This window comes from Mustela putorius, unplaced genomic scaffold, assembly GCF_011764305.1.
Source record: "Mustela putorius furo isolate JIRA1106 unplaced genomic scaffold, ASM1176430v1.1 tig00000407_pilon_pilon_pilon, whole genome shotgun sequence".
NCBI lineage: Eukaryota > Metazoa > Chordata > Mammalia > Carnivora > Mustelidae > Mustela > Mustela putorius.
In genome coordinates, this window is record NW_025421373.1 from 29479167 (window position 1) to 29623345 (window position 144179).

At 38.8% G+C, this 144179-nt stretch overlaps 1 protein-coding gene, 2 long non-coding RNA genes, 1 other non-coding gene and 2 pseudogenes across 5 annotated transcripts in view; 2 read left to right on the forward strand and 4 right to left on the reverse strand.

The window, feature by feature from the left end:
* Positions 1–26368: 26368 nt before the first annotated feature.
* CLINT1 (clathrin interactor 1) lies at positions 26369–86416 on the reverse strand. Of its 2 annotated transcripts, none has more exons than XM_004737720.3 (12): positions 86286–86416; positions 52764–52868; positions 52153–52249; positions 50642–50750; positions 49505–49669; positions 46525–46702; positions 42859–43105; positions 41988–42057; positions 34692–34766; positions 31087–31379; positions 29102–29252; positions 26369–28123 (listed from the first exon to the last, which is right to left on the reverse strand). In XM_004737720.3, exons 1-12 carry the CDS (start codon positions 86324–86326, stop codon positions 27777–27779), a joined length of 1878 nt encoding a protein of 625 aa, XP_004737777.1. In that variant the 5' UTR covers positions 86327–86416; the 3' UTR covers positions 26369–27776. The 2 variants fall into 2 exon arrangements, with proteins under 2 accessions (XP_004737777.1, XP_004737776.1); XM_004737719.3 differs by having other exon boundaries at positions 29102–29306.
* On the forward strand, positions 45980–46086 carry LOC123391969. Its single transcript, XR_006606644.1, has one exon. It is a non-coding gene; the product is annotated as a U6 spliceosomal RNA (small nuclear RNA).
* LOC106005574 lies at positions 67679–69895 on the forward strand (annotated as a pseudogene).
* A 24982-nt stretch (positions 86417–111398) lies between the features above and the next one.
* On the reverse strand, positions 111399–112455 carry LOC123391941. The gene is made up of 3 exons (XR_006606629.1): positions 112218–112455; positions 111850–111961; positions 111399–111544 (listed from the first exon to the last, which is right to left on the reverse strand). It is a non-coding gene; the product is annotated as an uncharacterized LOC123391941 (long non-coding RNA).
* A 19844-nt stretch (positions 112456–132299) lies between these two features.
* LOC123391912 lies at positions 132300–135001 on the reverse strand (annotated as a pseudogene).
* Positions 135002–136377: 1376 nt separating this feature from the next.
* Positions 136378–144179, reverse strand: part of LOC106003806 — a 9041-nt gene continuing 1239 nt past the window's right edge. The window contains exons 2-3 of the long non-coding RNA XR_001176521.2: positions 143897–144179; positions 136378–136789 (exon numbers count right to left, since the gene is read on the reverse strand). The exon at positions 143897–144179 is cut by the window's right edge and continues 12 nt beyond it. This is a non-coding gene — a long non-coding RNA (uncharacterized LOC106003806). The remainder of the gene's footprint in view (positions 136790–143896) is intronic.

The window sequence follows — 144179 nt, forward strand, 5'->3', positions numbered from 1 at the left end:
TCTAAGGGTTTGACCACATTTGACTAATTGATCCTCACATGGTTCCGAAAATATTTGAATTTGTCACCAGCTTCTTTCTGTGCATGTACCGGAATTTGAACTGCCCCAAGATTTGCTACATGGACTACTTGATCTCCTCTGTGTGCTTCCAGAACTGAGTCACTGGGGTAAGGTAGACAAAAATCACACTGATGCTTAAGGAAACCTCAAGTTAACCATCAAGATCCAATTCTCCGCTTTCAAAGAATATATTGAGCTGGGCTTAGCCGACATACAAGAATTTTCTAACCAATACAGTGGAGGGACGAGAGGCGAGACCCACGTACTCCAATTCTTCCCCTTGCTTGTTTGTTTTGTATCTCAAAGACTTCTGATTAAATGAGAATGTCCTCATTAATCAAAATAAAGGCAGAAGAGTCAGCTAGCTTGATATTTAAAATGTACGGTGACAGTTAAATATGGGCAGGGGGATGGAAGCCAGTGGAAGGAGAGATATCTATTATCTTTCCCTAAGCTTCCTGGATTTGAATGGCAAGGACAAGAAGTTGATTGCCCCACCACATTCTTTCCGGAACGGAAGAGAAGCACTCCTCAGTCTGCTCAGCCGCCGCTAGGTGGCAGTGGGTTCAAGAGAATGGCGAAACTGGAGTCCCCAGAAGGACGTGAGTCTCCCGCACAGCTACCCCTACCAGTCATTGTTAAAAGCTCACCAGTCTGAATCTAGATGATGGAGGAGAAACAAGCTATAATCAACCCAAGTGGCAATATAAACGTTTCTTCCCAATATTGGATTTGCCTAATTTGAAGCCTAGGAAAGCTGACTGATGGCAATCAGCCACTGAATGTGCTTGGAGAAGAGTGGTGAACAGCGAACTTGCTCAGCATCCCCTGTTTCAGAGTGGCTGTCACTGGTCTCACATCATGGTCTCACGCATCTGGTCAGCTCCACCCAGCCTCTTCCCAGCTGCTGGCTAAGGAGTACCCCAGGGAAACCGTCTCGATGCTCCCATTTATCAGCAGTTGTCTCACTTTTGGAAACAATTCAGTTTCACCTAGTGTTGATGCCCAAGAGCCCGCTTATAAGAAAAGTTGCGTTTGTCTTATGGGTCCATGACCAGACTTGGGTCTCCACTGTGAGACCAAGTAAATATGCTCCTGAATCAAAGGAAAACTTATAATGGACACAGAAAAGTCTGTTGTTTTAGGCTGGACTCGGGGGGTATAAAGGGTGAGTGGTCAGTGGTAGTGAGTCTCCTAGCACTTCACGTCAAGGCCTTCAAAAGACCTAGTCCCCTCTATCTCAAGAAATAATTTCTCAGACACATATAATAAAGAGGATTACCAAATATGAAATGATAAATAGCTAAGGTCTCCAAATGAATAATTAAAGATAAGATTATAATTAAAAAATTTATCTTGTGCCTTTTTGGACTATAGTAACTTGCACCACATTTCACTCAATCATGCTATGTGAAGGGGCAGCAGACAGATCAGGCAATAAGAAATACTGTCATTTTTGAGCATCTCAGCCCTGTGCCAAGCATATTATAGGCATCACCTTATTCAAATACAACCGCCATAAGAGAAAGATTTTTGTCTCTCCTACATAGGTGAGGCAAGTAAAACAGAAAGTAACTCGGGACGCCTCGGTGGCTCAGTCGGTTAATTAAGCATCTGCCTTCGGCTCAGGTCATGATATCGAGGTCCTGGGACCACCCTGCTTTGGGCGTCCCTGCTCAGCGGGGAGTCTGCTTCACTCTCTCCTTCTGCCCCTTCCCTTGCTTGTGCGTGCGTGTGCTCGCTCTCTCTCTCAAATAAATAAATAAAATATTTTAAAAAACCCACAAAAAATAGAAAGTAAATTGCCAACACCTCTGGTAATCATTGGCAAATTTGGGATACTATCTAGGTCTGACTATTGAGTTTATTATTAGCCCGCTGTAACTTTAAAATATTAATTTTCTCAGGCACTGACCAGGAAACAGACAAAGCTGAGTCATCCCCTCTGATTAATCAGAAACCAGAGGGCTGTGTTAAAATATAATTTGGGGATCTGCTTCAAGTGTCTCTAGTCCCTTTTTGATTCATACTGTTCTTTAGCTGGAAGTGAACATGCACACAGGGCTTCGTGGCTTCCAAAGAGGATAAGGGTGGTGGGTACCCCCAGGGCAACAGGCCCACTGTGACTGTGGGACTAGTGGCTGCCAAGTGAGCACCAGGAGGTATTTCATCCATCAGTAAGTTTGGCCCTAGAAGGGGTATCGATCCAATAGCCTTGTTAAAAAGCAGCTGGGGTAATGCAGGGGTCTTACCCAGCTCTTCAATATGCATAGTCTGCTGTCTCTTTCCTTCCAATGTTTTCCAACATTTGGGAAAAATACATTCTTTGGGCCTTGACTATAAATTCATCTTTTTTTTTTTTTAAAGATTTATTTATTTGACAGAGAGAAATCACAAGTAGACAGAGAGGCAGCCAGAGAGAGAGAGAGAGGGAAGCAGGCTCCCTGCTGAGCAGAGAGCCCGATTCGGGACTCAATCCCAGGACCCTGAGATCATGACCCGAGCCGAAGGCAGCGGCTTAATCCACTGAGCCACCCAGGCGCCCATCTTTTTTTTTTTTTAATAGTAATTCATCTTCCTAAGCTCTTGTCAGGGCTGAGCTATGGAAGTGCTAAAGCAAAGAAAAATAAAGAGTACTTGAAGGCTTCCAGTCTTTCTTCTGAGACCTGAAAGGGGACACAAGCAGAAAGGTTTGGCAAGCTGTCTGTCCATCTTGTAGAATTTCCCTTCAACCTGATAATGTGTGAATTTCCAGAATACAGCAATCCTGAAAGGAGTTCACTATTGTAGGCTCCTGCAAGAGTTACTTCAGAGCCTCAACTTCCTGATCTCTAAAATAGGGATTAACCTATATCAAACGTACCTCATGGGGTTGGTGAAGGACAGTGGTTGGTCCAGACAGCAATCACTTAATGTCATTTACACTGTGACGAGCTTGCTGTGAGATGCTTAGCATTCATAACCTCCCTGTGCCTGCACTCTGTGTCCTGAGACCGGGCCTGGCAAACGACGGACAGAGCGGAATGCTGTTGTCATCCTTTTTTCTAGCACACAGGTGTTCGAAAGATTGTTCTCAGGCTTCTTGAGTTCTCCGTGCTTTCTTACTTAGCTTTCCCTGGGTTAAAACATCGGAATATCATCAACTTCTCCACTTCTGGGAGATCAGTGTGCTCCCCCAGGAATGACATTAGGCTCCACGGGACATTCATTAGTTGGGGTTACGAGAGGACCACAGGGCACTGGAATGGTAATTTCCTACATGGGACCCCAGTGACCCAGAGTGAGCTAGCTCAGCTGGTCTGAGCATGTGGCTAATGAGGGAAGGGTCATGGTTTCACTCCTGTGTGGGCCAATTAGTGTCACGTGGAAAAGCACGCTCCTGGGGCATCAGGCAGCAGCCTTACATGTGTGTGGCACTGGTCTCCAGGATGGCTCAGTGTGGCCATCATCACCATCGGAAACTCAACCCAAAGCCCACATCTTCTTTCTTTTTATTACATAGTTCGTTTTTTCCAAAACATGGGTTAATTGCAGAGCTCTTTCACCATTTTTGCTTTATCTGAAAGAGACTACTGCTTAATTATTCAGTATTTTTCCATAAATTGACTCACTTTTTAGCTTACACTTAAAAAGAAGCTGTGCATCACTACCACCAATGGCAAGTGTGAAAATTTGCCCTAAATTGAAAGTACACATTAAAAGAAATATACAACTATTGAAATTAAAATGTTTGTCTTCATACATTTTATCTGCAGACCTCTCCCATGCCACAAGTGATCCGTGTACCTGTGTGTTAGTAAATGCTGCAATATATAAGCTTCATGTGTTTTATAATACACACAGTGTCTGTAATAAAATGGTCACATTAGCCGAGACAATATTATGAAGCTGTTGCTTCAGTGGGAAGAGTTGGGTTCAGTGACTGGGGAGTTTCACACTTGAAGTGATGAAATTATTCTTGCAGGAATTTCAACACCAAAGGTCTTTCTAAATGCCGTAAATGTATAGCTATAAAACCTCAACTCTGAACAAATCCAGAGTTTAATTTACATCTAGCTTTTGCTCAAAAGTCATGGCTTTTGTTCACACTGTCTACTGGTGCTATCATTAACACTGTGCTTCTTACACGTCCTTATCATTATCACCTGTTTTATGATAAACAAAGCACAAACATGCAAAGCAGATGTGTTGGCCACACATCTTTGTTCCCCTCCAGTCATGAGCCAGTTCATACTAATCTGCCTGGTTGGCCAGTTCCTTATAGAGATCGAATTATAACCAGCAGTGGTGTTGGTAATAAAAATGTATTCCCTAATTAATTGAGCATGTTACATCCAATCCAGTTATGAAAATGTGCACTGGAGGAAAAATACACATAAAAAGATGCACACACACACACACACACACACACACACCCCTTCAAGGTTGAGAGAGGGCCCAGCCACTTCCATTATTGGAGACTCCCAATATACTAAAAAAAAAATGAAGAAAGGTCAAAGCCAAGTTGCAAACTTCGCAGTATATTTTAAAAATTCAAGTTGAAAGATAGCATTACATCCTCTTGGTGTGCCTGTGAGTAGGTGTGTAGCCTCATTTAGAAATAGAGTCCCAAGGGGTGCCTGGGTGGCTCAGTGGGTTAAGCCTCTGCCTTCAGCTGAGGGTCCTAGGATGAAGCCCCATATTGGGCTCTCTGCTCAGCAGGGAGCCTTCTTCCTCCTTTCTACCTGCCTCTCTACCTACTTGTGATCTCTCTCTCTCTCTCTCTCTGTCAAATAAATAAAATCTTAAAAAGAAAGAAAGAAATAGAGCCCCAAGTCTGTACGTGAGGTCTTCATGAATGTGAAATCCAGAAGGTCCGCCCTTCCTGCCCCCACGTCCAGAGATGAGATTCACCAGTAAAAGGGACTTATAAAGGGATCTGGGTTCAAATCTACCATAAGGCAGAGCCTAACATTTTAGCAATGTAGGAACAGAGAGTGTATTTCCTTCTGTCTCCTCCCTTACCTTATGGACTCTTGCAAAAAGCCACTCCTGTTACTTTTGTGCTGCCTGGGTTTACTTTTATACTGGTTACTTTTATACTGGTTACTTTTATTACTTTTTTACTGGTATACTTTTATAGGTTTCTCATGATCCTTGGAAAGCCATTGATTGGGTAGCAAGAGGGCCAGACCATTTTATAAATGCCAGAAGACTTACTTAGATCAGAAAATCAGAATATTAAGAAGCAGGAATGCAGTTATAGTTTTCTTCCACTGCATGTAGACCTGATGAGTACTTTAACCACAAGAACCACTTAATGACTGCACACTCGTGCACTTGTGTACACACACCCACACACCGTACAGAGCAAGGAAACGACTCCATGCCATTAACATCTATAGAATTCTCAGTGCATGATTCTTGCTGAAACAGTAAGACTGTGTAATGGGGAATGTTGTGTATGTATTTATGTAAAATAGTATAAAATAGTATTTACTTAGGAATATCTGTTGGGTTTCTGTTTGTATGACCTTGTTCTAAGATTGATGCATACTTGTGATCTTTGCCTCTGAGGGCAGAAAGCAATTAGTTCATTTGGTAGTCTGTGTGAGAAATCTTAGACCTGTGTACAGCCTCTTCCCTACCCTTGCCAGGTCCAATTATGCCTCAGCTTAGTCCTCTTACCCCTCCTTCTCCCCGGTCCCCAGAGTCATCTGAGCACATCTGTTGCTCCATGAAAAGTGTTTTGGCAGAAACTTTCCTCACCTCTGTTGGGAGTCATCTGTCCTCACAGTCTTGGAACTGTTTTTTCTTATTTTATTTATTTATTTATTTATTTAAATAGATAGATAGATAGATAGATATAGATAGATAGAGGCACATCTATATATCCTTATATATTAATATATATGTGTCATTTTAATAGAGAGATCAACATTATGTATGACATCAAACCAAAAGTAATACAGATTCCAAATCGTTTGGGAGAAACTGCTCTAAACCCTCACATGACAGAGGAAGAGTCTGGAAGAAGTCAGAATGTTCCCTTCCAGCTCTGCCTTCCACTTTGGTCCTTCCTAGATCTAACCTTCAGTGATCATATCTCAAATCTACGTTCTCTTTGAGTGAGTATTCAAAATTTAATACAAACTCTTCATATTGAAAACTATTGGCAAGGATCTGGTAGACCTCCTTCAGGTCACAGAGATCTTCTTGGCAGAATTTAACATGCCGAGGAACACACCCCGCATAGGACTGCCCGAACAGTAAGCCATGGCATCTAGAGTGATATAATAGATGACTCCGTTCTTGTAGCACCTGGAAACTCTGGACCAGTCACCTCCAGCCAGAAGCACTGACAGCTTCATCAAGGTCCCTCGAGGGTGGCTGAGTGGAACAAGGTAGGAAGATGTAGCCCATGGTCATGTCAACATTGAACCTGGTGAGCCTGATGATATCCAGATCGTTACGCCACCTGTCAAGGAGCTGAACACAGAACCTAAGAAGTTGCTTCATGACTCAAAAGGCAGCGGTAACACATGCCATTGTCCATCGTGGGCAAAGGCACATGGTGGCTGCTACTGGAGGAGTGTGTGTTCCAGGTGCCCCAGAGACCAACACCAGCTACATGACTTGCAGGGCCCAGTGAAAAACGAAAATGCAGGGCTACTTGTTCAAAAATCATTTGAAGATGCCAACAACAAAGCCAGAAACCAAGAATGGGGTCCTTCGGAGTGCAGGGTCCTGTATGGCAGTCCAGGTTGCACACCAAGGGAGCTGGCCCCGCAAGTCGCACAGCAGCAGGCCAAAGTGTAGCTGGTTGCAAGTTCAACAGGGGCAGGGAGGGAGCACAGAGGTTCTTGGCAGGCACAGCGCCGAGTCTGTCTTCACACGTATTGGATTCTTCCCACTGTGACTGACGTGCCCTTTCCGAGGTGTCCAAGTTGGCTGTGCTTAGTAACTACTCTAACTATGCATGAGTGATCTATGAATTAAAGCATTTTTATTATTTTGAAATAATTTGGTTTGAAAAAGTTCCCAAAGATTTGAAATGCAGTCACACAATCTCAAGGAATTCCAATAGGGCAATTGTCAGTGAAAGAAAAAGAACAGATAGATTCTTTAAATATGACTCAAATATTATAAAATTTGAAATGGCTTCAAAAAATGTTTTACTGGGGCCCCTGGGTGGCTCAGTGGGTTAAGCCGCTGCCTTCGGCTCAGGTCATGATCTCGGGGTCCTGGGATCGAGTCCCGCATCAGGCTCTCTGCTCAGCAGGGGGCCTGCTTCCCTTCCTCTCTCTGCCTGCCTCTCTGCCTGCTTGTGATCTCTCTCTGTCAAATAAATAAATAAAATCTTTTTAAAAAAAAATGTTTTACTTTGTTGGCATTACTAACTTGTGTGAACAAAGTTTATTGTTCATGGTGACTATCAAGAATTTGGAGAGACTGTGATTAAAGAATCTTGACTGGATTACGCAAGTCTTCTTCAGGAATTGCTATTTGAAGCACAAAATCTTGTGAAAAGCTATAGTCATAAAAAGCAAATGCTAATTTCTCATTAAAAATTAAAGACATTATTTTTTGGAAAGCTTATACAAATTCAGTGTTTAATATCTTCCCTAAATTCTGAATTTTATTTTCTTATAACTATATAATATAAAGAAAAAGAATCATAAAGGCTTTTGCCAAGCCCCATACAGATGCCCTAAGTTCCCTTCAGCGTGCCTTAAAATAGTGTCATTTTCTCTGTGTGTCAGGAAGTAAAAAAAAATGTTGGCGACAGCCGTATAGCCGGCAGCTCTCTCAAGGGGCCAGAAACAACTCATCTGCTTTCACCTACTAGTGGTGGCAGAGGCTACTGGACTTCAACTTGGCAAACCAAGGCTGACTGAAACAGAATTCAACCATGGTGACAATTCATGGGATTTTCTAGAACTGTTGAAATGATTCCACGCGCACTGCCTGTGAAGTGCTTAGAACAGAGCCTGGAACATGGGAAGTCCTCAGTTGCGGGAGATCACTGTTACCTGGCACCGTGGATAACTAGTACATTGACAGAGTCTGCTGAATCTTGCCCACAAGGCCTCTGCTCTGTTCTTGACCTCACTTTCCATTCCTCCTGTTCCATCCCACCATAGCTTAGTGTTGTATCACTGCTCAAATGGACAATTATATTAGCCTCTTAATTTGTCTTTTAGCTTTCAGTGTCTTCATTTTTGACCCATCTGATTTAGCTAAGATGCGTTAGGGGGCAAGTAACAGACTATCCAACTGAAAGTTATTCTTTCATGTAGTAGGATGTCCAAAGTTTCCAGAGTTGGTTCAGCCTACTCAACAATATCAGAGCTCTCAGGTTTAGCGTGTGTGTGTGTGTGTGTGTGTGTGTATACACGTGGGCAGATGTGTGTGTATACTGTTTTGTTGTTTTGCCTTCCCCTCTCATGGTCTCAATATGGCTGCTATAGCACCAAGTATTACCTTCACTAATGATGATATAAAAAGCATGGAGGGAAAATGTGTTCTTGTGTGTCTCTTTTTATCAGTAAGGAAGATCCTTCCAGAAATCCTCTTAGAGTTCATCAGAACACATCCACCATAAACCAATCCACAGGCAAAGGGCAATGGAATTACAATAATAGGTTTAGAATTTTCATCATTTATCCCTGGGCCTACATTCCCTAAGCATAGTACTAGTGCTGTAGCCAAAGAGAATGGGATTCTGATAGCCAGGAAAGAACAGAGGCTCTTGAGTAAACAACCAACAGTTTCAGCCAGTCCTTCCTACACACCACTGGTAGATTCATGAAACATTTCTTGCTTGAATAAAACTTCCCAACCTGCTGGGTGAAGTCCCTGTCTGTTCACCTGGAAGTAAGTGTTTGGTCCCTAATTTAGCAGAGGAGTTCAGATTTCACCAGCAAAATCCTTTTGGAACATCCTATACTTTTCCTTTGTAGCCTGTTATCACCTTTTGTAATACACATGAATTTAGGGAAGTGCATGACTGATATCTCCAGTCCCTAAATTCCATTAGGACTGTGTCTGTTTGGCTTACTGTTATACTCAACACTTACAACACAGTTCTTAGACGGAGGGGTATCATAAATATTTGTTGAGTGAATGGATGTCTGTACTTGTCGAAGGGAGCTAGCAGCAACTTCAACACTTAGATATTTAATCTGGCAAAAGCAGGTTTCTATGTAGCTATCAAAAGAGCTTGAAAGAATTTGGTACCTCAACATCACCAACATTTTGTTAAAGGACTAATTGCCAAGCCCCGTGTGCATGTGGGACCATTAGTAATTCTGTAGCTATGCAAATTAAAACAGTGATGTATGATTTATAGCTTTAATAACATTCTGAAGGCTCTTAAATTTTAATCACTTGCAACATCCTTTTTAATATTCAATTACTTTATTAACTAATTAGGTCACTTGCTGAAAAAGCACATAAGGCTGGTGCTATTTTAATATCAGCTGAGCCTCACAAAATACCTTTGAAATGGTGCAAATGGTTTATTTATTTTAAACAGATCATTAAGATGCTATAATTAATAAACCAATTACGAAAAAAGGCCCGATAGTGATAGATGCACAAGTACAGTAGCAGTGTCCGATGGATTAGTCATTCTCATACACATATATCAAGGGGCAAAACTTAAATGAAAACCCACTGTAAAAAGTGCTTTCCTAAATAATTAATTTGTGCAATGACTGATAACCCTATCACGGCAAACCTAACTTGAGGCTTGTTCATTACGCAAACCTGTAATGTGTACTTTCCTTTCATCTAATGACACTCAGGATGGAAAATCCACGGCACGCTAAACTTGGTGTTCCTTGATTACTTACAAAGCCTTAATTTGCAGACAGAGCTGGGCACTTCATGACTTATCAGTGCATTGGAGTGAGCCAAGCCTCCCAGAGGAGAATCAGAAGGAGACATATACAGGGTCGGCAGCATCCCTGCGTATTGATTTCTCAGCATCGTGTTAAGGTCTTCAAAGCAAACAACGTGAACAAAGAAAGCTGAGGCCAAGCCTGTGGGGATTTTTCACCCCATATTCACAAAGGAGACCGTACATCGTAGCACTAAGCCTGCATTGCTAATTCACAGATGTGTTGGGACTATGGCTGGGGGTGCAATTCTCAGGTTCAAGTAGAATTTTATTTTAAGGGTCAGGGAGAAGCAAGAGAAACCAAATCATTTAGCTGGGCTGGGAAAGAATATTGTCAAATCTTAGAGGCCAGGTAATTTTCTTTTTTCTGGCTACCAACAACTTAATCATAAAAACATAATAACCACCATTTACTAAGTGCTTTCTGTCTACTGACTAACATGTACTGAACGTCTGGATCATCTTGCTGGGTATTTCAGGGAATTTGTTTAGTGGACATTTATTTCCTGAGCACCTCTGGGGCCAGGCACTGTTCTAGACCCTGGAGATACTGGAATGAGCGGGACAGACAAGTTTCCCGCTCTTATGGTGTTTACATTCTATCGGGGAAGTGAGACAAAAGCCATACATCTCCAGGAAACAAGGTAGAAACGACTTCAGAAGACTCACAGTGCCTAGAGAGAATCGAGCAGGAGAGCGGAGGTTGTGACAGAGGGTGACTGAGGGTCAGGGAAGTTCTCTTGGAGGAAAGCAACATTTGCAAGTGGACGGGAGGGTCTGGTACAACTTCAGAGTGTGTTCTTCCTGCAGTGTTTCCAGTTGTTTTCTGCTTAGTGTCCCTTGCAAGCTAGTGGGGGGTGGAGGGGGAAGGCCACTGGGGAGGGGGAGGCAGGGTGGAGGTGAGAGTGTCGGGGAGCAGAGACTGAAGGAAAGCAGGAGGTGGTGCTCTTCTGTCACCCTCCGTGGTATCCTGGTCACTCGTTTGCAAGGGCAGGCGGTCGTGTGCAGTTGGCCTCCAGGGCGAACTGGCGTGGATCTTGTCATCCATATGTGCGCTGGGAGGCAGAAACCTACAGAGAGAGCGGTTTCCGGTCCCTACTTCCCTCCACGGTCGTGTTCCGCAAGTGGTTACAGCTCTGGTTTAGGTACCACCAGTCTCTCCTAGTGCCTTCGTGATGTGTTGATGGAACTTTAAAATATTCATAAATCTCCACATTGTCCCATGGATGCTAAGTTCTTTGGGAAGGAGCAACCCAGCCTAAACAATGAATCTGATGTGGGCTGCTGCTCAAATTTGTGGGGAAAAATATCATTCCTCCTGGGTCTCTGTCAACTGTGAACTAAACAGCATTCCAGCAAGATGTGCCCTTCCCTTACCTAGTGGGCCTCTGGGACTTTTCATTACCCCCACAGGGACCGATATACCTCCAATTCCCAGCACAAGCTGAATGATCTCTGAGAGGTGTGTTAAAAACCTCCTTTTTGAATGACACAAGAAAAGGTTTATTGTAAGCAGACCCTTATATAACGAAGAGCTGCTACGGAGGGGGGGGGGTTTCCCCCTCTTCACTGACCCAAAATAGATCCTACCCAGGAGTGTTAGCGGAAAGAGCATGCTAGTGATACTTCAGTATTGAAGAGGAGAAGAGCCATGAGTTTTGTCCAGTGAACCTGGACGAGAGAAAGCTAGTTCAGTGTCTCTTTCATGTCCTGGAAGCAGACTAGGGGACCTTTTCAAAGTGTTTGCACGAGTCTCCAGTTCTCATTCTTGTGGCTTTCCCTGTGGTTCAACATAAACTGTTCTTAGACATTTTTGTTCCACTTAAATCACTAGCATTATAACAGCATAATAATCTATAAATCGTCTTTGCAACTACTTCTGCCACACTGAGTGTTAAATAAGTATTTTCTAAGAAAATGAATTACTATAAGCTATTTTTACGGGAAAATAAATTCCGAGTTATAAATGCATAGTGAGAAAATTTGGGAACATAGTCCATCTGTGGCCTGAGTTGTCTTTCCTTTTTTTAAATTTGGAACTCAAATAAGATGGTTAGGTTTTGAGATTTCCAAAGGGCTGTAAAAAGACAGCATAGGATTCCTCCCATGTAAGGGACACCTCTTGGACACCCTTCTTTTCTTCAGGAGTGAATTCTTCAGAGTCTTCTGCCTTCCCTCAGGAACAGATTGAGAGAGAGCAGGTGTACCTAGAGCGACAGACCGCAAACCCACCAACAGTATGTTTTTTGTCATATATGGTAGTAACTGAACCATTTTGACTAAACATATGATTCATTAAATGGTGTTTACTGTCCGACCCCAAATGTACATTCTTATAAAATAGATGTCTGCTCTGTCAGTGTGCCTATTAATCATTAGTAAAATTTATTTTTCTACATTTTAGATAAAATAAATACAGATAGATATCTCATCCTCGTCAGCCATGAGGGATCCTCTGGCATTTTCCCAGGGCCTGTGTGAACCTACCTTTGATAATCACTGTACTGAGCCATTGAGGTAACTTGAGATAGACGTGTTTTCTTGCAGAAATATGTCCCATGTTGATGGAGAACAGATCTGCTAGAAGCATCTTAAGAGCGTTTTGAACATTTCTCACATATGAATCCAGATGGAAAATGTATTAAACAAAAGCTTCTTGCTTTTGACCCTCTCTGGAGCTTCTCTGGGGCGGGGGGTTCACTGATGAAAACAATGAAAGAGAGGTGGCATCGTGTCACATACCAGTGTTTCCCCAAGTTCTGCCCTTCTCATATTACCACCACATTTTTGCCTTATCAACACCATGGTATTGTTATTTTAGAAATACTTTGTTTTAAATTTTCTCATTTGCACTTAAATTATTATATTCAAAAATATCCTTTATATCATGAAGGAATTCCTTTATTCCATGAATGGAATGCCAACCTCACTTGCCATGAAGTGAAAGAAATAAAACAAGTAGGCATGTAATTACTTTAAAAAACTACAATGAAGGGCGCCTGGGTTACTCAGTTGGTTAAGCGACTGCTTTCAGCTCAGGTCATGATCCTAGAGTCCCGGGATCGAGTCCCGCATCAGGCTCCCAGATCCATGGGGAGTCTGCTTCTCTCTCTGACCTTCTCCTTGCTCATACTCTCTCTCTCAAATAAATAAATAAAATATTTTTTTAAAAACTACAATGACATATCACTTCACCCCTGTTAGAATGGCTGTCATCAGACAGACAAGAGAGGAGCCTGAGCGGTCTTGAGGTGACAGCAACTGCAACGATGACTCCCCTAGGTGGAGGAGGAGGTGGACAAGGGGAAGGCCAAGTGATGTCGATCTTCATCTGAGATTGTCACGGAAAGATAAAGGAGAAAGCCTTCATCTTCTGAGCTACCTAAGGTAACAAAATGTTAAATGGAAAACCAGAGGATGTTCACGTTCAGTCACCACTGTCCAAACTCAGAAGGGACCTCCCTCTGCAGGGGATACATAAAAATGAGTTTCTTTTAAGTAAACAGAAAACAAGAGATAAATGTTGGTGAGGAGTTGGTATGAAGGGAAACTTTGGGCACTGGCAGTGGGACTATAAATTGGTGTAGTCACTGTGGAAAACAGTGTGAGATTCTTCAAAAAATGATCCCGCAATTCCACTTGTGGGTACACATTCGAAAGAAGTGAAAAGAACATATTGAAAAGATATCTGAGAGGTGTGTGGGTGGCTCAGTGGGTTAAACCTCTGCCTTTGGCTCGGGTCATGATCCCAGGGTCCTGGGTTCGAGCCCTGCATCAGGCTCTCTGCTTGACGGGGAGCCTGCTTCCCACTCTCTCTCTCTGCCTGCCTCTCTGCCTACTTGTGATCTCTGCCTGTCAAATAAATAAATAAAATCTTTTTTAAAAAAGAAAAGATATTTGAGCTCCCAGGCTCATTGCACCATTATTCACAATAGTCAAGCTATGGAATCAACCCACGTGTCTGTCAGTGGACAAATGGATAAAGAAGATTGGTGTACGGATATCCTGTGGGATATTATCCAGCCATGACAACGAAGGAAATCCTGCCATTTGTGACAGCAGGGATGGACCTTGAGAGGATTATGCTACATGAAATAAGCCAGACAGAGGAGGACAAATACAGCAAGGTATCTATCACCTATATGTGGAATTTTTTAAAAAGTTAAACTCACAGAAACAAAGAATAGAAAAGTGGCTGCCAGAAGCTGGGGGTGAGGAAAAAAGGGAAAGTTTGATAAAAGAATACAAACCTTCAGCTATAAGATGAATAAGGTGTGAGGAGCCACCATAGAACACGGTGACTGTAGTTGATAACACTGTATTGTATAAGTGAAAGTTGCCAAGAAAGTTGAACTTAAATGGTCTCGCAAAAAAAAAAAAAAAAAAAAGGGAAGAAAGAAAGAAAGAAAGAAGAGATAAATATGTGTGGGGCTGGATGTGTTGAAGAACTGGAGTGGGGGGGTGTTTCACAGTGTATATGAATGTATCAAATCACCACAACTTATACTCTAAATACCTTACAATTTTATTTGTCAAATATCCCTCAGTAAAACTAATATTTTTTAAAAGCCTTTAAAAATGTTCTCCCCGCACAAAAAAAAAGTTCTTCCATATGCTCCCCAGTATGACTGAACCAACCCAAACAAGTGAAAAAACTCAAGCACCGCACGTTGGAAATATTGTCCTAAGTTATTTAAAAATTAATACAATACTTGCTGGATCTTCCTGATGTGGTTTTGCTGGCTGTCCTGACACCTGTGATCAAGCAACAAATTCTACCTTCAGCTCCATCATGTGCTTTCCTTGTCCATTTGGGGACCGTATGATTCACAGAGTATAGCCCTCTCTGCCAGGGCCCGGGGCTGGGGCCTAGCTCTCCCACTGATTCTGATGGACGCCCTGTGCAGAGCAGGGCTCCAGTCCCCACACCAGCCATCCACAGATCTGAATCTCTAAGAAGTCAGCACTACTCTCAGTTCTGTCAAATGCCAAAGGTTCACTTCCCACATCACACATTTCTGTTTTGTATTAAGGAAAATGACCCGGTGCCCAGGTGGCTCAGTGGGTTAAGCTTCTGCCTTCGGCTCGGGTTGTGATCTCAGGGTCCTGGGACTGAGCCCCACACTGGGTTCTCTGCTTAGCAGGGAGTCTCCTTCCCCTTCTCTCTGCCTGCCTCTCTGCCTACTTGTGATCTCTCTCTGTCTGTCAAATGAATGAATAAATAAATAAATAAATCTTAAGAAAAAGAAAAATGACCTAATTGGTGTTGGTGACAGTAAATATTTGAGAATTTACTTTTCTATTCTCTGGAAATATTGAATCCCAGTTTTTCTTTTGGCTCTCTCAACAAAATTATAGGACCCAGCAAATGACAGAGTAATCCACCGTGTAGGCCTGGTTCTACAGATGAGGAGCAAACTGGGGCTTGGCCAGAGGCAGGGAGGGGAGGATGAAACAGCATTGCTCACTCTTCACAGAGAAGAAAGGGTATGCTCACTGCCAGACTCTGGGTCTGGGTGAAGGCCTCCAGAGTCCTGGGGCCAGGACTGGATGGACCAGTGTCAGGGAAAGAGAAACAGGCACTCAGGGGGTCAGCACTGAGGAGTGGTTTCTTTGGGTTGGCACATGGGAGAGGAGCCAGGCATGAAAGTCTGAAGGTGTGGCCCATGATTAGAGGGCCTTGAATGCCTGGGCTTGATTCCACTGGGGCCCAGTGGCCCCAGTGGAATCAAGCCCAGGCATTCAAGGCCCTCTAATCATGGGCCACACCTTCAGACTCGAGTCGAGGAGACATGAACAAGACTCTTGGAAGTAAAAGAGGGGCTAGAAACACAGAAACCAGTGAGGAACCTGTTACAAGACATTTGTGAGAAGTCATTCTAAGCTTCGCCAAGAGTGTTGGCTGAGGAATGGAAAAGATACTAGTTGATTTAGAGAAATGATAATGTGTATATTTTTGGAGCAGATCTCAGATATTTTATTGTTCTTTTTTGCTACAAAGAGTTATTTATTACATCTTCTTTTTTTTTTTTTTTAAAGATTTTTATTTATTTACTTGACAGACAAAGATCACAACTAGGCAAAGAGGCAGGCTGAGAGAGAGGAGGAAGCAGGCTCCCTGCTGAACAGAGAGCCCGATGCGGGGCTTGATCCCAGGACCCTGGGATCATGACATAGGCCGAAGGCAGAGGCTTTAACCCACTGAGCCACCCAGGCGTCCCTTACTCCATCTTCTTAAAAGTTTTTACCACTCAACAATGAATTTTCTTAAAAAAAATCATTTCAAGTATAAAGTATGGAATTCTGAACAACATATGGGAATTTAAGTAATGACTTAACATTATTGAAGGATTTTATGAACCACAGCACTGAGGGCTGAATCCTGAGACTGTAACTGTTACGGGAAGCCCATGGAAAAATCCCCAGTGTGGGGTTGGGGACCCACCTACACATGTTTCAGAAAAATAAAAACATAACATACAACCTTGACAGGGAAAAACACCATCTCCTCAGTACCAGTGGAAAGAAACTGAACTTATCATCTGCCCCAAATAGCTTTGAAATGAGGTGGGATAAAGGGAAAGAAGAAGAAGCGAATATTAAAAAGAAGTTGTCCTGCAAATGATTCACAAGGGGTGATTAAATAGTATTATTTACATCTCCTGAGTTTAAGCCATTGGTTGGCTGACGTCTGAGAGAGGCATGTCTAAGTCTGTACAGGATGTACCACGAGTTTTTAAGGGAATTTTTTTTCTTAAAAAGAAAAATTTATTTTTTCATCATATTTGGACTGAAAAAGATACAGTACTGTCTCTGCCCGTGTATGGCACTGGATTCCTTCAAATGTCTCCCCACCTGCTCAGGGTTAGAGAATAGTATTACAGATCCAAATATGACTTCCGACTGGATTGTGGTAGAGAATATTGTCATATTTAGGTGAAAAATATGAATTGTCCTTCCGTACCAAACCACTTTCTTGTTTCTGGGGAACCCATCATTTGAAGTTTTGGGTGTTTGGCTTTCCAATTGTAATATGAGCGTAGCAGATGTGTGGTAGTTGTGGTGGTAATTTTCATATAGTTTTGGGGGAAAATGAATCTTACATCCCCATGAATAAGATTATGATCTCTGGGTAGGAATTCAGGGTGTTGCTTTGTTTAATAAAGGAGCCACCCCCACAACTGAGAAATTAAGTGGTTTTACATATGTATTCAATGCTATGGGGCTTTTCAAAAAGAACCATAATTCTCAGCTTTTGATAGAACATCAGTCTGTGGTGTTGTAGGGAGTCACTGGGCCTTAATTCCCCCTGACTTCTTTTTAAAAACACTTATTCCCCATGATGGATATTTTTATTTATTTTCCAGACATGAAATTAGAAAAAAAAAAGAATAAACTCTGAGGTTGTATTGGTTTTTTTCCTCAAAGGTACCAGGGAGGAAAAAATGGAATCTGATTGAAGGCGCTATGTCAAGGAAACAACCAAAATCCAAAATAAGCAAAATGACACTTCCTCAAAAATTAAACATAGAGTTACCGCATGATCCAGCAATGCCCCCAAAGAATTGAGAGCAGGAATTTGAATTCATAACAGTATTATTCATAATGACCGAAAGGTGGAAACAATGTAGACGTCCGACAGATGAATGGATAAACCAAATGTGGTGTGGACATACAATAGAATATTTTTCAGCCTTAAAAGGAATGAAATTCTGATGATATGGATGAACCTTGAAACATCCTAACAGGAAAAAGCCAGGCACAAATGGACAAATACTGTGTGATTGTACTTTATGAGGGATCTATACCTCTAGAGGAATGGAACTCATGGACAGAGGTAGAATTGTTGCTGCCAGGGGCTGAGGGGAGTCGGGAATGGCGGTTTAGGGCTTACTGATGGGGAAGAAGAAAATTCTAGAGAAAGCTGGTGGTCATAATTGCATAACAATGTGAAGGTACCTAATGCCACTGAACTGTACACTTAAAAATGTTTAAAATGGGAAATTTTATGTTACTTACCACACTTGTACACATAAATTTACATTATACACATAAGATAAAATAGGCATGTTTTACCACGACTTAAAGAGATCATCAAAATGAAATAGAAATGCTACTTGAATTTACAAGAAACTTCCAGCCTTCCTCCTTGCCCTTAATATTCCCCCAAAACATATATGCAAGCACTTGGATGAGACTAGAGTGGCGGGTATATATTTAGCTAAGAACATGCAAGCTCTTCTAGGTATAATCTTCACTTAACCAGGATAATAATCTCAAGCAAATTCATAGAAAAAATTCATAGAACATGGCCCTCAAGGAATCTCAGCCAATAAATGGGGCAGGGATGGTCCTAATCACACAACCGTAAGACGGGATCTCATGGAGACCAGTTATGAGGGTCTGAGTTGCTACTTGCAGATGGGTGAGGGTTTCCCTCAGGAGGACCCAACAGTTCCGAGATTTCCTGCAGACACATGGAAGTTTAGTTCTAAACATTTTCCAATTCACTGGAAGTCCATCTCATACCAATTTGATCCTGATATTTTCTGCGTTTCTTATCTGGAGATGACTCCTTTGTTTTAAAGCATCTTGGCAAATGTGTGGTTTAGTGGAACAAAATGGAAGGGATTTTTGAAACACAGACGTTGTAAGGCTCAAATCAGGCAATCAGGAGCAAGAAGTTGTACATCAGATACGTGGCCATCAGTCTGGGAAGAGTGTTAGCACAAGTGCAGAGCTACGGAGACACGAGTAGCTAACAGTTGATTGTTAACCTCCCAAACTCGATTCAATGTGACAGTGACACTTCACAGCACATTGCATCCAATCTCATTTGAAGCTGACAAAGATTGTTTCTGCTTTACATCTATTGGTTTATTAATGGTCTACAGGCTCTTAAGCAGATGCATATTCATTAGGTAGCCAGCTGTTAGGAGGTTCCCAGATGTCGAATGTAACTCTGTCTTGGAACATTTTTTTTTTTCCTTATCATGAAACAAAGTAATTGAGGACTTATTAAGGAACCAGTTAATTACTAAAGCGGTACCTTATGGCACCCTTTTTATCATTCAAATCTGAGAACTCTTGGGACATCTAAAAAATTTGGTGAAGAGACAGTATTTAAGAGCCAACCTTTATTATATATTTATATAGAGAGACAGATACTGTTCTGTGTGGAGACATACATACACACACTTCCATGTTGGAGGGATTAAAAAGTATGTGGAAAGTTCTCAACGACTGAGAAATTTTCAGCTACAGCATCGCTTCCGTGGCTCATTACAGGCGAAAGAGACGCTGGTAAAGCTAGTATATTTACTAAAATTAGAGATACTTTAACATTTATTTAATCTTATCACTTTCCTGTAAAAGATGACTTGAGAAATGGTTTTTCAGCCATTCAGTCATCTCAACTTTATATATACTTCATTTGATATTTTCTGTTAAAGCTACTATTTTTCCTATATAAAAAATAATTCAACTGCAGGCAAACTAGTTTTCAAATTGCCACGTTTCTAAATGGCCTTTAAAAAGAAGCCATGCATTTCTAAATGCTATTTAGAAAAATATTAAAAATAAATAAATAAAAACTTACTCTAAAGATGTCAATTCAAATATTCCCTTAGGAACACCTTAGATCTGGAAATCCCATTTCTAGTTTTATTTGGTAGCTGGGCATCTCAATTCTGTTTCTCAAATGCAAGAATCACAGGAGCAAATAAAAAATTGCCAAGAGCACACAATCTTTAAAAAACATTGCTGCGCACTTTTTGAAATGGATTTCTTAAACAAGCAATCCAAGGCCATCCACCTTTCCTGCAGTTTGCCCTTAACATCTCTTCTGATTCCTTGAGGGGCCTTTGTGCTATACTGCTCCAAGCCTGCTGGAATTTTCTGCATCTGATTTGGCTAATGTCTTATGCTAAGTTATATCACCATTTCTACAAAACAAACAATAGGTTTACTCTTCAGAAGAGATGAGTTTTTATTTGCTCTGTGGCTTGTCTCCTGCTGGTGACCTTTAGAAAATGCAAATAGATTTCATAAACATTCAGTGCTTACTTTAAAAACATATTATTTAACAACCATTTCCTAGCTGTCTACCCTATGTGGAGTTTTACATGGCACTTGGGACAATGTGGTAAGAGATCAAGGAAATGGGAAGAAAAACCTGACGATCTGAATGGCAGGTACAATCTTTAAATTAAGAGGTCTGAGATATTAATAGAGGAGAACTGAGGGATAGTGGACTAGAACTAGAGTTGGATTCCAAAGACCTGTCCTGAGAGATCTGACTTCACTAACTACTTTGCTTTCCTGGAGCCAGTTTCATCATTCACAATGAGGGGTCAGTGATGGTCTTACCTTCTTAGCTTAGCTTAGGGTGACTGTGAAGATCAGGGAGGAAATGAGGTGACTCCACCGTGTAAACTATAATATGCAAATACAAGTAATTATTACTTGAAAGAGTTTAGGGCGCCTGGGTGGCTCAGTGGGTTAAGCCTCTGCTTTCCGCTCAGGTCATGATCTCAGGGTCCTGGGATCGAGTTCCACATCGGGCCCTCTGCTTGGTGGGGAGCCTGCTTCACCTCCTACCCCAAATCTCTGCATGCCTCTCTGCCGACTCGTGATCTCTGTCTGTCAAATAAATAAATCAATAAGATCTCTCTTTTTTTTTTTTTTTAAGATTTTATTTATTTATTTGACAGAGATCACAAGTCGGCAGAGAAGCAGGCAGAGAGAGAGGAAGGGTAGCAGGCTCCCTGCTGAGCAGAGAGCCCGAGGCGGGGCTCGATCCCAGGACCCCAGAACCATGACCTGAGCTGAAGGCAGAGGCTTTAACCCACTGAGCCACCCAGGCGCCCCAATAAATAAATAAAATCTTAAAAAAAAAAAAAAGAGTCAGTTTGTATTTATAAGTGGCCCCATTGGACCATCCTTATATGCATATCAACCACTGATGTATTTCAGGTTGGACAGTAAACATCAAACGATTGCCATGTAATCTTCCCCTCGAGTTTTTCAAAGTGAACTCTGTGACAACCATGGGTAGGACAGCACTCGAGGTCCTCAGAATATACCATCTCGGATGGGCATAATCCCGTCTGAGGAACTTTGGGGGAGAGTGAAGTAATTACTTACCTCAGCATCCTAAATATCGACGATTTTCTATCCTTGCCTATCTCCTCAGTTTTACTTTTACATCGACCTCCCACCACAGCCACTAAGCTTCTGATAGGTTTTGGGTTTTGTTTTGTTTTGTTTTTTTCCCCATTTGGGAGTCTTCACATGTCTGGTTCAAGTTCTGCTGATCTCTGTATAAAAGGTCCCTTCTCCGAGAGGCCTTCCTGAATTCCCCCGCCTAGATTAGGCCTCTCCGTTTATCTTTGTGTAAGAGCCACTTGACCGTGTCCTTCAGAACACTCAGACGCGCACACTGCCGCGTGCTGACCTGATGGGTAGGTTCGGTTGCAGTCACCACTGTGCAGAACTGGAGGTAGTGCCGGCAGCAGGCACCTAAGGAGGGAAGGGGGCACCCGGGAGGCTCAGTCAGTTAATTGTCTGACTCTTGGTTTCGGCTCAGGTCCTGATCTCATTGTGTGGGATCCAGCCCCTCTTCTGGTTCTGTGCTCAGCAGGGAGCCTGCTTGAGATTCTCTCTCATCTCTCCCTCTGCCCTTCGCCCTGCTCCCAGGTGTGCTCTCTCTCTCTCAAATAAATAAGTAAATCAATCAATGAATCAATCAATATTTTAAAAAAGAAGTAGGAATAAACACATGGAATAAAATTTAGGTAGTGGCCCATGGCCATATTACAGTCTGGTTTCCTAGCTAGGAGGATTTAGACGTTCTGTATTTTTATCATTGACTGTTTTGCTATTGTTCCTTTTATTTTTTGATTAACTGTGAAGTAAAAATACCATGAAAAATAGGAATACTAGGACCCAGTCTACTACCTAATATTTAACTGCATTTTACAAAGTAGTTTAATGAAACAGGTTTATGAATCACCAGACATGAAAGATCACATCTTCAGTGCTTCATTAACAGAAGCTGATTCTGTGCCCATTATATACTGATTTCCAAAATTTCCAAGAGGGAGTCCTGCCGAGGATTTCCTTCTCTTTCTGTGGCAAAAACTCTGCCAAACGTACTACCTGGGGGCTGACTTTGCTGATCAGTTACTGAAAATCGAGAGTCTCCCTTTCTGGGACCCTGCATAACAATCTTCGCAAAGTTACATTTAACTAGTTCCGGACATCCCTGTTCTGTATCTATCAGAGGGAGGACATTCTTCTCTAGCTTATGAGAACGAAGGGAGTTGATGTTTATAAGGTGAAGGTGTCCAGTACAGAGCTTGCTCCTGCCATTTCATGAATGGATGGAAACTTTGCTGGATCCCCCCAGTTCAGGAGATCAGATTTATCCAGGCTCACCAGGAACATGATCACTGTGGGTGCACGATTTCTATAGTCTTAGGCTTCTGTGAAGGGTTTGTCAGAGAACACAGTATACAACCTTGCAAGGCCCCCTCGGAAACAAGTCAGAGGTCTTCAGGTTTGACCCATTTTATGCTCTTCTCAAAGGGCAGAAAGGGAGGCTTAAAAGGTTTACAACACACCAAGCACTCAACACTCAGTCTCTCAGTCTAAGATTTTCTAAAAAACTCAACGTGGGTAAAAAATTTACTTCTTCATTAAAAGCTAGGAAATATGCACTATATATCAGAAGAAACAAGCTGAAAAACTGAGCAAACACTGATGTCACAGAGTTCTAGAACTCAGTATCCGGAGAGATTTCATGTGACAGTCATTCTGCCTGAAGAATGTGACTGAAGTGAAGAACAAAACCAAATTCTTTGTACCTCAAGCAGATTACCTTATAGACAATAAATCAAGCAAATGGATAGTTACTATGAAATAATCTTACCTTTTAATTCTCAATAGACAGCGATGTGGCCTGAGGACCACTGGGGAGCCCTGAGCAAGTTCCCACCCTTTCCAACCTCATATCCCTGAGCCCAGACTTTTTTCATGTATTTCCACCAAAACAACATAGCACAGCAGACTGAATGCAGAAGAACTTAATTCAGCTGTATTCTATTAAGGGAGGTAATAAAGAGATTTTAAAAAATGTTAAAAAAAATGTTACTCTTCTCATAGATTTTTATTTTGGAAGTTTTAAAATTTTATTTATTATAATTTGAAATTATAATTGACAGGGCCCCTGGGTGGCTCAGTTGGTTAGCATCTGACTCTTGTTTTCAGCTCAGGTCATGATCTCCAGGTCACAGGATCCAGCCCTAGATATGCATGCCACAGGGAGCCTACTGAAGATTCTCTCTCCCTCTCTGGCTCGCCACCCCTCCTTCTTAAAAAAATCGTAACTTGACAGGTAATGGGGTTACTGTAAAAGTCAGTATTTTTAAGGTTGTTCAGGTTTTATTTCAAATACAGTAAATATTGATATGACCCACATAAACATGAAAGTTCTTTGAGGTTCTCAATAATTTTTAAGGTGTAAAGGGGGTTCTGAGACCAAATTGCTACATATACTAACTCTAAGCACTCAGAATAAAATGGTAGAGCATGCTTGGAGCACTTAAAGAACACAGCTGCAAGGTGTATAGTTAAGAAAAATCAGATGGAGAAAAAATGCAGGGTTTCACAGTCCAGGACTCAATTATTTCAAGTAATGACATTTATTTTATTTTATTATTATTTTCTAAAATTTTATTTATTTGACAGGGAAATCATAAGTAGGCAAAGAGGCAGGCAGAGAGGAGGAAGCAGACTCCCTGCCAAGCAGAGAGCCTGATGCGGGACGCTATCCCAGGACCCTGAGATCATTACCTGAGCCGAAGGCAGAGGCTCAACCCACTGAGCCACCCAGGTGCCCAGTGACTTTTTGTTTAAAGAGTAACAAATAAAACCCATGTTTGCCCATCAGGAATTTCAAATCCCTCCAAAATCCCTGGGAGGCTAAGCATCTAAATTGGTTGGATGAAGGTTCCCCCACTCATTGGGCTGAGCAAGTGCAGTGTGAAGAGGTGCCAGGGGCTACCTATTGTCTGCGAGGAACAATGCAAAGTTGCCATTACTAAGAAGACACACACACACACACATAACACACAAGAATTAAGGTCATAATGAGTAAACGTTTAAAAAAAAAAAAAAAAAACTTTTCATGGATTTTTTTTTCCAGTCTTTGTATCTGATTGCTTATCTGGATGTAAGAATAGCAAGATCTTAGTCAACAGAACTGCAAGAAGTCAATAGAAAAATTGAGATCTCGCCTCCTCCTAAAAGCTAGGAACATTCTAATGAGGGTTATTTGTGCAGCAAATCCCATACCACCTTCATAGTTTTCTCCCTCACATCTGCACTAATGTGGTTAAGTAGAAGTGAGTCAGTACATTCACAAAATAGCTCATTTATAATTTCCTTGTCTGAGATTGGAATTAAACTCAGGCAGATAGGAAAGCCCTCAGAAATCAACTGCGTATCAGTCTCTAAGGTTTTCTTTCTTTCTTTCTTTTTTTTTTAAAGATTTTATTTATTTGACAAGACAGAGATCAAGAGTAGCCAGAGAGGCAGGCAGAGAAAGAGGAGGAAGCAGACTCCCTGAGGAGCAGAGAGCCCGATGCAGGGCTTGATCCCAGAACCCTGGGATCATGACCTGAGCCAAAGGCAGAGGCTTTAACCCATTGAGCCACCCAGGCGCCCCTCTAAGGTTTTCTTAACTACATACTTCTTTTAGGAATACAACTGGAATATCAGCTTTGGGGTTTGTTGCATGAATGGCGTGCATGTGAATTCTTGAGCAGTGACTGGCATGTAGCCTTGATAGGTGAGCGCGTTTATAAAAAATAAAAATGGGAGGCAGAGAAGTATTTTGTGCGCTTATGTCCATGCCAGTAGATCTGACACATCATTATTCATCCATCACTTCCCTATTTCATTCATTTTAGAAAAGATTTCTTATGGCCCAGAGAAGTCAGGTAAATTGATCAGTGTCACACAGATAGTGTGCATAGCTGAAATGGGCATAGATCTGCTTCCAAGTCCATGGTCTTTCCACAGTACAATGCTGTCTCCCAGCAGAGTTGAAACACAAAGCCAATTTACTTCATAAACCTATTTACTGGGTGTGTTCTGTGCTTAGGACAGTTAGCTTTATTTTGCTACATATAAATATTTGCTTCATAAATATTTGTGGAAGTAACTATAGGCCTCAACTTACTGATTACCCCAAACCCAACATTATGGGTATCATTGAGACAATTTATTATAATCAAAAAAATAAAACACCCAAAGTCCCATTCGAGAACATTTGTGGTTCCTGAAGATTTTGTCAGAGAGGTTAAAAAAAACCTCAAAAGGGAAAAAAATGAAATCTGGTATGGCAGTGGAGAGTCACCTGTACATTTTGAGAACAGTAACCATGTCCCTCTCCCCCAGCAACACACACACACACAGAACCACAACAAAAAAATGAAACATGAGGCAGAAGCTGGTAAAAGGGTGAAGGGATATAGGATCGGCAGAAGGGAGCTCAGCAGACTATTTAAGAGTATTTTCTTGCCAACTCCAAATTATTTGCGGGTATTTAGACCTTTCTTTGGTAACTTTGAAGTATCACTTAGTAACTCTTCCAAAAGTAAGTCACCGGACTGGATGGACCCCTTAATGAGGCAATTCTTTCCTTTCATGGGCTCTGAGACAAAAAAACTGATACCGAACTGTACGTTGAGGTGCAGGAGATAGGGCTGGCTCCTTTCTGTCTTCAGAGACACAATACAGGAAGGAGGCATAGTACAGAAAATGCTTTACAGATAAATCTTAATTTTATTAGAAAAGAACTTTTCAACACAAAAGTTTAGAAACAAAATATTTAATTCCTCCAAGAACTGTATGTATTTGGAAAGGTGATGCTAGACTCTCAGTTTAATGAAAAAATTCTCTTAAGATGACAGGTTTTAAATATCAGTGAAGATATTCTCCATGCTGCCACCGGAGCCTGGGTTGACTGTTCTGAAGTAACAACACTTGAAAGCTCCTATTCTTTGAAACTAATTTAAACACATTGAATTGTTGAAAGATTAAAAACCACAGTCAGCTAATTACACTCCCTCTCATCTCTTATTCAGCAAATGAATCACTTTTCATTACCACTTAGCTGAAGTACATGAATTTCTGCCTAATTAGAAATGTTGTAGATGGAACATTAGCAAGAATGGAGTGGGTCAGAATATCTCTGCTGCTTCATTTTTAATTCCTAACAGCAGAGTCTGAGAGGAAAGAATAGAGAAGTCATTAAATAATTTTAAATTATTTATAAAAATTACTTTGCCCAAATTATAATTATTTTTTCCCCAAACGGTCTCAAATGTCTAACAGAATGAAAGAAAAAGCAGTTCAACATTGATTTTAATGAACATTTTAATGTTATGTATAACAGAACATTATGAATACAATGGAAACAAAGTTTTATCAGTTTAATAAAAAAAAATTTCAACACAAAGTGGGGAGGTAATAATTTGATACCTATATTATAATATTTATTTTTAAAAATATTCCCAGCTTGAGGGTGAAACAATTAATTGTGCATTCCAAACTCTAGGATCATGATTTTCATGTGAGCTTAATGCAGAATTACAGCAGGAAAAATGAAAACATTTTAATTAATCTCCTTTATTTGCCATTAAATCAATAAAACCTTTTGACTGCTACAGGTCTCCTTTAATAATATATATTTAACTCCTCTCTATTGGAACCATACTGGTAACGCCGTATTATATACACTCAAAACCAAAACCAAACGAATACTGTATAAAATCTAAAAGCCAACATTGCTGAGTTCTAACATTTATATTTAACTTAAGGTTTTAATGAATTTTTACCTTTTCAATTTTTTAAAAGACACCAAAAAAATAAAAATAAATATTTTTCTCTTTCGACTGTTCCTGACTGAGAAGTGGTGGCTACACGGATAAACATGGAAAGAAGCCTTGCCAAGTTAACCACTGCAAATTGTAAATAATGACTGCTAAAAACAAACAAAAATACTGGAGGGTTTTTTTTTTCTTTTAAAGGAAACCATAGAGCAGTCCTGAAAAAAAAAATTTTTTTTTCCTCGTTCTGCAAAGGATAATTATAGCAGAAGATATGGGAAAAGTCCCATAGCTATCACAAGTCGCTTGAAGAGGTTTCGTTACAATAAAAATTTGGAATAGTATAATAGGAATAGCAGAGTTGCTGGAACATTAGCAAAAGTATATACATTCCAGTTACCTTTGATTTAGCCATAATCACATATGTATGCCTTTTTTTGGACAAAAATATATATTTTTATAAAAAACTGATCATCCAACTTTAATGATTTCATTTATGGACTCAAGAGTGGTAGTAAAAGGAACAGACCCAATTATGACAAGGCGATTCAGGGACAGAAAAATCAAGTTCCTCAGGAAAAGAAAAGTATAAAATTAGAGATTCAAACACATTTATTCAGCCCTATTCCAGTCTTCCCACAAATCATGATGTTAAAATGGGCTCTTCAATTTATAAAGGCTTTCAAGGTCTCACTACCCCACGAGTGGTCTATTCTCACTGGGAAAAATAATTTTGACTGCCTCATCTGAAGTGCCCTTGCCTGGTCATCTGAAATACTAGATATTTCACTTTTATAAAACAGCCTTTTTTGGTTCTTTATGTAGATTTATTTTAACTAATTAATAAAAGAAACGGGAGTTGATTAGCATTTTCCATCCCAACATCACCTATCTTCACCACTAAAAATCCTTCATTCAATCTGCTCCTTTACCATTTCTCATTTGCTAAAGTTGGCAAAATTTGCAAAGGCATCTTGCTTGGGTTGCACAGTTCCAGAAGTCATGGCTAAGTTGGGCATGCCCATTCCCATTGTGCCTGTGAGGCCCATCCCAGCAGCTGACATCCCCATGTTCATGTTCATGCCCATCATGCTCTGGTTCATCATTGGGGTGTTTCCCAGAGGCGCTATTCCCATGGTGCCAGTCATCACACTGGGCATGCTCATAGGCATGGGTCCCCCCATCAAAGGGTTAGTTTGGGGCCGGACAGGAATTATGTTTGATGGAGAACTGAGGTTCACAGCTCCAAAGCTTTGGGTCATCACATTCATAGGCTGCTGCATATCTACCAGAAGGAAAAAGACAAAACTTTACATTAGATCCAGCAGAGTAATAATACAATATTCCTGACCATCAACACTTTAAAGCCCTAATAAAATTCCTTTACAGTGATTTTACAAAGTCAGTCAATTAACTCGCATTATTTGTTCTAGAAAAATAGTTTGTGGCTGTTAACTCTGGTTTCCCACAGACGTAGAAACAAAGAGTGGGCTGGGGGAAAACACGAGGCACTTTACAATCATTCCAACAAAATTTATTGTTGAATCCAAACTAACAAGGTATCAGGAGCCACTGTGTATCAAAAGCCTTGTAAAACTTTATACCCTTTGACTCACTTTATTTTTAGAACATTACATTAAGGAAAAAAAAATCCCAAGTACAAAGATTTATATAAAATCACGATGGAGTTGTTTATAATTGCAAAAAGCTAAAAACAACAGAAATAACCAACAATAAAGAAATTGTACACTGATATAATGATAACTATAAATAGCTAAAAATCATTTTTCCCTAAGAATATTAAATACAGGAAAAATGATAACTTTATGCAAAATAACAACGACAAGAAGTAGAATAATATAAGCAGTGATTTCAAGTATTAAAAATGTGGTTAGAAAAGACAGAAAGAAATATCAATTAATGGTGATTATCCCTGGATTATGGAGTTATGATGATCTTTGTTTTCGGGTCATATTTACCTAAAAATAAAACGTTTTCTACACCAATTACTTTTATTTTAGTGATCCGACTCTCCAAACTCACCAAAATACAGTCAATGTAATCAAGCCAAAAGCAGAATACAAAGTAATCCAATATGCTGGGATGTCTATCAAGTATCACAGGAAAAAAATCCTAAGCAATCACACAGTTGCCTTCGGTATGGTCTGTGCCATGTATTCTTATTTCATGGCTTGAACCAGTCCTGGCAACAGGGTAAAGATTACAAGTGCACAAAGAATCAAGATGTCTGGCAGTAACTTACTCTGCTGTTGAATCATTGTGTTGAGTGATGGTTGCTGGGGTTTGGAAGGCTGCATACCAGGTAGTAAGTTGTCTAGGCTGATGTTTACACTGGGGTCAGACCAAGTAGAGGGCAGGGTTTTGCTGACTGGTTTCTGGACCATATCTGTATTCTGATTATAGAGAGGATTAGGCTTCTGCAGCACTGTGCTAACATTTTGCAAAGGCTGGAAAATAGAAAAATGCTCTAAAAATTAAGCTTGGGCTCTATAAAGGTCATCAGATGGCAATTTAATCACAATAACTCCAGATATACAAGACTTAGTAACAAACTCCTGAAACCAGAAAGAACCACAGAAGTGCTAGGCTAAGATCTTTAAGCTGAACCACTAGCTTCCCCCCAAAGTTCCTCTGAATCCCAAATCATACTTGGCATTAAAGGAAAAAAAGAAAACAAACCCAACATGTTTACATGAACAATTACTCTCCCATCACCCAAAGTCTAGAAGCCACCATCCCAGGGAATGACCAACTTCAGGTTAGTACAGCTTTAAGGAAATATACGAATGGAAATTTATTATCACAAGATGGAATTCAGGATATGATTTCCCATGGTATAAAAAGAAAAACTACAAAACCAACAAATTATATTGCACAAATTCTGACATCTTCCTGCTCCACGTACATTTCCCTTGCCTAAAGTGAGCAACATTAGTGGAACTTGATACATGTGGACCAATTCAGGAAATAGGAGAAATTCAGGAGAAAGAAGCAGGGATGCCTCGTAGTTACTAAGGAAAGCTATGAAAAGGACAGAAAAAAAGAAAAGGAATAGAAACAGGAAAAATAATTAAAAAGGTACCAATGTGAAGAATTACAACATAGCGCAATTAAGACTGCAAATAAGTAAACTGGCTTTATGTACAGACCACATGAAAGAAACTCAAAAAGAATAAACTGGTTTGGGCCTGTTTAGAGGTGCATAGTTCAATTTAATGGCACTGGTGTGCCTTTCATATCCTTTTTTTTAGTGTCAAGTCCAACTTCTGTTATACAGAACAGTCACCTTTCTGCTTCTTTCTTCTGTTCCTCCATCCTAACACCCAAAAGGAGAGAATCTACACATTAAAATGAGTAATTAGCATCATAAAAAATACTCAGAATTGCCTGAATCAAAAGTAGCACTCTGGTACAACTCAGACACATGTACTCTGCTTGCTTGTCTGAATTCAAGTTAGTATTAGGTAATTTAGATTTAACTGTAAAAAAGTGAACTTAGGGGCGCCTGGGTTGCTCAGTGGGTTAACTTTGCTTTAGGCTCAGGTCATGATCTCAGGGTAATGAGATCGAGCCCCATGGGCTCTCTGCTCAGCAGGGAGCCTGCTTCCCCCTCCCTCTCTGCCTACTTGTGATCTCTGTCAAATAAATTAAAAAAAAAATCTTATAAAAAAAAAAACTTAAAAAAAAAGTGAATTTAAAAAACTCCCATTTAGTTGTTTTTCTTTATGAAAATGAGCTGAAAGAAGAGCCTATATAAAAATTACATAATGTAGAGCAGGCCCAAAATAGGGAAGAGCATTCGTCATTTTAGAGAACGATTTTCTATATTGGTAACGACTGCTTGCAACCAGTAAGTGACATTTCTTTGAGGAACAGATATTTTACTAAGTGAATATAGGCCACGGGTGATCTCTAGTCCTTCTTAAAAACAGATTTTTTTTTTAAACACCAAATACCAAATTGTTTATGAATGCAATAAACTTTTAGCAATTGCCTCCTCTGTGCAAGGCATCATGCTTGGCTTTGCACGGACTACAGGATGGGTGAGAAAGCCTTGATCTCTAGAACTCAAATGACTACCAGGGGAACGAGTGTAAAGTAACATGCCATATGCAAAAACCATCTATGTATGGCTTTTTTTCCTGTCTCACGCAAGTCTACCATTACATTAGTCACAGAATCTCTAAGATTAGAAATCAAAGTTTCCAAGGGAGGCAGACAACTTACCTGTGATCTTGACATTGGCAACCCCAAGCCTACAGTATTAGTGCTCATCATAGAGAAATTCATACTCTGGGAAGATGTCATAGTTGCCTGGGATGAACCCATAAGATCAAACAGGTCCGAAGAATTTGAGGCAGCTGGAGGTGGGCCTAAAGCTGGTTGAGAGCCACTGACAAGTTCCACAGCTGGCTGTGAGGCACTGCCAAAGAGCTCACCACTGGAGGCACCAGGGCCTGATGGGGCTTGGTTGAAGGCACTCCAGTCACCAAAGTCTCCATTCCCACTTGTCGCTGTAACTAAGAGGGAATAGTAAGGGTAAGAAACTTTCTGAAATGCGCAGAGCAAAACAACAGAACTGAAAAAAATTAGAGCTGATCTGTGTCCATCCAGATTAACATCTGCAGGTACCATCTCCATCTGGACATTATTTTTCTCATGAATATTCCACAAATGTTAACAAGGTGGCAAAGGAAAGAAAAATCCACCTCTTAGCAGGTCTGAGGTGATACACAGAAATTACAATCAAAACTTTCCTTCAACCTAAGTTTGCGTATCATCAAATATGCTACCAGCTAAACAACTATGGATGAGTCCAAAACCCTGAAAAGTGAGAAAACTTAACTGGTTAAACTTTTGGTTGGGAGACTGAGAATCTTCACATGACGAGACACTCAATAAAATCAAAGAATTCAACTCATTTCACCCATTCATTATTTGGAAAGGTTCAGAGAAATTAAAGTATGACTTATATGGTCTCAAGTAAATAAAATCCCAAATTCACGATATTAAACTCATAAAGAAACAAAACAGAAAAGCATGGAAAAGAAAAACTCAGTGAAATCAAGAGTAGGGTTAGTAAGTTTCTGTAAGAAGTTCTTACCCTTTTGGCCACACTTTCACTGACAACACAAGGGCTGCAGAGAGCCATGGTATAACCCTAGTAGAGTGCTTACTCCAAACGGGACTGTTCAATTTAGTTATTTAACTAAAAACTAGGGTATAGAGGGGAACTCAGGGGGAACTCTTATCATTATATTCAAAGATAATTATAACAAGTTTAAGATTTAATGCATTCAATAATATAAAAATTGGTAATAGGTTAATTAATGGACTACAGTGTTTAAGAGCATAGATTTTGTACCTTACTAAATGAGTGACCCTGGGAAAACTACATAACCCTCTCTGTGTCTCACTTTTTAAAATCTAAGTTGTGAAGATTAACCTTTTTTGTGTGTGAATTTAATGTGTTAAGTGCCATTTAGGGTTTATTATTATTACTATGGATTAATTGTGAAAACATAGGTGAGGGCCAAAGGCATCACATTTTCTTTTCTTTAGGTACGCCATAAAATAGTATAGGCCAAACTTCTAAAATTCTGCATACATATACTATTTAGATCATAATAAATATAAAGGCAACAGATACTAAGGAAAAAAATTCTTTAAATAGGCTATGCATGACTCTAAGTAAATAAATCTAAGAAAGGAATAAATAGATAAATATGAATTAACAGAAGTTGAAAAAGCAAAGGTGAAGAAAGAGCTACACATAAACGGTCATCTGAAAAAGAATAGTATATATTTCCAAGTTAATTAACACCATCTCTTTGTACTCCATGTTCACTTACAACTTGGAAATACACTTTGTCTAGTCTATAAGGTAACCAACCACTCCAATACTGTGTCTCATTATGCTAAATATCTAAAGAGAACAATAATATTAAGTCTTTAAAATTATATTTCTCTATTACCATATTATAATGGTAATATATAATGTAAGCCCCTTCAAAAGAAAATAACTCAGAAAACCGTTCTACCAACAATTTAATATAAGAACTGGGCTAATATTCATCACCTCAGGGTTTTATTAAAATAGGTCTTTGATCTTCTTTACAAAAAAGACTGATTTAAAAGTTTTACAATTAATTCTATATATTAAACAATTTAAAGTAATTTAAGAAAGACTTGCTGGATATAGGTAAACTTTATGCTGATTTCCTATATGCTTGATCTATAAAACAGAGTACAAATGGAAACTGGGGCAAAACGCGTTGCCCCATCTGAAAACTTTATCTGAAATGATTAATCATAGGAGGAAGAGATTTCTAGTGGGGCATATATTGTTCAGAAAAGATTAATTATTGTTACAACAGTTTCATCCCCTTGCGTAATGGTGATCAGGTTATATTAATCACATGCATACAGATGAAGAGATGTATCACTTAGCAACAGTAAGATATTCTAATTATTTGCATAGTAGGCAACTTTATATACATAAAAACTTTAAGAATTACACAGGCAGTCTGTAAGATTAGGGTAATGTTTATCTTCCACTTGATTTGCCTAAAGTAAGGTATTAACCCTTCGAAGACAAAACCATACTTCTAAAATGAAGTTAATTACTGCACAATTCCGGTTTCTGGGTAATACTCAGAATTTATACAAGAAGGCTACCAAAATAACCCCAGATGATTAAAGCCTATGTATCTTTCTTCCTAAATCCTGACAAAACTACATCAGATATTACTAAATATATGTTTTAATTCAACTAATCTAATGGCATTAACTCTACTTGAAACGAGTAAGACAAATTCAGCTAAATTAACACCTTTTCTTCCTGCTTCACTTCACGTTTAAAATTTATAACTAAATTGTCATATTCTCTCTCAAACTTCAGAGTGACTAGATTTTATACAAAAAACCACTATAGCCAACTCCTTTACAATTTGAAGAAGAAAGCACACTTAGCAACATAGTCCCTATTCTATACACTTCTACAGAAACTACTTTATATCCTTATAAAGAACCATGTCAAAAGGTGTTCCTCATTTTAGAAAGTTGGAGGCTCAGCTGCTTTTCCGAAGTTAAACAGCTACCATACTATATGGCAGAGGCAGTAAGGTAAAAATATTCATAATGGGGAGAAAAAGACAAATGCTTCACCTCAATCTTTGATGTTTAAACCTGTATTGTTAGTTTCAAGTACACAACATAAAGATTTGGTTCTGTATATACTGCAAAATGATCACCAGAATAAATTGAAGGCATTTTAAAATTTCTAATCTAACATGGAGGGAAGTTTTGCCTGAGATTCAACTGCTCTCTATTTAAGGATGTGTCAAAATGTAGTTCGGTTATGTCTTATAGAAGTGCTCTTAATATATCTAAATAACAAAGAAATGAATTTTATTAAGATAATCTGCTCAATCCCAATGTCTTTGGAATCATTATCATATAACCTAAACATAAACCATAATATTCTTCCTGCTAAATTGAGATTATACTTTGTACTTATTCATACTCCCCACAACACTATCCCTCCCCCACCAAAAAAAAAAAAAAAAAAGCTAAATAAGAGTTGCTTATAAATGAGGGCAATTTTATTTAGGTGTGCCTGCCTGAGTAGTTTACAACTAAATTAATTCATTTAGCACATTTAAGACACTGACCCAATAAAATACCTTTGTGAATAAATTCTTTAGGATTTAGGAATTATAAATACTATAAGGAGTAAAACACCAAAAAGAAGCTTATTTGGTGGAGGAGGGAACTGTTTGCTTTGATAACCTTTTCGCTGCCCCTCAATTTCTGGCCAAACTGTATCATACCTTGGGAAGGGAAACTGCCTGATGCAGCAGTTGAGCCAAAGTCAGCAAATCCTCCAAATAAATCAGCTGATCCTCCTAGAAATTAAGCATGAAGAAAAGTTAAATTGTTAAAACCACAGAATAACCGATACCAATTTCAGGAAGCCATTTCAGCACCACACTTAAAAATTACCTAATATTAGAGGCTCCAGACCTATCACAGAAGCTAGCTTGCTGATCTAAGTTTTCACATCACCATGCTCCTTTTAAGCTACCACAAACTCTTACATTCTTTATCTTTTAAGTAATTGACACTACATTTGTGGTTAGTTATCCTTCAGTTACACTGCCTGAACACAGCCTGGACCTGTGGTTTATCCAATCAATTATGCTTTTTATGCGTAATCCAAAGAACCTTTGGTGGATGCTAAAACCTGAGTAAAATGTTGCTAGGGAATATTCACATAATCACCAAACATCACCCCACAGATTACTTGATAAATACAAAGGAATGAACCTACTTTTACAATAGAGAAATTCAATAGATATTGACCTAAACAGCTGATCAAATTTAATGCCACTAATAATCAGAGAAAACAGTATTCATGGGCACTTTAATGCAAGGGACTGAAAGGAGATCATCACCCATGTTAAGAATTCCAGCCAAAGATATTTAACCTGAATGTAATCATCAGGAATGAATCAGACAAATTACAAAATTGAGGGACATTGTGCAAAACAACTCTCAAGACTCTTCAGACAATGTCAACATTGTTTTTTGTTGTTTTTTTTTTGTTTGTTTGTTTATTTTTTGATAGAGAGATCACAAGTAGGCAGAGAGGCAGGCAGTGAGGCAGGCAGAGAGGGGAAGCAGGCTCCCTGCAGGGAGCCCAAGGTGGGGCTCGATCCCAGGAGCCTAGGATCATGACCTGAGTCAAAGGCAGAGACTTAACCCACTAAGCCACTCAGGCGCCCCCAATGTCAACATTGTAAAAGACAAAGAAGACTAGGACTGCTACAAATTAAAGGAGCCTAAAGAAATATGACAAGTTAATGAAATACATAATCCTTGATTGGATCCTGGATTTTTCTAAAAAGTGCTAACCTGAAATGACATAATTGAGACATCAAGGAAATCTGAAAATGGTCTGTATATTAGACAATACTGTTTAAATGTTAAATTTCTCAAGTATGATAATTATATTGTGATTATACAGGAAAATGTCCCTGTTTTAAGAAGATACATGCTTAAGTAATTTGGGGGCAAAATGTCCTGGCTATTTCCAATTTTCTCTCAAATGGTACACAATAAACAAATGGTATATAGTAAAAAATAAATGACCTAGAGAGAGAGATGAAGAAAATGTGGCAAATATTCTGTAGGTTCGAAATTTTTTTTAAATAAAAAGAGAAGAATTTTTGAGGCTGATTTGCATAATAATCAGTTTTAATATCTACATAGGAAAAAATGAATGCAATGATTTTGGTGGACTATTTGTTTTCTATTATCTACTCCACGAACAGGCAAATACTTTTAATCCATGAAAAAATAGCAGCTTTTTGCTACTTCTAGACTGGTGTTTTTAAAGGGGTGAGATCCAAAGGTTGCAAAATCAATCTCTGTGCACAAACAGCACATTCACATACAAATTTTCATCTGTAAACACTATGTGGATAAGAATATTTACTTTTACCTACAATTTGAACAATATTACATGAAATTTTAATATTCCATTTCTGTCCAATTCAGTTATCAACAAAATAGCAGTAGTCAAAGGATCTAAAACCTTAAATAGCTGTCCTTATTTTTCTTTGTCCTTAAAGATTTCACCTCTTAAGAGTCACAACCTTAGAAGTTTAGAGCAGCAGTTCAATTATGGTGCTTTTAGTGTTATGCGAACATTATATAGGTTACATCACAGCTGCTTAGCCCGCAGTGCTTAGAAACTAGCCAGGTGGGACTGGAACATCTGGGCTGCACTCAAATACCACCAGGGACAGATTCCAACATCTGGTGCCATTTCTGAATTGTCTTATCGCTGCAAGACATTCTGCCCCATCTGCTACACTCAACTGGGTTAATTAAACTAGAACCATCTTCCTTTCTTAATAAATGGCCAGCAGTAATAAAAGGAACAAATCAGTTTCTGATACATGTGTACCTGGTATTTCTTTTTAATGCACATTTACTGTAGTCAACTATCAGCAAGCATAACAAATTTCTCATTTCTTTACCTCATTACAGATGCACATATTCATGTATCCTCACTCACCATGAACTAACCTAACTCCCACCAAGGCCAAGATTCTCAACTTCTACCAACACTATAGCTCATCTGGCTAGTTATCCAAAGGATGATATCACAGCAATTTGTTTATCTCTTCTTTAAAGATACATAATCTGATAAAATGTGGTGAGAGGCAGAAAAGATCAATGAGCTATAGTTTTAAACTATATAAACAAGCACATGTATTAATAAATAAAGCACATGTATTAATAAAAAATAAAGCACATTAATTAATAAAGCACATGTATTAATAAAAACAAGCAAGGAAATGAATGTTGCAAAGAGATGCTGCTTTATATTCATAAATTTATCTTCTGTATTGCTCCTGAATGTTAAAAATATTGATCAAAGTATAATATTAGGTAATAGAATGACAGTTAAATCATTTGCTAGAACATTAAGGGATCTGAAAATTGGGGATTATTTTAATTTGCTTCATCCAGCAGTGAATAAACATCAATATGTAATTTATTACGCTAAACAAGTTAAGAGATTTTCAAATCTTATCCAGTCTGCGTTAAGAAGTGCCCATGTAGAAAAAGGCACTTGAATACTATAGGATCATAACTTCAAACCAGGTGTTTTAATTTTATCATATCCTGATTTAGTATTTCAGATAATTACCAATTTTGTTCTTCCTCTGCTTTACCTTCTAACATCTGAACTGAAATTATATTGTATTCATAATTTATCTACAGCAAATATTATACCTCTCCACCCATGCTATAGAAGTTTGATTTCAACATAACCAATTAAAGAATACTGCAAGAATGGAAACACACATAAGTATTTTACAAATAAAAGCTACCTTTTCTTGAAAAGGACTTAAGTTTCGTCTAACCTTCTGAAGTGCCACAGATTATGCTTCTCCTTGGGTTTTACACAATGTGATCTTCAATCTGAAAATGATCTAAACTATCTCAATAATTTAAAATCTTTTATTTCTTTTAGGAAATAAATCCTCTCTCCCAGGAGGGACTATCCTTATCTATACGCGTGATGTTATTCATACCAGTGCCTCAAATTCAACAGAAATTTTCTATACTGAAGCATTTTCCCAGATAACTTCTATCTAAGGGAATTTAAGTAAGAGTGTACCAAAAATTGCTGCACATAGAAGACTGCTAAATTTCACAAGACCTATCCTTCAAGATTGCCACATGAGAGCTGTCATTATAAATGAACCATTTCCATCTGCCTTTTCAGGATAGCAAGGAGGTTATTTACAATCACCAGCTGGGAACATGTATTTTCCAAAGCAATACTGTGAACAGGAAAAATATAACTGAACTAGACAGTGCTTAGGCTTCAGATGAAAAGTTCTTCAACAAAGAATTTAATCTAGATTACATTATAAAGAACTGTGCAAGAAAAATTCTAGCAAATTTAAAATTAAAGGAACTGACAAAATGCAATAAAAAATTATAAACATATGACAAAGATTAATATATATGTAAGAAGCTTACATAAAAAACACTAAGGATAAATAGCTCCACTAAAAGAAATGGACAAAGGAACAAATGGCCTATAAGAACAAGGAAAGTACGCAAACTCAGGCATCAAACAAATACAAAATAAAATGAAATACTACTTTCTCCTTACCAAACTGGATGGTTTTGAAAGATGCTACTCCACTACTTTTCCAAAAGAAAAATTTGGAAACAAAACAAAACAAAACCTAATACACCAAAAATAAGAGACTGTCTGGTTAAATAAATTACAGCATACTCATACAATGTTAAGATATAAAGCAATTACCAGTCTGTAAAGAATACCAACAATCACAGGGAAATGGTCAGAAGAACATGGGACATGGGTGAAAAGCAGTTCACAGTGAAGTAAAAGCCTTATCAAAAGTCTGAAAAAGATCTGCCATTTAATAAATGCTTAATATACTGGACTCAATATATAGAAAGTGTACTTTTTTGAGTATTCACCCCAATAATTATGCATCTAAGTCACAGTGAATCACTTTGTTTTCCAACAAATTTCTAAAATGAGCATGCGTGACTTTTAATGAATGAAGAGAAAATGTTAAAACATTTTATCTTTAGTAAACTTGACTTAAACTAGAGAAAACCCCATGGAAATTCTAACATATAAATCATTGTACTCAATATGTAACCACGTGGCTCATATTCATGTAAATATCCTCAACTAATTTTTGTGATTACTGGGTACAAGACAACAGGTTCAAATATAAATGTAATCAACATTTTGGATTTAACATATTTGATCTTTAAAACATTTTAAACTTAAAAAAAAAAAAAAGAATTCAAAACATGTAATGGCCCTCTATCTGTACTGACTATGGTGTATTTTCTCTTCAACCTCATTTATTGTACTAGAGATAACTTAAATAATAGTAGGTCAATCAAGACCTCAATTCCTTAATTAGGAAGGGACAAAGGAGACATGAACTTTTATAAAAGTGAGATACAGTAGAAAATGCAATGGGATGTTTCGGGAATTCTAGCTTTAACTGGCTTATTTTCTATATATTTCTGAATATTTTTTAAAATATTCACTTAGAAATGTACTATATGTAAAAGCCACCAGAATATCCTTAGAGTATAGCTTTTAAAAGAACCTCACTACAGTGGTGATGGATTCTTGGTGAATAGGTTTCACATGTTTATTTTAAAACTTGGTACCTATTCTCCAATGACTTTACCACACACAGTCTTAAAGATGTTAACAAAAAGGATGTAGTAGCATTAAAAAAAAAAGAAAGAAAGGAAATCTGAGCATATTCTCAGAGGAGGTATTTATCTGGTGAGAGGTACAGATGCTGCCATATCTGCTTGGGTTTACAGTTCATGCCCATATTACTTGCATGAGGGTAATATTGTAAGTACAGGCACATCTGGTAAATGACACCCATACGGCATACCAAGTAGCAATGCTAATATGGTAGATTCTTCGACTTTTTCACGTGTAGGTGGCGAAGCTTAAATATTAATATTTTTTCTACTGCTCAAGTTAAAATAGATTACTAAAGTATTTAAATAGAGATTTGGGAAACAAAATTTATGTACTGACTGAAGAGAGTTCTACACAAACTGGGTAAGCATACTGTTTCAAGCAGAAGATAACTTTAAAAATAATTCTGATGCAGACCTATATTCAGTTTGTTTTTAGAGAATATTATGATAAAACAAATGCCAAGGCAAGGAATTTCCAAGATTTCAGACTCTGTCTTAATTATTATAATAATATTAATTGCTACTTCTATTTAATTAGTCAATCTACTGTTTGCACTGGAGAAGAAAAAGCTCTCAATGGTTTCTTGCCAAACAAAGGAAGCATGTAGGGATTTAATAATTCTGTCTGTTCAGAGTAATCTTGGTATCACTGAGGAAAAAAGTTACATCACTCATCTGACCTTCCTAGTTTATTCTTCTCTGATTGCTCCATTAAAACTTTCCACAGATGCATGAAAGGGGCTCCTTAATATTTCATGCCAGGAAGTCCAAAATAGTTGATATTCTGTAACACTATGTTTTATTATATGACTACACACTGTTAATACTATAGTTAAGATTTTATTTTTATTTTTTTTAAAGATTTATTTGACAGAGAGAGAGCACACCAGGGGGAGCAGCAGGCAAAGGGAGAGGGAGAAGCAGGCTCCCTGCAGAGCAAGGAGCCCTTTGTGTGGGGCTTAATCCCAGGATCCTGAGCTGAAGGCAGACACCTAACCGATGGGCCACGCAAACGCCCCTACAGTTAGGATTTTAAACATACAAAAAGACACAACATAAACTGTTAAACAACTGATGTAGTTTTTCGTAATCTAGGGCATGAGAGTTCAATGGAGTTCACAAAATATTTTAGGAACATTTAAGAGTTATAGCAAAAAGGGAACAGGAACTGAAGCAGCTCAGAAACTTGGTTGAACCAGATGCCCCATGAAGTTCAATCCCAATCCAAGAATTTTATGGTAGTGGGCAAGAAGAAGGAGAAAATACCAGAAGATTTTCTATTAATTACATGTACTATACTATCAATGAAAGTACTTTCTATCACAGACTTCCATTTAAGCACTACTGTGAATTTTAAAACAATTCACTTGAAAAATCACTACACACATCAAGGAACAACAGATTTACTTCGCATATTATACAGCAATCTTACCATCTACATTTTAATGTGAAATAAACTTTAAATAGGTTGGGAAAGATCATCTTTAAACTGAAGTTGTATTTCTTAAGGTGTTTTGACTTGTAGCATAGCACTTTATTAGAGCTCCATAATCATCAAATGCAACCTAAAATGCCAATTTTCTTGGGAAAAAACAAAACAAAACAAAACAACAAAACCTAATATACAGGGAATTACTCAAATCAAATCTGGCATTTACTGAAAGTCTAACTGAAGAAATCATTAATCCTATCTCTAAGAAAATCTTGGTGAAGAGACTACTGTTTTGCTACAGCCTCCTTAAAATATGTCAAGCAGGTGGTTTTGTACTTTCATAGAATTCCCCTTTCCTCCAAAGCTCTCATCATGTGTACAACTAGGTAACTATTTGTGACTCATTAATTAATGACTACTTCTTCCACCTGACCTTCCCATGATGGCAAGAACTTTGTTTCACTAAGCACTATACCTTAAGCACGTAGACCAGTGTTTGGTTCAATAAATACTTGTTGAATAATTGAGTAAAAAGTTTAAATGAATGCTACTATAGCTAATGCTGAGAGCCAGAATTAAGAGTTAGGGAAAGGCAATAAAATGGGCAGAGCAGTACATTTTGCTTATAGAGAAAGCAAAGGAACCCATTCAGCATTAAGAAATTAAGGACACAGAGAGATAATACTGAATTATTGGTCAAATATTTAAGCACTCCTCTTTACCTTAGGCAATTAAATCATTTTCCCAAATAATGGTCAAGGCTCATTAATTTATTAAAAATAAATGCAATGCAAAAAAATTTATTTTTCATTCTATCCTTTATTTGGCATTTTGAAAAACTACTCTGAAATCAAAGGTTACTGAAAAGAAAAAAGCCAATGTGGAAGCTTACCTGTCGATTGGCTGGTGCCATCAAATAGATCAACAAGGTCACCAGATGACTTGCTGCTAGGCACTGAAGTCTGAAAACACACGCAGAACTTAATAAAGCTTGGAAAACAAATTTCTACTATTTTCCTAAACCTGCTCTAGTCATCTCTGATTCTCAACTTAGACACAAGTAACTGTAACATCCTACGGGTACATTTAGTTTTCTGAAAAACTAACTTTCTTTTTAGAGTTAACTACAATCTGCAGGATACATAAGAAAAATGTTTTCCCCTTGCTACTTCTGATGTGAAGACACAAACTGGATAAACACAAGTTGGGGAGACTGCCAAGACATTAACTTGCGGCCAGGTATCTAGTAGGTGGATTTCATTTCCGTGGGTGAATAAAAAAAACAAATGAAGAAGGCAGGAGAAAGCAGTGTCGCTACTGATCAGTAATGAGGCAAATAAGCCTCCCTTCATAGGGAATATAAAATAAGACTATTTCCCCTATATATGTAGTTGTTCCTCTTCTGTCAATTCTTACAACTTCTAAATACTCCTGTTTTCCTTAGTGAATCTCGATTGTGTTCGGCAACCAGTGATGGTGTCTAGAAGGAAACAAATGCACTAAATTCTGACTTGCCACCCTTCCCAAACAAACCCAAAGTATCACTTCTACTTTCATAGGAAGTGCATACACAATCATGCAGCAATTTGGACAGGTTTCTTCCCCCAAAGAGATTTCTTATTATTGACTCTGAGTAATACAGCCCAGACAATCTATAATTAATATGATTGCCTAGGAATGCCAAACCCTATTAATGAAGTAATTCTAGAAGTAACCTGTAAGAACGAAACTATATATAGTGTGTAAACTCACGCCTTTCCCACCTTAAGTGAAGACTGAGGTGTATGAGCGGAAGCATTCTGATCTGGACTTGCTTTGTCCCCTGTGTAATGTGCTGCTGCTCCAAGATCAATGGTTTTAGAAGGATTTGCTGTGCGCTTGTGTCTGGTTGTGGTGGTCTCTGTGGCCTGTGTGATATGGATATGCTTTGTCGTCACAGTCTCCTCTTCATCTTTGAATTCACCTTTGGGAGATCTGCCTCTTCTTGCTTTCTTTTCCTCATCACTGTCGCTAAAAGATATTAAAAATGAAGCAAAATAATAAGACTAGGGATTATTTTTAAATGGAGCCCTCAGTGATTTGGTCTAAAGAATTTCAAAAGCAGTAGCTACAAAATTCCAAACCCTGACTATTTGACAGGGATCAACAGAATGTTACCCAAGCTATCTGAATAATGATATGTATGTGTTGGGGAGCGGTCAATTCCCTAGGTAAGTCTAAAACACGGCCACAAAAACATATTTAGATAAATGTGTACAAATAAAGTCTGAAGTAATTCAAGTGTTTATTATAGATTTAAAGCTTAATTAAAAAATAAAATGGCAGTATTATCATATCAGAATCAACTGATGAGATCCTGTGTACTCAAACATCTGCATTAGATGACCATTTTCTTGAAATGGATGGTGTGCAAACTTCAGTCCCATTTAAGTAACAATTCTGTCACTGATTCATACACTTATATAAACATATAATAAAATACTACAATTTCAGTGGACACATTTTAAACACTATCCCAACTAAATTCAAATGATTAAATGCTCACCTGTAAATGCAAAAAAAATATGAAGTATGGCACTTTACAACAACAGTGCTCTATTTTGCTTAGTATAAGAAGAATAAACTTTTACCTTACTATGAAAATTGCTTTATAGGAAACAAGTATATTTGAAATGTTTTGAAGTAATTCCTTTTTAGGCATACCCAAAACAATTCTCTTTTTTAATGGGGCAAAAGAAAAACATATGTAATAATTTTTTAAAAATTGGGTTTTTCATATGCCATGAATTTAAAACATCAGCACTAATTTGTTCTTCAGTAATAAAGCATTGAGGCTTTTTTCTGGTTCTAGCAAGACAGAAATTACCTGAAATATGTTCCATTACCTATATTATTTAATTTTAGAGTAGATGGTTTAATTTATAAATATTCTGAAATAAAACACTTAAAATTATACTAATTCATCTCAGACAAATCTAAAGCCATTCTACTTAAAGATAAATCAATTTGGAACATCTATAATTCAAGGATCAAGAAGAGATTCTCAGATACAGCAAAAGGGCTAAAGGTATTCTTATCTATAAGCATTTTAGGGAATCCACAAGTTCCAATTAAGTGTTCAAAAGCCCTGTCTTACATCAGTTTTTTAGCAACAGATAACCTAAAGATTCCCACCATCAGCCCTGTAAGTAAAACTAGAATTTCTTACCTTTCTGATGTCCAATTTAGTATCAGTGAAAGGTAATTTCTTTATACGATGAGAATATAAAACTGACTGGCACATAATGAAATGGAAGCTTCGTATCTGATCAGTGTTCAAGAATTCCTGAATCTAATAATGAACTAATAATAAGTCTGGCATTTTGGTAACATGCCAGAGGTCACACACAACTTTGTCTAAAAGTCTACTCTTCTTTCACAAATACTTGAAGATGTAAAGTCCCCTGGTGTGCTCTTCAGTTACTATGATGAATAATACGCTCTATATTTTTACTCTTTTAAACCCAAATACACCATATAAAAGATTTAGGAACTAGAAGAACCTGTTGTAGAGGCAACATTAAAAAAAAATAATAATCAAGCAGGAAACAGGAAAAAAAAAAGAGAAAAAAGAAAAATTGACAGTGGTAGGGTAAAGCAACAACACAAGAATGCACATAGATCTCTAACCAGCCTACCTACCTGATTTCCACATTTCTTCAGGAAATAGCAACACATTATATGGCCACTATGTTTTCTAAACCAAACTAAAAACGCAAACACACAGGCCATGAGAACAATAATAAGAGAAAAAAACAGAATATTCACAGTATATTTGAGTAGGCACGGTTTCCCAAGTTTAGCATTTATTATTATAACATACATACTCTTCAGTATAGAAGAGCTAAAAATGCAGTTGTAAAATAGATATATTCAAAGTATGAAAAGTAAATTTTGGCTCTTCAAAGATTATATTCCAGAAACAGGCTTTGAAAAAGGCATTTGAGAAGTTTAATACAGAAACATACCCAAGGGCACTGAATAAATATTTTAAATTTCAAATTATATTTTTATTTTTACTTCTTTTTAGTGACCTCTAAATCTGAACCTTGTTTTTTTTTTTTTTTTTTTTTTTTTTTTTAAGGAGAAAAAAGAGAGAGAGAGAGAGAGAGAGATGGTACTTATTACAGGAACTCCCCTGAAGAAACAGCTCCATCACTAAATGTTACTTTAGGAAAGTTCCACAAAGCCTGATTAGGCATCAGGTTTTACTTCTAAAAAATCACGGTAAATCCTTGATCTAGCCTATCCAAGAGAAATACTCTGAAGCACAAATGACAAAGAACTTGTAATACAACTTGCTTTTGCAAATGAAGTCCTTATATATATATTACCCTTTTAACTTTTATATAGGTATATTGGTAGGTAAGAACAAAAAGTGAATGCTGAGAAGTTCAAAGTATTGTTCTACATAAAATGAAATACAAATGCCCTAACAACAGAAAATACAGTTTATGAAAACATAGATCTACATTTGAAAGCATTTTAGCTTAAAAATTCATCTAGATTTTTTTTTTCTGTAACACTGGCATGAAATCATAATAAAATGTCATAGAAAGAGTTAAATTTCAAACACTTTTTAACTTTTGTTTAAACTTATTTAAGTTTATTATTAACAAACTCCATTATTCCTCAGCAATAACTTGATGGCTGGCTGATCTGATGCCCAAATGCAAAATGAGCCACGGAAATTCTTACTGGGAAATTATTTTTTCCCCAATAGTCTGAATAAAAACACAGAAAATGTAGTCAACTTTAGAAAAAAATGGACACAGACAACACGGAAAGTGTATCAATACTAATTACAAATAATGTTTGACCTAGCATCTTAAAAACAGCAACGGAGTGTTCACATCAGCAGCAAATGCATTAAAACTAGAGTAATACAGAGAAGATTAACATGGCCCCTGTGCAGGAATGACATGGAAATTCATGAATCATTCTGTATTTTTATACAGGGCATTTTTAGGGCAGAGCAACTATTCTGTATGGTTCTATAATGGTGGATATTATGCATTTCTCAACTGTACAACACAGTGAACCCTAATGCAAGTAACAGATTTTAGTTAAGAACAGTAGATCAATATTGGCTTTCAACTGTTAATAAATGTACCACACTAATAATGCAAGATGTTAGTAACAGGAGAAATGTATCCCTGTGTGTGTGCGCGTGCATACGTGTGTACATATATACCCATACTCAGGATGGGGGGTTAACATGGCAACTCTGTTACTTTATGTACAATTTTTCTGTGAACCTAAAACTGCTCTAAAAAAAGAAAATCTATTAAGAAAAAAAGAAAATCTGAAATTCAGATAAACAAAAACCCAGCTTCATATGTAGAGTGTAGCATCCTTTCCAAGAGACCCAGGAAACAAAGTGTTAATACCTGCATCTTTCTGGAGAGTCTTCTCTGTCTTTCCTCCGGAACTTGCTGATGGTGTCATCAATTGTGCTTCCAATTTTATCACTCAGTTCACCCAATTTATCACTGAATGGAAAAGCACTCTTGTTTTTATCCCACTCTTCATCCCATTTTGATTTGGGTTCAGGATCGTATCTTTCACCTATATAAAGCATTAAAAAGAAAAGCAACTCTAAGGACATTAAATTCAAAAGGTGTCTATAGTCCTTATTTCTGAAGCTTTTCCTCATAATAAAATAGTTTTCAAAGGAAAATAGAGCGCTCACACAGTGCTGGATCAGCACAATTACAGCAAGGCACACCATGTAGTGCCAGTAAGTGGCAGGAGTGCAGATTCAAAAGCTTCTGTTTATGAAAACTTACACCACCTTAATGCACAGCACAGCATATCAGGAAGTTTTTAAAAGAGCAGAGGGAAACACAGAAACCAACGCAGGCTATATAAGCCAAAGAGAAATGGGAATATTTTTGTTTTTATAAGTCACACAATGCACTGTATTTCATTCTTATCTCTTAATAGTTCTTCAATTATTAGGAAAGTACTGGACAGCATTAGTCTCTTAAAAAAAACACCAACTATAGGTGACAGCACTCTGAATGCTACACATCCTGGTATGCTGTAAATATGCTGATATTAACTGTCATTCTTTAAGTGTCAAACTAGAAAAATAATTCAATGGATTTCACGGCATGGGAAAACATCTTTTAATTATTATAAAAAAAAAGAAGAAGAATATTCTCACCACCCAGAACTACAGAGACTAGAATCACGAAATATGCTCAAGCAGTTCAGAACAGTGATGATCTATTAAAACACCAAGTCTAAACATATGCTGGGATGGCAAAACCTAGGGAGACTCCGTGTGAATCTGAGAATGAAAACAATAGATCATGGCAATAAACAAAAACCCCAAAATGTCAAAATTTGTTTTAGACCCTGACCTTGATGGCCTAAATAAGAGAGATTCTAAGCATTAAAAAGAACCTCTCCACTTCCACATCCAAACTCAACCAAAAAGACAAGAGTAGAAGGTACAGAGAAATCAGATGAGGTTAAAAAGAAGAAAACAATGAAAACTAAGGCAGGCTGGAGAGAAAAGGGAAAACGCAATGAGAAATAACAAAATAATTAAAAGGTGGCTGGCTGAGCCTTTGTGCTGCAACTTTTGTGACCAAGTTCTGGTGGCCAAAAAGCACTCTGGAGATTGAATACCATTCTGCAGAACTGCCTGCTAAAACTGCAAAGCCAAAATTTTTGTAAAAGGATTTTAAAATACGTCCACTAGATCTGAAAGTGACCACCAACTTAAAGAGAATTTGACAAAATTTTAACCAGAGGGCTTTATAAAAATTAGTGATTTTCCAATAATGAGAACACACATTTCAATGAAAATGTGATAAACTAGATTTTGAAAAGACAAATTTATAGGAAAAATGAAAGCAGATGAAAACAAAACTGATTAATGTAATGGATATCCTACTAAATGAGTGTCAAAGATACTGGATTATTGGCAAGACACCATCTAAGGTCAAAATGAAAATACACAAAACAGCTAAAGTTGATTAATTAAGTTTTTGACCAATAAATATAACATCACAAATAATTTTAAAAGGATGCGATACAAATACATAAGATGTTCAACTCTCCCTCTAAGGCAGATGTTGTAATTAGTTCACACTGACTGAGTCTGAGAACTTATTCAATTTTATAAATTTTATCTAATTACATATTGTGCTGATAAAAAGAGGGTTACAAAGAAGTAGAATGAGGAAACGAGTTGCAAATAGCTATTTCTCCTCAAAAACACATTAAATTGCTCTATAACTACTTTGAAAAAGCTAAAGAACAAAATAACTACTTAGGTGAATAATCCAAAAATTTGTTATTCCACTAAACAAACAAAAACTCCAAAACATACAAATGATTTAAGAGAAATATTGTTGCCCAATTAAAGAACTGACTTTTTGTGATGCTTAGTTGTAAAAGGAATTTTCCTTATTTTGTAGATAATCACAAGAGAAGAAACAGAAAATTTTTACACGGTTCCAATGCAGGAGTTCTGAGATCCCAGTGTAATCCAAATACTAAAAAAACTGAGATATGGGTGGGGGGCACTGAGAAGTCCCAATCTGTGGCTAAGTATACAGAGCACTAGCCTATCTGTGTATACACAAAATGACCAAGGGATGGTCAGAGCTTACAGAAGACAGAATGAATCCAAAGCAACATGTTGTAACAGAGTTATTTTCTGTGCCTGTTTCAAGTACCTAGTGATCTATTTGGGGGAAACTGTATTAGTATATTAAAAATAAACATGAGCAATCAATGTTCTAGCTGCTCTTAAATGTGTTAGGAATAAAGTGATAGGCCTAGGTAAAAAACTGATTGTATTGTTAGTCTCCTTTTCCTATGTCAAATTAAAGTACTGTTTACTTAAGGGAAAAGAGACTGACGCAAAACTAACTTATAGGAAGCTTACCTGTTTTTGGCCCCAGATAGAGCTGATTTGTTCAAAATCTCTTCAAACTTTGTATTTTTATGCTCTAGATGGTGAGGAAGAGAAATGCTTTTTTCTTTTAAAAAATGGTAATTCCAAGAGGAAAGGGTATATATCTGTTTTATTCTCTGTGTGTCAATTTAAAAAGTTTGTAGTCATTTGATTAACAACTAATGGTTAAAATTGTATTCTTGAACCCACAAAATAAAAAAAAAAAAACAAAAACAAAAAAAGAAAAGATAAGACAAGAAAGAAAAGAAAAGAAGATTCCTAATATCCATATAATAGTAGCCAAAATGAGTACTTCAGATACCTTAGTATTCTATTTCAGCGGTGGGGGCGGGGAGTGGGGGGCAGATTTTGGTCTTTTGTATTTCCGTGATTCTTAAAATACACACAAGGAAGCTAAACAAATGCTTAGGTGTCAGTGTGTCTTTGATACTTACTGTATCTGAATCCTCCAACACTGTCTGAGGAAACCCCAACATATTTGTCTTTGTTCTTCTTTGCTTTCTTTCGCTCCTCACGAAGCCTGTCGTCATCCTGGGCAAATTCAACCAATTCTTTCACCTTCTGGCGAATATTTATACCTTGATCCTTGCCATGCTCATCTGTGAGGATGGTAAGGGAGAAACAAAACCTTAAGAATTCAATTAATAAGTATCAAACCCTTTAACACAAAAAACAGACATGAAAATTTCAACATAAAAAAACCAACTTCAGTATTTAAAGTTAACAAAAAGAGGCAAATAGTGCTATGGAATTTTGTAATTTTTCTCATCAGCAAATTCTAAGTCTCGAGAAGCAATTCTGGCTTATAAAAGCCTGTAAAGATGTATCTACAAGGACTATAGATACTGGTGCTACACAAGATCAATGAAAGATCTATTAAAAAGCATTACTAATGATGGCCATATGAAAAAGACATATCCATAAATGTTTTCTTTTCCTACAGTATTCTAACCACCACCACCACCACAACAAAAGATCCACTTTAACATTTTAATGACTAAAATGTACTCAAGTGCTCTGGTTTCCCCAATACAAGTTTGGAAATAATAATAATTACCAGAATTTAGTGTGGCTAAAAAACTGAATTTTTAAAGTGCTTTCAACTGGGGTATACTACAAAATGAAATGTGGTTTATTCTGTATCCTCGTTCACATTCAAAACACACTCTGGCCTTGCTGCCTTTGCACAGTAAATATTATTTGGTGGGAGGGGGAAAAAAAAAACCCCAGCTTCAAACAGATGTGTGTGTTTTGGAGCTCTAACCTTTTCTTCCCATATGATTAAAGCTATTCCTTTATGGACACCACAGGGGACCAGTCTCCAGTGCATATTTTAATATAAACCCGAACACTCATGTTGTGTTGGTTCTGTTGTTATTAGCCAGTCTTATCTGCAAGTTCTTGTCTTCACTAATTAATACTCTAGGGCCCCACGTCTTGGATTCTGCACTCGTCACACAACCAGCAATAGTCACATTCTAATTAGAGCGGAGAAGCTTCTAAGCTGGTTCAGGTGACTGACAACTCCAACTACTGTTTTAATTTGCTTATAAGGTTTTTCTATTGCTCACCTACAAAGTGGTAATTTTCCAGGGATCGCAAATCATAAATGTGTTCTCTGGCACTTGTAACAACACGCTCTGATCCATTCCTTATGAGGTAAGCTAGAAGCAGCAATGACTGTAAAAATACAAAGCACCAAATGATTTAACAAAATAAATTCTGATAGAGCTTTGGTAAATGGTTAAAAAAATAATTTCAACATCAGGAAATAAATAATCTTTGTGGGGTAAGTGGGAGGCAGGGAGAGTTTCTTTACCTGACATTGGACTTTAAATACATAGTCTAAAACTTATATTACCAATTTGAAATTCCTTTTATAACCACGGTAAATAATTACACTGTCCACTGGACACCATGCATCAAAAGATTAAAAAAAATAGCTCTCCAATATCTGATGTATGATACAAATGAACACTAAGCTTTTAGAAAGTGGCTCAATTTTTAGTTTTCACCTGGGCAATAGAGAACTGTGAGGTGTTCGAAATATCAATTTAAAGAGAACAATTATTTGGTAATTATATGATCCCACAGCATTTTCCCCGGATTAAATTAAATTTTGAAGTTAATGATATGGCTTTTGTTTCAAGAACTGGCTGCCAACAAGTAAAAGAAAAAAACATTTTATGGGGTTTCATTTTGGGGTGATAAAAATAAATTCTGATATTAGTAGTGACTGCTGCACAACTTTGTGGATACACTAAAATTCATTGAATTATGCATTGTGAACTTGACTTTGCTTGGGACAAACCTGACATAAAGAAATATCAACTATTTCATCACAAATATTGTACAAGCTGAAAGAATGACAGTGAATGTTTTTAGAAACAAGTAACATCAAAAACATGGAACTAAATAAAGTACTGCTCTTCAGTCCTGAAAACCAACATACTGCTTTTAAAGTTTTAAATACACATATTATATGCCATTTTGAAAGCAAAGAATAACTTATTCTGAATAGCAAAAAAATATGGTGGGTTTGGAAAACAGATGACAATCTGCAGAATTCCGCATGGATGAAATCAGGACTACATGAAAAGAATCTGATAAAAAGCACATATTTGGAAATTTAAAATGCTAGAATTTTAATGTTTTACAATTTCTAATTACATTTTAAACTAACATATTGCTCATGTAGAATATTATAATATTGTAAATCAGGCAAATTTTTATGTAGAGATGAGAAACCATATTTATATTAGACTGTGGTTTTCATCTTAATCGCTCATCCACTAAATACACATCCATCTATAGATTTATTACTTTTGATATGCACAAATTATCTCCAGTAGAAAAAATTAATAAAATGAAAGTATTTATAAATATTATTTTTAAGCATTTTACATTCAGAATAGTTGTTTATGGTTAATAGAAAACAACACACATAGCAAATCTTCTTTTACGTGTTTAAGAATATTCTGTTCTAGGATTTAATGTCCTTCATAATCACTTATGTATATATACCTTAAAATTTCAAGTGTTTGTTTTCAACATGTCAAATAATAAAAACTGATGTCCATACCTTGTAAACTCTTCTCCAATTTTTTTTGTTATCTTTTAACATTCGTGACCAAAGCATGTTCATAAGTTCTGGAAATTGTTCATACATAAATGTAGCCCTGAAAAAGAACAATTTTCCTCAAGACTTTGCAATATATTAATTTTAACAGTAGATGGCAGGCTTGTTCTAAGTTACTGTGTCTTCCCAAAGAGCTTAAAAAATTTTAGTAAGCTTAATTCAAAAAATTTAGATATGCTTTCATTAAAATATTTTTCTCATAGTTTATGTAATATGTAGCACACGTGAAAACCCCACTAATTAATATCATCTTTTACAAGCCCTTTACTTACCAGGATAGTGGTCAAGATGCTCATCAAAAAAATTTTCCTAACTTTATTTCAAGTTATTTTATACACATTTGTCAAAATTTTATGAAAAGCCATGGTAAGTCTTCTAAACTTCACTGATGAGAAATTTTTACTTTTTGAGCTCATTTTTAAAGGGAAATGGATTCTGTATAAAACTTTCTCTATATCTGGCAGCTAAACTGTTTAAAACTGAAAGCAAATTTTGTATTTCTGTGTAAAGATAGTTGGATTCTTTCTGCACTGCTGAGTCAAATTATCACTTACTTGGCAATCTCTCCCATGAGTTGCCCAGAAGGTCCCCAAGGATCGTCATTCGTTGCTTCTCGAACCTTAGACTCAATCTCTGAATAATTCATAACCACATTGGTGCTGCAGAGAAAAAAAATGCACGCACATACACACAAAGATTAGCATCAAAACTGAGAAACACATGAAAACTTAATAATGACACTAGTGGGTGTCCTAATGAGATACCTCTACAGGGTGGGAAAGAAAACATCTTTTGTGCGTTAAGCTACTTCGAGGACACTATGTAACACATTTAAGTTGTATTTAAGAAAATTTTACTATTCCATTAGCCTTCCAGAATACAGATGAGAGATTACATTAGAGCTGGCATAAGTCCAGTAAAAAATGATTTTGGGTCAAATTAAAAAGAAAACTGAACATACTCGAGTCTATTATAAAACTAAGTTATTAGTTTTCTGACCAGATCTGGTTTACATGCACTCTTGTTTCCTTACAGATTTTCTGCAAATTAGCAAAATTATATAAGAGAACATTATTTATATTGCATTAAAAAAAAGGCAATGGCAAACCAAAGATAACACTAAAAATATTTGGAATTGCTATGAATATTTAACTGTAAACCCTTGGTCTTTTTTCATGTGTATGTTTTCTATGTCACTAGTCACCATAAGCCTCACTTTTGATGGCTACATAGTATTTCATCAAGAAATTGTATGAGGGGCGCCTGGGTGGCTCAGTGGGTTAAGCCGCTGCCTTCGGCTCAGGTCATGATCTCAGGGTCCTGGGATCGAGTCCCGCATCGGGCTCTCTGCTCAGCAGGGAGCCTGCTTCCTCCTCTCTCTCTCTCTCTCTCTCTCTCTGTCTGCCTCTCAGTGTACTTGTAATTTCTCTCTGTCAAATAAATAAATAAAATCTTAAAAAAAAAAAAAAAGAAATTGTATGACAACATATTTAACTTTCACTTAAGACTTCAGCAGTGTCAAGAACATGGGTTCTAGGGGCACCTGGGTGGCTCAGTCGTTAAGGGTCTGCCTTTGGCTAAGGTCATGATCCCAGAATCCTGGAATTGAGCCCCACATTGGGCCTGGCTCAGCAGGAAGCCTGCTTCTCCCTCTTCCACTCCCCCTGCTTGTGTTTCCTCTTGCTGTATCTCTGTCAAATAAATAAAATATTAAAAAAGAAGAAGAAGAAGAAGAAGGGTTCTAGTAGTCAGAAAGATCTGACTCCAATTACTCTGTGACTTTTGGCAGAATTATTCCAATTGTCTTAATTTCAGGTTCCTCAAGTGCAAAATGGGAGTAAGTAAGAAGAACACTACTTCAAAGGGTAGAACCTCAAATGGTACCTATTAGCAGTGTCTGACTCACAGACATCGTTCAATACAGGTTAGCTGCTATTAGTATTACAGATAATAATTACCTATTAAGAGAATTTAAAAATATTAAGTAATATTTTCGTAAGAAAGAATGAACTTTGAATAGAGGGCCTTAAAATTAAGATACAAGATGGCAAAAAGTTTGGTTATTAAAACAGAATTTCCATACTCAAATGGATTTAAGAATTTAGACATTACAAAGAAATACTTGAAAATGTGACTTGTAGTAGTATCCAACTGAAATCTAAAGCTACAATTATTACCTAGCACTTGTTATAATAGATGCCTATGTGTTTGGTCATTCAAATCTTCCACTTAAAATTAAGCCTCAGAAACAGAAAAAACCAAAATTTGTCCACTATTACTTCCATATACCCCACTCTTGCTATACAGCTTTTCAGTTATTCAAAGGTTCTATTTTTTTTTTTTTTTCAAGTAAGGAAGGTTCAGCTATAATTGGTATTCAAACCTGTTTCTCAAATATAAGGAAATATAAATTTTAAATTCACTGCAAATAGCTCTCCTTCTTTACCTTCAAAGAAAGAGACTAATAAATGGTTTGGGTCAAATCTGAAAGGAACCATTACACATATAAATATGACTTGCCAAATCACAGAATAAATCTAGTTTCTAGATTTATATTCAGAAGACTGTTCTACTAAGGAGGAAAAGTGAAATCCTATTACTTTCTTTCAAATTTTGGAGAAAGCTGGCTCCTAAAATATCAACTAGTTTGATAACATAAATAGAAATTGTTTCCCTGCAACATAAATTCCACCGCCTCCTTTAAAAATTAAGACTATAACAAACCATAAGTGACTCTTAATCTCACAAAACAAACTGAGGGTTGCCGGGGGGAGGGGGTTTGGGAGAAGGGGGTGGGATTATAGACATTGGGGAGGGTATGTGATTTGGTGAGTGCTGTGAAGTGTGTAAACCTGGTGATTCACAGACCTGTACCCCTGGGGATAAAAATATATGTTTATAAAAAATAAAAAATTTAAAAAAAAAATTAAAAAATAAATAAATAAATAAATAAAAAACCCAAATAAAAAAAAAATTAAAAAAATAAAAAAAAAAAATTCTAAAAAAAAAAAAATAAATAAAAATAAAAATAAAAATTAAGACTATTAATTAATGTTCATAAAAACCCAATAATGATTCTATTGACAATAATTTTGTGTATAAATACAAAGGAGTAACATTTTTTCCTAATTTCTTCAACAATGGAAACAAAATAAAAACAAGGCAGCCAATGACAGATTTGTAATTTAAGATGCCATAAAATGATGGATTTCAAAATGCTTCTGTTTATCCTAGTGGCTGAAGAATGCGTGGCTTAGGCAGTTTTAAGTGTCAACATGCAGCTGTGGGAATGAACAATAGCAATTAGGATTATAATTCACCCAAGCATTTCATTACCAAGAATGCACTAAAAATCTGTTTGTATTGTTTAATTTGCTAGAGAACAAGATGAAAGGAGTTAATCTTTACTCCATGCACATGAAATATTTTTACTAGAACCTTTATAAATGTTGTAGCTTTCAGAACACTACTTTCCTTGTTCAAGCTGGGTCAAATGAGAAAGGTCCTGTTTCTCTAACCCTTCACAAGATTCTTAGCTGAAGGCCTGTGTGTTTGAGTGCTGTGTGTTTACAGGGAGAGGTGGCAGAGAGCCAATAATTTAAAAGAATTGCCTTATTTCCTTGGTTGAAAAACAATGGGAACTATGTAAAATGACAACAGCATTAGAACACTTATAGTATAGTTTCAAAGTATACCTACAAAAAGATAACAGCAATAGTAACAAAAAGTAACAAAGCAACACAACTTCCATGAAGAAAACCAGGCTCTACTTGAAAGCCATTTTCTACTGAAACTGCTGCTTTCAGAAACTGCGAAGAACTCTAAAATGAGATCTGATGGCCATAAAGAATTCCAAAACAAAGTATTTTTAAGCTGCACCTAATTCAGAAACAAATGTAAACTAAAACAAAACAACATGACACTGTATAGTTTGGCCTAAATCCAGCTCACTTAAAAATAACTATTTCTAAAAAGGTAGAAATGGCATTTTGAGCCTTCCTTTCCCATGTTTTCTGCTGCCCTTAATCCACACCCTACCCATAATTCCAGTGACCTTTTTAAAAAAGGAAAATAACCTCCTCCTCCCCCCACAAAAAGAAAAAAAGAAATTATGTCCAGATGTGAAAGGAAAAATAGCTAGTTTAATTCCTAAAACTTCTAGGAGTGACAAAAATGTTTTAAAAATGGATACTTCAGACACTAGAGGGGGCCCTCCCAACAGTTTTTTAACACACAGACAAAACTCAAGACAAAGGTCTGGGATGTGTTCTACAAACAAAATTATAGGAAATTACTAGGAGATAACCAAAGAGTGAAGAATGTAAGAAGCTGCTCCTGTTCTGAAGATATTACCTTAAAGCAATACTGAACCACTGTTTTTTTTAAAGGATAAAATCCACAATTAAAATCATTATTGTTTGTACTGGTAAGGCTTCATTGCGTCTATAGTGCTTTTTACATTTGCTCTTTTACAACACCCCAATAGGTAGGACAGGACTAAGGGAGTCAGTCCCCAGTGAGAGTACTTCAACGGACAAGCCAGCACCACTCACTCACTGGATCTTTAATGCCAAATGCTGAAAGTTACTGTCCTCAAATTCTGCACACATGCTTCTATGGCTGTGTCCACACAGCGAATGTTCAATTATTCAAGGGTTGATTATTCACCTTCTAAATTATTAGTGTTCATTTTGGCTCTCCTCTTTATTTCTCATTTCCTGTTTATTTCACCACTCACTACTGAAAAAAACACCAAGATATTTTATTTAATAACAGTTTGGGTCCAGGTTTTAGAGGCAAGAAAGGTTGAAATAAAAGCTAAAATGGGACATTTACTTATAGATGGTCAGTGCATTAATGACTGACAAGAAAAAGTATGAACAGTTCTAACTGATAATTTTTTCCTGTTTAAAAGTTTAAGAATGTTTTGCTAAAACAAAACCATACACCAAAAGGTCAATCTTGTATAATTCAGTTCCACCTGCTAACGAAGGAATAAATAAGGAAACTGAAACAGACTGATGTAGTATTTTTCCTAGCTTGCCTTAATTTTACATCCTTTTTAAAAAAATAGACTTATATTTTCAATGTTTTCTTCTTTTTGTTTTACGACTTCATTCACTCTGAGATCAGGAAAATATTTAGCAGTATTTTCTGTTAGACCTTTAAATCTGTGTTTTATTGTATGCATGCATATGTACATCGACACTTAGAGACACAGAGAGTCCAAGTAACAGGAAAACAGGCAGCAAGAGACAGAAACACAGCTTTCAAAGTTATGGCTTAAATAACAGTATTTTTTTCTTTATACTTTCCTGTATTGTGCTTACTTCAGCAGCACATATATTATACTTTCCTGTATTTTCTGAATTTCCTCCCATGAATATTATACTGAAACCAAGGGAAAAGTATTAAATGCCATTAAAAATAGAAAGTACTGTATCATCATTATATGCAACATCATTAGCAACACTTTAACTCTTTTTAGGCAAATTAGCATCATGGTAGACCATGTTAAGTATTATTTGTACTTCCAAAGTCTTGTTTTATCAGGCTAGTAAATGCAAGTATATGTAATACACACATACCAAGTGCTATATGTGTAAAACTATATGGAACCATTCAAGTACCTAATATTTAAATTAACACGTTTTAAAAAAATTCTTTTAGGAAAGAATGAGTCCTGAACATTAAAACATACACTTAAAAGTCACCTCTTCATCTCAATGTCACAAAGATTTCAGAAGATACTTTTACAATACAGGTTAAACTACTGTATGCTCTCTATAAAGTTTCAATCTTTCAATAACTTAAAAAATTTTATAAAAACACCCACAAAATGAACACCAAAAGAGAAAGTTTTCTCAGGTAACAAGTTCCTTTGTCAATGCTTGTTTTTTTGTTTTTGTTTTTCTTCTCTTTTTAAAAGCTTCTGGCCCAAAATTAGGACAATAGTTTTAAGAATACTTGCTCTGAAAGTTTGATAATAGACGATGTGATATTCATTTTTCATCATGGGATAGCCTTTACCACATTGCCCTTGTCTGCAAGCTGAACATTTTACAGGTTCAATACTCATATTTTAAAATCAAGTAACATGTTATTACAGTCCTGTGAATAGAAATCAAATTTGTAATCAACAACCAAGAAGTCTAGTACTCCTAAATGAACAAATCCGTAACTTTCTTTGCAAGCAGAAATCTGAGGTTGCATAGAAATGGGGCAAGGAGGTGGAAAAACTGATTCATCTACTTGGCTGGGTATCTGCTACCCATAAAAAAAAGTCTTTTCTTGATCTGAAAATAAAACACACTGCAATGAAAAATGTCATAACATAAGCAATGGTTCAGTAGAAGAATTCATGTTGTTAAAGTGAATGTTATTATCATATTTGATTATATTAGATATAAAAGAGCTGATGTGCTAATATGAGGAACAAACTACAGTGCTTCCCTCCACACCAGAAGAAGAAAACTAGTAAAATAAGTACTGGAAAGTTCAGAAGAAAAAAATGTAACAAACCTAATGCTGGCCAGTTTCTCTCTACTGCTGCCATGCTGTCATTACCAGCAGCAGCCCCTTCAACCAAATAGAAAAAATGAGTGAACAGGAAGGAAAAATATATTTAATAGCAACCCCCTGGAACAGAAGTTAAATAAACTCACTATCACATGATTAGTAAACAACTGATGTTCAAACTCTGCTAGGTTCCCTAATTCCAAAGCCCTGTTCTATTATGCCTCAATGCCCTATCAATCAGAGAATTAGTAATACCACATGACCTAAAAGAAAAAGTTTGCCAGTTAATATATTAAGATGACCTCTGGGCATCCAGGTAACTCGGTTAAACGTCCAACTCTCGATTTCAGCTCAAGTCATGATCTCAGGGTGGTGAGATGGAGCCCTGCATCAGGCTCAGTGCTGAGGATGGAACCTGCTTAAGACTCTCTCTCTCCCTCTGCCCCTCTTCCTTTCTCTATCTTTAAAAAAAAAAAAAAAAAAAAAAAGACATCACAAACTGTACTACTAAAAGAACTAAATGCTGAATTAATCTTTAAAGAAAGATAGTCATGGAAATTACATTTCCTTTGGTTTTACTAAATCTTAAATACAAAGTATCCAACTGAAAAGGAGAAACCAATATAACCCCACACAAACAAAAATACTCTAAAAAGCAAGGTAAAACAAATAGTTTGAATGGGGAAAAACTGAAATTGAAGACATCAAAAATCTGAGGTTCTCTTATTCATTCTTCTGCTGTAGTGGAGAGTAACCTGGTTACTTAAAAAACATATGCATCATTCCAATCCACTTACGTAATAAATATGTGGGATGCTCATATGTGTATTATTTATGATTTCACTATTTACACAGAGGACTATGCTGGATTATGCACCTTCTGCTTTCCTCTTTACTTTTCAAGAGGGAACATTAAAACACTAAATGCTGAAACATGAAACTCTGCTTTTCAAAATAACCATAAAGAATTTGCACTGAAATACTAAACCTCATCCTTTAGCTATCACAGTAAAAAAAATTAACACCAAATAAATATTAAAGAATACTTTACTGACAGGTTTTAATGGGGGGGTGGGGGGAGTCCCGCAGTTCTTTTAAAAGATTCAACTTTCTAAAGTTCTTTTTAAGGCTATTTTAGATACTCAAAGATCCATTTAGATAGTATAACTGGACACCTAAAACATTTTTAAAACATAGCACAAATGGAAAAACTGCTTAAATCCAAACTCAAGATGCCCGCCTAAGACATGAAAACCATAAAAAAATGTATTAATGTTCAAAACACCATTTTAGTTTTTCCTTCCTCACATGATACAACAGAAAAGTACCTCCAGCTGATGTAATTCTAACTGAAATTCTAATTGTTTTAAGTTGTAAGAAAAATTAAGGGCTATCCATACTCTTTTCTAAGAAATGCTATTCTTCCAACACTCTACTACCAAATTCTCTGATCCATTTCTGAGTGATGCTGGCCTTCAATTTCAGTTACAGCTCAGTCCAGTACTATCATGGAGGTGGGAACTGGGAATATAAAATTTAATCACTCTTGATTTTTCCTGTTACAGAACACTGGTGATTGATACAGCTCAATATTCTTATAATCTTAACTCAAATTTTTAGACTCTGTATCATTTACAGATAAAGTAGAAAGATAAATTCTCTAAAAATATATTTTCAGTTTTTTGTGGGGGGGGACAACGAGGAGCAAATTAAATACTAAACATACTCTGCAGATAGAAAAGACTAAGAACAAACCTAACATTTATGAACGATTAACTGAAGACCTTTGTTTACCATCACAATTACAAAAACACAAATGTTTGTAGAAGACAGTCTTCCAGATTTGGTCAAAAGTTTAAAGTATTCTGTACAGATTATACTTTCCCAACACAGAGTAACCAAGAAATTCATCAAGAGTTCTTCCTTAGGTAAGAAACTTATGCATGGCAGAACACTTTATAATTTTTTTACTGTTTCTGTATACATTTGATTATCATCAATCCAATGTACTATAAAACCCAATGTGTTCCCCTCTAAATACACTTTGTAATGCTACTATTTTCTGTCTGTTAATCATCTTTTTCTTAGGCTCTGCCACCTTCAGTACCAGTACTGGAGGCTGCTTTTCTTGAGTTGTTTTTCACAAAGAAATTAAGTTACAACAACCCCAGAGCTGCAGCATAACTAAACCAAGCTGCCTTGTTGATGCCAGTGACTGGCTTAGCTAAGTGACTTGTTCCCACAGATATCAGATTTGAATCATAACAAAACTATACATTATCTCCTGTTAACAAGTTTAAATTTATTTTAAAAAGTCAAAACTCAACAAAGAAATCAAGAATCTGTGACATTTTAGGGGTGCCTGGGTGGTTTGGTCAATTGGGCATCTGACTCTTGGTTTCAGCTCAGCTCCATCTGACTCTTGGTTTCAGCTCAGCTCAAAGTCTTGGGGTCCTGGGACTGAGCCTCCTGTCAGCTCTGCGCTCAGTTAAGTCTGCTGGAGATTCTGTCTTCCTCTCCCTCCCCTGAATCCCCACTCTCGCATGGTCTCTCATTCCCTAAAATAAATCTTGAAAAAAAAATCTACACTTTAGAAAGGAGAATAGTTACACAGTAGGAAATGTAATGCAAAAAAACCTCAAGAACTTTTACCAGTAACTGTTATTGACTGACTCATGACATAGTTTCTCTTCTAATCTGTAAACATACTTATTACAGATTATCAATACTCCAAATGACATCTTTATTTAAAGATTTCAAGCTTACAAACTAGCATTCCAAATCCATACAATTTCAGATTTACATTAAATAAATACTTGGTCTTCTCTTGCTTATGGAAGTATTCCTAACACTCCAGAAAAATCTCCAGTAATGATTCAATATCAGTTTACAAAAGCCAAAACTTATATTTAAAGTTTCTGAGATTTCTTTCTTTTTTTTAAAGATTTTATTTATTTATTTGACAGAGAGAGATCACAAGCAGGCAGAGAGAGAGAGAGAGAGGAGGAAGCAGGCTCCCTGCTGAGCAGAGAGCCCGATGCGGGACTCGATCCCAGGACCCTGAGATCATGACCCGAGCCGAAGGCAGCGGCTTAACCCACTGAGCCACCCAGGCGCCCTAAAGTTTCTGAGATTTCTAATAATTAGTATGTTCATCACTTAAGTGTAAAGCTGTCCTAAAATGCAACTAGCAGAACTAATGTCTTAAAGAACTTTTCCCCAAAAAACACCACAGAAAATCATTACTTAATGGTTTACGTAGAATTCAAGGTCAGGAAAGGTAACATAAAATGAGTGAAGACTTAAAGAAGTCAGTATTTCCAAATTTAGTTTCACAGGCCAAACTATGTACCAGATTAGAATGTATACATAAACTGATCACTCAAATATTAAAAACTTATGGAAGCAATGACTAAAATACCTTTTTATGTTAAAAAGTCAATAATTGTTTATAAAGTCTTTTGGGAAACACTAGAAGCCACACATAATTATTCCAATGCCATAGAAAATTTAGGAACTGATCCAAAACAAAAAATACTTGAACCAGGATGGTAGTTGGATTTCTTCCCCTCAAAGTCTGTCATTTAATTCTCTTTTCCAACAGTTACTGACCTCTTGATCACTATTAAGTGTGACTTAAACTGGCAGTTTTCCCAAGGAAATAGTTTAGTAATTTATGTAACAGATGTGCAAGAAAAACGACATGAATGAGATAAGCCAAGAAAAACATCCTGATGTCCACAACTAAATTATGACCTGTGGGAGGAAGAAACTATAAAACTATTTCCCTTTCCTTAAAACTTCAGTGGTTAGCAATACCAAATAAAATGAGTCGTTTGATAGCAACCCATTTTCGAACATTAAAATGGGCCCCATTTCCAGGAACTGTTCCAAAACACAAGGCCACCCTAAAGGAAAAATACACACATTTATGTATTTTCATAATCTGCTTCATCTTTTATGGCTGTTTTGTAGAAAAGCAAAATAATATGTATATTATCTGACCAATAATTTATTAGAAGTTAACAAGGCCTGAATTCTGTCTCGGGTTCCTGGACAAATCAACCCTTTGGGTCTCAAAGTTCCTCATCTCAGAGATAGTTCTCACATATAAGAGATGAAATGGTCAGTGTGCCTACCATTCAGCACACATGGTTATTTTTCTGCCAGTATGTATTATTTTTAGTTTGAAGATATTCTTTATGTGGCCCCTTAGAGTAAACTAGCATAAGTCTATTACTTACCCACATCTCATTCACTGCTGCAGAACTTTACAGTCACAGTATCTGGCAGCCTACCTAGCCCACAGTATAGACATTGAAATGAAGATTTTAAGGACATAAGTGTATAGCAAGGCAAAAGCAATCTTATTATTAAGAAGTGGCCAAAGACCTGGAAATGAGTATTACTAAGAGAGAGGACAAGTACCTACTACTACAAGCGCCAGCATAGAACTGCTACTTTACACTCAAGAGAATTTGTATTTTGAAATTCACTCTCCTTATTAATCTTGTGGTACCACCAAGTGTGAGCTATGGTTTTATTTTACATAAAGCAGTATTTTCTCCTTTAGTGGTAATCTGACATCAGCTGATAAAGTCTCTAACTTTTTTGGGATTCACTAAACTCATTCTTATCTACTACTGGAACTGAACATCCCAAAGCAAATCATACAAAAAACAAAGACTTTTAAGCTATTATAGAAAGAAGAGAAATTATCTAGCATGAGGTATTCATTTATGTACTTATTTGACAGAGAGAGAGAGATCACAAGTAGGTAGAGAGGCAGGCAGGGGGTGAGGGAGCAGGCTCCTTGCAGAGCAGAGAGCCGGATGCAGGGTTTGATCCCAGGACCCTGGGATCATTACCTGAGCCGAAGGCAGAGGCTTAATCCACTGAGCCACCCAGGCGCCCCTAGCATGAGGTTTATGTCTACAATTCAGGAATATAAAAACGTGCAGAATTCTGAGCTTTCAAAATGCCAAAATAAAATTATATAATTCACTCCACGAGGTGGCTGGTTGAACAAAGCATTTAAGGGCCCAAGAGCACAAATCATTAAACTAGGAAATGTCTGAATGTTCATGGGTTTTGATGACATGTAGAAGCCCTTCTACTCTCCCTCTAGCACAGGTGCTGCTGCTACCATGAGTTGGCAGCAGATGACAGGCTTACAAAAAAGCTGTCCCAACCATTCTCTAAGTTAGTCCATTGATGTTAAAGAGTTACTTTTTGGAGCACTCTGGTGGCAGTAAGATTTGGGGGAGGGGATGTTCTACTGGGGGCAAAAGAAAAGAAGGTGTTAAGTGGTTCAGGAAAGCAGGATAAAAAGTTGCTTCCAAAATGTGGCAGCAATGGTGCTTGGAACAATACAGCAATGGAACAGGCAGAGGCTGCCATACTAGAAAATATTTTTTCTCCCTGCCATAGAGAAAGAGCTCTCATTACCCAAAACTGGTGAACACTAACCACTATCAACTATATAAAAACAAATGTTCATGTAGACAAAATCTAAAAGGAAAAAAAACCATGAAAAACAGTGTGCAAAGAAACACATTTGTTTAAAATTGTTTTTACATAGTGAAAAACTTAATCCCTCTTAAGGAAAAGAAAAACAGCTATATAAAACCTATATAAAAACCTCTCGCTTCATTTGCTAGGGTAGTGTCCCATGGCTGAGCTGATTTAATTCTGCTGAGGATCAGTTTCCACTCTTCTGGCTCAGCAGCATATATTTTCTATCAGTGCCCTGTCTGCACACATAAAAGCTTTTGAAGACAACTCTGGATGGAGGACCAGAAGGGAAGGGTGTCATGTGTTATCTTGGAGGCTAGCTGAACAGTGCTGGACACTTATTTCCTAGGAATGCCAGCCCCAACCCAAATCCAGCCTCAAGTCCAGCAGACTTCTTTTTACTGTCTATCTCTGTAACTTTTAAGATTTCCATTTTTATTTTCTTCTAAAACAGTACGCTAGTATCTGGTAAAAACATGGTAAGGTTTGGGAGATGTTATGTAAAACAAAGGCAATTTTATTACTATAGCACTTCTCAGAGACTATAATTCTAAACTGCACTGAGAGTCTCCAAGAGCGGACTACACTAAACATTTCTAAAACTTTGGGTGTAACATATCTTCTTCATGGAGCATTTTCTAAGTGTCCCCCAAAACCCACTTTGGTGTTCACTATTTTTAAAAACTGCCCTTTATATTAGACTTCCAAAACTGCCTACACCTTTCCTCTTACCACTTGTTTTTAGTATCTGTTAGTTCTTCTTTTTTCTTAATGGATAGCTTTGCCTTTAACTTTTCATTTTTATGTTCTTAAATTCCTGTCTGATGGTTGACTTCCAGCCTTTTATCTTGCTTTACATCTCACTTATTTTTAATCAAACCTCTTGATTGATCTTTACTGTTGATTTCAGTTGCCTATCTTATTTAAGTCTCATCAGTTTTACTGTTTATGCCCTTTTTTACCCACTGGGTTTTAAAAACTTTTTAAACTTTATTCCATCCCTTCAAAGTTTTCTATTTTTAGCTTTAAGTGTTAACTTCTTAATCCTCTTTAATAACCCTAAAGATTAAAGATTAAACATCTTTCCTTTTTTTTCCTGCATGTTTGACTTCTTTTATGGTATTTTATAACGCATTGCTGAACTAACAGAAACAGGGCAAAGAGCTCAAGAAAAGAGAGGGATTGCCTCTTCTCACAGCCCTTACCTCACAGACTACTATTTTTATGGGCACCCTGATCAGGGGTAACATTTTTCACAAGGATTGATGAAATATATATATGAGATACTCAAAAAGAAATTAGCTTTATCAAGTCCCAAGGGTGAAAAAATTATTCTTCTTATGCGTTAGAGCTGCTTTTTAACAATATTAGTTTCAACATATTTGAAAAGGAGCCAACATGAAGGCAGCTTATTATTTCTCAACCTGAAAAATGATCTGAGGGCACGTCATTAAGCTGGGTAGACTGCATACAATTCTTGGAGGACATTTGGAGTCATCTCTGGGAGTCTTTTCTCTCAATGCCTACTTCCCATTAATCTCCAAGACCTGTTGTGCTGCATTAAAAATACAGGCATTCCAGGGGCAAGGGTGGCTCAGTCGGTTAAGCATCTGCTCAGGTCATGATCTCAAGGTCCTGGGATTGAGCCCTGCATTAGGATCTCTGCTAAGTGGGGAGTCTGCTTCTTCCTCTCACTCTCTCTCTCAAATCAAATCTTTTTTTTTTAAAGATTTTATTTATTTATTTGACAGAGAGAGATCACAAGTAGATGGAGAGGCAGGCAGAGAGAGGCGGGGGGGGGGGGAAGCAGGCTCCCTGCTGAGCAGCGAGCCCGATGCGGGACTCGATCCCAGGACCCTGAGACCATGACCTGAGCCAAAGGCAGCGGCTTTAACCCACTGAGCCACGCAGGCGCCCTCAAATCAAATCTTAAAAAAAAAAAAAAAAAAAAAGGCAGGAACCTAGGGGCAGGATGGGTGTGCTTGGATGGCTCAGTCAGTTAAATGTCTGCCTTCAGATCAGGTCCTGATCTCAGGGTCCTGGGATTAAGCCCCACGTTGGGCTCCCTGCTCAGCTGGGGAATTTGCTACTCCGTTTCCCTCCCCCTGCTTTTGTGTGTGCTCTTTCTCTCTCTCAAATAAATACAAGAGCCACTGAACAATCTCTCCATTTTGAGTGTATTCTCTATTTATTCATCCTTCAAACCGTGACCAGATTCAGTTTTCCAACATTTAATGTTGCTCATGTTGGTCCATCACTAATTCATCGCCACCTTCCCCAAACATTTTCCTCTTCATGTATCAATGGACAGTAACATCCACAGTTATGGCTTCAACCTTATAACTGATGACTTCCCTCCCCTCTTCCCACCCAGCATCAAATCCATTCCCTGGCCTTTTCTCCTGTAGTTTGTAAGTATCACTAATATATCCATCTACTTCTCTCTACCTACACTGCCACTACCTGAGACTGGGGGTCCCAACCATTTCTTACCCAGATTACTGCCAACAATATTGTAACTAAAGTTTCTGCTTCTCCTCTATCTCCCACCATGCTGGGACCAAAGCAAACTCTTCCTGAAATACCAATCCTATCTATGCACCCATTTTAAATCCTACGAAGTCTTCCTTACTACCTTCAAGATGAAGTCCAAATTCCTTAACTGGACAAAAAAAGGTCCTTCATATGTGGTATCAGTTTACTTTTTTAGTCCCATCACTGTCATTCTCACCTCTAGAACCTTGTACAAGCTGTTCCCTCTGTCTGAAAGCCCTCTGCCTGTCCATCCCTGCCCCTGGCCTCACTTCACCTTACCATCGGATTTTAGTTTAAATGTCATTTCCTCCAAGAAATCTTCCTTTAACTCTGGAGATCTGCCTATATGCACTTCAAAGCACCCTGTTCTTTATCTTGACCTAAAACTAAAACTAGTGTACTATAACAGACATGTGTATTTTCTTGTCTTTCTCCCCTTCTGGACTGAAAACATCCAGAAGACACAAACTGTCTTTCTCACTTAAAGATCCCCAGTGCCTGTAACAGGCTTGGTGATAGCAGATATCCAATAAATATTTATTGAGTAATTGAACAAATAGCTTAAACAGGTTCTTTCTTCTGACTAAAAAAGTCCTGGTGATCAGGACCTGCTTGATATAGTCTCAAACTACCTGTCTAGCTTTTCCTCCCATTACTTCTGTTTGATTTCCTTTAGGGGATAATTATACTTTATTACCATCTGAAATTTAAACAGCCCTTTCTTACCTCAGTAACTGTTCACTCCTGGAATCATCTTTCAGCTAAACTCAAACCTAGTTTTTAACAAAGATACAAAAATGAAGCTTCCATGATTCCTTCTAACCCTTAACCTCCCCTTTCTATGATGAAATAAACATTACATTTATAGCCCTATTGAATTATAGTGCCCTGTACAATAGCTATGTATGAACTTAATCTTAATTCCCCCTTGAAACATTGTAAGTTTTTTTGAAAACAAGTATAGTTGATTCTCTTATTTGAGGATTCTGTATTTGAGTTTGCTCACTAAAATGTTTTTGTAACACTAAAATCAATATTAATAGCACTTTCACAGTCATTTGTGAAGATGTGCAGAGCAGTGAAAAATTTGAGTCATCTGTTGTGCATATTCCCAGATGAGGTCAGAAAGGTTATGCTCTGCCTTATTGTTTTAGTTCTCATACTGTAAAAAAGTGCCCTTTTCTCAGTCTATGCAGTGACATGATTTTTTACATCTGTGTGGTATTTTTTTGGTGATTTCACTGTTTAATGACCTTCAAGCCTGGTGTCAAAGTGCTGTCTATAGAGTTCTAAGTGTTAAGAAGGCTATAATGTGCCTTACAAAGAAAATGCCTGTGTCAGTAAGCTTTGTTCAGGCATGAGGTACAGTGTTGTTGGCCCTCTGCTCAGTGTCACTGAATCAACAATGTATATGATAAATGTGTTCATACAGAAATTGATACAAAACATGGCTATGCATTGATGGGACGATGAAAATGTGCAGAGAGGTGCACAGAAACCTAACCCGGGAACAAAGGTTCAGTATTTGCTAATTCAGTGTTAGCACTCTGGAGAACCTGTGCACCTCAAACAAGAAGAAATGACTGTACCACATATTATGCATTCTTATTTCCCTGTCCAGTATCTAACCATGAATGCCTCACATAAAATGGATATTTAATAACCAACCAGTGAATACATGAGTGGAATCCATAATCTCTTGGTAACAGAGAGGGGAATGTAAAACAAAGAAACTGAGATTAAGACATGAATAGAGAGGGCTAAAATAAATATCCTCTAACCAACAAATATACAGAGAATGACATGAGGAATATTACCTTCATGAAATTTTTTTTTTTGGGTGGGGGGAACCTGGCCAGCTCAGGCAGTAGAGCATGTGAACCCTGATCTCAAGAGTCTTGAGTTCAAGGCCCAAGATGGACATGGAGCCTACTTAAAATAAAAAGGGAGAAGAATAAAAAAAAGGACTCCAGAAGCCCTGAGCAGCCCAGGAGGAGCCGCAGCAGCCGCAACCCACGCAGCTCACCATCACAGCAACCCAGAGCAGCAAGACCGAGACCCAGCAGCCGCCTGCTGACCCCGCCCTCAGCGCCTCAGACTCCAAGTCCAGCACCACGGCAGCAGCGCAGTCCGCAGCACCTGCCAGCGGGGACAAGAAAGTCATGGCAAGGAAGGTTTTGGGAACAGTGAAATGGTTCAGTGTAAGAAATGGATATGGTTTCATCAACAGGAATGACACCAAGGAAGATGTATTTGTACACCAGACTGCCGTAAAGAATAACCACCCCAGGAAGTACCTTCACAGTGTAGGAGATGGAGAGACTGTGCAGTTGGATGTTGTTGAAGGAGAAAAGGGTGCGGATGCAGCAAATGTTGACAGGCCCTGGTGGAGGTTCCAGTGCAACGCAGTAAATATGCAGCAGACGTAACCATTATAGACGCTATCCACATCGCAGGGGTCTTCCACGCAATTACCGGCAGAATTACCAGAATAGTGCGAGTGGGGAAAAGAAGGAGGCATTGGAAAGTGCTCCCGAAGGCCAGGCCCAACAGCACCGGCGCAACCACAAGCAATGGATCCCACCTTACTACATGCAGAGACCCTATGGGTGTCGACCACAGTATGCCAACCCTCCCCTGCAGAGAGAAGTGATGGAAGGTGCTGACAACCAGGGTGCAGGAGAACAAAGTAGACCAGTGAGACAGAATATGTATCGGGCTTATAGACGACGATTCTGCAGGGCTCCTTCCTCGACAAAGACAACCTAGAGAGGATGGCAACGAGGAAGATAAGAAAAATCAAGATGAGACCCAGGGTCAGCAGCCACCTCAACATCAGTACCGCTGCAACTTCAATTACGGACGCAGATGCCCAGAAAACCCTAAGCCACAAGATGGCAAAGAAACAAAAGCAGCCGATCCACCATCTGAGAATTCGTCCGCTCCGGAGGCTTTTGACTCCCATTTACTCGCAGGGCTGAGTAAATGCTGGCTTACCATCTCTACCATCATCCGGTTCATTCATCCAACACGAAGAAATGAAGATGGAATTCCAGGAATAAAAAATGAACAAAAGACTGGAGCTGAAGACCTTAAGTGCTTGCTTTTTGCCCACTGACCCAATAAACAGCTATCTGCATTATCTATGCAGAATGGGGTTATTATTATTTTTACCTAAAGACGTCTTTTTGGTAATGACAAAAGTGTTTTGTGTGTGTTTTTTTTTTTAAAGCCTGGTTTTTCTCAATACACCTTTAAAGGTTTTTAAACTGTTTCATATCTGGTCAAGGAGAGATTTTTAAGAACCTCATTTTTAATTTGTAATAAAAGTTTACAACTTGATTTTTTCAAAAAATCAACAAACTGCAAGCACCCATTAATAAAGGTCTTAAATAATAATAATTTTTAAAGGGGGGCTCTCCTGTTTCAATCTGAGGTCTTTTGAAGGCATGGCCAGAAAGACTTGTTAATTTGCTATATCCCCTAAAACTGGCTTACTGACCCCTAACAAAAACTTAGAGTTAAGACACACACACACTGGCACAAGAATTCTATGTCCACAGAAACCTGTGAATACCAAAATCTAAAGTTAAAAAATACTTCAAAACCTTTAAACCTCCTACTCCTGCTGTCAAGTATGGATTAAGGGGCCATCAAAGGTTTCCCATCTACAGAGGCTTAATTCTTATACAAGCAGCTCTCACTTTGCATGGCACCTTGTTAACTGAAACTTGGACATACTAGTACTATGCCTTCGCTATACACTGTTACTGCAGAAGAGCTGTGCAAAGGACTCTGCACAGCAGTAACTCTTGTGTATTCTTTCCCAAATAAGGCAAACAGTACAAGCAACTGAGCACATTTTATTGCCCACTTCACATTTTATTCCATAAGAGGGCCTTATTTATGGGTTTTTAAATACTTACTTAACTCTGTGGGCCAGGCAATGTTCCAAGCCTTTTACATACAATCTAATCTATCAACTTCATGAGGCAATTACTATTATTATTCCCATTTTATGGATGAGGAAACTGAGATACAAAGAGGTTAAATATCTTGCTCATGGGCATACAACCATTAAGTGGTATGCTTAGAATTTCAACTTAGTCTGAATCCAGAGATAAAGGTTTAGGGCTTTTGCTCCTAACTGCTTATGTTATAACCACAATTTTAACCACTGCCCCTTTCTATTTGTCCCCTTTGTGATCTATTATCCAACCGAGTAGCAAGAGTAGTTATACCAATGGAATCATTTCACTCTCTTATTGAAATTCCTCACAGCTTCTTATTACACTTACAATAAATCCAAGCTCCATGCAATGGCCAAACATTCCCTGAGACTACCTTTCTCCATGTTCTTTCATACTGTTCTCTTTCTCACCAGCTCTTTCACCACTTTGCTTATTCCCTAGTATCTTCTCTCTGGGAACTTCCTTCCTCTACTCTCGTTAAAAATCTTTTAAGTCTTAACATAAACCCCATGTCCTCAGAAAGGCTTTCTTCTCCTATTCTACTTAAAATAGTCCCATTCATCATTCTCTACGTTAGCCCCTTCACTTCACACTTAAAAATATAATTTTATTTACTTGTTTTTTATTTATCTCTTCCTACAAAGAGTTATTTACAACTACACTTCAAGTTATCTGAAACAGTTCTAAATGATCAATAAATACTAATGAAATGAATAAACCAGGTCATCTGGTGGCTTTCTGCAATCCTTAACATAATATACCTCATTCTCTGTCATATGGGTATCTGACATGAGAAGCATACCTACAATTTTCGCTTTCTCATCAGAGATTATATAAACATTAAGAATATACTATAATTCATTCACTAAAAGATTATCATCATATATCCTAAAAAACTCTGAAAAATGTTATTTTCAAATTACTCCTTATAAATCCCAACATGACCAAAGAGATATATATTATCTGTGTTAAAATCAAACAGTGGTGTTGTATCTCCATAAATTTCTCAAACTCTTACTCTTAATGGGCAACTTACTTGTGTTTATTTTACTTTTTTAAAGGATTATTTAATAAAGATTTTGGGGCGCCTGGGTGGCTCAGTGGGTTAAAGTCTCTGCCTTTGGCTCAGGTCATGATTACAGGGTCCTGGCATGGAGCCCCACATTGGGCTCTGCTCAGCAGGGAGCCTACTTCCTCCTCTCTGTCTGCCTCTCTATTTGTGGTCTGCCAAATAAATAAATAAATAAATAAATCTTAAAAAAAAAAAACACTTTAAAAAAGATTTTGTTTATTTATTTGACAGAGATAGAGGGACAGCGAGAGAGGTTTGGAACACAAACAGGGGGAGTGGGAGAGGGAGAAGCAGGCTCCTGCTGGGCAGGGAGCTCAATGTGGGACTCAGTTCCCAGGATCTTGGGACCATGATCTGAGCTGAAGGTAGACACTTAACTACTGAGCCACCCAAGGGCCCTGTTTTATTTAAAATTGTGTAATTTCGCTGCTTTTTAATATACACACATGACTTTTTTTTTTTAACTGTTGGAAAAATGCCACTCTCAACATATAACCAATTTTTCCCAATTTAAGTCAAAAGGAGTTCATATTCCAAATGAATTATGTATTTGGTTTACAGATAAAGTAAGCATAAATCTAAACTTAACATATATATCAAAAGACTACCTATAGAAAATTAATCCTCAATACTTAATTCTACAAAAGTCCCATAGATATTTCTACACTTGTTTGCTAAATGAAGTGTCAGCATCCAGCGTTCTAATTAGAATAGTGCTGTCATAATTGATACTTAAATTACTCAGTAATCAGTTGCTAGCATAAACAATTCAAAAACTGAACAAGAGTTATATTATGACAGAAGTATATGAATTATAGGTAGGTGGCTGTAACAGGAAATACCACTGGAAGAATACATTTTATAGAAGCATTTTATTGACATAATTATATTATCTACAATACATATACTTGTAAAGCATGTGTTTTGATTGTTTTTTTATACTAAACTGATTTGTAGAAAGCAAATTACAATGCTAGAAGTGGAAAAAGTAGGAAGAGACTAGCAATGGAGCAGGCTTCACATAGCTTATTCTCTTAAAGTTTAAAAATATGAAAACAAAACCTTAATTATCCAGAAGAAAATCACCACTGTTACTTCTCCCACATGCCAACTCTTTGTACTTACTCTAGGTGTTTCTACATACTAAGAAATTCTAACATCTTAATTGTGACAAATATCTCTCTATATATAATCTACCCTGTCATCTGTATTTTAAAAATCTGCCTCAAAATAAACAAACAAATAAATAAATAAATAAAATCTGCCTCAGTGGGTTAAGCCTCTGCCTTCGGCTCAGGTCATGATCCCAGGGTCCCAGGATCCAGCCCCGCATCTGGCTTTCTGCTCAGCAGAGAGCCTGTTTCCCCCTCTCTCTCTGCCTGCCTCTCTGCCTACTTCTAATCTCTGTCAAATAAATAAATAAAATCTTTTAAAAAGAAAAAAAATCTGCCTCAGCACTAAAAGTAACCAAGACCAGGGGGTCCTTGGAGAAATGACTGACTTCAGGGCTGAAGTAGTAAAAGTACAGGATAAGTTTGAAACATCTTATCCAGAAAGTAAGAAAGTGCCCAAAAAACAAAATGAAAATAAAACCAAACAAAACACACACTAAAAAGACAAAGGCCTGCTTTACAAGGCTCCCACTGGCCAAAACTGTGACAACTTGAATGCTGAAATAAATAAAGACAGTATGGATTACAACCCATTGAATAAAATGACAAGGGATTACAACCCACTGAATAAAATGATAAGGGAGGGATGTAGGGAAGGAGGGGGAGTAATGAAAGCTCTTCTGTATGGTACACTGATAAATACATACAAGGACAGAGTGTGGGGGAAGGTAATAGAAGAGGGTGAGTCACCAACTGTAACCATCACAATGAACACTAGTTAAAGCAAGAAGCATCAGCAGATGCTAAATCTAGGCGGGAGTTTGATGAGAAGAGATCTTAAACTATCTCCCCACAGACTGCTTATTTCTTATTACGATGAGAACAGTTAACTACACAGTGAAGAAACTAGACAACACCTTGACTTAGTGCTCAAAATTAACAGAGCATACAGACCTTGTGTACCTCCTGAAAAGGACATGCTATTAATGTACTATCCCAGCTCAGAATACATACAACATCAGCTAACCTTAAATTGAGGAATAACCTTAAGTACAGAAATAAAATAACTGGCTTATAATCTTCAAAAATGCCAATGTTATGAGAGGCAAAGAAAAGTTAAGGAACTCCTCATTAAAGGAGACTAAAGAGTCATGACAAATACATGATCCTGGACAGAATCCTGCACTGGAATGAGATGACTTAACACAACTGTAATACAGGCTACAGAGAGAGAAAATTATTCTTTCAATGTTAAATTTCTTGAATCTGATACCCATATTATGGTTATATAGAATAATCATCTCTGTTCTTAGGAAAGGCACACTGAAGTTCTGAGGCAAAGGTGGTATGTAACCTACTTTAAAAAATGTATCAGAAATGTACGTGTGTGTGTGTGTGTGTGTGTGTGTGTGTAGACGAAGTGGAAGAGGAAGAAGAGAATGTAAAGCAAAAACGGCAAAAATCTTAAAAATCGGTGAATTAGGATAAAGGATTACAGGTGTTTCCTTTACTATTCCTAGAACTTTAATTTCAGAATAAAACATTATTTAAAACTTTGCCTAACTGCATAATATTGTAAATGTATTAAATGCCACTGAATTCAGCACTTTAAAATGGTTAATGCTATGTGATTCTTACCTCAGTGTTTTTTTTTTTTTTTAATTTGTCTCTCTAGGTAATATACATAACTTGGAACAAAAGTCAAACTCCATGAAAATGGTTAGGTTTATTACCTTTTCATTTTGAGCTATCATTTTCTTGATTCTACAATTTGGAGAACATTTATTTCAGTTTTGAACTAGGCAATGACTAGCTTTTTCAAGTGCAATCATTATTCTATTAATGCACTTAAGAATCTAGATGCAGAATGAACATTATGCTTTCAGATACAGAATGCAAAAGTTTAAATGTTAAAGTTTATCAGAGTTAAAACATAATGAAATTTAGGCTAACCTAAATTTTATAATTAATGTCATTTTATATTTAACTTATAGTAAAAGGAACAATTAATTAGTAATATAAAGTATGCATATTTTAACCTTTTAGTACAGCAAACACCACATCTCCTTTTCTAAAGCATGTTAGCATGTCAAGCAATCTTAAATACTTACACAACTGAAAAATCCTAATGGTTAACCATTTTCCTCAACTAATAAATAGGCCAAAAACACCCTTAATTAAGCTCTTAGGGCCGTTCTAGTTCTAAAGTTTCCATGTAACACAGTAACCTATTACCATATTTAATGACAATAAAAGCTAGCAAAATGTTGTATTTAGATACAACAGTGACAGAATATTTATGACTCTAAATAACCAGGACACCCATTCCCACTTGCTAGAAAAACTTAGTAAAATATTTAGCATAAGATATTTATTTGAAAGTTGTTTTGGAAATACCAGTCATTACAAATTCAACTGTATATCCTGTGGTAGACATTATCAATTCAAGTTCAAGTTCTTCAAGTGCAATTTCTAATAAATTTTGGAAGTCTAAGCTCCCAAGGTAATAAATTTTAAAAGCCTACCCTCTCAAGTCCCGTTTTTTTAAAAGTATGGAATATTATTCCTATTCAACAACCAAAACCACTCCTACTCTGTTCTTAAAGCAGCTTTAGACAATCTTTCGCTACTGATGGCAGTTGTTTAATGCCTCTTGCACAGATTTGTCAAGAAATCAAATTTTTCTTTTATAAAGAAAAAACTGTGATGTTCTTCTTATTAAGAGGTATTATGTGTTAAAATGGCTTCACAAACAGATCAAATATCCAAGGTATTAAAAAGTAAGTGTAGTGTTAATTTTGTGTTCTAGATCCCAATTCTAGTTTATACAGGTATGGATAAAATAGCCACTATAATAATTTTAATAGTAAAAATTTTACTGGTAAGGGGGTTTAACATTTAACAGTTTATTTAAAAATTTCTGCCAACTTTTAAATTTCTTTTAATTAGAACTAATCTAAGGAATAACAGTCTTTGTTCATCTCTTTTAATCCTGGGTTATTGTTTTTAAAGCAGTCTCCCAATGAGGAAACTAAATAAACAAAAGAAAAACACTGAAGAATTCATTGAGAACACAGTGATAACATTTCCATAATATAGTAACTCAATAAATTCTTTTAACAGTCCTGGAAGTTAGAACTTATCCCATTTTATACAGGAAAATTGGACAAAATCTCTTAATTTATCAGGTCTCCCTTCTAATTACCCCATTCCACGGCTCATTTAAAGATTTTATTTGAGAGAAAGAGAATCTTAAGCAGACTCCCTGCTGAGCACAGAGCTCAAAGACCAGGTTCATTCTCAGGTGGCCTACCACCACTCATTTAATAATAAAACTGAAATCCAAAGGAATCTGCTCAGCTTGGGCATACTCATGACCATTATCTTTCTGAATATGTAATTTTAGTAAATGTACTACCTGATTCCTTCATGATAAAAATCTAAAAGGAAGTTCTGAAATTAGTTACCCTTAAAAAAAATAGCTTTATACTATTCTAAGGGAATGATAAATTGATGCAAAATTCTGCACTGGGACATGAAAATTACATCATTGTAGACACAAATGCCTGATATTGTACAGTGTGATCACATGACTGATTATTTTCACTTCTACCTGATTAAGTTCAGAAACACTGATAAAGGGGCGCCTGGGTGGCTCAGTGGGTTAAAGCCTCTGCCTTCGGCTCAGGTCATGATCCCAGGGTCCTGGGATCGAGCCCCCACCGGGCTCTCTGCTCAGTAGGGAGCCTGCTTCCTCCTCTCTCTCTCCCTGTCTCTCTGTCTCCTTGTGATCTCTGTCAAATAAATAAATAAAATCTTAAAAAAAAAAAAAAAAAGAAAGAAACACTGATAAATATCAAGCACTAACCAAAGTATGTAACTAACCCCCCCCCTTAAAAAAAAAAGATCGATTATTTATTTATTTATTTGACAGAGATGCAGTGCAAGAGGGAACACAAGCAGGGGGAGTGGGAGAGAGAGCAGTACACCTCCCCTGAGAAGGAAGCCTGGGATCATGACCTGAGCAGAAGGCGGAAGCTTAACAACTGGGCCACCCAGGAGCCCCTGTAACTAAAAATCTTATCAACAAAGCTAAAATGAGAAATCCTGTACCTACTTCAATAGTGATGCTTGTAAAACTACCTCTATCTGAAGTCGAGTATTTGATATTTTGTTTAAATTGAGTTTTTCGTCTTTTACCCTTGATTGATTGAACTCAGATTTATCCATATAAATGTATATCCAAATCCTAAAAACTAGGTTCAACTTTTCTGACATACAGGAAATTACTTCCAGAACCCCGCCACCAAAATTTAATCCTCTATAATTTAGCTCCCCTGAAGCCATTAAAAAAATCCAAATATCTATACTTCAAAATTATTTACTTTGTACGATCTGATTGGAGTAGGAAGGGCTCTTCCTTTTGTGATGGAGCATCATCTCAGAAAGTATTCACTGATGTTATCCTATGTTTGGAACCATCTGGGAGCAGGTTCTTATCAGTGACTCTACATTGTTATTTGAATGGTTTCAGATTTTGCACTTCATGTTTGATACCTTATTCAGCCTCATCTTCCTTTCAGGCAAATACACGTAAAAAAGAAAAAGTATCGCAGGATGTATCTCTTACATGAAGCTTTTGCTATCTTGTTCTTTTTATTCTCTGAATTTCAACAGTATTTACACTCCTATACCCCAAATTCAGGTATCATACCATCTTGTATTATTCTCTATTTCTTTTTCATGTGCTTCTCAGGTACATCTGCTTGACAGAATCAAATGCTGCTACTGGAACCTTAAGGTCTCTCTCATCTTCTAATACTCCATAGGGCTCATGGAAGATGTTTACTGAATACTCAGTGAAGGACCTTTTTAATGAATGGCCATGATTAGTAATGATTTTCAGTTACTGCATAACATTTAAATATTTATAACCTATACCAAAAACATAGTACTTAGGTAAGTATATAATGGACTCTGGAATATATTCTCAATCTGAAGAAAAATTGGGAAAAGTTGCGCATAAATCAGATTCATACAACATAGTAGTACATGCACAGCAAAGACCACAATCTAAAGATCAAAGGATTATATGAAACTTTAAAGTTGTGGAAACTGGCTATAAGACTACTAATTCTGGGACGCCTGGGTGGCTCAGTTGGTTAAGCAGCTGCCTTCGGCTGGGGTCATGATCCCAGCGTCCTGGGATCGAGTCCCACATCGGGCTCCTTGCTCGGCAGGGAGCCTGCTTCTCCCTCTGCCTCTGCCTGCCATTCTGTCTGCCTGTGCTCGCTCTCTCCCCCCTCTCTCTCTGATAAATAAATAAAATCTTTAAAAAAAAAAAAAGACTACTAATTCTGAAGCACATACTATAGCTCATAACTGTTATACTTTCTAAGATTAAGTAGTGAGCACCTTCACTACAAAACCCAAGATTTTCTTTTGCACATACACAAACATCTGTTTGCTTTCCTTCTGTTAAAGGGCATCCAAGTTACAGACATTATTCAAAGTTCTGCAAGAGTCCAGAAAGTTTTCTTTTATAATAGGTACATACAGGGGGGAAAAAACTCACTGAATTTGGTTCAGGAACTTAAGAATTATAAATTTCTTTCTAATTAATTTTTAATTAGTGTAAGGTATACACTAGTAACTCACCCTTATTATAGTAAAATAAGGCATTCTTTGTTTAATGTCCTGTAAAAGTAGCAAAAACTGTTAAATATATGTCCTTACAGCTGTCATCTAGATTTAAATCTAGACTCTTATTTTCAAGATGTGTTACTCTGGGCAAGTGCCTGGACATCTCTGCGGCCCATTTCCTCATCAATACATTGAAGACGATAATAATGTTGTCACAATTGTTCTTAGCATATGGCAAATGTTAAATAACTACTAGCTTTTATTAAAAATATATGGACTTGGAAGATTTCCTCAGTAATATAAATCAGCTTATCAAATTTAAGATATTCAAAAATATTCATTGAGCACCTACTATATATAATATGCTGTTCTAAGAGTCAGTAATACAGGAGTAAACAAAACAAAGTCCCTCCCTTTAAGGAGTTTAATCCCTGAGGCAGCAGCTGTAAATAAAGGCAGTAAGAGGGGAAAGGAGTGATGCAGGTGAATGCATGCTATTTTATATGGGGAGTAAACAGAGAATCAGAGTGGTAGATGAGGTCACAGGGGGCAGTAGAGAGACAAATCAAGTACAGGCTAGAGGCAGTGAAGAGTGACAAAGGCTCTGAGGCAGATCCGATACAGTATTTTTAAAGAATCACTAGTGCTATGTGAAAAGCAGGTTATAGGATTAAAATTAAAATTTTCACTTGGCTTCATGAGAAATAAGCGACACTTCATTTAATGCCAAACTTATAAATACAAGCCAAACATATTAAACCAAGGGTATTCTTTAACTATTAAGGGTTAATTACAAAAACAGTTTTAATCAGACAACCTTAAGCTGAAGAATGAATAGGAGAAAAATCAATAGGAAAAAACCCTCATCATATTTATTTGCACTGTTCTTTAATGATTTCCTAAAAATACATGAAAACAAATGGCAAGAAACAAGAAATTGAATATTCAAAGCAGGTGGTTTTTCTATTTAAAAAATTTAAGGCTAGATCTAGATGAGAATTTTTTAAAAAATTTTTATCCATTTGACAGAAAGAGAGAGAGAGAGAACACATAAGCCAGGGGAGGGCAGAGGGAGAGGGAGCAGAAGATGCCCCATTGAACAGGGAGGACAATGCAGGGCTTGATACAAGGACCCTGGTATCAAGACCTGAACTGAAAGCAGATGCTTAACCCCACTGAGTCACCCAAGCACGCCTAGGTGAGAATTTTTGAGTGAAACATTTCAAAAGCATGCATACACATCTGCCATGTAGTGGTGAATGCAGGTGTAAGTTAAAATTATTTACATTTGAATTATATAGAACCTACTCCCCTAAGAATTTAGAAACTTAACAAAATCACATGTCAAAAGACATTCTTATTAGCAAACTACTTTCCTTAAGTACAAAACATGCCTATGGTTGCAAATAAACAAAATTATTCATATCTAATAGTTCATTAGTTGAATCTATCCACAAGTCACAAACAGCTATAAACTGTTTCCAATGTGGGAGTACATTATGTTCTTTTACCTGTATTTAATTTTCAGGCTGAAGAGCTCTGGTAAGCCAAAAAAAAATTCTTGCCAACTTGGGAGAATGGACTGAAGAATTGGAAAACCCCTTCTGCGATGTTCTTTACTTGTATATATTGCTCATCTATTGTCAGAGGTTACAAATATGATATATTTTAGAGATTTCTTTTTTTTTAAGATTTTTTTTTTAAAGATTTATTTATTTGACAGACAGAGATCACAAGTAGGCAGAGAGGCAGGCAGACAGAGAGGGGAAGCAGGCTCCTGGCCAAGCAGAGAGCCCAATGTGGGGCTCCTCCCAGGACCCCTGGGATCATGACCTGAGCCGAAGGCAGAGGCTTTTGCCCACCAAGCCACCTAGGCACCCCAGAGATTTCTTTTTCTTGATACTGTTCAGTTTCTTAAGAATAAACCATCAACTTCAATTTGCCTTAAAAAAATAAATCTTTTTACATCTTAGGAGGAAAGTTTACATTAGGCCTATCTTTGAAATCTTGAAAAAAATACAAAACAAACTGAACAAAAATTAGCAGATGAAAACTGCAATATGTCTTCCCAAAGACTCTATTCCTCAACATGTCTTTTTAAAGAACTACTTCTGTAATATGCTTTACAATATTAAAGTAAAAGATTTTATAACTTGGTGAAAACAACACACAGCACAGGTAGTAGAGATATTTAGTGAGCTTTCTTTATGTAGGTTAAGCTGTCCATTCAGATGAAGAGCTTTATGAAAGAGTGCCCCTGAAAATAATGATTCAGGATTAAAACACAGTTCTTACATACTTGTAAATAATGTAGTCTGACAACAATATTTTATTTTTTTAAACACTTATTCTTTTGAATTTTTTGTATGTTACAAATTACTTTTTGTATTACATAATAACAATAGGCATTTCAAGAGTTTATGTCAGATAATATGCTAAGTGTATCACATGAATTTAATCCTCACAAGAACCCTGTAAAAAAAAGTATCTCCACTTCCTAGACAGAAAAATGTAGAGATATTGTTTCAATGCCCAAGACCACTACTTCTAAAAAAAAAAAAAAAAAAAAAGACCACTGCTTCTTAGTAGTGGACCCAGATTTTAGTCAAGTTCTGATCTCTAAATCAAACTGCTTCACAGATCCATATTGCCTGGAGGTGTAGTAGGATAAGGTGTCTTGCTAGCAAATTACTATAAAAACAGGTGGATGGACAAACACACACAAGTCAACTGAACAAGGAAAACTTATGAAATGACACCTTAAAAAAGCATAAAGGAATAAACAGTTAAATATGTTGTTCTAGAATGTTAAGTAATGTCAGCTGAGGCTAAAAGGAGTTAACTCATTGTATCTAAGAGCTATGACAAATACTAAAAAAAAAAAAAAAAAAGAACTTTCTAAAAGCTAAATATATCCTAATATGAAAGATAAAACAGTAAAATTTCTTCAAGATTAAAACGTTAAACTGCCTATACTCTTTTTTCTTAAAAGAAATATAAGTAAACATTAGAAATAAATAAGAAAACAATACAAGAGCATAGAAAAAAAGGTTCAACTGTGGAGTCATACTGTAAAAACCAGGAGTACTAGTAAGTGTAATTTAAAATTAAAAAAAAAAAAAAAAAAAAGCCAAGTACTTTTAGTGGATATATCAGTAAGCAGATGAAAAACTACTTGCAAACTAACACACATGGCACAGAAAAACACAAGAGGCAACTAAGTGATTTTTAAAAGCATTTTGACACTAGTACTAAATAGGCTAATTTAAACTAAAGAAATGCTGGCAGAAGATAAATTAAACCCTTCGTTCTTTGGAATTAAATTCTTAATATCTTCTTATAACCACTTACTAGAGGAGAAGGAGGATAATTATTTCAGCAGTAACAATTATCTGTAATTGGTTCCCCAAAATTTGATATGGGAATAATAAAAAGCAGACAGTCATGTTGGCTTTCAAATTCTAAGACACACACGGAAGAGAGATTTACTGGTAAGATGATAGGGAAATAAAGGGGAAACCATGTGCGGACTAAAAGGCAAAACTGATAAGTTCAAGTTGTAGCCTATCATGTAATGTCAAGTTTCTTTTTTCTTTCTTTTTTTTTTTTCTTTTTAAGATTTTATTTATTTATTTGACAGAGAGAGGGAGACACATACAGACAAAAAGGGGAATACAAGCAGAGTGAGTGGGAGAGGGAAGCAGGCTTCCCACTGAGCAAGAAACCTGATGGGGGACTCTGCTCCCAGGATCATGAACAGAAGGCAGAAGCTTAATGACTGAGCCACATAGGGGCCCCAATGTCAAGTTTCTTGAAGGCAGGTATTATACTTTTCAAGTTCAGAAAGTACAGTACTACTCCAAAAAAATAATAAATGTATTATCTGTTGAAATAACCGAATGAAACTATTTTCTATAAAAGCCAAAAGTTCTCCCTCCGGGTTGTAGACTAGAACAGCAGTTTCTGTCGCTCGATTACATGAGCTAAACATGCAGATAACACCAACAAAAATCAGCCTTTGGGGGAAAATGCAAGCGATGCTTAGGAAGATAACTTAAAATGGACTATCTATAACAGCTGCCTTTCTATAGGAGTTAGCCCACGCCTGGAAATCACTATCATAAAAAGAGAAAGAACCACTGGAGCGCCTGGGTGGCTCAGTCATTGGGTGTCTGCCTTCTGCTTGTGTCGTGGTCCCGGGATCAGAGACTGTTTCTCCCTCTCCCACTTCCCCTGCTTGTGATCCCTCTCTCACTGTGTCTCTCTCTGTCAAATAAGTAAATAAAATATTTTAAAAAAGAAAAAAAAAGAGCAAGGACCACTAATGAAATAGATTTACCATTAATATTACTCCCGGAGATGAAAGATAAGAATTAGCCGCGTCTGAATAATAAGCAGCAGTTGTGATCTACTACTATCAGGTCACGTTCACTGTATTTCCAAAATTTGGAGAAAAAATAGAGAATTGCAGCACCTTTCAATCTACACCATGTAGGATGACGAAATATAAAAGTTATCCAATTTCATTACAAGAAGGCAGGTCACACAACAGTGGTCAAGCTAATCCTAGTCAGTAAGAGTGGTGCCACTTATCCTTTCCTGCCAACGCTGCCTTTTATGCAACTTGAGTACAAGTGGGAGGAATTTTTCCTCCAAGCTCTGGCTGGCCTATGACTTTATCTGCTTTTCTTCAGTGTTCTGCAAGACAAGCCATTTAATACTGCCAGGAGGTGCAAGAATTGTGGAGAGTATCTCCTCACCCTCCAGGTCTTCAAGCTCTCAAAAGCCAGTATTTGGAATATATCATTATGCTTCAGAACTGCCACCATACTTGATCTAACTGTAGCTCCAGGGAACTTATTCTGAAAAAGTACATTTTTCTTTCTGAAGTAAACCTCACTGGTTAGGGATATATGCTAAATGAAAGTCCTTGTTCTCCTGAGTCACGGGTTGCACTTATTTACTGCATAAAGCATTTACATATAACATATATTGATTACCACTTAAAAAAAATTCCCTTTTCAGCCCAAAATATCTCTGGAGGATAATGACTTTCCAAAATTTATCTGCTATTATGAAATACTACTTTCATTTCTTTCCCACTGATGGAAATTCATGTCTCCAAAGAGCCAGTGAAGTTGTAAAGTCTTTCTCTACCCTAGTCCCCTCATTTTACAGATAAGGAATCTATAATCTGGAGATCTATGTGATTCTCTCTAAAATTAGACATATGGCTAGCTTAAAAGGCAGTATCAGAATCTGAACCCAGGTCTCCAACTAGTGCCCGTAATCCAAACTCACTGAGTAATCCTTAATCACTCCGTTGTTTCTTTATGTCAAGTTCCCTCAATACCTTATCCCCCTAATAATCAAAGTAGCCATTCTATGGATCCATTTCTCCTCCACCATGGCATTTTAGGGTGAAGAGTCTAACTGAACACAGTAACAGAGGTACTGGTTCTTACATTTTGAGGGAAGATTTTCTTCTCTTCTGCCAGTGAAAGATGAAAATTAAATCCTGAGTATTCATCAGTAAAATAACCTCACATCTTAGTATCATGTGTCAGACACCCACAAAAGCTTTAAAAAGTCCTTGGTGCAACATTCTTACATGTTCTTGAATAACTTGGTTCAAGTCTCCATTCTAAAGTGGGTAGTAAAAAGGAAGACAGAGTTCTTTTTTAAGAACAGTTGTTCCATTACAACTTGATAACTACTTCCGTGGCAAATTTAACCTGAACACTTGAAGATTAGTAACATAGGTGATAAAGACAAAACAATACGAACTGTACAAGAGCAGGAACATTGTCTTGATTTCTTTCCCCTGAAAAATGTATATAGTCTCTGCAAATTTGTGAGTACCACAAACTTAGTCCTCCAAGATAACAAGGTGTTTCTTAATGGTTTCCTCTTCTGTTCTCTGACTTAGAAATAGCTAGTTTTGTAGAGACTTTTAGACTTTTAAAAACGATTTAAGCTGGTATCTAAGTCCTTGTATCATATGTAAAAAAAAAACCCAAAAAACAAAACAAAACAAAAACCAACCAATGATCCTGCAGAGCATATATGGCATCCACAGGGGAAAAAAATTAAAGAACAACTAATGAACCTGGATCTAGAAAAGAACAATGATTTTATCTTTAGAAAGCAAAGGCTGTATAAATAGCAAAATAAGCCCAATATAAATGTCTGAGGGCTTACCCATCAAATGAATAGCTGATAAAGGAAAATTATTAAAGCAAATCACTCTTCAAACATGGTGCTTCCCTTCTAATGTTTATCTCACTCTCAATGCAGAACATCTGTTACAGTTATCAAAAGTATACCGATCTAAACATATTGTGTTAGGGGTTTTATATGTAAAGCCTTTAGCCCTTAATCCTTACAACACTGTAAGGTAGGTATCTATTATTATTTACACACTGCACCTAAGAAAACTAGGGCACTTAAAGATTAAGTAACTTGCCAAGGTTACAAAGCTCTTCAGATTCTGAAACCTATGGGGTTTTTTTAGGTGCTCTATTGCCTTGGTAGCTCAGAAAATCTGAAAATGTGGTCAAACCCTAAGTTCTATCCGATGCATTATCCATACCACTATGAATGGTGGTTTTTTGTTTTTTGCCTTTGTTTTGTTGTTTTTGGTGTCAAGAAAGACTCAATAGTTTGCCATTTACACTTCCTGATTTTAGGTTGGGCTGGTACCACAAACGTTTTTTATCACCACACATATTGCGCAAGCACTAGAACCCAAAAGGAAGAGACCCAGTTAAAATCTTAAACTTTATTTCCTGCTGGCCTAGAAGAACTTACTTAACCATTGTTATGTCCGTTAAGTAAGGTTTTCTTAGTGTAGTGAGACACTGAAGTTATCACTTAAGTGTTAAGTGTAAAGGAAATCATCCACATTATTAGTCATTTTACCTGTGAGGGACGTTAACAGCAGATCAACAGGATATAAACCTGGGCTGTTTCTTTCTTTAAGGGAAATGTCTTAATGACTTGTTAATTGCCCCAAATGGAACAACTGGCCCTCCAAAAATGAAGTGTAGTGGAAAAGAAACAGAGGAAAGAAGAATCACAATAAGTTACATGGTGATCTACTTTCACTAGCGTTAGGAAAGCAAAGGATGAATCTCCTCTTGAGTAACTTCGGTCTGACCACAACCGCCACTTGTTACACCGATCACCCACTCCAACTCTTCAGGTTCATTAGAATTAAAAGAAACCCAGAAGGTAAAGTACACAATCTGACGGGGCCCGAGGTCTCCGCACCACACCCTAAGGAACACAGAGCGTCAGTGCATTGCGTCCCTCACCCCCAAACCTTCGCTGCTACCCTGGAGGCAAAGCCCAAAGCCTGGGGCCAAAGACTGTCCTTCGGTCAGGGCAGTGACCCAGCTCTAGACAACCCCGCCCCCTCCCCTGACCAAATGGTCTGTGCCTAGTGGGATGGAGGTAGGGGCAAGATGAGGAAGGCCTGCACAGGAGAGGAAGGGGCTAACGGGATGTTCTGAAACCAGGAAGGGTCCCTTCTCAGTCTCGCCGGTCTGGACGAGCTCTGGGCCAGGGAAAGAGCCGGCCGCCGCCATGATGGGGCTAGCCGAGCCGGGGGGCGTGACGCTGGAGGCCCCGGGCTCGGGGCCAGCTCCCCTTCCCCCTTCCTCCCCTCCCCTGCGTGGGCCTCGGCCACAACTGACCCCCGATACTCACGCTTTGTCCACCAGCTCCCGCACCTTCCACATGTTCAACATTGTGCCCCGTGCGGGCCGAGCCGCCGCCTCCCTCCCCTACTCCCCACGGACCCCGGGACACTTCCGCGCCGGGGCAGATCCAGGCCGGGGTCGCTGCCGCCGCCCGCCGCCTCGAACTCCCCCAGTTAGGTCCTTCCCTTGCCACAGCCGCGGCGCCGCCGGTGACACGTCGAGACGCGGGGGCAGAGGCGCTGCGTGGAGCGGAAGTGCCCGACTTTCCGCCCGCTGTGCGCGGGGTACGCCGGGACTTGTAGTTCTCTGCGGACATAGCGGACCGGTTAAGCTGAGAATGTTGGTGTGGTAAGTTTGGTACTATATTTGTCAGACTTTCCCAGTCCTACGCACGCTTCCCCATGCCTCTGATCTCCGAAACCAGAAACTTTGGATGATGGGGCCCAGTTATCTGTGTTTTAACGAATCCTCCGTGCTCAAGTGTCAGAAGCATTAACATAGGATCTAGCTGCATTCAAACTTTTCAAACGTAAACCATTGCTTCTCCCCAGAAACAGTCCACAGCGTGCTATAATTTTGAGCCTTCAAAATGAAAGGATTTTCTTGTGAAATAAGTCTTGTTAAAATATTACCTGAGAAAGTACAGAATAAATAACATGGGAACAGTCCAGAAAAAATTAAGAAATATAAAGTATTGCTGTGTTATTAATAATGATTATACAGAAATGTTGTTGCCATATGTATTTGTTTTCCACAATGACAGAAGCATCACTGTATTTGGTTCCAGGATACCTCCTTCTTAGGGCCTGAATTTCCACACCTGTAAATTGAAGAGACTGTATTCTAAAACTTACTCCCCTTTAATTCTATGATACAGTGGTTTTATATTCAGGCAGCTATCTAATATACTCCGTAGATACTTCATCTTGAAGCTCAGAAACTCAGTTCACACTCTATAAAAAACTAGAAAGACATCACTAGGACATGACCAAGAACTTGGCAGGTTTATATTCTTAAGCATAGGTATAGACACGCTGCATTCAGTGTTTTATTGTAGTGGCTGCTGTCACTTCATTTTTCACTTATTCATTTTTAACAATGTTCATGATAAAGCTGCAAGAAACCTTAAAATTCATTTGATCCAAACTGCTTAAATTTTACAGTGCTTTTCATTTTATAAATATTTATTGAGAATTTTCAGTGTGCTAGGAGTAAGGAATACAGCTGGGAACAAGATTGTTACAACCTCGGCTCTCTAGGATCTTAAAGGTCTTTAGAGCAAATATAATAATTAAAGAGACATTTAAGATAATTGCAGATAGATAGTGGTTGAAGAAAACAGGAGATAATGTTACAGAGAATGATGTTAGAGGAAAATAATGTTAGGGAGTGTTTAGGGCCTCTTTGAGGACACTGTATTTACGCTAAAACTTGAATGATGAAAAGGAGCTAGCCATAAAAAAGATCTGCAAGAAAAGAGTATCTGGTGGAAGGAACATAGGAAGACTGATTCACAAGGGAGAAGTGAGATTAATTGCTGCCAGTTGTGACGCCTGTTAACAATGATCCTAAATCAAGAACCCGGAACTTCTGACCCCCTAGTTGCTCAGGTCAAGTCCCCTCTTCACATTGCATCCATATAATTATTGGAAGCATTTTCGAAAGGGTTTCAATGCAGCTTTGGGATTGAGGCCTGAAAGGAGCAACTTGAAAGAATTGCCAGACAGGGAAAAAAAAAAGCAGAAATTGGGACAAAGCTATCTCAAAGCTTTGCCAAGATAGGAGTGCCGGGGCAGACTTGAAATGTATTTGATTGGTGGGTGGGGAGAGGCAGGGAAAGATGAGAAGAGATATGTAGAGAAACGGGGCTTTCAAATGAGAAGTTTGTTTCCTGTAGAAAGGACTGTCCAGCCCAAGATTCAAAGGATGGAATATGGCCAGAGGAGATAAGAAAGAGAAACTACCTTGCATAAATAATAGCTCAGCAAGTTAACTTTCAAACAAGCAGGTCCAGGGTACACCAGCAGAATGCGCCTGGTGTAAAAATAACCACCTTCCTTGCCCTGGGCCTGTTTGCAGATTCATAGCAATTCACAGTCAGCATCACCAGAATTACCTAGAGATTACAATGTCCCTGTCTACTTTGCTTGTTTCAGCACCAAGTTTGAAAGTGTCTAGACTTATTCCCGAGTTGTCATGCTGGGGCCTTCTAGAATGTAATGCCAAAAAACCTGCCTGTCTACCTTTGATTCCAGGGAATCGCTAATGGACTCAGAAGAACCAGACAAAGAGAGTCTGTTAAAAAGTGGTCTCCAAAGACTAACCATTTGCATGTCAACAAAGTGTTCTGTTTTTACCTTTTATCTTGCAAGTTTGGGAGCAGTTTCCATAGTGGCAATTTAAATGTGTCCATCGTAGAAAAATAAATGAGAAAATGTCCCACTCACCCCTCTTCAGGAAAATGTCCCACTCACCCCTCTTTCACTAAATGAGCTGACACTTTGAGTAAGGCCAAATCAACGCAAGGTTTGAAAGCGGATGTCCTCAGATGTGTGAGGCGCTGTTGTAGATGCTGCCTCCATGTCTTGCATGGTTGGCTCCCTGGTGTTTCCTTCTGAGGATTTAATTCTTGGTACACAGGTGCGGCAACCATGGGAAGGCACAGCCCAAATCTCTCTTTAAGAGAACCAGTTGCAAGGAATGTGGATGGCTGACAGCTTCCAGGAGCCACTCCTTAGGGATCAACCACAACACTGACATCCAGGCTGCGCTCCCACTGGGTTACTCCCAGTCAATGAGTGAGCACATTGGAGCCAGGCCATTTCTCCCCAGTGCAAAACTTCTGTACTGGGCAAGCATTGCCCTGGGCTCTCCATCAGCCTCGCTCAGTATTCCTCTGAGTTTTCTTGCAATTGGGGTCTTCCTACTCAATCTTCCTTCATTCTCTCTCTCTCTCTTAACCTGTGTCAGAACTTCTTGGAGTCTGAGGCTGTCCCCACCTACTTTTATTCCCTCTTCCCTTTATTCTTTGTAGGTGTTTCCCCCAGTTGATCTCTTATACATTTAATTCCATCTTGGTTCTGCTTCCTGCAGTAACTAAATTGACAGGACGGGCAAACAGTTCTACCTTAGTTTCAGTATTTGGCCCAGTGAGTCCTGTTTCTGATCACACTGACTGTTCCTCTCTAGAAGTTGACATACTCGGTTTCTAATCATATTGTAAGAGTTGCTGCAAGAGCCATGCAGATTATATATTGCACAACCCTAGGGGCACCGTTTCTATAGACTGCGCTGAATGCCAGATGATTAACCACAGAGAGGAAGTATAAAGTAGTGGTTAGAAAGAGTAGATTCTGGATTCAGACCAACCTAGGCTCAAACTTTCCATCTGCTCTTCAGTGGGTTGGTCATTTTGGATAAGTTAATTACACCAGTATAACACAGTGATTATGAACTGGACTCTGGAGCCAGATTGCCTGGGTTTGAATCTTATTTTAGCTACTCACTAGCTGTGCAACCATGGGGAAATTATTTGCCACCTCTGTGAATCAATTTTCTCATCATAATTGTGAATAATAGAAACCTACCATAATGGGCTTTTCAGACAATTAAATAAAGGTAATGTTTAAAAACAATCTAAAACAGTACCATGTACAAACACTCAGTAAATGTTAGCAGTGCTGCTGTAACTACTATTACTACTACTAGTCCTACTAGGAATTGTATTAATCAGTAAAATGTATTCAATGATCAAGATCCTGCTATTTTCCAGGCACTGTGCTAGGTGGTGGATATACAGTCGTAAATAAAACCAACAGAGTATACAACAAATACATGTAGTAGACGTAGTAAGCGCAAAGCAAACTGCTGAGAAATAAATGAAATAATGTATATAACTCACTTCACACTGCATCCTACATGTAGAAAGTGCTCACTAAATTCTACCTCATTATTGCTATCAAATCACTTATCTTCTGTGGATCTCAGCTTTTTTCCTTATTAACTGAAGTGTTATTCTAGCAGAGTATCCTAAACCTAGCCAACCATCAGAAATTCTCAGACATATTTAAAAGTTTCTGGGTTTTTTTCATCCTGACCTATGAGTGCCTGATTCACTGGTGTATTATTTTCTATACTTCTGGTCCCAAGGGACAGTAAATCCAAACTAGCTTAAGAAGGACACAGGAAACTGGGGAGTTTCAGATAAACTGCCTTAGGAACTTAGCAAGTACCGCCAGAACTCTATTTCTGACGCTCATTTTCCTTTATTGCGGATAGGTTCCTCCTAGTTGGCAGGAAATAGGGCTACTACTTTGTGGAGAATGGGCTCCATTTTTTTTCAATTAGGCAACCAAGGGGGAAGATACACTTTTGTCTTTCATCCATTGAGTCTAATAACACAGGGAAGGACTCTGGCCCAGTTTGGATCACATACCTATCATGGGACCAATCCTCTAGAGAGAGTATATTACAGAATTGGTAGATCTAGGAGAACCACATGCAGTGGGGAAGAAAGAGTGCTCTGACGACAATCTCAAGAAAGCCTTGCCTTAGCAGACAAAAGCAACAGTTATTTATAACCATTGATCTGAGGAATCTGTATTTTTTTTTAATCTCTTAAATGATTTTTCCAGGGTTTGGGATGCCCCAAGTTAGATGACACCACATCCTTTCTAGGTCTGACACCTTTTTTCTCTCTTTTTTTAAGGTCTAAATTATACAAAGTTGAGTTTGGAAACCACAAAAGAGAAAAAAAATACCATGGGCAATAATAGGAGGAAGAAGTAATGAAGAAAGAGGGGGTTAAGCAGATTCCTGCATTGTGCAGCAACAGGTAAGCTGGTAGCAAGGCACACCCTTGCTAACTCTTTGTTCCGCTGACAGTTGGCCTCTTCTTGGCTGAAATTTTGTCTCCTTTCAAGGCTGTCAGCAGGGCTCAGGTGAGCCTACTCAGAAAGCCTGGTAGGGGCTCCAAAGGGCTAGCACACTTGCAGTCCTTCTGTGAGAACTTGAAGGCACTGGCAGGAGGTGAGATGGAGGTAGAAGTCCTCTTGGAATCATTTCCCTCCCTCCTGGGCTTCTCTGTCTCTTGACCAGAGGTGAACCCAGAATGGATATTCTGCTCCTAGTGTCTAGTTCTCTGAAAACTCTATGCACAGGAAGCCAAAGTACAGTCATTGAAGCAATGAGGCAGCTTGTGACTGTGGGAACTGATCCTGCATTGTCAAGTCTCATTCAGGGGTGAATGGTGCAGATGTCAGAAAATTGTGCTGGCAGGTTTCTGAGGCAGGGTCTTTCTCAATAAGGTCAAGTGTCTTGGGAAAGCCCACAGGTGTCCAGAATTCACACAGAGGCTCTGCTAGTCCTTGAACTTTATCAGTTCATCAGAAGAATTGTGCTCTAGAGAAAGAGCTCACTGCAGTAGACATCAAAGGAGTCTGATGGGCAGACCGCTGTTCTTTTTTTTTAAAGATTTTATTCATTCATTTATTTATCTGTTTATTTATTTAGGTGAGGGAGAGAGAGGCCACATGCATATGAGCACAAGCAGGAGGAGGGGGAGGGGCAGGGGCAGGATGGGAGGGAGAAGGACAAGCAAACTCCACTCTGACTGTGAAGCCCTACATGGGGCTCAACCCAGGGCCCTGAGACCATGACCTGAGCTGAAAACAAGGGTCAGACGCTCAACTGATTAAGCCATCCAGGAGCCCTGACCGCGGCTTTTTAATAAGCAAAACGAATGTGGCTACAAACTTGGAGGGTCTGTTAGAACAAGGCACCTTTTCTTGGTGAGAAAGAGTCAGCATTCAACATTTATTGGACACCTGCAGTGTGCATTGGGGTTAAACAGATGACTAAAACCTATTGTTACCATAGACCTGCTAGTCTAATAGGGAAGATAAACATATAAACAAATAAAAACCACAGCAAGATATTTAAGGAGGCAGTGTAATGTGGGTAGAGGTCAGAGCACTGGCTGTGGCATTAGCAGGGTCTTGGTTCACATCACGTAGCTCTGGGACATTGGCTAAATTACTTGACCTCTCAGGTTTTGGCTCCCTCATTGGGAAAATGAGACTGATAAGAGCCCTGACTCATAGCATTGTTGTGAGGAATGAATGAGATGACACATTAAATTGCTTGACATGTACCAAGGACTCATTGAATAAGATCTATTATCTTTTTAAAATTGTTTATATCCACAGATCATGGGTGTTGTGGCAGAGGGTGTTAGAACAGGTTAATTAAATCTTTCAATAAACTTGTATCTGGACACTTGCCCCATTGCCAAGAATTGTCCTGTGAAAAACAGACACAATTCCTATTCTTGTGAATTTTGCAGTCTGAGAGAGGAGCAAATAAACCTTCCCCAAATCTATCATTTCAAACTATGATGAAAGCTACAAGAGGAAAAGAACGGGGTGCTATGAGACAATGTAGCAGTGGTATATCATTCATTTTTCATTCCCAAGAAAGTCCTCCCTGGGAAAGTAACGTTTAAGGTGAAGGTGGGAAGATAATTTTGAGTTAATGAGGTAGAGAGAGGAGGAGGAATCCAGATAGAAAGAACAGTCTGTGCCAAGGCCCAAGGTAGGATATAGCTTGGTATGTTCCAGAACATGAAAGAAGGCCCAGTGAGACTGGACAGAGATGGGAAGAATGATCAGAGATGTGCGGGGGAAGGTGAGCCAGGACATGTTGCTTCTTTGCCTGCTCAATCCATTCTCCATCCTCTTCTGCCTTGTTGTGTGCTTCCAGACCTACCTACCCCCTTGGCCTCTGTTACCTACATTCTCCTGGCTTCTGGCTTCTGGTTGGGTTCCACCAGTGTTGTGAGGGTGGATCAGAAAATGCTGAAGCGATCAGTCCTGATATTTCTTTCCTTTTCCTTCCTACTTCAGCAGCATGGTTCTCGCAGTAGCCTCGTCCCTCTGTGGCCACTCTAGGTGTCCCTGGGAGACCTGTATTTCAAGTTAAGGACTTGGTCTTTCATATTTTTATTTGAAGTGCAGTGAGAAGCTACAAACATGCTGTAGTTACTTTCTTGTCACATCGTTCCCCTACAGTTACAACCCATTTCTCATCTCCTCTTTTAACAGGAAGGCTGTTTTCTTCCCAAACAGGCTCTCTTATTTCTTTTCAAGCCACAATTCACCAATTCTTCCTTCTCAAAACTCCCTGCTTTCTCAGCTTTCAAGATACCACAGTCTTCTTATCTTTCTTACATTTCAGGCTCATTAGAAATTTTTTGTTGCTCTCCCCAGCTTGTAGGTGTTGAGGGGCTCTCTAGAGCTTACTTCTTTCCTCTTTTCCACTGGCAATGCCAACCACAATCATCTCTCATATGAACTAAATGTCTCCTCATTTGTTCCTCCAAGATCTTTTCACATCATAAATTGGACCATGTTATTATTTGCACAAAATTCTTTGATGGTTTTTCATGGCGTTTAGATTCTAAACCTATCAGAGACCCATCCCTGGTCTAAACCACTGTTATCCTGGAGGAAGACTGATAATTGTCACCATCATGTGGGTTACAACTCAAGGCCAGTTCTGAGAAAAAAGGGTGGTGATGGCCATGGGCCCAACAAGTACCTCTCAAGTCATTTAGTGGCAGCATGGCAATACTTTTTTTTTTTTTTCAAACATTTAAAAATATACGTATTTTCCAGCCAGAACCTCCCAAGGATAGGTCTTTGTGATATGGAGTGGATTATTATCACATCTTGGACTTTTGGTTTAAATCTGGAAGTTACTACAGTTTGGTTCATAATTTGTTTATAAACCCTTCCATGTGGTAAGGTTACTTCACTACTCTCATTTTTTTTTTTTTTAAAGATTTTATTTATTTATTTGACAGAGGTCACAAGTAGGCAGGAGGCAGGCAAAGAGAGAGAGAGAGGAAGGGAAGCAGGCTCCCTGCTGAGCAGAGAGTCCCAGGAGAGGCTCGATCCCAGGATCCTGGGGTCATGACCTAAGCTGAAGGCAGAGCCTTTAACCCACTGAGCCACCCAGGCGCCCCTACTACTCTCATTCATGATGTGTCGATTTGACTATTTTCAGAATATATTTTTTTCTTTTTCTTCTTTTTAATGCTAAATACCTATTCTGCTGACACCTTGTTAAAGAAAAGAAACCTCATGAGGGGTCTCAGCTTTCTCAGGAAAGCTGATTTCCTGTGTATTAGCAGTTTTTATGGTTTCTGGTGAGTGCTATCTAAACACAGTTCCTGTTGGGCATATATAACATTAGAATTTCCCTATCTTTGGTGATTCATCCTGAAGATGGCAGGTCACTGATCTGGCCTGGGAATTCTAAGATCTGGACAGACCCAAACACCTACTGGGAGAGGAAGGAGTGGAAAAAAGATAGCAAGTATTATGATCATTTTAAGATACAGAATCATTGGGGCACCTGGGTGACTCAGTTGGTTAGGCATCTGCCTTCAGCTCAAGTCATGATCTCAGGGTCCCGGAAGCAAGCCTGTTCAACAGGGAGTCGGCTTCTCCCTCTGCTTCCTCCACTTGCCCCCCAACCCCCGACTGCTACTGCCCCAGTTTATGCTCTCTTTTCTTGCTCACTCCCAAATAATGAAATAAACTTTCAAATAAAAAGAAACAGATTTATTCTCTTTCTTTCAACTTTTTTCTGCAAAATTTTTTATTTGTTTTTTTTTTAATTACAAAAGTAAAACATGTTCATACATCCTTATGTATCTATCCCTTGACCTAGCAATTCAACTGCTAGGTAATTATCCAAGAGAAAAGGAAATTATGTTAAAATTCTCATGTAGAATGTTCTTAGCAGCTTTATTCACAATAGACAAACTCTAGAAACAACCCAAGTGCCCATCAGTAGGATATGGACAAACAAGTTGTAATGCATCATTTGAATGGAACATGATTTAGCAGTAGAAGGGAATGAACTGTGAATATATACAACAACCTGGACAAGTCTCACAGACATGATAGTCAATGAAAGAAACCAGACACAAAAAGTTATGACTCCATTTATATAAAATTCTACAACCGGCAAAGTTCATCAAAGGAAATAAATGAGAGCTATTTTGCTTGAGGTGGAAAGAGGGGTGGGAAGAGGAGAATTAAAAATAAAAGTTATACAAACTCATTTCAACAATTGAAAAATTCTAAAAATGCATAAAGAAAGTATAATCCCTTCCCATTTATTTTCACCCCACTATGCTAATCCTATTAAAAGCTTGATAGTACTTTTTCACACTCTTTCCCATGCTTTTAAATACAAACAAAAATACATGTGCACACATGCAGGTTTTGCTTTAGGGTCATACTATACACAGTGCTTGCTTTTTAAAATACCTGCTTGAGGGGCACCTGGGTGGCTCAGTAGGTGAGGCATCCAACTCCTGCTTTCAGCTCAGGCCATGATCTTGGGGTCATGGGTTTGAGCCCCACACTGGGCTCTGTACTCAGTGGAGCAGTGGAGAGTCTGCTTGAGATTCTCTCCCTCTGCCCCTCTCCCTGTTCTCTCTCTCCCTTTCAAATAAATAAATCTTTAAAAAATACAATAAAATACCTTCTTGATAATACATCATGGATAACCCTTCAGCTCAATAAATATAGATATAACTCATTCTTTTAAATATTGGTATAATTCCTTAATATGAATGTGCCATAATTTATTGAACCATTTGGCTAGTGATGAATAGTTAGGATGTTTCTATTTCTGTTTTTGCCACTGTAAACAATGTTACAGTAAAATATATCTTTGTACATCTCTCTTTACATATGGTGTTTAGATCTCAAAAGTGGGAACAGGAAAGGATAAGTGTTTTTTATTTAATTGGATATTGGCAGATTGTATACCAAAGAGATTACAGCAGTTCTCACTCTCACTAAGCAACATATTGAAAAGCTTATTTTGTCATGTCCTCATTAGCTCTAGATGCTATTGCTCTTTTGAATTTCTGCCAATTGAATTGATAAAAATATGTTGCCTTAATCTCAAAGTAGTTCTAACAAAAGTAAACCTATGCTTTCATACCTTGTATAAAAGACTCTTCTAACATCTCTCCCATTTTTCAGTCCTGTTCTTGGTCAGTATGGCTCACATCCCTCAAAGTGGCACTTTCAAGTGTTTTGGGAGATAGACGGCAGGCATGTCCAAGAGGGAGCTAGTCCCATTATTTGTTGGTTTGTTTTTTGGCTAAAAATCTTCAGCCTAATGGGAAGAATTCCTTATTTTGTCATCCCTTGTCAGAGCAGGCTATATATTTTCATCTTGGTACCAACAAGAATCTGTGTCTGTTTATTTACTCACTTGTATTAGGCAGGATCACCGAACTTAGAACAGAAAACAGAACTCAAGTCAAAAGGATTTGATTGAAGAGAATGAAGCAAACAGACTATTTATAGATGCAAGGTCAGGGTTAAGGGTATTAATAAGGATGTCAAAGCACTTGGAAGTAGCTCTGGTGAGGAGCCATTTATTGCTTCAATTATTTATTGCTGTGTAAAACTGCTCCACAACTTAGTGTCTTGAAACAAAACAAAACAAAACAAAACAAAACAAAACACCACCATTTGTTTGCTCAGAATTCTTCAATTTGAGCAGGGCTTGGAGGAAATGGCTTATCCCTACTCTGCACTTGGTGGAGTTCTCTAGAGCAGCTCAACTGGTGCTAGAAGAGGATCCAGGATGGGTTCACTCACATGTCTGGTGTGCTGCTGGGGGGGTTGTCTCTCCTTCCATGTGGTCTCTCATTTAATAAGCTAGCCTGAGCTGTTAATAGGTGGCTAGATCCCAAAAAAGTCAAAATGGAAGCTGCCAGGCCTTTTAAAGACTTACTGAAAAATTGATCAGCCTCCCATTTATCACATTCCAGTGGTCAAAGCAAGTCATAAGGCAAATCCAGCTTCAAGGGAAGGTGAAATAGATATTACCTTTTAAGCAGAGGAGCATCATGTGCATATAGAGTTGATGGAACATGATTTAGCAGATGCTTCAGTACAAAAAGATAGGGAAGAATAGTTTCCAATAAGGTCTGGCTCTGTGGAGGAAGGGCTGTCCTACAGGAGATGTAGTAGTTGAAATCTGCTGCCATAACTGTGGGGCTGAGGCAGGGGGAGAAGGGCTGAATTACCCTGATCTCTTTCTTCCTGCTTTCTGATTTCCTGCCAGTACAAGGCAGCCTGATTAATATAATTCAGAAGTCAGCCCCACCTTTCTAGAAAGCAAAGCAGCTCAGAAAAGGCCACTGAATGGACTGGGAATGGATTGGGGCATTGACGAAGAACAAGCATTTTTTTTTTATTATCTGTTCCTGACATTAGAATTTAAGTTTCACCAAGGGAGGGGGATCATCCATCCTGATCATAACTGATTCCCTGGAGCTAACAAGTATCTGGCACTTCCTAGATACTCAAAAAAATGTTTTGAATGGACTTGAGGTAAGTTACCTGAGGAGGAGTCATACACTTGACCTTCCTTCTTTCTGATACTGCAGAAGAAACACCTAAAACATGGCAAGATGGAGGTTAAGTGACAGATGAAACCAGCCTGATCCTAAGGCCACAGTTACACTCTGGGGCTAGTCGTGGTATAAAATATGAATGCACTTCCCAAGAGTCTGACATGGAGTGCTGCTGGAATATGTTTAGAGTCATAGCATCCAATCGGATCTCCCTGGTGATTGTCAGAGCATTGTGCTTTCCTCTTTTGCCTCCCTGATGATGGACTTAGGTGCCCTAAATCAAGTGATTTGTTTTCTTTAATGTAGGACTATGAGAAGCCACAAGCTATGCTTTAAAAAAAAACATTGACATATAATTCTCATACTATGTATCCATTCCTTTAAAGTGTGAATTCAAAATCAATGATTTTTCATATATTTACAAGGTATGCAACCATCCCACTTATCTAATTTCAGAATGTTATCTTTGGTGCAACCCCCCCAACTCCTATTCATTAGCACTCACCTGCCTTCCCCATCTCCTTCCAGCCCCTGGCAACCACTACTGTATGTTTTGTCTCTATGGATTTGCCTATGGTAGACATTTAATATAAATCGAATCATACAATATGTGATCTTTCATTTCTGGCTTGTTATGCTAAGCATAATATTTTCAAGGTTCATCCATTTGTAGCATATATCAGTCCCTCATTTCTCTCTCTTTTTAAAGATTTATTTATTTTAGAGAGTGCGAGAGAGAGGAAAGAACATGCTCAGGGGAGGCACAGAGGGAGAGGGAGAGGATCCCAAGCAGACTCCCTGCTGAGTGTGGAGCTCTCTGCCGTGCTCCATCTCAGGATCCAGAAATCATAACCTGAGCCAAAATCAAGAGTTGGATGCCACCCAGATGCCCCCATTTCTCTTTTGTGGCTGAATACTATTCCACTGTGTGGATATACTACATTTTGTTTATCCATACATCAATTGATGTACATTCTTTCTACTTTTTAGTGACTTGAAGTAATGTTGCTATGAGCATTTGTGTAAAAACTTCTGTGTGGGGGCGCCTGGGTGGTTCAGTGGGTTGAGCCTCTGCCTTCAGCTTGGGTTGGGTCGTGGTCCCGGGGTCCTGGGATCGAGCCCCGCATCAGGCTCTCTGCTCAGCAGGGAACCTGCTTCCTCCCCTCTCTCTGCCTGCCTCTCTGCCTACTTGTGATCTCTGTCTGTCAAATAAATAAATAAAATCTTAAAAAAAAAAAACTTCTGTGTGGACATATGCATTTTATTCTCTTGAGCATATACTTCGGAGTGGAATTAGGGGGTCAAATGGTAATTCCGTGTTTAACTTTTAGAGGAACTGCCAGAGTGTTTTCCGAAGTGGTTGCACCATTTTATATCCCTCCCAGCAACCTATGAGGGTTCAAATTTCTTCACATCTTTGTTAACACTTGATTACAGCCATTCCAGTACGTGTGCAGTGGTATCTTATCGTGGTTTTGATTTGTGTTTCTCCAATGGCTATTGATGTTGAGCATCCTTTTATGTGCTTACATGCCATTTGTGTATCTTCTTTGGGGAATTGTCTATTGAGGTTTATTTGTCTATTGAGGCTTAATTGTCTATTTGTTCATATATTAATTGAATTGTCTTCTTATTGTTGAGTTGTAAGAGTTCTTTTTATATTCTGGATATAAATTGCTGATCAGGTAAGTGATTTGCAAGTATTTTCTCCTATTGTGTGGTTGTCTTCTCACTTTTTTGATAGTGTCCTTTGAAGCATGAAAAAATTTTAATTTGATGCAGTCCAATTTATCAATTTTTTCTTCAGTTACTTGTGGTTTGGGTGTTATATCTAGGTTAATAATAGTGACTAGAATAATTACTGCTTCCTGGCTTAGATGAAGAATTTTTGTTTCCTTCTATTTGAGCACTTTTGTTTCAGAGATCATTCTAGGATATCAAACTTGTATTTTTTTTTAAGATTTTATTTATTTATTTGACAGTAGAGATCACAAGCAAGCAGAGAGGCAGGCAGAGAGAGAGAGGGAAGCAAGCTCCCCGCTGAGCAGAGAGCCCGATGTGGGGCTTGATCCCACCTACGACCATGACCTGAGCCAAAGGCAGAGTTTTTAACCCACCGAGTCACCCGGGTGCCCCAAACTTGTATTCTTGATTAACAGAACACTGAGCCCATCCTGGGAGGTGGCAGAGGTGATGGTGTAAGTTCCAGTTCAAGAGTTCAAGTCTGAAGACCTGAAATCCAGGAAGGCAGATGTCTAAGCTCAAGATAAAACAGATATCACAACTCACAGGGAGTTTAAATATGCTCTTCCTCTACTTTTTATTCTATTTGGGCCCTCAGTGGATTGGATGGTGCCTGCCCACACTGAGAAGGGCCATCTGCTTTATTTAGTTCACCAGTTCAAATGCTAATCTCTCCTAGAAACACCCTCATAGACAGACCCAAAAATAGTGTTTTACCAGCTATCTGGGCCTCCCTGGTTGACACATAAAATTACCTATCACAGGGATTAAGTGAGTTTAAAAAGATGCCGATGAAACTGTATTGGGGGAATAACTGTAAAATATTTTACAGATAAAAAGAAGGTAAACATCAAAGCTTTGGCAAGAGTTGGACTAGGTTGTGCAAAAACAAGCTTTGCTCTGTGATTAGCTGGGTGACCTTGCCCAGTCGCTTGAACTCACAAGTCTCAATTTCTTGGTCTATTGAGTATAGGTAATCTTGCCAAATCTAAAGACCTTTCTGTGTTATTATGAGATTAAAATGATGTAGTAGGTATAAGTGTTTTGGAGAAACTAACTTGTTATTTTGAGCATTGAGAATAATTCATAGAGACTCACTTGCTTTCATCCTAAAAACTGACTTTGAGTTGTTTATAGTACCGATTTATCCCTTTGCTTAGGACCAGCCCAAAGCAATGTTTACTGTAATGAAACATTAACATGAAATTTCTCACCACTTAGCTGGGTGATGGCCAGACCCTGGTACTTGGCTCAAAGAAAGTAGTTATACAGTGTTTAATAAGTACCAGGCCCTCAGGGAGCTCTGTGAATGCTTTTGGTGCTATGGTGAAATGTAACCAAAGACTATCAACCACAGTCTTTTATTGGTCACTTAGAACATAGAGGAAGTGTATTTAAAAAAAAAAAAAATGATAACCTTTTTGGCATTGCGGAGGAGTTGGAAGACCTAAGCCTTTGTACCCTCAGCCACTTATCTTCCATCTCTCCCAGGCATTTATGCAGAGAAAAGATGGTTTGCCCAGAGGAATCCAATTTGAAGGGGGAGGGGCAGTGAAACAAACCAAAGTAACATAAGGCACTGATTCCATTGTTGAGAAAGACACACTTACAAATTATGAAGTATTGGGCGCCTGGGTGGCTCAGTGGGTTAAGCCGCTGCCTTCAGCTCAGGTCATGATCTCAGGGTCCTGGGATCGAGTCCCGCATCCGGCTCTCTGCTCAGCAGGGAGCCTGCTTCCCTCTCTCTCTCTCTGCCTGCCTCTCCATCTACTTGTGATTTCTCTCTGTCAAATAAATAAATAAAATCTTAAAAAAAAATTATGAAGTATTTAGGGATGATATGGTATATCCCTATGGGTTGTTTTAGACTTAACTGCTTCTGACGGTTAATCTTTGGAAGATACAAGTAGATGCAACGGTTATTGACAGGCTAAGATAGAATAAGATCTTTAATTGTCACCTATTGTGTCAGAGAGAGACACACCAAAGAGGTCAAGATTCCTGGAGTACCAACAACTCCCTTCTCTACTACCCCACTCCTCCTGACAGATTTCTAAGTGTTATTCTACACTGAGTAACTCAGAATGTGAGATATTTCACCCCTGGTGAACACATCACCTGGTTGGGGAAGGGGGATAGCCCTGGGACAAGAACAGTCCCCATGAGGAAAGATGGCATTTTCCAGAGTGAGGTAGAGAGGAAGGAGATGCTTCCATATGAGAAAATGAAGATCCAGAAACAAGATTAGGATCTGGAGGTTTCCAAAAAGTAAGCTCTCTTTATGAAGGTTTTAACCTCTTAGGTACTTTTTCCTTTTACCACAAAAAGTCATACCCAGTATCTATAGTTTTATACAGTTTCCCTCATACTCTCTGATTTCCTTTTGCTTCTTCTAACCCTTCAGTAAAGTCTGATACACAGCTAGTCATCAATTGTGTCTCAATTTTCTTTCTTTCAAAATATTTATTCATTTGAAAGAGAAAGAGAGAGCACAATTGGGGGAGAGGGGCAGAGGGAGAAGGAGAAGCAGACCTCCTGCTGAGCAGGGAGCCATGCTGAGGAGCTGGGTCCCAGGACCAACTGAACCACCCAGGCGCTCCTCAATTTTCTTATTGTAAAATGGAGATAATACCCATGATGTAAGTGAGGATTAAATGAATTAGTGCATGTTAATTAATGTGCTAATTAATGTGATTTCCATTAGGACACCTGGCGGTACCTAGCATATAAAAGTCTTCTGTATATGTTCGCTGTTGTTGTAACTGTTATTACCACACCTTCTCCTCCTCTTCCTCTTTTTTTTTTTTTTAAAGATTTTATTTATTTATTTGGCAGAGAGAGATCACAAGTAGGCAGAAAGGCAGGCAGAGAGGAGGAAGCAGGCTCCCTGCCAATCAGAGAGCCCAATGTGGGGCTCGATACCAGGACCCTGGGATCATGACCTGAGCAGAAGGCAGGCTTTAACCCACTGAGCCACCCAGGTGCCCCTCCTCTTCCTCTTCTTGAGACCTTTCAAACATCAAGGGGGGCAAGAGCTACTTTCATTTTTTGAGGCAACTAGTATATTAAAAAATAAGGAAATTACCAAATATGATTGCAAAATATTGTGGTATGCTTTAAACATTTACATATAACAAATTAATGCTTTGCAACACACACAAAAATACAAGCCATAAAACTGTGCCCTTCATGGGGTAATTACACAGTACATAAATTCCACCCTCTGGACGCCATAGCTCAGGAATTAGGATGCAAGCCTCAAGCTACAAGGCGAGCTTCGGTATCCTCCAGTCCTGCCAGCCTATCTTCCTATCTTTGTATCTAACCTCATTTGGAAATAGCTTTAAAGGTAAATTTTAGTCCTTTCCTGAATGGGAGACCAGACAAAAAGGCTCTTTTGCATCCTCCTATCCCCAATCCTTTGGGCTCTAGGTAGTTTCATAAAGGGAAGTAAGGGCCCCTCCCCCCAGACCTCCTCCCACCACCTTTGCAGAGAGGAGTGGCCATGGAACAAGCTGCTTGGAGGAACAGTGTCAAGAAAGCAATTCCAAAATGGACAAATCATTATTGCCTACCTCAGCTCTTTTACTGTATGCAGAGGGAGGTAAATCTGAGGGGAGAGAGAAGCTGACATTCCAGTGCCTGAATAATAGACCTCTTCCTCCTGGTTGTATACCATCCACAGGCAAGCCAGACTTCAGCTTCATGGGATCAACCTTTATTTATTTTTTTTTTTTAGCTTTTATTTACATTCCTGTTAGTTAACATACAGTGTAATATTAGTTTCAGTGTACAATGGAGTGATTCAGCCCTTCTATATATCACCTGATGTTCAACACGCACAAGTCCGCTCTTCAATCCCCACCGCCTACTTCACACCCTGCCCCCTCCATTTTAATCAGTTACTATAGTTTCTGTTCTTTTTGATGTTCAACTTATCCCAACTTTGGCCAGGGAGAGCTTTTTTACTATGGTTCCTGAGTCCTTTTGACTTCATATTAGACTTTTTTGTGTTGTTTCCTTACTTTTTATTATGAAAAGATATCGAGGCTGTCTTTTCTATTTCCTGCCCCAACCTAGAGTCAGCCATTTCTCTAAGGAAATGATAGTTAGAGGCCACAATCTGAAGAGAAATGCTGATTACTATTGAGTTTATTACTTCTTAGACTTTCTAATGGAAAGAGTTTGGAAATACTTTTTGTTTATTTTAAATAAAAAAGATATTATGAATTCATAATAATCTAAAATTTGTTATTACAGGGTATTATTTCTTTGGTTTATATTTTTTAAGATTTTATTTATTTATTTATTTATTTGAGAGAGAGAGGGAGAGAGAGAGCACAGGAAGGGGAACAGCTAAGGGAGAGGGAGAAGCAGTCTCCCCACTGAGCAGGGAACCCTAATTGGGGCTTGATCCCTGGACCCAAGATCATCACTTGAGCTGAAGGCAGACACCTAACTGACTGAGTGCCCCTAACTTCTTTGGTTTATATATTTGATTTTCTTTTCTCCTATATTGAAATCTTGGTTCCTATAAACATTAACAATTACATATTTGCTTTATTCTACCATGTGTTTAATAGTTTCAGAATAATAATAGCAACACTATTGCTAAGAATATGATTATTAAAAATAGTTCAAGGTATTTTTTGTGGTTCTTTTTCTCTGCTAGGGATATAAAGTCAAATTACTATGTTTTAAAAGTCATGTGAAATAATTTCTTTCAAAATACTGTTAGCTTTTGTCTTATTTTGTTTCTGTTTCTTTGGGAGTATTTCTATTTTTATTTTTGGTAGTTAATCATGTGAATATTTATGTGGTTGAAAGTCAAATCTACAAAACGAATTCTGTTCAGAAGTTTAATTTCTCACTTTATCCCCTCTACCCTGTTTTACCCTCCCCAACAGGTAACAGTCTGTTTCAAATGTATATAAGCATTCTATATAAACTATACGTAAGTGTGTATGTGTTTAAACAGAATTCACTAAAATAACTTTTCTCTGCTTTGCTTTCTTACTTGTTACACCTTGGAGGTCACTTCATAGCCTTTTCACAGCTTAGAGAACTCTGCAGGCATGTAATACTGTTTATGCAGCCGGCATCCTACTGCTGAACAAATAGGTTGTTTCCAGTTTTTGCTATTCCAAATAATGCCAGCTTATACTTGGCAAAGTAGGGATATAACTTTTCATATTTTGTAATTTTTGGGGGGGACAGATACTTGAAAGTAGGATTTCTGGATCAATAAGAAAATGAAAATTTTTGAGATATTGCTAATTCTCCTTTATACAGGCTGTACCATTTTGCCTTCCCATTATCAAGGAATGAAAGGATCTCATACAGAATACGTTGTCAATCTTTTGGATTTTTTTTTTCCAAATAAGTGGCAAAAGATAGGTGAGAAATTATATCTCAGCATTGTTTTAATTCACATTCTCTATCAGTAAGGAGGAACATTTTTTTTATATGTTTAAGTCATTTGCATTTCTTTTCTTTCTTTCTTTTTTTTAATGAAAGGGCCCTTCTTTCTGGCTCCTCCCTTTCCTGATCTCCAGTCCTTTCTGGGTCCCTGGTGCTTTCTGGTTCTGTCTTTAGGCCTTTAGGTACAACAGTCAGCATTGGACTTCCTGTACCTGCACCCTTGTCAGGGGCCATGGTAGTAGGAGGACAGTGAGAGAGAAAGGAAACAATAGGTGTTCTCCCCATCTCCTTGGGACCACAGCCTCTCTGATCAGAGAGGAAGTCTCCCCTCCTCAGAATGTTAGGCCTCTGTAGGCCCTGGCTGCTTTTATTGCTTTTTATTTTATTGTTTTTTCTGTTGCCACCATGGGATTACCTCAGGGCTGGTGCAGGAGAGGGCAGAGAAGAGAAGAACTCCAGGCAATTTTTCCATTTTTTTTTTCACCTTAGGAGTTCCCCTTTCCTCTCCTGAGGCCAGAGCTAGAGGGCTTCTTCTGGACCTCTCTTTTTCCCTGGCCAGTAACCAGCTCCAGATATCAAAATGTCTTGAAACCAGGTTGGGACACCAGAAAAAAAGAGAAGGAAATTCCCTGCTGGCTTGGTGGTACCTCATCTTTTGGTCCTCTTCAGTTTGCCTTCTGTTTGAAATAAGAAAACACCATGCTTCCTAGCAGTGTCGAGTGGGAGGGCGAGAGAGGATGGAATGTTCTTACCCCATCTTACCTGGAACTGGAACCCCTGCCTCAGGCATTTTACACTTATTTCCTTCTCTGCTTGAAATGCTGTTCATCCAGATCTTTAGTTGACTAACTCCTACTCGAATTTCAAGTTTTACAGCAAATGTCACCTGCTCAGAGAAGCCTTTCCTGACCGCTCTCTCTCATGCAGCCTCTTCCAATCCTAGACGCCCTTTACCACATTCATCTGTCATATCATCTTCATAACATTTATTACAACCTGAAATTATCTTCTTTATATGTTTAGTTGCTTCTTGTCTGTTTCTTTCCCTACTCTGGGAATGCTTGACCTATCTTGCTAATGTCTCACCTGCCTTTAGAACATTGACATGTAGAAAGTACTCAAAATAGGTATTGAATAAAAGAATGCAAAGGAATTAAGCAGCATTTGGGTAAAATAATATTCATTGGCCAGTGGTCTGAAGGAGGTGCTATCATTAATCTAAGACCACAGACATGGGGCTGTGGCCATTGTGGTGTAGGAGTGGGAATCAGGATTGTGGGGATCAACCTCCCCCTGGCTCTGCTGTAGACTTGCTCTGCCATTCTGGAGAAGTTGCTTCATCCCTTTAGGACTTAATTTTCTCATCTGAGACATATTAGAATGAGATTTGTTAACACAAAAGTCCTTCCAGCTTCAGCGTTTAAGGATTCTCAAACATTTACATCAACAGTAGACCTCTAAATTCGCACAATCAGATAAATAAATAAATAAAGGAAGAGAGAAATAAAGTAATTAATTAATAAGTTAATTAATTGATTAAGTTACTCGATCCAAGAAGATCAGTTATACTGGAAGAACCCATCTCTCTGCATACCAACTCTTCCCTGGCAGGAAGGTGAATGACATTATTATAGGGAAAAAACTCACCTTAGGTTCTGACCCTGAAATGATTGGCTTGCTTCTTTCTGGCAGTATATATTTCCTTTAACAATATTTCCTTTAACTTTCTTCCTCCAATTTCGTGTATAATATCTACTCTTTCTCTTATTAAGGATTTTGTTCATTTATTAAAGAGAGAGAATGATAATGAGTGGGGGAGGGGGAGAGGAAAAGGGAGGAGCAGACTCCTTGCTGAGCAGGGAGCACACTGAGATCCTGACCTGAGCCAAAGGAAGATGCTTGTCTGAAAGACCCAGGCATCCTCATGTATAATATCTATTCTTTTTTTTTTTTTAAGATTTTATTTATTTATTTGTCAGAGAGAGAGAGCATACAAGCAGGCAGAGAAGCAGGCAGAGGCGGAGAGGGAAGCAGTCTCCCTGCCAAGCAAGGATACTGATGTGGGACTCGATCCCAGCACCCTGGGATCATGACCTGAGCCGAAGGCAGCCGTTTAAGTGACTGAGCCACCCAGGTGTCCCTATAATATCTATTCTTAATATAGGCCCCACTTCTGTACCATGGTGTCATTTTGACTTTGGGATTGCAGGGTGTTTCATTATCCAGATTCCTTCCTTACCTGCCCCCCACCGCCACTGCACACACAGCAGACCAAAAAAGGGGGTTTCCTGAAACTTTTGGCACTGTCTCCTCCCTAAACATTTCCCAGCACTGACCCTCTGGTTAAGTCTGGAGAATCATGTTACATCTTATTAAAATCATGCCTCTCCTTCCTGCTGTTGTAAGTGTAGACACAGAGATCCTATTATTTGCAGCAGACATCCTGGGCACCTCTAATTTGGCTTAAGTATTTTGGTTTTCATTGAGTTCCTTGGGAGATTGGCTTTGGGAGACCTCAGGTGAGACCTAAACATGCTGAGCCCCAGACGTCCGTACCAGGAATGTGGTTGTATGGAAATGATGTGTTTTGCTTTTGTATTTCTCTGTAGTGCTGGTGTGTGATCATCGTCAAGTTTTCTGCCACAATGGAGTGAATGGCATTTTCAGAGAAGTCAGGAAAGAAGTCCTGTGTTGTCCCCATCTCTAGTTTCCTACATGTTTTCATCTATTTACCAGGCCTTAATACTCATTCACCTACAAAACATCTGCTGTGTTCTAGATACTGTCTCACCCATGGCATGAATCTACATGCAAGGCGAGCTTGTATTTCCCTTCATAGATACTCTGACCTTTGACTGCTCTTCAGTTCTTCCAACACTGCCTCTCTGACTCTCTGATGATACAGCACCTGTGGTTTCCTTAACATCAAGATAATAAAATTGTCATTCATAGTATTTTTAAATGACCTGTAGAATGATCTGATAGTCTAGCTGCTGGGCTATGGGGTATAATTCAGTTTTGCTGTTATAGAGTTTTAAAGTAAGAGCATCTATGGACTAGATGTACTATTGGGAGAGAGTTACTTTTCATTATTTGTGTGAGCCCACACTGGAGAGTTATGCAGAGATTAAAAAATGAATTGTATAATCATTACGTTTTAAGCTCAGAGATGTTCATTACCATGTTATGTATCATCCGAAACATTGGCTACGATTTCTTTTTGTCCACCACTAGAGAATTAATTAAATAAAGTTGAAGAGAATTAAGTACAACATTACAATTGTTTTAGAATTGTGATACTATTATATTTATAATTATTATGAAAGAAACTAGGTTATAGCCACATGTGACCTGATTTTATTTTTTAAATTATAATACATATAAAAAAATACAAAAATAGTTAAAAGGGTAAAAGCTGTTATAATTATTTACATGTAAATGAATTAATTGTAAATAAATATATTTATCAATAGAGTATATATACATGTATGTATGCCCAGATGTGTATATATGTGTGTGTGTGTGTGTATGTGTGTGTGTGTATTTGTTAAGTTGAAGGAAAACACCAAGTTCTCTCTCCATAATTATTAATAATCAGTGATGATCTCTCAATTAGGGTGATTTATAATATAGCATAGTGGTTAATCTCATGGACCCTGGAGCTGGTTTGCATGAACACAAATCCTGGATCTACCAGGCCATTTGACCTTTGGCAAGTTGTATAACCTCTATCTCTCTATAAAATGGGGATAATAGGGCGCCTGGGTGGCTCAGTGGGTTAAACCTCTGCCTTCGGCTCAGGTCATGGTCTCAGGGTCCTGGGATCAAGCAAGCATCAGGCTTTCTGCTCAACAGGGGGCCTGCTTCCCTGTCTCTCTCTGTCTGCCTCTCCGCCTACTTGTGATTTCTCTCTCTGTCTAATAAATAAATAAATAATTCTTAAAAAAAAAAATAAAATGGGGATGATAAAAACTGTACCTGTCTCATGGGATTGTTTTGAGTAATAAGCTAGTTAAGATAGGAAAAGTGTTTGAAATAGTGCCTGGTATACAGTAAGCTCTATGTAAGTGTCACTACGATTTTCAGATTTATCCTTACTATTAACAACGATTATGTAGTCTTCTATACTTAGAAAACAATTCAGTAAATGTTATTTTTAACCAAAAATGTATTGCATTATTGATGTAATCTTTCCAGAAATGTTTCCCCCTTGTATCATAAGTGTGTCAAGTTAGTAGGAAATGACAATGAAAGTACTGTGCATTTAGGTTTCTAGAATAAATTATTTAAAAGCTATAAATAAATTCACCTTTTCCTGTCCACTTATTCTCAAACATAGGCAGATAATGAAGAGTTTCTCCTCCAGCAATGGTTGTCAAACTTTGGCAAGCATCAGGATCCCCTGGAGGTCTTGTTCAAACCCAGATTGCTGGGCCCCACCCTCAGAGTTTCTGATTCAGCAAGTCTGAGATGGAGCCCGAGAATTTGCATTTCTCAGAAGTTCCCAAGTGATGCTGATGCTGCTGATTCTCAAGACCACACTTTGAAAACCACCGGCCTACAGCACCCAGTGCCATGATCAAATGGAAAAACCTGTGATATAGAGAATCATAGAACCCAGTTCTATGATCTTCCTCCTTTCCTCCTCCCTTCCATGAATGCTGGAAGAGAGGGGCACCTCCATGGGCCAGGAGCACCTACCATAGGCCAGGCACTGGGTTAGATGCTGGGGATAAAAAAAAAAAACCAAAAACCAAAAAACGTTCGTGGTCGGTGAGCTTGCAGTCTAGGGAGAATCTTAGGCAAAGTTACTTAATCTAATTTCTGATATCATAACCAGGAAAGGAAGGGTTTAAGTATTAAGTCATTTTAATGGCAATTATTGAACATTTACTATGCCCCATGTTCTGAGAAAGGCAAAAACAACACAAAACATTTGCTTATATGATGTTTTTAGTAAGCAAAATATATGCATAAATATTGTTTCCGTTGATCCTCTCACCAAGCATTTGTGCCTGATAAGATGTGTTGAACATTATTCCAGAGATAAGCCAACCAAATGTAAAGGGGTTACCATTTTGCCTAAGCTGTGAAGTAGTTAAGAGGGCCTTGAACTCAGTTCCTTTTTTCCCTTTTCAGAGTCTTCCATCTATATACCATTTGGAACTGAATTTTCTCCAAAGTCCCTTTATGTTCTTTCTGTGATTTTGTGATAAATATTGGTGGAATTAAAAGGTTATCATCTTTTACCTATTGTTCTAAAGCTGTGGGTAATACTTTTAGATAAGCATTGGAAACTCACTGAACATTGTTGGTAGTGGAGCTCAGCAAATATTTATTGACCATCTGATACAGAATAGAGACTATATTAAGTGTTGGAGATTAATCATAGGTATAAAGTATAAATAAATAAAATGTAGGTAAACATTTTTATATAATAGGATATATAATATGTTATATATAATAATAAATATATATTATATATAAGAGGATATATGTGTATATATATGGATGTGTGTATATGAATATATATATCTTCTGTTTTTTAAAAGGTCTTAAAGTCTAGTAGGACAGATGAACAGGAAATAAAATACTTCAGTACAGTGTGGGAAGGACAGTGACAGAATGCCTACGGTGCTAGGGGACAACAGAGTGAGTATACAAACAACCTGGGGAAAGGATTGGGAAAGATTTTTCTAGGGACCTTGTGTCTCAGCTGATTTTTTGTGAGATGAATGATCAAAAGGCGGGGGGGAAGCAAGTGATCCCAGCAGACAGACCCAGATGAACTAAGGCTCCAGTGTGTAAAACAGCAGGGTGTGTTCAGGGGGTTATATGTTCTTTACTGAATCTGAAATGTGATGTGTGGCTGTGCTTGTCTGGAAAGGTGGGCAGGAGCTTCATGAGTCACTCTTGGACATATCCTGTATGTGGTAGAAAGACTGTATCTTTCAGGTGGAAAGCTTGGGTTCTCAAGTCAGACCATGTGTCCTTGACCTCAGTTCTTACATGTATTAGCTAGTGATCATAGGCAATGTAATCTCCCTGAAATTTAATTTTCACAGATGAAAAATGGGGATAATAATGCCTACTTCTAAGGTTTGTTCTGAGGATAAAATGAGTTAATGCATGTATGGCTCTTGGTGTAGTGTTTATCACAAGATAAGCTCTCCCAGTAATGGTAATATCTGACAATAATGATGATGATAATTATTATTAGAAGGGCTCATCATAGATGCCTAGTTGTGCATCATAGTGTAATTATATTGAAAAGTAAATGTTTGGTGATGACTCTCAGGGAATTTACTCTCTTAGAGACCATAGTAGCTTGGACAAAGAAAACATAAACAAGTTGTGTAAGTACCTCTGCATTTCTATGCTTATCAATAAAGGTTTTCTATTATTTACCCAAAGTGGGAGAATAGAGAAATTACCCCGGTTTGGCATCAGGCAAGTTGTCATTAATAATTACTTAGCTTATGCTTTATTTTATTCACTGTGGTGAACTCAGAGGCAAAGAATGAGTGGCTCAATTTTCCATTCACATCTGAGGAAGGACAGGCAGCCTTGAATGTTGGGTTCCATGATCCAAAGGTGCAGTGACAGTCTTTTTCCTTCTGAGGCCGAGAGGGCTGTGCTCAAGTTCTGTCCTGTAGGTTGAAAGGGATAGGGTTCGTAAACTTCTGTATAGAGCATCTGAATTCCAGGCTGCCTCTTGTAAAGAAGCCCTTCAAAAATTGCAGGCTGTGGGCCAGCAGGTGGGTGTGGGGTTGCTGTGCTCTGGGGAAGAGTGTCTCAGCCCCTGTGGCCTGGGGACCTAGGGACAGGAAGAATGAAGGAACAGGCAGAGTAGCCAGCACCAACCCATGGAGAGAGCAGCTCTCAACTGCCCACACACATTAGAGGGCTCAGGGGTGATAATAGTGACTGCTGGGGCTTGAACCCGAGCTCTTACCTCTGTTTTCCCCATATTCTGATGCAGACGAAGGCAGAGAGAGGAAGCCACAAAAATGACAGATGCCAGTCTTCTCGCTGACCTCACAGCATAGGGCAGGAAGGTGGAGTTTCTGTGGTTTAGAAAAATAAAAACATAGGACATTGCTGATAAATGGAGAATTGAGTCACAGTTTCTCCTCATTAAAATAACTTTCATACAGTCTTCAGTTCATTGCAAGTGTTGGCAAGCATCAACTCACACTCCAAAGAAAACTGGCGTCCGGGTCGCCTTCCCCGCCCTACGGCCCCAACAAACACCTCATGGTGGGAGTTCTTGATCTTCTCACTTCCCTCCTTCTCTACTCTCAGTCCCTAGTGCCCACGTACCCTGTGTACTGGGAACAGCATGCATCAGAACGCTGGGTGGGTGCTTTTGAAGACTTCTGACCCTGGTTTTATTATAGTATTTCCTAATGGCGGTCAGGATGTTTTAGCAGGCACTGTATCTTTTCCTCTTAGCAGCTTTCCAGGTTTTAGACAGTGATCAACTCTGCTGCTGCCCTCACACACAAAGTCTTGGCAAGAAACTACCAGACCACCCTCTCCACTGCCCTCATCCACCTACCACCCCTTTCTCCTTATAAACCTCAAAGGGCTCCAAGGAAGGAGCAAGTTGCCACCTGCTGCACTGCCCTCCACCAGTCTGACTGGTTTTTCCTGCCGCAGCAGCCCAGTCTTTCTGCTTCTGAGGCCTTTGTGACCCGTGGAGACCTACATGGTTAGCAGCCATAGGACAAAAAAACTCAGGTTTGGCAGACAAACAGTAAAATTGGTCTTTTCAAGTGATTCTGAGAACCTGAAGAGTGACTTTGTTGTAAAGGCTGTGATTTTCCTTTCTGCTTCCAATGAGTTGGATTTTTGAACTATACTTAGTATTCAGAACTCAAAGTACTCTTTGTGCTCATTGCTTGAGAACGTATTACAAAGTGAACCCTTTCTCTCAGTAAGGGGCAAAGGGTTTTTGAAGAGCCCTGCTGCTGTCCTTCAGATGGTAATCATATTTGACACACCAACTGGCCATCATCACGCCAGGCCCTTAGTACATTTCTGAGCAAGGAAGAAGGAAAAACTATCCTCCTACTCTTAAAAAAAGAAAGGTGTAAAAATTAATAATTTAATTCAAGTCTTACCTGGATAGAAATGGATTCCTATAGAAAATGAGGTGAGGAACTCCCATCTACTGTCACACCTCGGATATGCTAGGGACTCAGTACACATACTCTTGTTTAATCACCTAGCAAGTGAACTTGGCAGGCTATCTGGCAGGCTTTCATTAATTAACATGGCAGCAGCTCCAGGAGAGCCGCACCGGAAGCTGCAAGGCCTGTTGAGTTGCCCACAGTCGCATATGCCATCTTCTGTTGGCTCACGCAAATGCTGAAGCCAAACCAGATTCAAGAGTTGGGGACAGAGACTCCACATTTTGGTGGGAGTTGCTGCAAAAGGGTGTGCAGTGGAAGGGATGGGCAGGAGTACCGAGGCCATCTTGGCTGCACTCGGCCATCACACTGGACCTGGGGGGAGATAAGGAGTAATGACAGCTGACTTGAACCTAATTCCAATAGTGTACTATGAAATGAAACAACATTCACAAAATGTGTTGAGGCCCTTGGCAGAAAAGTGCAGCCTACAGTCCAAGCAGAGGGGCAGGTATCCATTATAAATAGAGGTAGTTTCTGTTATCTTTGTGACCTGTAAAAATCCATCGGATAGACTTACATCAGATTGGGAGGGTAGGTTTGCAATGATTAGACAAAATATAGGCAATATTTATTTGGCAAGCATGGGATTCACTATGAGGAGCTCTGCGGAGGTCGTTCACTAGTGCAGTTGACGTTAAACCCAGGCCTGTGAACCGCTGGCTGGGAGAGACATGCCAGAGGATTAAGAAGGTGTGGGCGGAGGAAATGAACTGGTTTCAAATATGAGTCCAAAGGGTAGGTGCTCATGGCAGGTGCTGATCTGCCCCTGAGATGCTTCTCATATAAGCAATTCTGAGAAGCATGCTTCTGGATAAGCAAAGGCCTGGATTTATTTCTCTAAGGATGGTTAATGATTCTCTAAGCCACACCTGGTAGACAGGCTAGGTATTAGGGTCTATTGTTATTTCCCTATCTCCAAAGGCTTTCTGTTACCGACAGTTAGCGTGATAAGCAGGGCTTCCCATTTCAATGAGGTTTACTTCTTAGAATGGTCTTGGTGTGTCTGTGTTCTGGAGATGGATTCAGAAAGAAGCCAAGGAATCAGTGTACCTGGTAGGGGAGTGATGGAAAATTTTCTGAACTTGGAATATTGTACTCAGGGGAAGAAGGGCACAAGCATCAGATTGGGATGTAGAAGACCTGGCTTTAATTTTACCTTTGCCACTCACCAGCTATATATCCTTAGATGCTTCTCTTTTAACCCCCAGAACAGTATCTGTAGTTATCGCTTTGAATCTAACCACTATGCAGTGCATCTCTCCTGCCATGATCTAGTCCTTCATCAACTATGTTTTGGATTAAAGCAAGCCTTTTGTAGAGTTTGTATCTGAACATATCACTCCTCCGCGGCTCTCTGTTGCCTCTCTAAGCACCTGAATTTGAACAACTCTTTTTATGTTCTTTGCAGGTTTATTGCTTGCAACTCTTCTCCCTCTGTGCTGGATTGATTTTAAGAAGTGGCCTGAATTCTTTCTCCCTATATCCATGTGCTTTGCCAAAAGATTCTGTAGCTTCTCCCATTAAGAGGTAGAGTTTGATTCCTCACCTCGTGAATCTGGCCTGTCCTTGTGACTCCTTTTGGGTTACCAAATGGACTGGAAGTGGCACTGAGTCAATTCTGAGACTGGGCATCAGGGGCATGGAGTGCTTCTGCTTTTTTTTGTGGAACCCTGCCACTGCCATGTGGACAAGGCCAGGCTAGCCTGCTGGGAGATGAAAGACTACTTGGAGGAGAGCCCAGCTGTGACAGCCAGGGCTATCGGAAACCAGGCTACGCAGCTAGCTAATGCCCAGACGTTAGCTGAATAAACCTAGCTCAGACTAGAAAAGCTGCTCAGCTGACCCATAGATTCATGAACAATAATAATACTGTTATTAGGTTAAGTCACTGAGTTTTGGGGTGGTTTGTTACACAGCAATGACCAATTGGTACACCCTTAATGCACCGTCGACTCCAGTCAGGATAAATTTCAGTTTTCTATATATGCCATCTTCATTTTTACCTTTTTGTTTGCACAGGCTGGTTCTTATCCTTCAGCTTCACTCTTTGCTGGGCTAAAGTCTGTTCATTTTTCATGACTAGCATAGATGGCTCTTCCTCCAGCAAGATTCCCCTAAATCTCATCAAGAGTAGGTTAGTTGTCACTGCCATGTCCTCCAGGAGCATCCTGCCCTTACCTCCTTCATGGCACTTGTCATACTGTATTATAATTACACATCCTCTCATCTGACTTCCCACTCTCCTGTAAGTTCCCGAAGGCAGGCCTCCTTCTTGTTTGAAGGAATATTGTCTACACGTAGCATAACGTCTAGTATATACTAGGGACAAAATATAACTTTGTCAATGGATAAATGGAGTCATTCTACTTTCCTCCATTTCAGATTCCTTGTTTATAAAATGTGAGGGGTGGAAAGAATCAGGCATGAAAATAGGTTTTGTTTTGTATGTCAGCTCTGATCCCTTGGTCTTGAATGGTTGCAGTTCTAAACGGAGAAAGGTTGTATGGCTGTGGCTGGAGTTACAGGGAAGGAACATCATGATTAATTAGCCACGTCTGCCGTGGTCAGGAAATAGGAAGTGACAGCAAACCTGCCAAAGATGTGCCAATCTAGGGAAAGATGATTTGTTTCTCTGATCCAGTTACTGCAAATTTGAATCTTGCTCGGCCCAGTCATATCTGCACTATATGTTGTGTTAATGAAGGGAAAAACCAAATGTTAAGCTGACTAGATGCTGAAATTAGTGTCCCTTGCTATGGTAAGTACTCACCAGTGCATGTTCTCTTCTGCCTGGGCACATACTAGACTTTTCTCCAGCCCCTTGCATTAAGTCTGGGGCGTATGATTGGTTCCCACAAATGTGATATAAGCTGAAATAATAGAAGTTGCCTCTGGGCTGAGCTGCATAAGGACAAGGAAGCCTTCTTTGTGTTCTCTCCCTCTCCCTTCTTTACCTACTCCAAAGAGAGTCCACTGGAAGGATCTGGGTACCTGAGAGACAGCATCCCACATTGCACTGTGATGGGAATGAGAAATAAACCTTTTTCTGTCAAGTCACTGAGATTTTGTGGGGAGAGTTGTTATCCTAATACATCTGCCTGGGTTTTTTTTTTTCCACTTTAAAGTTTTATTTTTTTATTTTTATTTTTAGGTATGTAGGCCTGGAGGAGTTAGATGCCAAAGGTTAATGGCATCTATGCAAATCAATAAAAATTGCATTTGATACTTCAGGTGCTCTAGGTAACCCCAAGTAACTTTATAAATTGAGACACTTTTGAACTCTGTGCTGTTCTGGTCTCCATTTATTATCGCTCTTTCTACCCTTAGGTCCTTTTCCCACATAAAGTGACCCATCACGGGGACATGATAAAAACCTCACATGGAGCACCCTTCCCTTGTCCCCTTACTTTTGATATCAGTTACCCAACAAACCCTGCAGGTGAAAAAGTTTATTGCTCTCAAAGCTCAAAAAGGTAATGATCTCTCCCCGCAAACTTCCTGCCTTCCACAGTGTGATTGCGCAAGTTTCCATACTCATGACAGAACCAGAAAAGTCGATTTAAGATATTCATGCCTTTCTGTCTGCAGCAGCGTGGGGCCATGAATATGCATACCCAGCCAGACAGCGTTGCCTTCTGGTTCAGGGAGACAGGATGCAGCTACTGAAAGGGAAGTGGCAGAAGGTGACCTTTCATCTCTCTCTGCCTACCGTCCTGGGCATCTTACTCTCTACGTTCCTGGATATCAAGGCCTTATTCTTCCCCTGGCAATTACGGTCCCCAGAGCCACCTGCTTTTCTTGCAGGAAAATGTTTTCTCCCTAAGATCCCATCAAAACTTCCTCATCCTGTGGCCCGGCTCTCACCCAGCTCTCTTTTCAGTGCACTCATCGGCTCAGTTCTTGCGAGTACCTAGTAAGGGACACGGCTTTCCTCTCATGTAATAAACATCTCTCTAGTAGTCCGTGGCCTGATGTTGCCGAAACTGGAAGTTTCACACTGGACATTTCAGAGCGGTGAGGGCAAAAGGAAGGCTCTGCGACAGACCAGCGTGGGGAGGCTCTCGGGCAAGCACGGCCTCCTAGCACCCCTTAGTCACCCCTTGACCTAAGGCAAAGCACACTGCTCCACCCACAGTAGTGTGCTTTGCCAGCGTGCAAGCCCCTCCAGTGGGTATGCTGTGATGGTGGAGACCAGAGCGTCGGAGACAGTGGGAGCTTTGAAGTCCCGGACAGCAGGATTTTAACAGTACCAGTGTGCACGTGAGAGGGCTGTCTGAATAAAGGTCAGTGGGTGGCAGCGATTCTGGTAAAAGCAGGGCAGGAGGAGGACACTAAGGTTGGGACGGGAGAGAGGTTTTAGAATGCAACAAGCAAAAAAGAAAATGCAGCAACTTGGAGTTTTTTTTCTCCCCCTTTATGAGTCATTCTTTCTTTTCTTTTTGCTTTTCTTTCACTTTTGTGGGTGTTATAGAATGGACCTGAAGGCTTGAATTTGCTCATGCCTTTGAGTGACAGGGGAAGCCCAAATTACCACCACCACGTCTGCCCCGACCAACAAATAAGGTCGTATTTATTGAGTCCTTACCATGTGCCAGCAGTTTGTTTATTGCTTCCCTCAACTCTTCGTAGTCTCAGTATCGTTATCCTACATTTATAGATGAGAAAAGTGTAGTTAAAAAATAACTTGTGTAAGATTACGAAGGTAGTAAAATGCGGAACCCTGTTCTTAACCACAACAGCTTATGCACCCCTGAGAGGTAAAGGGGGCAGAAACCTTTGCAGGACCAGGCCTCCTTTTACCAACCCTACCTTTGCATGAAAGGTTAGTGGAAAGCCAGAAGGGTGAGGAAGCCAATGCCAGGATGTTCAGTGGGGAGTCAGTCTTGCCCGCAAGGACTGCGCCGGCATCTTCGGCTGGCCACATTCTCCCTGGGCACATCTTTGCAACCCATATCCTTTGGCCGATTTGAGAAAGCTGCTGCCAGCTCGCATAACGTGAAGCCTCATCGGTAGTACCAGAGGCAGAGCAACATCGAGGTGAAAGCCCTAGAGAATCTGGGGTTGTCATATACCTTGTCAGTCAGGCAGGGTTGCCCAATGGAAGATTCCCCAGCCATTAAATGGCCCCGGAGGAAGCTGACATGTTGCCCTTGAGAGAGCCAAGTCGATGACAAAAAGACATGCAGGCGTAACTACATTTGTGAGCAGAAAATCCATCGTGACAACAGGCTGCATTGGAGTCACCACATGGATGCAGCCACCTGGCTGGATCTCGACTGCCACAGCACGTTCGGGGAACTCAGCCGTGGCTCCAGCCCTGGCCGCGCCAAGGGTGAGGGAAGCGGTTCAGTAATCAGATCTTTCAAAATCAATTTAGCTCATGCTCCAAAGTCCTGGCTGTAATTGACAACAACTTCCTCCCTGGTTTCCTTAACTATCAGAAAAAAAATGTTGAACGGTTTTAAACCTTTTTGTGGCCAGGACTCACCTTCCAGTGGCATTTTAAGAGGCATCTGCACAGAGATTTGACTTAATTTCAGGCCTTTCCTTTCCCCGAGTGTGAATAATTAGCTAAGCGGTCCCAGTACCCAGATTGATGCCTGGTGATCCAAAGTGGGAAATGTTAAAGAAGCCCGTGCCTGGTGGTGGTGGAGTAGAAGGATTTCTACCCACCTTCAGTGTTCTAGGAGATGGGGCTAACAATAATGAACTCTGCCTGCTGGATGCAGGCCAATTAGTCCAAGTTTGTGAAGCTCGGAGTCTTATTACAGCTTTACCGCTCCTGGAGAGTAGGCAAGACCTTCCTGTGACTTTGCATGTGAAACTAATTGCCCTGGAAATGTCGGGAATTTGATCTTCCATCAAATCCTCCAGCCCTTCAGATCCCTTGACAATCTTGGGCTATTTGCATCTCAAGGTTAAGGGAAGCTATTGCTTTCTGGATGCTAATCAGTCATGAAAACTTTTTATCTCCTCTTGAAAACTAAAACCCTTCACAATTGCCCTATTCTGATCACCGTGAGAGCGAGGAGAGGTGCAGATAGGCTGGGTTTAAAATTTCAATGAGCAATGTGTTTAGCAGTTTTGAGTTTTAATTCTATTTTTCCTTGGCTTCCGTGGGATCCTGGAAAATCACTTATTATTTCTGAGTATATTTCCCCCAAATGTGATCTGAATTTTGTCATATCTCCCCAGGGAAAAATTACCATTATGAAGCTCTAGATTATTTTAGCTTGTGGATTTGAAAAGAAAGCAACTTTGCAAATAGTTTTTCTGTGGGGAAAAAAATATATATGCTTATACATACACATGTGGACTGTTTTCCTACTGTGCCATTTTAGTCAAACGAGGTACTTTTTAGAGATAAAAAATTATCCAAGCACCATCCAAGTGGTGCTGTTGACATTTTGCACCACATCGTTCTTTGCAGCTGGGGAGCGGGGTGTTGTCCTGGGTGTTAGAGAATCTTTAGCAGCATCTCTGGCCTCTACCTACTAGATGCCAGTAGCGCCCAGTTAAACTGATTAAACAAGGAGTCCATTAGACCGAGGGGGTGCTACAACCTTAGCAGACCTAAGCAAAACGAAAACCTATATATGCCTCATGGTGAAAAAAATCAAACCCTAAGGACAACCAATCGCAAACATCCAACTGGGATTTCCCAATGAAGGCAACCAAATCACTCAAGCTGTAGCCAGTCAATCCTTGCATTGCCTCCGTGTGTTCTCTGCAACAGCCTTGTTGCAGGAATGCTTCTCGCCACTTCGGGCTTCCTGCTGCCGATTTGGATAGATTTTTTGCTCAAATAAATTCTTAAAAATTTTAATATATCTCAGTTTGTCTTTTAACCACCCCCAAGTCATGACAATGAAAAATGCCTCTAGACATTGTCACGTGTCCCCTGGGATAGGATTGCTTGATTTAGCAAATAAAAATACAGGATGCTCAGTTAAATTTGAATTTCAGAGAAACAATGAATAAGTTTTGTCAATTTAACTGGGTGTACTGTATTTAATCTGGCACCTACCTGGGGGACAGACTCTCCCTCACGTTAAGAACCAGTATTCTAGATAAAGATTTGCATTTATCAGCGAACTCACATTATCCTCATCCTTCTCTTATCCGTGCCCCACTTTTCTTGCTTCCCTACCTTTCTCTCTAATTCTGGCCTGCATGATAGAGGATAAAATAAATTACATTGTGGACCTCACCACAAATTGTTGCTAGCCTTGGGCACCAGAGCAAATAGAAACAAATTGCTAGTGGGATGCTTGGTTAAGGGTCTGCCTGCAACTCAGGTCATGATCCCAGGGTTCTGGGATTGAGTCCCACATTGCATTGGGGTCCTTGCTCAGTGGGGACCTTGCTTCTCCCTCTGCCTGCTGCTCCTCCTGCTTGTGTTCTTTCTCTCTCTCTCTCTCTGACAAATAAATAAAATCTTTTAAAAAATTGCTACTATATGTGCAATTCTATGATAAAATAAGAGTCAGTTACAAAAAAAGAAAGAAAGAAGAAAAGAAACAGTTTAGGCAAATCAAAATCATGCTTCTCCAAGCAGAATAAGCAGAATCCTTGCATGACTGGCACAGGACCCAGTCAGATAGGCCTTTGAGAAGAAGAAACTCTGTGTGCCGCCAAGATCTCCATGGATCCTCTGAAAGTCAAGTCCAGAAGCGAATGTGAGTTTTTCTTTTTTTGCCATTTAATCACCAGATACTTTTTGAGCAATGGCAGCATCAACTAGGTGCTATATGGCATACATACAAGGGAAAAGGCACAGTTTGTGCCTAGTAGAAGAAGCAGGTTGTCCTTCCATAGAGAAATACTTGCTAATAACAGGTGGTGTATTCCCAAGGCCTAATTAAGAGACAGATGGTACTCAAAAGGAGAAATTGGTAACCACTGGCATTGTGGAAGTTAGGGAAGCCTTCGTAGAGTAGGTAAGATGGAAGGATGGGTGGAGTTAGGGGTTGTTGGAGTTGGGGGAGGATGGGGAACAAAGCTGGTTAGAAACACATTACTATACCTTGAGGATCAATGATCTGGTGCTCAGAGCAGAACCAAAATACTGTGATCCCTTAGATTGCTAATCAGAGATTGGTTTCCTGTTATTGTAGAGGAACATGCCTGAAGAAAGTACAGAGGACGCTCAGCTAGCTTTTGTCAGTCTTTATTCTTTTCTTTATCGTCCCCAGTATTTGTTATTGCTCCATTCTGCAAAATAAAAGTTAATCAGGCCACCAGCTTAGAAACCATCTATTGGGGGTGCCTGGGTGGCTCAAGCCTCTGCCTTGGCTCCGGTCATGATCTCAAGGTCCTGTCCCGCATCAGGCTCTCTGCTCAGCAGGGAGCCTGCTTCCCCTCACCCCTCTCTCTCTGCCTGCCTCTCTGCCTGCTTGTGATTTCTCTCTCTGTCAAGTAAAAAATAAAATCTTTAAGAAAAAAAAAAAAAAAGAAACCATCTGTTGGTAGTGAGACTGTTCCTTCAGGGGACCCTTGTACCCCAGTCCAGCACAAACAACTTACTTGATATTTCATCCAATTCCATAGAATGCCTTGCTGAGACAAGTTTTCCACTTTCTTACATTTGCAACTATTTTCCAGTGCCCCTCAATAGGGTGTTGGTTGCCCAACCAGTCCTCTTCGTAATCCAGCTCTAAGCCTATCAGGATATTATTGACACAGATGTTGTGATCAAACCATTTATATGTTTTATTATGTAAAAGGGTATTCCCCAGATGCTCCATGAAGGACTTTCCCAGGTGGTGGCAGAAGAGACAGGATGCAATGGTGCGTTGGGAGGAGCATTCAGTTGGGAAGCAGAAAGCTGGTTTTGAGTTCTGGCTTTGCAACGAGCTTGCTTTTTGTGGATGTCACATCCCTACCCTGGGTCTTTTTTCCTTTTTCTAAAAATAGAAGGTTGGACAGGAACCAGAGTCCCAAAACAAGTTTTGTCATAAACATCAGTTCTGATCAATTGGTAGAAGAAGCCTTCTGGAATGCTGCATAGAAAAAGCCTTTTAAATTTCATTTTATTTAAGATTTTATTTTTAAGTAATCTCTGCACCCAACATGAACTCTCAACCTCAAGATCGAGAGTCACATGCTCTACCGACTGAACCAGGCAGGTACTCCTAGAGAACACTTTCAGGACCACATCTGGGCTCTGGAAAAAAAGAGTGATCAATTAGCAATGTCTACCGTGAGTGCAGAAAGGGGATGGTGGTGATTATAGGAAGGGTGCTTCATTTTTAGTATTCCATGGTTGAATAAGCTTTGAGAAATTCCAAGCAGAGTTCTGAGACAGTGTGAATATTGTTTAAATATTCAGAGAGAGTTTCTTTACTCAGAATTAGAATTCTGTGGATTTCCCCAAAACTATAGTTAGGTTGTTCAGAGCAGAATTATCTCTATATTTTTATATAAAGCAGAATATCTTTTTTTTAAAGGATTATTTATTTATTTATTTGACAGAGAGAGAGAGAGAGAGAGACAGAAAGAGAGGGAAAACAAGCAGGGGGAATGGGAGAGGGAGAAGCAGGCTTCCTGGTAAGCAGAGAGCCCGATGTGGGGATCCATCCCAGGACCCTGGGATCATGACCTGAGCCAAAGGCAGACACTTAATTACCGAGCTGCCCAGGTGCCCCTATAGTTGACCCTTGAATAACATTGTTTGAACAGGGTTTGAACTGTGCAGATTCACTTATATACAGTTTTTCTTTAAAAATAAACACATGTATATGGTGCTATAAATGTATTTTTCTTATCATTTTCTTAATAACATTTTCTTTTTTCTAGCTTACTTTACCATAAGGGTACAGTATATACTATATATACAATACATATAACATACAAAATACATGTTAATCTACTGTTTATGTTATGGGTAGGTCAACAGTTGGCTATTAGTAGTTAAGTGTTTGGGGAATCTAAAGTCATATGTGGATTCTTGACTGCATGAGGGGGTTGCTATACCTAACTCTTTGTTTTCAAGTGTCAAGGGTAATTTTTGCATTTAGGACAGCTTTGCTTCTGACTTGCCACCAATAGAATCTATACGTCTGTGTTTTTTCTAGGGAGTGGGGAGTCCTACTTACAGAGCCACAGCTAAATAAAATGACTTAGTCCTTCAGCATACATTGAATTTTTATTATAAAATAAATTGATGAGACCCTAACCAAAACAAAATAAAACAAAAGCCAAACACTATAAGCTAAATTATAAAGTAAACCACAGGCTGAGTGAAAATACTTGCAAATATTTACCTAAAATGTACTTAAAAGATAGAGAACAGCAAGAAAACAAGAAAATGACAGTTCTATTTTAAAAAAAGGCAGAGAATGTAAGCAGCAATTCAAAGAAGAAGTATAAGCCCATTAGACATATGAAATATGAAAGATTAAATCATATTTAATAATCTAAGCAATACAAAATGAGGCAAGATACTATTTCCCTCTACCGTATTGCTAAGTAATATCCAGTGTTGACAAGGAAGCAAGGCAGAAGAGGGTGTAAATTGGCACAATCATTTCAGAGGGCAATTTAGACTTATCTATAAATACTTTAAGTGCACATATCCTTTCACCTAGCAATTTCACTTCTAGGAATTCATCTTAACAAAAACTACTGGTACAAAGATATGCATACTCAAGGGCATTTATTGTAGCAATTTTATTTTTTTAAGGTTAGTTTATGTATGTAATGTGTTTGTATAGATGTATGTATATAAGTAAGTAATCTCTGCACCCAATGTGCCACTGGAACTCAGGACCCTGAGATCAACAGCTGCATGTTCTTCCTGCTGAGCCAACCAGGCACCCTGGTAGCAATTTTAACACAACACGGCAAAAACATAGAATCAGCTTAAATACATACAATTACTAAAGGGATAAAGAAATAAAGCACTATACACTATATTATATGTGTTAGATTATGCTGGCTAAGGTTGGTTCAGCTGGGAACTGTTTCCCACAGTTCCCGTCCCTGTAGGACTCTATTAGAGTTGGCCAAAAGAAGAGCTTTTGTGAAACTGGGAAGGTTGAAGTGAACAGTGGCCATTACTCACTACTACCATCAAATCCCACTCCCAAATTCACACACACACACACACACACACACACACCCCAATTCTTGTCAGTTTATTCATGGAAAAAGGCCTGGAAAGCCCCACACCAAATTGTTAATGGTAGTTAATTTGGGTTTCGGATTTGATAGCAGTAATGAGTGTGATGAGTAGATTTTCCCTTTTAAACTTCTTTGTTGTTTAACTTTGTTATAAGGAACAAATATAATGTTATGTTTGAGAAAAAAATAAAAGCACTTAAAAATAGAGGTTACAATTTTGGAAAATATAAATAGAGCAAAGGAAATCTATGTATATATATATATATTAGGACATCTGTACTTCAGTGATCAAATATAATTTCTTAAACATTTTAGTTTATTTAAATTTCAAGTCTTTTCTCATGCCTTAAAAATGCCTTGTTCAGGGTCCCCTGGGTGGCTCTGGGTTAAAGCCTCTGCCTTCCGCTCAGGTCTTGATCTCAGGGTTCTGGAATTGAGCCCCACATGGGGCTCTCTGCTCAGCGGAGAGCCTGCTTCCTCCTCTCTCTCTGCCTGCCTCTCTGCCTACTTGTGATCTCTGTCTGTCAAATAAATAAATAAAATCTTTAAAAAAAATGCTTTGTTCAATATCAATGTTGTAAAAATAAACTGCACATATGTAAAGTGTTCTATTTGATGAGTCTACATGTATGTCTACACTTGTGAACCATCACCATAATCAATGTGATTATGGTGTGAACGCATTTATACCTCCCAAAAGTTTCTTTATGTTCCATTATAATCCCTTCTCTCCCCTATATTTCCCAGCACACACTGATCTGCTTTCTTTTACTATAGATTATTTGTGCATTTTTTAGAATTACGTATAAATGGAATCAAACATGTATATAGTCTTTTTTGTCTGATTTGTTTATTCAGTGTAATTATTTTGAGATTCAGCCATGCTGTGTTTCTTAATAGTTTGTTTATTTCTCTAGTTGAGTAGTATTCCATTATGAATTTCTGATTCGTTTATCCGTGGACCTATAGATGGACATTTGAGTTGTTTCCAATTTGGGGCTATTACAAATAAAGCTGCTATGAACATTCACATTCAAGTCTTTGTACGTATATATGTTTTATTTTCCTTTGAGTATATACCTAGGAGAGGGTTGCCTGAATGGTATTGTAGGTGGATATTTGACTTTAAAGCAATTGCCAAACTGTTCGAAGTTGTTCTACCATTATGCATTTCCACTAGCAGTATATGAAAGTTTCAGTTATGTGTTTATTAACACTTGGCATAGTCAGTCTTTTTATTTAACCATTTTAAGAATTATAATAATATCTCATTGTGGTTTAATTTGCATTTCCTTAATTACTAATAATGATCAGCACCTTTTTGTGTGCTTATTTGCTATCTGTATTTCTTTCTTCCCTTCTTTTTTTTTTTGGTCAAGTGATGGTTCAGATATTTTGCCTCGGTTATAATTGGTTTTCTTATTATTACTGAGTTGTAGGTCGTCTGGGTGGCACAGTTAAGTGTCAGCTCTTGTTTTCAGCTCAGGTCATGATCTCAGTGTGGTGGGATTGAGCACCAAATCAGGTTCTGCACTAGCTTGGGGTCTGCTTGAAATTGTCTCTCCCTCTCCCTCTGCTGCTCCCGCTTGTGCTCTTTCTCTTTCCCTTTCTCTAAAATAAAGAAATCTTTAAAAAAATAATTACTGGGCGCCTGGGTGGCTCAGTGGGTTAAGCCGCTGCCTTCGGCTCGGGTCATGATCTCAGGGTCCTGGGATGGAGTCCCGCATCAGGCTCTCTGCTCAGCAGGGAGTCTGCTTTCTCGTCTCTCTCTCTGCCTGCCTCTCTGCCTACTTGTGATCTCTCTCTGTCAAATAAATAAATAAAATCTTAAAAAAAAATAAAAATAAAAAAATAATTACTGAGTTGTGTTCTTAATATATATCTGTTTGTAGTCCTTCATCAGTATCTGTTTTGCTCATATTTTCTCCTAGTCTTGGGTTTGCTTGGTTTTTAATTTTCTTTTTTTTAAAAGATTTTATTTATTTGAGAGAGAGAGAGAGAGAGAATGAGAGAGAGAGCAAGCATGAGAGGGGGAAGGTCAGAGGGAGAAGCAAACCTACCTGCTGAGCAGGGAGCCTGATGTGGGACTCAGTCCTGGGATGCTAAGATCATGACCTGAGCTGAAGGCAGTCACTAAACCAACTGAGCAACCCAGGCACCTGGTTTTTAATTTTCTTAATAGTGCTTTTTGTAGATCAAAATTTTTAATTTTGGTGAAGTCCAATTTATTAAATTCATGTGTCTGATTTAGGAAATGTTTGCTTCCTTCAAAGTTTTATTGTTTTGGTTCTTGCATTTAACTCTATGATGCATTTTGAGTTGTTTTTATGTTTGTAGTATAAAGTAAGGTTGAGATTTATTTGGTGCACCATTTGTTGAAAAGATTATCCTCTCTGTCACTGACCTGCCTTAACATATTTGCTATGGGCCCTCTATTTTTTTTTTTTTTAAGATTTTATTTACTTATTTGACAGATAGAGATCACAAGTAGGCAGAGAGGCAGGCAGAGAGAGAGGAAGGGAAACAGGCTCCCTGCTAAGCAGAGAACCCGATGCGGGGCTTGATCTCAGGACCCTGGGATCATGACCTGAGCCAAAAGCAGGGGCTCTAACCCACTGAGCCACCCAGGCACCCCTGGGCCCTCTATTCCACTGATCTATAAATATGTCTTTTCACCAGTATCACATTTTGGATTTTGGATTGGGATTGCATTGAGTTTATAGATTAATTTGGGGAGAGTTGACATCCTAATATTGACAGTACATTTCATTTTGATTTGTTTTTTACATAACTGAATAGAATATATTTATAAGTAATTCTATGACTTTTTTAAGGGATGGAATCTGGAATTGCTCAGCAGAGCAAAGTTAAGTAGCCCACAGAGATTGAACCCATGGCTTTATCCTGAGCATTATGGACTATTAGCATCTCTTCCTTAGCTTGATTCAAATAAAATGTATTTGGTCAAATTAAATTCACATTTTTATGTAGTACAAAAATAAAATGTTGATGTTTGTTGACTATGATTAGTAGAATAAATCTAAAACTTGCTTGACCATTTGGGATGGCAAGTATGTGGGATAATCCTGTTATTACCTTGTGTCTCACTCATCATAGCAGAAATCATTCATCCGTCATGACATTCCTTCTCAAAGAATGTGTATACAGATGGTATTTATTTATTATTTATTAGCAGTGGTCCTATTTATTTAATACTATTTATTAGTAGTGGTCCTCAACGGACTCAGTTTGCCTTTTCTGCAATAGAGGGAATTCTTCCAGCAGTGATCAAGGGGTTGAGTTTAGTAGCAGGGGTTTTTCTTATGCTAAAGTCTGTCTATTTCTCAGTCCTTACACCTGAATTTACTAGGCCAAGGATTTTCCATTTGTTTTGCAAATTCCAGGAGCACTTTTGAATTTGTACTAGGAAAGTTTATTTGCTTAAAAATTTTCCATGTTGACTCTAGCCCATCCCTGCATGGGGGTTAAAGTGGAATCAGTGTAATAGGGGCTTTTAGTAGTGTATCATGATTTAACTGCAAGGAGTTTAACATTCTTGTAGGAGCCCCTGTTCTCACTTCCTATCTTGAAGCCTAAGACCTTGGGCCCTTTGCTGACCCTACAGTATAGCGGAGAATGGGTCCATTTACTTACAGCCCTGATTTCTAGTCCATTGCCCTCAATCTGTATGTCACCTTATGAGGCCAATTCTCTTACTACTAGTTTGCTATTTTAGCCATTTTATTTTTATTTTTAAAGATTTTATTTATTTATTTGACACAGAGAGAGAGAGAGATCACAAGTAGGTAGAGAGGCAAGCAGAGAGAGAGGGGGAAGCAGGCTCCCCGCCGAGCAGAGAGCCCGATGCAGGGCTCGATCCCAGGACCCTGAGATCATGACCTGAGCTGAAGGCAGAGGTTTTAACCCACTGAGCCACCCAGGTGCCCCTATTTGAGTCATTTTAGACCACTGGACTGACCCAGTGCATTAAGGACACTCCTCCTTATGCTGACCTATAGAAAATTTACTGTTGTTGGGGCACCTGGGTGGCTCTGTGGGTTAAAGCCTCTGCCTTTGGCTCAGGTCATAATCCCAGGGTCCTGGGATCGAGCCCCACATCGGGCTCTCTGCTCGGCGGGGAGCCTGCTTCCTCCAATCTCTCTCTCTGCCTACTTGTGATTTCTGTCTGTCAAATAAATAAATGAAAATCTTTAAAAAAAAAAAGAAAAAGAAAATTTACTGTTGTTGTTGTTATTGTTATGGCATTTGGAGAGGTGGAGGACAGGGTTCGAGTCCTGGTAGGGAGCAGATGCTTCTTTTGCTGATTATAAACCTAACTGGAGCTGAAAATTATTGGGTCTCTTAGGTTTCTCCCTTGTGACCTCGCTGAGGGAATAGATGCTGGGAATTCAGGCTAGTTTGGTAGGACAGGGTACCTGAAGGATTCCGTTTGTGGGTTGCTGAATTGAAAAGAGGTGATGATGGGTTGTTTTGGTAGAAAGGGATGCAGATCTGGAATTCAGGAGAAAGGTTTGCATTGGAGATTATTTATTTAGAAGACATTTGCATTTGGTGAATTCAAAAGAGGCAATCGTAGATTGAAGTCACCATTTCAGGTGGGAATATACACAAAAAGAAACCTACAGTTGGACCTCAGGAGTACTCACGTTTGAGAGACTGAGGAAAAATGGGGACCAGCGAGTGGAGAAAGTTGAAAAGAAATGATAAGGAGAAAAACGTTGTTGTATTAGGCCCCTTTCCAATTTCTGCTTGGCCAAAACTTTTCCCCCTCCGCTCTTATAATTAATTGATTGGCATATAGTCAGTGCTTCACAAACTTCTGTTAAATGACTGACTGAATGGACTCCTAAAGAGATTTTCTAGGGGGAACCCAGGGTCAACAGTCCCCAGTGTTGAAACAAGACTAGAATGAATGAGGGAAGGTTTCTTTAAGAGGGTTTTGGATTTGGAGGATTAGGACATCACTAGTGAATTCACAGTATGCAGATTATAAACACTTAATCACCTCATGCTTAGATTATTAAAGCATGTAAAATGCAGATGTAAGACTTGATTCCTTGGATTAATGTGATGATTCAGTGATATAACTAGTAAATGATGTTAAGTACTTAGTTCTGCCTCTCATTCATTTACTAAAATGATAGTTAATGAGTGTTTACTATGGGCCAGGAGTGGCTACAATATCTGCAGATTGAGCAGTGAATAAAACAGGTAAGGTTTGTGCATTCATGGACTTTACAGTCAACCTGGGGTAAGTGACAGATGATAACAAAGACATCCTAGCGTGACAGATGGTGTGCACAAATCAAAGAACGATCGTCTAAAGAACGATCGTCTGATAGGATGTTGGGAAGGCTACATTAAAAAGATTGGACAGGTAAGGCCTCTCTGAGGAAGTCACAGAAGCTAAGAGCTGAATGAGAAAAGAGCCAATATGGACTATTAACTGTTCTTCCCTTCTTCCTCTTTTTATTTCTTGTTCTTCTTCTTTCCTCTTCAGCTGTCCTTCTCATTTCATCACACGACTTTTCTGTTCAAAACCCTTCCATGCCTCCCTGAGTGACTTTGCAAGTTGTTATATGGACTCAGCTGGCAGAGGAAAGTGCTGCTCTCCTGTTACCAGCTGGCTGTCAGCTCCACGTGGTGCTGTAGAAAAGGCATCCTTGCCCCAGGCAAAGGCATTTACACCTTCCAGGGAGACACATGATTAGAGAGAGCAGAGGCGCAGATGCAGACACAGGGGAGGGGGTGGATAGAAAGCTAACTGGGTCTTAATCTATTAGAAGAGGAAAGGCCTTTGAAAAGTGAATTAATGGTATTAATAGCTGTATCAGGTGAGTAGCTGGCCAGAGTTCACGGATAATGAGGCTAGGGTTGAATTCCCATATGGACCAGAGAGCTTCGTGTGGAGAAACTACGCTGTTTACTCCCTGACTATGAGACTTAGGCAAACACATAGCTCTCTGAACCTCAGTTCCCCTCTGAAATGGGGATGTGTACCCCACCTGCTTGCGCCATGTCATAAGGAAAAAATGAAAAAGGATAGTAAAGTGTTTTTTAAATTTTTTTATTTTTATTTATTATTTTTTTAAGATTTTATTTATTTATTTGTCAGAGAGAGAGAGCACGAGCGAGTACAGGCAGGCAGAGAGGCAGGCAGAGGCAGAGGCAGAGGGAGAAGCAGGCTCCCTGCCGAGCAAGGAGCCCGATGTGGGACTTGATCCCAGGACGCTGGGATCATGACCTGAGCCGAAGGCAGGCGCTTAACCCACTGAGCCACCCAGGCATCCCTAGAGTGCTTTTATTAAATGATAACTTCTAAATATGATCTTTCATTATTCCTGATTACATTATGATTTTCATGGTCTAGGCACCTTCCTTCCCTACTTGTTCTGCCCTGTGTATCAACTGACTATCTCTCCTACTGGATATTCGACCACGCTGTGAATGTTCCTTATAAATCAAGCGGGAGCCCTTCAGTAGGCTCATTACATTGACCCTGAGTTAAGAAGGTTATTTTCATAGAAAGAAACAACATATATTCTCAAGTGCTGGTGCTTGGGTTTATTCTATTCCCTCCTGGCTTAATCGTTGTCTTACTTATTTTAATGTTTGTTACAGTCGATTGCAGTGCTTCTAACCACTAAACACTAGTGTGGATTTCTGTCCCCTCGTATGAGTGAGTCCTAGGCTGAGTCCCCTCTAACCTTTGTCCTTTTGCCTGATCTCTGGAGAACTAGAAATTAGGTCATTTGGTGTTCACTACCCAGTGATAACTACTGTAGGACACATGTGCCTCCCCCCCACCAAAACCCTGCTCATCATGGACACTACTAATTGATTATCGCACCACCTCCTATTGATGTGGTTTAATAGCTCTGACTAATGTGGGTTAATGTTGGTTACATGTGGCTACAAAGCATTTAAAATGTGGCTGGTCCAAGTTGATGAATGTTGTAAAATACAAACAAGATCATGAAGACCTCACAAAAGAAAAAAATGTAAAATATCTCAATTAATTTTACATCTATTGCAAGTTGAAATGATAGATTGGGTTCAATAAAATATGTATTAAGCTTAATTTTACCTGTTTATTTTAGCTTTTTATTTTTTTAAATTTATTTATATATTTTTTAAGATTTTATTTATTTATTTGACAGAGAGATCACGAGTGGGCAGAGAGGCAGGCAGAGAGAGGGGGGGGGAGGTAGGCTCCCTGCCAAGCAGAGAGCCTGATGCAAGGCTGGATCCCAGGACCCCGAGATCATGTCCTGAGCCGAAGACAGAGGCTTAAGGCATTAAGCCACCTAGGCGCCCCTTATTTTAACTTAAAAAAATATATATATTTATTTATTTTAGAGAGAGTGAGAGAGAGAGAGAGCACCAGAGTGGGGAGTGTCAGAAGGAGAAGCAGGCTTCCTGAGTAGGGAGCCTGATATGGGGTCAGTCCCAGGGTCCTGGGAACATGACCTGAGCTGAAGGCAAACACTTAACTGACTGAGCCAGGCACCTCTCTTTTAACTTTTTTTTTTTTTTAAAGGGCTACTAGAAAATGTAAAATTGTAAGTGTGGCTCACATTTGCGGCTCATGTTCTGTTTCTGCTGTACAGTTCTGTCTTCAAATCATTCTCAAGACAGTTCTCTAGGCATCTGTAAACCAGAAATATAAGGCATTGTATTTTATGGGAGCAGGAGAGAGGTTGATCCATTTCGAGTTTACATCTCAGAATGAAAAAGAGAAACTTGAATTTATCTAATTTAGTGGCTTCCAAAAATGTCTGTATTAGAAAGGCCTAGGATCTTATAGATTTCCAGGTTCCACCCCTGAAGATTCTGGGAGAGTAATAGGTCTGAGATGGGGCCTGGATTATGTGTTTTCGCCTACTTCTCCTCATTCTTCTTTTTCTTCTGTTTAGTTCTTATTTTATATGATCAACTTAACTCTGCAATCCAGCTAGAGTTGGAGGGGGTAAGACAAATATGAAACCCATAGAACTGCAGTGAGAACACAAAGATTTTGGGATATTTTGAGCAGATAAGGATGAAGTGGGGCTCATCTAAGCTACAGAAGGAATGGTCTGATGGTTAAAACACAAATCAGATTTATTAGATAGTTCATGGTCAGCAATGGTGACGATCTGCTGGTCTTGATGTTCCTTAATCCGAAGTGCTCCAGGGCTTCCACAATATTCATGCCTTTTTTTTTTTTTTTTTTAATCGTGACAAAGCCCAGGCTTGGCATCCAAGCACTCAGTCTTGGCAGTGCACATGAAAAACTGGCAACCATTGGTGTTGGGTCCAGCATTTGCCATGGACAAGATGGAAGGACCCATATGCTTTAGGATGAAATTTTCAGCATTAAACTTCCCCCCATAGATGGACTTGCTACCAGTGCCAGTATGGCATGTGAAGTCACCATCCTGGCACAGAAATCCCAGAATAATCCTGTGAAAGCAGGAACCTTTAGAACCAAATCCTTTCTCCCCACTGCTCAGAGCATGAAAGTTTTGAACTTTGTTTGCAAATAGCAGGAAGGAGATGCAGACAAAGGCATGCCTTACGTGTCCATGTCTAAGAACATAGTGGGGATGACAATTGCTGGGGAGTGTGTGTATCCGCCTGCATTGTGTGTGTTCAGTAAAATCTGGGAGATTCTGATGCACAGCCAAGTTTGAGAACCCCTGAGCAAGGACTTTTTTACATTTCTGTGAAGGGACTTTCCTGGGATGACAGGTTGTTACTGGAAGAGTGAGGACCAGAGCACATATTCGTCATGGATTATATTTCGTACCACTGATTTCAAGAGTATTTTGTACTACTGTGCCTCAAGGGGCTTCACAGAATTCAGGGTGGAATGAGGAACTTGGGCTGCGTCTCAGTAGGATGGCACACTTCTCTTCCTTATTTGGCAAAAGCCTGGTTTGTCTCGGCAGCCCCCTCTGTTGTCAAAAATCCCTAGCATAGCTTGGCATAGCTGACTTTGGGGAAGCAGAAGAGAGTGGGAGGGCCCTCAGAAAGATGTAGCCAGAAGGGTAATCTATAGGGGAAACTCTTTGCAGCCTACGCCCCTTAGAGCCAGAAGAGCCTGTGGAGGTTGTTTACTTGATTGCCTCTTGGTCTGGAGGAGGAAATTTGGATAAATAATTTCACTTCTCTGGGCCTCAGTTTTCACATCTGAACAAGGGGGGTCATGACATGTTCTGTCATTCTATTTTATGGTAGCAGTCTCATTAGAGACTATTGTAATACTCATAGAATAATGGTTTCTTTCTTCCTTTCTTTCTTTCTTTCTTTCTTTCTTTCTTTCTTTCTTTCTTTCTTTCTTTCTTTCTTACTTTTCTTTCTTTCTACCAGTATCTTAGTCCAAAGACACATGGCTAGTTAGAGATAAAGGCCAGACTTTGGACTCTGGTCTCCAGGTTAACTCATCCCGTGCAATTTCAGCTAACAAAGGAGATGTGTTCAGGGGCTTCCAGAGGGATAGGGGCAGGAAAAGCTTACAAGGGAAGTTGAGGCTGCCCTCGTGGCTAGGTAAATTAAAGTCAGGTACCTCCCCTCTTATTTATACATTCATTCATTACCAATTTATTCGGCTTATATTTATTGAGTACCTCTTACAGGATTGAAATTGCAAGATATGGGGATACTAAGTCAAGCTAGACAGGTTTTTGTTATAATCTATGTTTCTTGCTGTGTCTCCCTGAATATTTCTTTTGTCAGAAATATTCTCAATTAGCTGTTGCGATGCACAAATAACATGAAATAATAACAGCTGCCATTTACTGGGAGTTAATCATGTACCAGGCACAGTGCTAGGCACTTCCAGAATACTACCTTGGAGCACAGAAGAAGAAATAGATCTAGGGAGACTCAGTACATTTCCTAAGGAAAGACAGTAGGTGGTAGAGGTGGATGTATTTCCACCCTTTAAACCTCAGTGCTGTCTTGCTTTGGAAAGTATTTCCTTTTGCGAACAGCATTAGGTGGCTGTAAGGTCTTAGACAAAATGCCTATTTACTCATGAATGTTTGTCAAGCTGTCATTTACTTACAGCAGTGAAAAATAACCTAAAATATTCAAAATAAACTGAAGTAAATTACAATACAGTATTTTTGAAGAATATTTAATTGCCTGGGAAAGTACTGTTCATAAAATGCTACTTCAAATATGAAGATTTATATCTCTTTGGTACTAATTTTGTAAAACACCCACCCACATCCCTAAGTATTGAGAAAAGGATGGAGAGTAATTCACTGTTGTTTTCAATACTGTTGTTCGGCATCAGTGTTTTGGGAGAGTCTTGTTTTCTCTGAACTTTTTGAGTTTCCCATACTTCCTCATTTTTTCCTTTTCCCTTTTTTCCCTTCCCCGACATTTTATTATGACAATTCTCAAACATACAGAAAATAGGAAAGAATTTTTTAGTGAATACGCTTATATCCGCCACCTAGATTCTACAGTTAACATTTTATTACACTCCATCACTTATCTACCCATTTCCTTCCTTATCCATTTTATTTTTTTGATGCATTTCAAAATAAGTTGTTGGCCTCAGTATACCTGTACCCAAATATTTCATCATGCATTACTGTTAAAATTCAGTATTTGTCGTGTACCTTTTTTTTTCCTTATAAGGTAAGATTTACTTGTAAGACGACGTGCACAAATTCTGTGTACCATTCAGTGGGTTCTGACAAATACATCTACTTGACTAATCCTTAGCAAGATTCAGAACATCATCATCACCTTGGAAAGTACCTTCATTCCGGGTCAGTCCATTTCCCCAAAGCAACTTCTGTGCTTGTATTTTTCTGGCATGGGCTAGTTTTGCCTGTCACAGAAGTTCATGTAAACAGAATCATACAGGATGCAGACTTTTATGTAAAGTTCTTTAATTCGACATAATGTTTTTGAGATTTTCCCATGCTATTGCATATACCAGTAGTTTGTTCCTCTCTGTTGCTGGGGTGGGACACATGTACCACTGTTGGTATTTCTGTTCTCCTATTGATGGACACCTAGGCTATTTCCAGTTTGGGGCTATTATAAATAAAGCTGTTATTAACATTCTTATACAGTCCTTTTGTGGACATAGGTTTTTTTCCTCTTGGGTAAATCCCTGGGTATAGTTCTGGGTCATAGAGTAGGCATGTATTTAGTTTTCAAAAAAATTTTATTTATTTATTTATTTTTAAAAGATTTTATTTATTTATTTGACAGAGAGAGATCACAAGTAGGCAGAGAAGCAGGCAGAGAGAGGAAGGGAAGCAGGCTCCCTGCTGAGCAGGGAGCCCAATGCAGGACTTTATCCCAGGAACGTGGAATCATGACCTGAGCTGAAGGCAGAGGCTTTATCCCACTGAGCCACCCAGGTGCCCCGGTATTTAGTTTTGTAAGAAAAGTCCAGGCCCATTCTCAAAGCGGTTGTACCATTTTATACTTTTGCCAACAATGTAAGCAAGTTCTGATTGCTCCATACCCTTGCCAATATTTGATGGTGTTCATCTTTTTAAAAATTTTAATCATTCTGTTGGGTGTACAGTGGTATCTCTTTGTGGACCACGTATTATTTTTATACTCAGAAAAAAAGCTTGATAAAAAAATAAAACTGAAATGATGCCAAGGAAAAGAAAGAGAAAGAAAAAGTACTGGAAGTAAATTTGGTAAACTTAACAGTGCCCTTCTTTGATGATTTATGAAGGATTTCTTTCTTGTGCTACTTTGCTTTAGTTTCCAAATTGTCAAAAATAAGCCTGTATTAAAAAAAATAATAATAATAAGCCTGTATTCCTTTTGTTATGGTAGAAAATGTATCTTATTTGTAAAAAATTATTATCTATGAGAGTTAAGTCATTAATCAGAGACAGTTCAGTGATATTTTAGTAGTCATGACTGTGTGATAGCTTAAAACTGAAAAAAAGCTTAAAATGGGCCTTATATGTAAATACTCTTTGTATGAGAAAATGCTTCCTGTCTGGGCTTCAGTTTCTTCCTTTTTTTTTTTTCTTTTTTTAAGAGAGAGAAAGAGCAAGAGCAAGGGAGGGGTGGAGGGAGAGAGAGAATTTTAAGCAGGCCCCATGCTCAGTGTGGAACTCAGTGCCGGGCCCCATCTCATGACCCTGAGATCATGACCTGAGCTGAAACCGAGAGTTGGATACTTTATGGACTGAGCTGCCCAGGCACCCCTCTTCCTCTTTTTTTTATAAGTGGGTTGGAATAGGTAATTAGAATAGGTTATCCCCTCTCAGTTATAAAGAAAATGTGTGCAAAACTGATAGACATTTGAGGAAATCAGAGAGAGGACATACGGGCTTTGATGGGGAACAGAGGTTTGTTCCTTAGGTGTTTCAAGCTGAGAGAAAAAGAGCCATTTGCCCTGGGACTCATAAGAAAGGTCCAGAGCCACAGAGAGAGACTGTAGGATACAGTCTACAGCAAGGAGAATGTGAACTTCAGAGTTAGATGGTCCTGGATTCAAATTCCAAAGCAACCCTCTTCTTGATCTTCGATCTTGGGCAAATGCTTTAATCCCTCTGAGTCTCAGCTTTTGCTCTGCAAAATGAAGATTGTAAAATCTTTATCCTTTGGCTGTGTGTGTGTGTGTGTGTATGTGTGTGTATTCTGAATCAAATAACATTTACAGACATTATCATGGGTCAGTCTTCTGCCTTGGAATATAGTAGGCAAGTGACTGGCGGGGGAGGGGAGAACTTGGAATAGAGGGAAATAAAAGGGGCCAGAGACGAATTTAGAAATCTAGATTGTGAAGGCCTAAAGGAATGCTAGAGACTCTCATCAAAGCCCTCACTTTTCAGAGGAAAGAAATAAGGTCTGGCATTGATTCCCCATGGGGACGGCAGCCAGGCCATTATGGGAACCCAGGTGTTTTATTTTCCAGTTTCATCATGAAGCTTCAGGTAACTTCACAATTTGAGTCTAGCTTGATGGCAGTCAGATGAAGTAGAATTTTTTTGCCACTTTGCTTGGGGTTTTCACATGCTGTAATCAGCAAGAGAACAGAAACAGGCTCTCCAGGAGACTTGTCTGTGGAAGATTTAATGCTTCAACTCTTTAAATTTTACAAGCTCAAGTGATATGCATAAAAACCATGCTGTTGGTCAGCTTAGCTTGGTCCCGGAACTGTCTGTTGCATTTGACTCTGATTCTTCCTAAGCTCAGGCACAAACTTCTCTGGAAAGTACCTCCTGCCCACCGAGGGGTTTCCTGTGTATTAATTTCATCCATGAGAAGTTTCCTGCATTGTCCTGGCTTCCAGGCTAAACACTTACTGTCTGACAATTGTATGATTTTCTGACACTTCCATGGGAGACCAAATATCCCTGCCACACTGATTTGTCCTGATTAATTTCTGTCAAAGTTGTTTACCACTTGTCTGGTGGTGTTAGCTTGCTTCTGTGCTTAATTTCAGAGAAAAGGATTTCTTTTCACAAAGCTGAAAAGGAAGCACTTAGAATCCTTCCTTTCAAACCGTCAGGTTTTTTTGGTCTATAGAAGCAACTTCCTGGGTGGTTTCATTGGCGGAGTAAAAGAAAAGAAAAATCAAGGTCCAGCTTGAGTTTCCTCTTGCTCCTTTGACCTGAATCTCCTTGAAAAGTCTTTTTTCCCTGCATACCACCCCCTTCACCAACTTTGCAAGGGGGTGCTCTAGGGTAAGCACTCTCAGCCCTGGAGATCTTGAGATAGGAAATAACACCAAGCCATCCAAGGGGTAGGCCCCCCTTCCCTCCGTTTTAGAGGGGGATTTTTACTCCAGCCTGATTCAAAAAATAATGAACCTCTTGTGAGCAAATCTCTTAGGAAACATCTGATGTAGTTTTCTAAGATGTTGGTCAGAGGAGCGAGAGGACTTTGGGACGCTATCAGGAATGACTCTGGATCTGTCTTATCTTATTTATCTGCCAGAATCAGGGTTAGCTTCCTGATGGAAGGAACAATTTCTGCCACACTCCTTCAACCCAAGACAGAAAACACAGAAGAAATATTGATGCATTCTTCTGCTTTCCAACACAAATGTATTTCATAGAGTCCTTGCTGCTATAAAGAAATTCTTTGAAAGCAAAATGTAAGAGAGCTTTGTTCATAGAAAAGTCCTTTCTTCCCTTGGCTAAGGGCTCCTTGTTCTTTTGCCATCTTTACTCTTTCCCTTGCCTGCTTTGTTTATATGACAAAGTCAATATTGTACTCCACTTACTGACATTCACTGTGGTGAGGAAGATGGAGTTGTATGTTTTGGCCCTAAGGGCAATGTGGTGAAATAGAAAGGCCCGGGACTCAGTCTGGTGTCATAAATTTAGGCTCTGGTTTTGCTGATGATTTCTCAGACCTCAGCATCACCAATCATATCTAAGAATAAGACTTTACAAAATATTCTTCATAACACGTGTGAAACATTTAACATAGGTCCAGGCACCCGGTTCATTCTAGCTGTAGTTGACTTAGATGTTCATCTCACCAACTGCTTTATTCCTTAATGGGTATGTGTGGCAGGTGACTGGACTCCTGTAAGAGTATGGTAAGGAGGGCTGCTGAAAGGGGACCAGGATATAGGAAGAACTGAACAATATTTGTTGAAGGCCCACATTGGCTCGTTCTTTTTCTGAGGGTTGACTCTTCAGGGGTGGGTTAGTGTGTGTTGTAGTAGAAATGTAATAGATTTTGAGTAAGACAGATTTGGGCCCCAGGTTCTGTTCTACTGACTTTAGTTGTGCAATGTTGTGGAAGTTCCTTAAAATACCTCTTTTATAGGTTTAGTAAAGTGACCCAAGTTTTCTGTGCTCTTCCCTGCCTTCCATACCTGAAACTGAGAGAACTAGACTAGAGCACTGGAAATGACTCCATTCTCTGTGTGAAATCAGCCCTGAAGAAGCAATTAAGGCAGCCTAAAGGTGTTAGCAGAAGCCTAATAAACCTCATGGGCATGTTATTTGGGGTTGCTAACCTTCCTCACAATTGGACTCTTCTATTCACAGATTAGCACCAATAATAAGCCCCATTGAAGAGAATGACTCTAATTGGTTCCTAGTTGTTGCTCTGGGATAAAAGTTGACCATCTATTCTGAGAATGGTCTTTCTGAGGCTGTGTCTGCAGTTGGCTCAAATGAACTGATAAATCAGTGAAAAATTCACTTCACAGAGTCATTGGGTCTGAGCAAAGCTCTGACTTCTTGTGCAGGTTTGTGTGTGAGTGTAAGTGTGTGTGTGTGTGTGTGTGTGTGTTTGTAGTGCATTAGAGAGAGGGAATGTGTGTGTGTATGAGTTTAAAATCATGATGTGGACAAATGAAAATACTTAGAAAAATAAACTAACCAAAGGCTCCCCCCAAATCTGCTTGCTTGACTCATCTCTCCTACGTTAATGTAGCTTAAAAAGCAAAAGGAAAGCATTTTTTCATAATGAACATGACCTGTCACAAATTCCAATGCTTTAAGAGGAAAACAAAATGATGAGAAGATTCAGCCCCAGGATTGAAAATACACCACACCTTTCTCTCCAGGAAATTATTCTAGGAGGGATATCCAAAGTCAGGTATTATTTTGGTTAAGGCCCATTGTGTAGTTTTTTCCTTGAGTTGACTTCTTTGTATTCTTTCATTGTGGTAAAATATAAATAACATTGACCATTTTAGCCAAGTTGAAGTGTATAGCTCAGTGGCATTAAATACATTCATCCTCTCGTGCAACCATCACCAATACCATTCTCCAGAACTTTTTCTTTCATCTTTCCAAACTGATACTCAGTATGCATTCAGTCCTTCAGATTTTTCTTTTTAAGACTTTATTTATTTATTTGACAGACAGAGATTACAAGTAGGCGGAGAGGCAGGCAGAGAGGGAGGAGGAAGCAGGCTCCCTGCTGAGCAGTGAGCCCAATGCAGGGCTTGATCCCAGGACCCTGGGATCATGACCTGAGCGGAAGGCAGAGGCCTTAACCTACTAAGCCACCCAGGGACCCCAGTCCTTCAGATTTTTAAGAGACAGCAAATTACAGATTTTAGAACCATCTGTTCCTTATTCACATGAGGAGTTAGCGCAAGAAATAGCACATTCTTTCTCTTTCCTTATTTATTTATTCAGTTGCTCAACTGGTGTATGCTGATTACTGATGATGAGCCAGGCAGGTACTGTGTGAGGATGACGTTGAACAGACCAGACAGAATCTCACCCTCTCCGATTTTACCGATTGTTCTCTTCGTGTTGTGGTGGGCAGAATAATGGCCCTCCAGAGATATCCATGCCTTAACCCCTGGAACCTGTGACAGTGTTTCTTTACATGACAGAAGGGGGAGTGAGATGTGATGAAATTAAGGATTTTTCTCCCCTTTTATATTTATATTGACATAAAAGAAAAAAAGAAGAATGTTATGGTTGTAGGGTAAGAATCTTGAAACAGAAATTATCCTGAATTATCTGGGTGCACCCAGTGTAATTATAAGGATTCTTTTTTTTTTTTAAATAAAGATTTATTTATTTACTTGAGAGAGATAAAGAGGGAGAGAGAACATGAGTGGGAGGGACTGTGGGAGAGGGAAGGAGAGAGAGAGAATCTCAAGTGGACTCCCCACAGAGCGTGGAGCCTGATGTGGAGCTTTGTCTCACAACTGCGAACTAACTCATGACCTGAGCTGAAACCAAGAGTTGGGTGCTCAACCAACTGTACCACCCAGGCACCCCTATAAGGACTCTTATAAGGGGAAGATGGAGGGTCAGAGAAGGAGATAAGACAGCAGGACTGAGTGATGGGAAGGGGTCCATGAGCCAAGGAATGTGCAAAGCCTCTAGAATCAGGAGAAGGAGAGGAATGGATCTTGTAAAGCCTTCAGAAGGAACACAGCTTTCTTGACACCTTGGCTTTGGTCCTTAAGATTCATTTTGGACTTCTAATCTCTAGAACTGTAAATATAAGATAATTTGTGTTGTTTTAAGCCACTACTTTGTGGTAATTTATTATAGTAGCAATAGAGAACTAATACTAATACTTGTCTTTTTGCTTAGTGTTAAGGAGTTTCCTTATTATGAGTTTTCTCTGGTTAGCTCAGGAAACAGGCCAGTGTAAAGATTTTGCTCTCTAAGTTCTGCCTGTCCCTTGTCATCAGACCTGTGTCTGGACTTTCAGCAGACTATGACTTGTATTGAATTCATCCCTTATTTTTCTCACTGCCTAGTACCATACTAGGTGCACTAAATGCCTAGCACTCAATCTAGGAGGCATGCTACACTTGGCTCAGGTCCTTTCTGCATACAGGTCAACAACATTCAGGAGAGGAGGTCATTCCTTTACTTAGTAAATTTACAGATGCATAATGACTTTGCCGGCAGTAAGTGATGACTTTGCCTGCAGTAAAGGGTGGCTGCCAAGTGCTGGTAGTGTATTGACATGTGCTGTGTAGTAAACTATAAGATAGATGATTTTTCTGAGAACCAGATAAAAGGCATAAGTGTTCTGTGCAGGAGTCTTTCTTATGCTAAAAATAAAATCTTTGACAATTCTAAACTCTCAATATTTACTTCGTCTTGTGCTTGTCTGAAACAGTACTCCCTACCCTTTTTGTTGCATGATTCTCTCTTAAGAACAAAAAATGATATTTTTCAAGCTTTCAGACTTCATTCTGTGTCCTTCCTCTCCAATCTGCTGGTCAGAGAGAGGTCAGGGCTGAGTGGGTAAAGGAGTAAATTGCTCACTGTCTTGGGAAGACAAAAATGTGAGCATGACAGTGGGAACTCCAGAGAAGAACTGATTAACCTCAGGCCAGAGAAGAACTGATTCTTCCATTTACTTGATTTTTGGAGATCCTCATAAAAGTGAGTATCTTTTTACAGGATAAATCTGAGGGGCTAGCTAAACTCATCTTTTTCATGTCAGAAATGAAATCTTAGGCACAGAAAATTGAACCTCTTTAAAATGGCTTATAAGGTCCTTCACGACCCAGCCGAAACCCTTTTCCCTATCTGTCCAGCCTCATCTTCCACCATTTTGTCTCCTAATCTCCCAACCATTCTGAATTTTTTTTAGTTCCTCTAACATTCTGAGTCTTTCCTGGGTCCTAGCTTGTACCTGACTCGGCCTGAACCAGGATTTCTTCTCCTCTGTTTCCCCACACTTGGGCTTGCTGACTCCTACACAACCTTCAGTGTAGAGGTTGCTCCCTCAGGGTAACTTTCTGTCCTCTCACGCCATTGATCCTTTGCAACACAGCTCTTACACACTGTCTTATGGATGCCGTTTGCTTGTCTTTCTCCCGACTAGACCATAAGCTTCACGAGGGTCTCTTGCATGGGGGCCTGTGTGTCTTTTGTGTTCATTGTTTTCCCCACTGTGCTTGACACTTCCTTCGAACAGACTGGCACTCTGCCACAGGCCAAATCTACCTCAGTCAGCCATTTATGTGCCACCATTTGTTTTAATTGCACAGTTGTACATGACCGAGCAAACGGCAGATAGGTACCTGTAATCAAACAGTCCGGAGATTTTAAGCACTTTTGTTCATTCCTGGAACAGTCACTGAGCCTTGGCAATAGGCAATTTAAATTCTGGACGAGTTTTCAAGCTGCTTCAATGGCTACATTTTGAGAATGGTGGAAAAACTCCGACCCTTTGATAATTAGACTGAATCAGTTTTCATAATTCTACTTTATGCACTAGAATGGTTAGCAAACTTCATTATCAGCAGCCTGATGAGAAAGCTTTTAGCTTCTAATATAGACCTTGTGCATAATTTCCATGTGCAACCAAACTATGGCCACTCTGCACAGCAGTGTTTCTTAGACAAAATGATCTTATAGTTTCATCATTATAAATAATTTCAAAGTAGGTTCAGGAAGGGCATACAATTGGCCTCTTGTTTATGTGTGTTTGATTCAGAGGAAGGACAGCTGACTGCCACAGTTGAAAGCAGCCACCGTATACCTCTGTGACACAGGTGGCCTGCATTTGCGGAACTTGTAAATCTCTATCTCTTCTCTTGCTCTGTATATCCAGAACATTGCCAGATTCTAAAAGACTCTGACTAAGAGGAATACATCTTTAAGAAATTTCTAGAAAAGACATATGACTTATTATCTGACAGAGCATCCCAGGCTTCCCCATTTGTAACACTCATAAATCACTCCTTCAGCGTCTCTTTAATCCACAGTAGGCTGAAGCATGAGACTTTGTCAAGGCAGAGACCATTTCTGTCTTTGCCACTGAGTTCTCAGCACACAGACAGTTCATATGTATTTGTTGGATGGGTAGATGAGGGACACATGAATGAACTTCCATAGCCATGTGTTGGCATATATGCACTTTTATCTTTTTTTTTTTGCACTTTTATCTTTGTACTTTACTTGAAGTTAGCACTTTATAGCTTATTTGGAAAATTGCTTTGCTTCCTCTTTCAATTAAAAATGCTATGTGATAGGGGTGTCTGGGTGGCTCAGTCCATTAAGCATCTGCTTTCGGCTCTGGTCATGATCCCAGGGTCCTGGGATCGAGCCCCACATCAGGCTCTCTGCTCAGCAGGGAGCCTGCTTCTTTCTGCCTCTTTGCTGCTTGTGATCTCTGTCTCTCTCTGTCAAATAAATGAATAAAATCTTAAACAAAAAAAAAAGAAAAAAGAAAAAAAATGCTGTGTGATAAACCATCCCAAAACTTATGACTTACCTCTCAGTAACATTTCTTTTGCTCACACAACTGCATTTTGAATAACGCTCAGTGGAGGAAGCGCATTTCTGCTCTCCTTGGTGTGGGCTGGGGCAGCTTGGCCATTGGAGAGGGGAGTCATTTGAAAGCTGCTCCTTGCCTAGGCTGGGAATCTTGAACAACCGGGGGCTGGATCAACCAGGGCTCCTCTGACATCTCTTTCAAGCTCTGCAAGGTCTGTGTAATCTCTCTAGCAGGCAGCTTCAGGGTAATTGGAATTCCTACATGATAGCACAGGGCTCCA

Bases quoted from the DNA above. Each gene is read 5' to 3' on its own strand.
- CLINT1 (XM_004737719.3), bottom strand. From the start codon at position 86,326: ATGTTGAACATGTGGAAGGTGCGGGAGCTGGTGGACAAAGC. The intron at 46,703-49,504 runs GTAAGTATCAAA...TGCTTTATATAG, and splicing joins TGTTGGAGGATTCAGATACA to GTGAAAGATACGATCCTGAA. The intron at 42,058-42,858 runs GTGGGAAAGGCG...GTGTGTTTTCAG, and splicing joins CACCTCAGTCTTCACTTAAG to ACTTCAGTGCCTAGCAGCAA.